The following is a 144,179-nucleotide window of genomic DNA, read 5'->3' as shown; positions in this document are numbered from 1 at the left end:
TAATCTGGTGTCGGGCAGCAATAGCCCTCAGAGGTAAAGACTACCAGGTCCTGGTAGAACCTGTGTATTCAAATAGTAGGCCCACCATCTTGACAGCCAGAGGGGTGGTTGATGTCCGCAAGGGGAGGGTACCACATGTCCTTAACTATGGAAAGAATGAGGTCCACTTACCCAGATATGCCACACTTGCTAAACTGTTCACTGTTAATGATAATGCAATAAATGCAACAGAACCCTTGGTCCCGTCTGACCAGGCGGAGGACAATGGCTCTGCAGGACAGTTGGAGGATTGTTGCCAGAAGTTACACGTGGGCAATGATTCTACCCCTTCACACCAAAAGCATGGGGCTTACCAGGTGGTCCATGAGTATGAGCGGGTATTCAGCAAGCACCCACTAGATTTTGGGCAGTTAAAGGGGTTCAACATCATATCCCCACTGGAGGTCATCCGCCCATTAAAGAAAGGAACTGGCCTGTACCTCCAGCTCACTACCAATGTGCCAAGAGTATGTTACGACAGATGAAGGAGGCTGTAATCAGTTGTAGCCTCTGGGCAGCTCCATTAGTCCTTGTTAGAAAGAAGGATGGTACAATGAGGATGTGTGTTGACTACAGGCAGATAAACCGTATTACACACAAGGATGCCTACCCATTGCCCAGAATTCAAGAGTCATTAACTGCTTTAAAATCTGCTAACCATTTCTCCACCTTAGATCTCACTAGTGGGTATTGGCAGGTTCCCGTGGCAGATGCGGATAAGGAAAAGACCGCCTTCATGACACCGATGGGCCTCTCCGAATTCAACTACATGCCATTCGGGCTTTGCAAAGCACCAGGGATTTTCCAGAGGATGATGAAGTGCTGTCTCGGGCATAAGAATTTTGAAACCGTCCTGTTATACCTGGATGATGTCATCGTCTTTTCCAAGACATACAAAGACCACCTGAAGCACCTGGCCGAGGTGTTTGCAACTCTGTCTAACTTTGGCCTGAAGGTAAAACCATCCAAGTGCCACCTGTTAAAACCCAAAGTACAGTACCTGGGCCATGTGGTAAGCGCTGAAGGAGTGGCACCGGACCCCAACAAGGTCACCGTGATCAGGGACTGGCCGAAACCAAGCAACATCCACAAAGCCCGATAGTTCCTCGGGTTGGTAGGCTACTACAGAAGGTTCATTAAGGACTTCACTAAGATAGCCGCACCCCTGCAAGACCTGTTAGTGGTCCAATCCAAGAAGACCAAGAACAAGGGTCCTCCGTTTGAGTGGAATGACAGGCTGGAAGGATCCTTCACTCGGTTGAAGTTGGCTCTCATGGCAGATGAGGTACTGGCTTACCCTGACTATGACCAACCATTTGTGCTCTACACAGACGCCAGCAACGTGGGATTGGGAGCAGTATTGTCCCAGATGCAGAAAGGCAAAGAAAGAGTAATTGCCTACGCCAGCAGGAAGCTTCGTCCCACTGAAAGGAACCCCGAAAACTACAGTTCCTTCAAGCTGGAGTTCCTCGCCATAGTCTGGGCGGTAGCAGAGCAGTTCAAACACTACCTAGCCTCAGCAAAATTCACCGTTTTCACGGACAACAATCCGCTGGCTCACCTGAAGACGGCAAAACTAGGTGCATTGGAGCAGCAATGGATGGCCCGGTTGTCCAACTAAATTCACCATCAAGTACCATGCAGGACACAAGAATGCAAATGCCAATGAACTGTCCAGGATACCCCATTTACCAGAAGTGGGAGAAGAGCCGGAAGCACTTGAAGAGATTGAGTTACCAGCTTTCCATTGCTCCGGTGTGACTCAGTGCTCCCATTATGTGAAGAACAAGCACAATGACAGGCGAAAAGCCACGCTGAACCCATTTCCCCACTATGGATGGGCAGAGACGCAGGATAGCGACCCAGCAGTCCGTTTGGTAAAATAACTGTTGACACAGGCTGATTCACACTCTGGTCCAGATGCTCCAAAAGAGACTCAGCAGTTGTGGAAGGAGAATGAAAAATTGTTTATCCACGACAGTAAGCTGTGCAGGAGGAATATCGACCCACGTACTCACGAGCTGGTCTGGCAGGTGGTAGTCCCGAGACAAGATGCGCTAATGGTTCTGGAAGAGTACCACGATGGAGCAGGATACATCAGATGGAAAAAGTTGACAGTCCTACCTCGTGGGAGGTTCTACTCGATTGGCATGAGAAGAGCCATTGAAAAGTGGTACCGAGAATGTGGCCCATGTAACCTGTGCAGAAAGGAACATGACCACCAGAAGGCATCCCTGCAGCCGATAGTAACCAAGCAGCTACTTGAACTAGTAGCTTTGGATCATTATGGTGGGGATATCTGAGACGTGGCTGGATGAGATCCATGACTGGGCTGTTAACTTGCAGGGCTATAGCCTGTTCAGAAATGACCGTACAGATAAGCGAGGGGGAGGGGTGTGTCTATATGTAAAATCTTCCTTAAAACCCATCCTGCGTGATAATATAGGTGAATTTAATGAAAATGTAGAGTCCCTGTGGGTGGAGATAAGGGGAGGGGGAAAAATAATAAATTACTGATAGGGGTTTGTTATAAATCTCCAAAACTAATGGAAGCAATGGAGAATATCCTCGTAAAGCAAATAGATGAAGCTGCGACTCAAGGAGAAGTCATTATTATGGGGGACTTCAACTACCCTGAAATAGATTGGGGAACAGAAACCTGCAGTTCCAGCAAAGGTAATCGGTTTTTGACAACTATGAGAGACAATTACCTTTCACAACTGGTTCAGGACCCAACAAGGAGGGGGGCACTGCTAGACCTAATATTAACCAACAGGCCAGACCGCATATCAAATATAAGGGTTGGGGGTCACTTGGGGAATAGTGATCACAAAATAATAAGTTTTCATGTAACCTTTAATAAGATGGGTAGTAGGGGGTTGACAAGGACACTAAACTTCAGGAGGGCAAATTTCCAACGGATGAGAGAGGATCTTGGTGCAATTAACTGGGACGATATCCTGAGACACAAAAATACACAAAGAAAATGGGAGACATTTATTAGCATCCTGGATAGGACCTGTGCACAGTATATACCGTATGGGAATAAACATACTAGAAATAGGAGGAAACCAATATGGCTAAATAGAGCTGTAAGGGGCGCAATAAGGGACAAAAAGAAAGCATTTAGAGAATTAAAGGAAGTAGGTAGTGAAGAGGCATTAAATAAATACAGAAAATTAAATAAATTCTGTAAAAAGCAAATCAAGGCAGCAAAGATTGAGACAGAGAGACTCATTGCCAGAGAGAGTAAAAATAATCCCAAAATATTCTTTAACTATATAAATAGTAAGAAACTAAAAAATGACAGTGTTGGCCCCCTTAAAAATAGTCTGGGTGAAATGGTGGATGAGGATGAGGAAAAAGCCAATATGCTAAATGACTTTTTTTCATCAGTATTTACAAAAGAAAATCCCATGGCAGACAAAATGACTAGTGATAAAAATTCCCCATTAAATGTCACCTGCTTAACCCAGCAGGAAGTACAGCGGCGTCTAAAAATAACTAAAATTGACAAATCTCCGGGCCCGGATGGGATACACCCCCGAGTACTGCAGGAACTAAGTACAGTCATTGATAGACCATTATTTTTAATCTTTAAAGAGTCCATAATAACAGGGTCTGTACCACAGGACTGGCGTATAGCAAATGTGGTGCCAATATTCAAAAAAGGGGCAAAAACTGAACTCGGTAATTATAGGCCAGTAAGCTTAACCTCTTCTGTGGGTAAAATCCTGGAGGGCATTCTAAGGGATGCTATGCTGGAGTATCTGAAGAGAAATAACCTTATGACCCAGTATCAGCACGGGTTTACTAGGGACCGTTCATGTCAGACTAATTTGATCAGCTTCTATGAAGAGGTAAGTTCCGGACTGGACCAAGGGAACCCAGTGGACGTAGTATATATGGACTTTTCCAAAGCTTTTGATACGGTGCCACATAAAAGGTTGTTACATAAAATGAGAGTAATGGGGATAGGGGAAAATATGTGTAAGTGGGTTGAGAGCTGGCTCAGGGATAGGAAACAAAGGGTGGTTATTAATGGAGCACACTCGGACTGGGTCACGGTTAGCAGTGGGGTACCACAGGGGTCAGTATTGGGCCCTCTTCTTTTTAACATATTTATTAATGACCTTGTAGGGGGCATTCAGAGTAGAATTTCAATATTTGCAGATGACACTAAACTCTGCAGGGTAATCAATACAGGGGAGGACAATTTTATATTACAGGATGATTTATGTAAACTAGAAGCTTGGGCTGATAAATGGCAAATGAGCTTTAATGGGGATAAATGTAAGGTCATGCACTTGGGTAGAAGTAATAAGATGTATAACTATGTGCTTAATTCTAAAACTCTGGGCAAAACCGTCAATGAAAAAGACCTGGGTGTATGGGTGGATGACAAACTCATATTCAGTGGCCAGTGTCAGGCAGCTGCTACAAAGGCAAATAAAATAATGGGATGTATTAAAAGAGGCATAGATGCTCATGAGGAGAACATAATTTTACCTCTATACAAGTCACTAGTTCGACCACACTTAGAATACTGTGCACAGTTCTGGTCTCCGGTGTATAAGAAAGACATAGCTGAACTGGAGCGGGTGCAGAGAAGAGCGACCAAGGTTATTAGAGGACTGGGGAGTCTGCAATACCAAGATAGGTTATTACACTTGGGGCTATTTAGTTTGGAAAAACGAAGACTAAGGGGTGATCTTATTTTAATGTATAAATATATGAGGGGACAGTACAAAGACCTTTCTGATGATCTTTTTAATCATAGACCTGAGACAGGGACAAGGGGGCATCCTCTACGTCTGGAGGAAAGAAGGTTTAAGCATAATAACAGACGCGGATTCTTTACTGTAAGAGCAGTGAGACTATGGAACTCTCTGCCGTATGATGTTGTAATGAGTGATTCATTAATTAAATTTAAGAGGGGACTGGATACCTTTCTGGAAAAGTATAATGTTACAGGGTATATACACTAGATTCCGTGATAAGGCGTTGATCCAGGGAACTAGTCTGATTGCCGTATGTGGAGTCGGGAAGGAATTTTTTTCCCCATGGTGGAGTTACTCTTTGCCACATGGGGTTTTTTTGCCTTCCCCTGGATCAACATGTTAGGGCATGTTAGGTTAGGCTATGGGTTGAACTAGATGGACTTACAGTCTTCCTTCAACCTTAATAACTATGTAACTATGTAACTATATGTAACTATGTGAGCCCCATATAATGCTCCACATATAATAGGCCACATATAATGCTCCATATATAATTGGCCCCATAAGATGCTGCATTTGTAATTGGCCCCACATAGTGCTCCATATGTAATGGGCTCCATATACTGCTCCATAAGTAATTGGCCCCATATACTGCTTCATTTATAACTGGCCTCATATACAGCTCCATATATAATTGGCACCATAGACTGCTCCATACATAATTGGCACCATATACTGCTCCATATTTAATCGGTCTGATACCCTGCTCAATATATAATTGTCCCTATATACTGCTCCATATGTAATTGATAGAGATAAATAACCAGACATCCACATTATGTTATAAAGCACTGCATAAGTACCAGCAGGAAAAACACATATACCCTACTCCATATGAGCATGAAAAATCGGAGGAAACCAGAGTATAAAGGGTAAAACAAATAATATTTTATTATAACAACACATCAGAATATATAACACATTTAATAAAGCTAAAAACAGGATGATGTGCCGGATCAGAATGGCATCACCAATGCCCCAGGGGAGGGAAAGGCTGCTCCAAGTGTAAAACTGCATTCATCAAGGCCAAGTGGTCCAAAAATATATTTCAAAATAAGCAGCAAGAGCAGCACTTACCAAGGGGTGAGATGGGGAAGGTGAGCCGGGATCACATACACGAACGCCCCAACGCACGTTTCGCTATTAGGTGTGTCAGCTTTCTCAAGGGGATAGCTGAATGTACCGGTAAGGACCTTTTTATCTCATTGGTGATAACAGTGGGGCTGGTCACATGTTGTGAACCAGCCAATTGTCCCAGCACTAGCGGCGCGTGCGCGCTGCGAGCCGCAGGTCCTGCGCCGGCCATGGCGTCAAGCCCTACCGCGCATGCGCAGGAATATGAATTCACTGCGCAGCTGCGGCAGGCCTGGAGACGCCAAGGCAGGAGAAGGAGCCGCGGCATACACAGCGCGCACGCGCACGGCTGAATAGACATAACCCACACAGCTCCCCACAACATCTAGCGCCAATGCACGGTAAATATACAGTAATGCAGAGAGAGGGCTTTCATCGTTTTCATATTCATAATTTATTTTTCTGAGTAGAAGTAAAGATGCCCTTATGTCAGGCGCAATGTGTGGGAGACTTGAAAATCCTGCTGGAAACATCTAGGAATATGTCTGGGATAAGCGGATCGATGCCAGGATACATACAGACTAAAACATAAAAGAAGAAACAAATAAATATTAAAAACAAATATACATTATTAGGATCCAATTATATGATCCAGGGGATGCAAAATGATGGAAAAGAAAATGGGTAGTCAAATAGGCCCCAGGATATAGTAACATCTTACAGGAAAGAGGAAAAACTCAATGCCTCATTGAGTCCATTAGGGACCAAGGTGTTGAGGCGAACTATCCAGTTCGCCTCATGTTGGGCTAAGAGTTTTTTGTAATTCCCACCCCTCACCCCAAGATGTAGACTTTCGATCCCTCTGATCCGAAGAGACCCCGCGTCACAATTATGGAAAGTCCTAAAGTGACGCGGGATAGTCTTCAGCTCAGAGGGATCGACCACCAGCCTGGCTGCGCCAATGTCACGGACATGCTCACGCACCCTAATTCTAAGTTCCCTAGATGTTAAACCAATATAGATGCGGGGGCAGGCACATGTGGCATAATATATTACATTACTTGTACCACACGAAATGTGCTGTCTGATCTGAAACTGTCTGAGCCCATCTGATGTCTCAAAAGTAGAAGTCCGTTCGACATTGGCGCAAGCCAGGCAGTGGCCACACCGAAAACACCCCAGGAGAGGGCCCCGAGTGCCAAAAATATTTTTAATTGGTGGAACATAATGGTTCCTAACCAGGAGATTACCTAAATTCGGTGCCCTCCTGGCTGTCATAGCGGGGAATTCACCTAGACTCTTCCCCAGGGCGGGCTCTGTCATCAAAATAGACCAGTGTTTCTTCAGGATGCCCCTCATGTTTTGCCATTCATGATTATATGTACCAATGAATCTGATGGTATCATCATTGGTATTAGTTTTCTTCCTTTTATTAGCATATAATAGGTCACTGCGCCGAGTTCTTCTTGCCCTATCAAACCCACGCTTGATACTCCTGCGGCTATAGCCGCGTGCCAAAAAGCGGGATTGTAGGTCCACCGCTTGATTTTGGAATTTTTGGTCGGATGAGCAGATCCGTCTCACCCTAAGGAACTGTCCGACCGGGACAGCTCTGATAGTGGTAGGATTGTGTGCTGAATCTGCACGAATCAAAGCATTGACAGAGGTTGGTTTTCGAAAGACGTCAGTCTGGATATATCCGGCATCGTCAACCTCCAGAGTGACGTCTAAGAAATCAATTCTTGTAGAATGGTACTGATAAGTCAATCTAATATTAAATGGATTCGTGTTTAATTGGGACATAAAATCCTCGAGCTGCCGCGGGGTACCCGCCCACATGAAAAAAATATCATCAATATAACGAAGCCAGCACAGCACATGGTCAGCGGCCCCCGCGCCCCCGTCGCCAAACAAGGATCTCTCCCAAAATCCAAGGAAGAGATTAGCATACGAGGGCGCGCAGGCCGCACCCATGGCCGTGCCGCGCTTCTGTACATAAAAAAACATCTTTAAAAACAAAAAAATTGTGGGTCAGGACAAACCGCAGCAGCTCGAGGATAAAATCACACACAGAGCTGCCCAGGTCGGAGGCCCCCAGGAAGAAACGGACCGCATCCAGACCATGAGTATGATCAATGCATGTATATAGGGTTTGAATGTCGGCGGTGACCAGTAATACATGTGGTTCCACTGAGACGCCATCGACCCTCGTGAGGACGTCCGTAGTGTCCCGGACATAAGATGGAAGATTTTCCACCAAGGGTTTTAAAAAATAGTCGATAAATTTGCATATCGGGTCGGATAGACCATCGATGCCAGACACTATCGGACACCCAGGAGGGTCAACGGCGTCTTTGTGGATTTTAGGCAGAAGGTAAAAAGTTGGCGTCTTGGGGGACCTGACCGTCAACCCCTCCAGCATCCTTTTGTCAATAATACCTTTCTCACGAGCCTTAATAAGAATTAGCTGTAACTGAGATGAAAAAGAGGCAACCGGATTATATGATAATTTTGAGTAGGTATCAGCATCCCTCAACTGTCGGAATGCCTCCCTCTCATATTTATAGCATGGCCAGACCACGATGTTGCCCCCCTTGTCCGCCGATTTGTATACCACGTCTTTATATGATTGTAGCTCTTTGATGGCCTGTCGTTGTTGTTGTGTAAGATTATCGAATCGACGTCTGGTGGATAATTCCTTGAGATCTTCAGATACCAACTTTGTGAAGATCTCAACGGCTGGACATAAAGAAAAGGGGGGAAACCTCGTGGACCTGGGCATAACAGTTGATGGAAACCTACCTGGATGAAACGTGGTTTGTTCATCAAGGAGGTCTTGTAAATTCCGTAGTGCCTCCACTTCCATCTCAGTCAGCGTCTCAGTTGGAGATGTTTGTTTGTAATGTAATTTCTTTAAGATAAGTTTTCGGGAGAAGAGGTGCAAATCTTTTAATGCTGAAAAATAATCAAAGGAATTAGTGGGGGAGAAGGTCAGGCCCCTCCCAAGAACATCCAACTGGGCATCTGAAAAAACACGGGATGACAGATTAAGTACCTGTAGCCCACCCTGGGGTCCGGGTGTTGGCCGTCCTCCTTGAGGAGCTTTATGTTTGGCAGCTTGTCGGGTGACAACCCCCCTGATGGGTGCAGCCGGTGTAGAAGTCTCACCAGAGGCTTGTGAGTGGTTGGTGGGTTTATCAAATGTTGTATAGGGTCTCCTGGAGGTGGACCTTGATCGTGAATGAGAGAAGGGTCTATCACGAGGGCGAGATCTCTCATTAGGCCCGCGCCATCTATAGACATTGCTGGTCATCCTATCATTGGTGTCCCTTTTGAATTTTTTGGCTTTTACAGCCTGTATCTCATTAACCCATTTTTGCAATTCTGCATCAATTTCATCATTGAATTGCTTCAGGGCATCTACTGACATATCTCTTTTAAGGGTGACCTGCAATATTTCCATTTCAGTTTCAATCTCATTCAAATTCTTGGTATCAATTTCTTTTAACAATTCCATGTGGCCTTTGGAGCAGGTGTTAGAAAATTCTTCCCATCTGGTTTTAATCTCCTCATCAGTAATTGGAAATGATGGGAACAACTGCACCCTAAGGCCACGAGGGATCAAGCCCTCCTCCAGGTATTTTTCTAAAAAGGTTTTATTCCACCAGACTCTTGTCCTTTTACGTAATAGTTCCTTAAATCGAATCATAGTTTCCCGGAGGTCATTATTCGCCCCATGGGCACCCCCATTACCATCATCCTTAAGTGTTAGATCATGTGTTAAATGTGTTATATATTCTGATGTGTTGTTATAATAAAATATTATTTGTTTTACCCTTTATACTCCGGTTTCCTCCGATTTTTCATCCATATGTAATTGGTCTGATATAGTGATCCATATATAATTGGCCCTATATATTCTTCCATGTGTAATTGGCCCCATATATTGATCCATATATTATTGGTCCAATATACTGCTATATATGTAATTGTCCCCATATAATGCTTCATATGCAATTGGCCCCAGAGAATTCTCCATATGTATTTGGCCTCATATCCTTTACCAAATGTAATTGTCCCTATATAATGCTCCATATATAATTGGCCCCATAAGATGCTCCATATATAATTGACCACATAAGATGCTTCATTTATATTTGGCCCTTATAATAATCCATATATATTTGACCCCATATACTGCTCCATATGTAATTGGCCCCATCTACTGTTCCATATATAATTGGCCCCATATATTGCTCCATATGTAATTGACCCCATATACTTCCCAATGTATAATTGGCCTCATAGAGTTCTTCATATGTAATTGGCCCCATCTAATGCTCAACATGTACTTGGCCCCATGTACTGAGCCTTGTGTATAAGGACAGAGCTGATCTTGAGCGGGTGTACTTATATACTGTGTACTGTACTGAGCCTTGTGTATAAGGACAGAGCTGATCTTGAGCGGGTGTACTTATATACTGTGTACTGTACTGAGCCCTGTGTATAAGGACAGAGCTGATATAGAGCAGGTGTATTTATATACTCTATACTGTACTGAGCCCTGTGTATAAGGACAGAGCTGATCTAGAGCGGGTGTACTTATATACTGTGTACTGCACTGAGCCCTGTGTATAAGGACAGAGCTGATCTAGAGCGGGTGTACTTATATACTGTGTACTGTACTGAGCCCTGTGTATAAGGACAGAGCTGATATAGAGCGGGTGTACTTATATACTGTGTACTGAACTGAGCCCTGTGTATAAGGACAGAGCTGATCTAGAGCGGGTGTACTTATATACTCTATACTGTACTGAGCCCTGTGTATAAGGACAGAGCGGAGCTAGAGCGGGTGTACTTATATACTGTGTACTGTACTGAGCCCTGTGTATAAGGACAGAGCTGATATACAGCAGGTGTACTTATATACTGTGTACTGTACTGAGCCCTGTGTATAAGGACAGAGCTGATATAGAGCGGGTGTACTTATATACTGTGTACTGTACTGACCCCTGTGTATAAGGACAGCTGATATAGAGCGGGTGTACTTATATACTGTGTACTGTACTGAGCCCTGTGTATAAGGACAGAGCTGATATACAGCGGGTGTACTTATATACTGTGTACTGTACTGAGCCCTGTGTATAAGGACAGAGCTGATATAGAGCGGGTGTACTTATATACTGTGTACTGTACTGACCCCTGTGTATAAGGACAGCTGATATAGAGCGGGTGTACTTATATACTGTGTACTGTACTGAGCCCTGTGTATAAGGACAGAGCTGATATAGAGCGGGTGTACTTATATACTGTGTACTGCACTGAGCCCTGTGTATAAGGACACAGAGCTGATCTAGAGCGGGTGTACTTATATACTGTGTACTGCACTGAGCCCTGTGTATAAGGACAGAGCTGATATAGAGCGGGTGTACTTATATACTGTGTACTGTACTGAGCCCTGTGTATAAGGACAGAGCTGATCTAGAGCGGGTGTACTTATATACTGTGTACTGTACTGAGCCCTGTGTATAAGGACAGAGCTGATATAGAGCGGGTGTACTTATATACTGTGTACTGTACTGACCCCTGTGTATAAGGACAGAGCTGATATACAGCGGGTGTACTTATAAACTGTGTACTGTACTGAGCCCTGTGTATAAGGACAGAGCTGATCTAGAGCGGGTGTACTTATATACTGGGTACTGTACTGACCCATGTGTATAAGGACAGAGCTGATATAGAGCGGGTGTACTTATATACTCTATACTGTACTGAGCCCTGTGTATAAGGACAGAGCGGAGCTAGAGCGGGTGTACTTATATACTGTGTACTGTACTGAGCCCTGTGTATAAGGACAGAGCTGATATAGAGCGGGTGTACTTATATACTGTGTACTGTACTGAGCCCTGTGTATAAGGACAGAGCTGATATAGAGCGGGTGTACTTATATACTGTGTACTGTACTGAGCGCTGTGTATAAGGACAGAGCTGATATAGAGCGGGTGTACTTATATACTCTATACTGTACTGAGCCCTGTGTATAAGGACAGAGCTGATCTAGAGCGGGTGTACTTATATACTGTGTACTGTACTGAGCCCTGTGTATAAGGACTGAGCTGATATAGAGCGGGTGTACTTATATACTGTGTACTGTACTGAGCCCTGTGTATAAGGACAGAGCTGATATAGAGCGGGTGTACTTATATACTGTGTACTGAACTGAGCCCTGTGTATAAGGACAGAGCTGATATAGAGCGGGTGTACTTATATACTGTGTACTGCACTGAGCCCTGTGTATAAGGACAGAGCTGATATAGAGCGGGTGTACTTATATACTGTGTACTGTACTGACCCCTGTGTATAAGGACAGAGCTGATATAGAGCGGGTGTACTTATATACTCTGTACTGTACTGAGCCCTGTGTATAAGGACAGAGCTGATCTAGAGCGGGTGTACTTATATACTGTGTACTGTACTGAGCCCTGTGTATAAGGACAGAGCTGATATACAGCGGGTGTACTTATATACTGTGTACTGTACTGAGCCCTGTGTATAAGGACAGAGCTGATATAGAGCGGGTGTACTTATATACTGTGTACTGCACTGACCCCTGTGTATAAGGACAGAGCTGATATAGAGCGGGTGTACTTATATACTGTGTACTGTACTGAGCCCTGTGTATAAGGACAGAGCTGATATAGAGCGGGTGTACTTATATACTGTGTACTGAACTGAGCCCTGTGTATAAGGACAGAGCTGATATAGAGCGGGTGTACTTATATACTGTGTACTGTACTGAGCCCTGTGTATAAGGACAGAGCTGATATAGAGCGGGTGTACTTATATACTGTGTACTGTACTGAGCCCTGTGTATAAGGACAGAGCTGATATAGAGCGGGTGTACTTATATACTGTGTACTGTACTGAGCCCTGTGTATAAGGACAGAGCTGATATAGAGCGGGTGTACTTATATACTGTGTACTGCACTGACCCCTGTGTATAAGGACAGAGCTGATATAGAGCGGGTGTACTTATATACTGTGTACTGTACTGAGCCCTGTGTATAAGGACAGAGCTGATATAGAGCGGGTGTACTTATATACTGTGTACTGAACTGAGCCCTGTGTATAAGGACAGAGCTGATATAGAGCGGGTGTACTTATATACTGTGTACTGTACTGAGCCCTGTGTATAAGGACAGAGCTGATATAGAGCGGGTGTACTTATATACTGTGTACTGTACTGAGCCCTGTGTATAAGGACAGAGCTGATATAGAGCGGGTGTACTTATATACTGTGTACTGTACTGAGCCCTGTGTATAAGGACAGAGCTGATATACAGCGGGTGTACTTATATACTGTGTACTGTACTGAGCCCTGTGTATAAGGACAGAGCTGATCTAGAGCGGGTGTACTTATATACTGTGTAGTGTACTGACCCATGTGTATAAGGACAGAGCTGATATAGAGCGGGTGTACTTATATACTGTGTACTGTACTGAGCCCTGTGTATAAGGACAGAGCTGATATAGAGCGGGTGTACTTATATACTGTGTACTGTACTGAGCCCTGTGTATAAGGACAGAGCTGATATAGATCGGGTGTACTTATATGCTCTATACTGTACTGAGCCCTGTGTATAAGGACAGAGCTGATCTAGAGCGGGTGTACTTATATACTGTGTACTGTACTGAGCCCTGTGTATAAGGACAGAGCTGATATAGAGCGGGTGTACTTATATACTGTGTACTGTACTGAGCCCTGTGTATAAGGACAGAGCTGATATAGAGCGAGTGTACTTATATACTGTGTACTGCACTGAGCCCTGTGTATAAGGACAGAGCTGATATAGAGCGGGTGTACTTATATACTGTGTACTGTACTTAGCCCTGTGTATAAGGACAGAGCTGATATAGAGCGGGTGTACTTATATACTGTGTACTGTACTTAGCCCTGTGTATAAGGACAGAGCTGATATAGAGCGGGTGTACTTATATACTGTGTACTGCACTGAGCCCTGTGTATAAGGACAGAGCTGATCTAGAGCGGGTGTACTTATATACTGTGTACTGTACTGACCCATGTGTATAAGGACAGAGCTGATCTAGAGCGAGTGTACTTATATACTGTGTACTGTACTGAGCCCTGTGTATAAGGACAGAGCTGATCTAGAGCAGGTGTACTTATATACTGTGTACTGTACTGAGCCATGTGTATAAGGACAGAGCTGATCTAGAGCGGGTGTACTTATATACTGTGTACTGTACTGACCCCTGTGTATAAGGACAGAGCTGATATAGAGCGGGTGTACTTATATACTGTGTACTGTACTGACCCATGTGTATAAGGACAGAGCTGATATAGAGCGGGTGTACTTATATACTGTGTACTGTACTGAGCCCTGTGTATAAGGACAGAGCTGATATAGAGCGGGTGTACTTATATACTGTGTACTGTACTTAGCCCTGTGTATAAGGACAGAGCTGATATAGAGCGGGTGTACTTATATACTGTGTACTGTACTGAGCCTTGTGTATAAGGACAGAGCTGATCTAGAGCGGGTGTACTTATATACTGTGTACTGTACTGACCCCTGTGTATAAGGACAGAGCTGATATAGAGCGGGTGTACTTATATACTGTGTACTGTACTGACCCATGTGTATAAGGACAGAGCTGATATAGAGCGGGTGTACTTATATACTGTGTACTGTACTGAGCCCTGTGTATAAGGACAGAGCTGATCTAGAGCGGGTGTACTTATATACTGTGTACTGTACTGACCCATGTGTATAAGGACAGAGCTGATATAGAGCGGGTGTACTTATATACTGTGTACTGTACTGAGCCCTGTGTATAAGGACAGAGCTGATATAGAGCGGGTGTACTTATATACTGTGTACTGTACTGAGCCCTGTGTATAAGGACAGAGCTGATATAGAGCGGGTGTACTTATATACTGGGTACTGTACTGAGCCCTGTGTATAAGGACAGAGCTGATCTAGAGCGGGTGTACTTATATACTGTGTACTGCACTGACCCATGTGTATAAGGACAGAGCTGATATAGAGCGGGTGTACTTATATACTGTGTACTGCACTGAGCCCTGTGTATAAGGACAGAGCTGATATAGAGCGGGTGTACTTATATACTGTGTACTGTACTGAGCCCTGTGTATAAGGACAGAGCTGATATAGAGCGGGTGTACTTATATACTGTGTACTGTACTGAGCCCTGTGTATAAGGACAGAGCTGATATAGAGCGGGTGTACTTATATACTGTGTACTGTACTGAGCCCTGTGTATAAGGACAGAGCTGATATAGAGCGGGTGTACTTATATACTGTGTACTGAACTGAGCCCTGTGTATAAGGACAGAGCTGATCTAGAGCGGGTGTACTTATATACTCTATACTGTACTGAGCCCTGTGTATAAGGACAGAGCGGAGCTAGAGCGGGTGTACTTATATACTGGGTACTGTACTGAGCCCTGTGTATAAGGACAGAGCTGATATAGAGCAGGTGTACTTATATACTGGGTACTGTACTGACCCATGTGTATAAGGACAGCTGATATAGAGCGGGTGTACTTATATACTCTATACTGTACTGAGCCCTGTGTATAAGGACAGAGCGGAGCTAGAGCGGGTGTACTTATATACTGTGTACTGTACTGAGCCCTGTGTATAAGGACAGAGCTGATATAGAGCGGGCGTACTTATATACTGTGTACTGTACTGAGCCCTGTGTATAAGGACAGAGCTGATATAGAGCAGGTGTACTTATATAGTGTGTACTGTACTGACCCATGTGTATAAGGACAGAGCTGATATAGAGCGGGTGTACTTATATACTGTGTACTGTACTGAGCCCTGTGTATAAGGACAGAGCTGATATAGAGCGGGTGTACTTATATACTGTGTACTGTACTGACCCATGTGTATAAGGACAGAGCTGATATACAGCGGGTGTACTTATATACTGTGTACTGTACTGAGCCCTGTGTATAAGGACAGAGCTGATATAGAGCGGGTGTACTTATATACTGTGTACTGTACTGACCCATGTGTATAAGGACAGAGCTGATATAGAGCGGGTGTACTTATATACTGTGTACTGCACTGAGCCCTGTGTATAAGGACAGAGCTGATATAGAGCGGGTGTACTTATATACTGTGTACTGTACTGAGCCCTGTGTATAAGGACAGAGCTGATATAGAGCGGGTGTACTTATATACTGGGTACTGTACTGAGCCCTGTGTATAAGGACAGAGCTGATCTAGAGCGGGTGTACTTATATACTGTGTACTGTACTGAGCCCTGTGTATAAGGACAGAGCTGATCTAGAGCGGGTGTACTTATATACTGTGTACTGTACTGACCCATGTGTATAAGGACAGCTGATATAGAGCGGGTGTACTTATATACTGTGTACTGTACTGACCCATGTGTATAAGGACAGAGCTGATATAGAGGGGGTGTACTTATATACTGTGTACTGTACTGACCCATGTGTATAAGGACAGCTGATATAGAGCGGGTGTACTTATGTACTGTGTACTGTACTGAGCCCTGTGTATAAGGACAGAGCTGATATAGAGCGGGTGTACTTATATACTGTGTACTGTACTGAGCCCTGTGTATAAGGACAGCTGATATAGAGCGGGTGTACTTATATACTGTGTACTGTACTGAGCCCTGTGTATAAGGACAGAGCTGATCTAGAGCGGGTGTACTTATATACTGTGTACTGAACTGAGCCCTGTGTATAAGGACAGAGCTGATATAGAGGGGGTGTACTTATATACTGTGTACTGTACTGACCCATGTGTATAAGGACAGCTGATATAGAGCGGGTGTACTTATATACTGTGTACTGTACTGAGCCCTGTGTATAAGGACAGAGCTGATATAGAGCGGGTGTACTTATATACTGTGTACTGTACTGAGCCCTGTGTATAAGGACAGAGCTGATATAGAGCGGGTGTACTTATATACTGTGTACTGTACTGACCCATGTGTATAAGGACAGAGCTGATATAGAGCGGGTGTACTTATATACTGTGTACTGTACTGAGCCCTGTGTATAAGGACAGAGCTGATATAGAGCGGGTGTACTTATATAATGTGTACTGTACTGAGCCCTGTGTATAAGGACAGAGCTGATATAGAGCGGGTGTACTTATATACTGTGTACTGTACTGACCCATGTGTATAAGGACAGAGCTGATATAGAGCGGGTGTACTTATATACTGTATACTGTACTGAGCCATGTGTATAAGGACTGAGCTGATATAGAGCGGGTGTACTTATATACTGTGTACTGCACTGAGCCCTGTGTATAAGGACAGAGCTGATATAGAGCGGGTGTACTTATATACTGTGTACTGTACTGAGCCCTGTGTATAAGGACAGAGCTGATCTAGAGCGGGTGTACTTATATACTGGGTACTGTACTGAGCCCTGTGTATAAGGACAGAGCTGATCTAGAGCGGGTGTACTTATATACTGTGTACTGTACTGAGCCCTGTGTATAAGGACAGAGCTGATCTAGAGCGGGTGTACTTATATACTGTGTACTGTACTGACCCATGTGTATAAGGACAGCTGATATAGAGCGGGTGTACTTATATACTGTGTACTGTACTGACCCATGTGTATAAGGACAGCTGATATAGAGCGGGTGTACTTATATACTGTGTACTGTACTGAGCCCTGTGTATAAGGACAGAGCTGATATAGAGCGGGTGTACTTATATACTGTGTACTGTACTGAGCCCTGTGTATAAGGACAGCTGATATAGAGCGGGTGTACTTATATACTGTGTACTGTACTGAGCCCTGTGTATAAGGACAGAGCTGATATAGAGCGGGTGTACTTATATACTGTGTACTGTACTGAGCCCTGTGTATAAGGACAGCTGATATAGAGCGGGTGTACTTATATACTGTGTACTGAACTGAGCCCTGTGTATAAGGACAGAGCTGATATAGAGGGGGTGTACTTATATACTGTGTACTGTACTGACCCATGTGTATAAGGACAGCTGATATAGAGCGGGTGTACTTATATACTGTGTACTGTACTGAGCCCTGTGTATAAGGACAGAGCTGATATAGAGCGGGTGTACTTATATACTGTGTACTGTACTGAGCCCTGTGTATAAGGACAGAGCTGATCTAGAGCGGGTGTACTTATATACTGTGTACTGTACTGAGCCCTGTGTATAAGGACAGCTGATATAGAGTGGGTGTACTTATATACTGTGTACTGTACTGACCCCTGTGTATAAGGACAGAGCTGATATAGAGCAGGTGTACTTATATACTGTGTACTGTACTGACCCATGTGTATAAGGACAGAGCTGATCTAGAGCAGGTGTACTTATATACTGTGTACTGTACTGAGCCCTGTGTATAAGGACAGAGCTGATATAGAGCGGGTGTACTTATATACTGTGTACTGTACCGAGCCCTGTGTATAAGGACAGAGCGGATATAGAGCGGGTGTACTTATATACTGTGTACTGAACTGAGCCCTGTGTATAAGGACTGAGCTGATCTAGAGCGGGTGTACTTATATACTGTGTACTGTACTGAGCCCTGTGTATAAGGACAGAGCTGATATAGAGCGGGTGTACTTATATACTGTGTACTGTACCGAGCCCTGTGTATAAGGACAGAGCGGATATAGAGCGGGTGTACTTATATAATGTGTGCTATGATGTTCCATAAGTAATTGTCCCCATATACTGCTCAATATATAATTGGCCCCATATATTTCTCCATATGTAATTGACCCCATGTACTGGTCCATATGTATTTATCCCCTTATACTTCTCCATATCTAATTGACCACATAAGATTCTCCATATATATTTTTCCCGATATACTATTGGTCCCATATACTGCTCCACAAATAATTGGTCCCATAAGATAATCCATATATTATTGGCCCCATATATTGCTCCATATGTAATTGGTGCCATATAATGATCCACTTATAAATGGCCATATAAGATGCTCCATATGTAATTGCCACCATATACTGCACATATTGTCCCACAGTCCTGTAAGCCTCTGTTTCATATTGTAGAATATTGGTCTTATTTGATAAATCCGGGCCATTTAAAAAAAAACAAACTGTAAATAAAGTAAACAAGGAGAAAGAAGGGAGGAAAATAAAAGGGGGAAATCTATTTTCACCAATAGACAACAACGCTTTTTACAAACAGACTTCATTGGAAATAACCCCACCATTATTACCCCATGTGATTAGAATAATTATCGGGGATATTCGTGCCGCCTCCTGCCTATACATACATAGCTGCCTATAATTGTATATGTGCTGAGGTCACAGTGACGATGGTGCAGAGCTGATGGAGTCACTACAGTGATGTCACAGTTACCGGACAGTTCTAGATGCCGTGTAACGCCTAATTCCGTTGAGGGTTGTTGAAGGCGTTGGAGAGAGTGGATTGTGGTTTTGTGAGAGCTATAAAATGGCGAATAAAAAGCGAACAATTGTTCTGTCTGATTCAGAGAACAGCAGCGATGAGGATTTCCATCAGGTGAGCCGTCACTTCTCTGCATTATTCTTATATATAACTCATTTATGGCCAATGATTTATGTGTTAGAATACATAACATTGCGGATTGTTGGCTCCTTACTAACTGATAATGGAGAGTAATATTCCTGTTTGGGTATTGGGTAAATGAGCTTTGACCTTAGAAAATCACAAAAGAGTTTATATCCATCTTACTAGACCTTCTCTATCATTATTAGTATTAATATAAGAATAACATGCCCCCCGCACCCCGCATCCGTTACCTCATGTGCCCTTGTGTTATTTTCATACCCTTTACTGATGTTTCTGATGATTTATGTGACATTGGGGGTCTTATATTTCTTCTCTTTTTCTAGTCCCATCCAAAAAAAAGACCAAGACTTCCGGACCAACAGGAAGCTGGCTTTGATACTGGGGTAACATCTGCAGACCCAGGTACTGACCCTAGATACAATGTAATCTGCTGATATGGGCCCTCACAATAATGGGTTTATAAGAACAGCTTTGCCCGGGATTATAGGGTTTGCAGCTTCTATACTTTCTTTTTTTAATTTTTTTAATGTCTTGTGTGTTCCTGAAACATGAATGGCCTATTCTTAGTAAAAGCTGTCAGTGTTTGATCAACGGGGGTCGGATCCTGGAAAACATCCTTCATTGTAAGCTCAGGCTTGATCTCTTGGGCTGCCGATTCTGGTACTGCAGCTCACACAATAGGACTGGGTTACAAACAATGAAGAGGGCAATGATTGGGTTTCCAGGGGCACTGCGGCTCCTTCATTGTTTTGATAAGACCCACACTAATCATTATGAGCCTATCCTAAGTATTGCCACCAATCTTCACGTAATGAAAGATCCCTTTAATTATCATTTATTGCTGTTACCTACAATAACCGTCTAACATATCATCTTTTTTTTTCACTTCCTCAGGTGTAATAACAACTTTTCCGTCAGTCAGCACTGACATTTACAGGTAGGATGAATCTCATCTTCTCCATCTCTGAGCTCAGGTCCCATTGGGAGACATTTCTATTGGGGACAATCAGTGTCCTTCATCGTAGCTTCATATGAGACCCTGATGGTTCCAGGGCTGTGAATTACTTCATCTGATCCATTTATATTAATAATTTCATCCTTAATTTCATGTAGTTTTAATATTAGAATTTTCCCCATTAATTCTTATTTCTATATTTGCTTTCACAGTGACTTCAACGTCATTGTTGTGTCTGATGACGATGAATATCTTAGTGGGGAGGAGACATCATCTCCCAAAAGTAAGGACTGATTAGCTGTGTTTTCTAGACTCAACCTAGATTTCTGGTATCTGACACAGTCCATTAATCCATTTTCTGTTCTGTTCTATGTTATTCACAGGACTCAGGACTTCTGACATCGAGGCTGATGACGCCCCTGAGCAATGTGGATCTCCACAGATTTATATTCTCAGCGATGGAGACTACAATATAATGACACCATCATCTCCTGTCACTGGTCAGTGTCCAAAACTATGGATTATATCACAATTTATAACGATTACACATATTTCCCCTAAATATAATCTAACAATAGACAGGGCACCTTGGCCGGATAGCCAAAAAGTGGTCACAGTCAAGGCAGTAAAAAGGAGTAATGGCCCCGAATATCTGCTGCCTTTTCACTCCCTTTAAATCAAGGGTGGAAAATTTAGCTAAACTGTATACGAATATTACATAGATGCCCTAATGTGAAAATGACCAAAGATGAAAAGATTTTCACTGCTCCATGTTTCCTTCCAGATACAGAATCATCTGGATGCCTGGAGAGATCCACCTCAGAGGAGCAGTAAGTTACATAAAGTTATGGTATACTATAAACTAAAAAGTGGTGCAGCCTACTGGTGGACGTCCTCAGCCATCAACTCAGTACACATAATCCAGCACTCCCACATCTCCTTGCTTTACACCCCAATCCATGTCAGGGTGTAGTTAATCCTCCTCTCTGCCCTATAGAACTCCTGGCTCCCAATGAGACGTTCCAGCTCCACTCACATAGCAATATATTATATTCTTGCATTGACATTTTTGGGAGATTTATCTCCGTGCTGATACTTCCACCTGCCCGGACTCGTAGCTTGTTGCTGGATGCCCCTGCTGTATATGTGCCCCTGACCTTCTACCATTGGGGTGACTCGATTCTTAATTGGGAAATCCCTTCTAAATTGTAGGGGAAAGGAATGAATAGGTAAATGTTCTGTATGTCCTGAGATATGACCCAAGGCTTCATGTATGATCTTCTATACTTCTAGGCCTATTTGTGCCAGTCAGGGCTGGGTCTTAATGGACCTCACATCTCCGGCATCTCCGTATGTGCAGGACTTCCAGAACACCAAATATGAGCTGGTTACATGGCTGTTCAAGATCTTCAACAGCACCGTGTTTGAGAGCAAGGTAAAATATTACAATCCCCGGGTCGTACATCCTCATCTATATTCTGCTATCTGTAACTCTTCATGTAAACGTCTGTGTAATAAATCATCTATAACTTTTACTATTCCTCCATGTAAATGTACAGTGATACTGGTGCGGAGGAGGTAGCACTCACCCCGGGACCCCATGGCTACGGGAGCCTTTCGGACCAGTAGTCACAAGTTATACCTCCCTTTTGTAGTGTCTTAGAAGGGACTGTATTTTTCGCTGTTTTTCATTGAATTACAGATATAAAGTATTTTATTTCTTCATTCCTCATCTTTAGCTTCCTGAGTCAAACATAGAAATAAAGTGGAGTAAGAGACTCAGGGTATCAGCTGGAAACTGCCGTAACACCTTTCTGGATGGAGATCTATACTCCATAATTCAACTGTCAGAGAAAGTGTGCGACTCTGCAGGTAAGTCTGATATGACCATCATATAGCAAAAAATTGACATTGTGATAGAAATAACAGGTTGTTAGGGCCAGACTGAAGTTACTGAAACTTTCATAGCTTGCAAACCAGAGAAACACAGACACACATACACGGCTGTAGGCTCTTAACTGGATAGGGTAATTGAAAAACCTTCCATGAGGGGTCCGAAGTGTGGGGTCCGAAGGTGAACAGTGAATAAAATACACATAAATAGTAACTTCCAGGCTTGTAGCTAGAAATGACTGGGTCGATGAATCAGAAAAGTCAGCCTGGGTGATGGAGATCCTTCAGATCCTTTAGTTGGGGAAATCTCCAAAGCTCCAGGGCAAAGGTTTCTGAAGCTTTCCCGATTATATGGCCCAGCAGGTTGGCACTTGTGATGTGAAGTATCTTTATAACTTATAGTAACTGTGTAATTTCTATCTTTAGAGCGCCTTAGAGACACATTACTGCACGAAATGTGCCATGCCGCTTGCTGGCATTTAAATGGCGTACAAATTGATGGACATGGTCCATTCTGGGTGTCGTACACCGAACAGGCCGCACGTGTCCACCCCGAGTTACCACCTGTGAGCGTCTATCACACTTTTAACATCAAGTACAAGTACAACTACGTGTGCGCAGGTTGTGGACGCAGGTAAGGAAATATTTTATTTTTATATAATTAAAAGAAACTACATTAATTCAATATTCTGATACCCGGACATCATCTCTAGTAACTGATATTCCTGCCCTTTCTTGTCTGCTAATCCCTGTTCTTTCTGTCTCCTTAGAGTCGGACGTTTCTCTAAGATCTGTAAAGAGAAGGAATATTGCCGAAAATGTGGAGGCAAACTTCTTATGGAAAACATCTAAGATGAATACCACCTACCTCTGGGAGGACCATCTACATCTCAGGGAGACCTGCATTCCAGAAATAAGACCTAAATCTGGAAAAATCCACCAAAACCTGCAGAAACATAATCAGGGCTGGACTACCAATCAGAAGCAATTTATTGCTTCCATTATCCCATGTAAGTATACATGTTTATTGTATAGTAACAATATGAACAACATTTATGCAATGGTCAGTGTCCAGTACGTCAGGAAACATATATCCTACCGAAACAGTGTTTTATAAACTCACAGCATTAGAAAGGATGGCAGATTAAGATTACAGTGTTAGACTCACCAGCTGAGGTGGATCCTCCAAGCCCAAGGTCGGGGTGGGCACACGGACAACAGACATCGGTGCAGCATAAAGATTGAACCCATAGGACACGGACAGTCGAGGGAAAGGAAACCAGAGATAGACAATAGATGTCTAGACAACCGTAAACAGGCAGTAAGAATGAGACATTATCCACGGCTTACTATACGAGCTTCCATTATTTGCAGACCTTGTATAACATCCACGGCTGCTTCCTAAAGGATGTTACATCATCCACATCTCATTCCATGATGGATTTCCAGGAGATAGAACATGAGCTGGTTACATGGCTGTTCAAGCTCTACAACCGAACCGTGTTTGAGAACAAGGTAAAATATTACAATCCCCGGGTTGTACATCCTCATCTATGTTCTGCTATCTGTAGCTCTTCATGTAAACTTTCATATGAAAAATGATCAATACCCTTTACTATCCCTCTATCTAACTGCAGTTATAGAGGTGTAAATGTAGCAGTCACCCCAGGCCCTGATGCCCAACAGAATCTTTAGGACCAGTAGCCACAAGTTATTCCTCCATTTTGTAGTGTCCTAGAAGGAACTGCTTGTCTACTGTGGTTGATGGAACAACAGATTTAATACATTTTGATTCTTCATTTCTCATGTTTAGGCTCCTGCTTCCATACAAATATCGTGGAGCAAAAGACTGAGGGCAACATGAGCCCATTGTATTTATATCTATCAGGAAAAGGATCGATTTCCCAGGATGAGCGGTCAGAAAAAGTCAGTGACTCCGCAGGTAAGTTTCACATGGCAATTATTTTGCAAAAATATAACATTTTCATAGAAGTAACAGATTGTTAAGGCAGGACTAAAGTTACTGCAACTTTTGTAGCTTCCAAGCTGGAGAAACACACATGCTCGGCTATATGTTGTTAACCAAACCATTGAAAAGCCTTTTTCCGTGTTCCAGAGGTGAGCAGTGGATACACTACATATAATAACTGACTGCCAGGGGTGTAACTAGAAATTGCTGGGTCAATAGATCAGAGGAGTCATCCTGGGTGATGGAGTTACTTTACATCATATACTTGACGAAAACTCCAAAGCTCCAGGGCAAATGTCTCTTCAGCCTTCCCTATAATATGGCCTAGCAGGTTGGCACTTAGGATGTAAAGTATCTTTACAACTAATATTGTGTATTTTCTATCTTTAGAGTGCCTTACAGACACATTAGCACAGAAATGTGCCATGCCGCCTGCTGGTATTTTCAAAGAGTGCAAAATGATGGACATGGTCCACTGTGGATGTCCTACACTCAGAAGGTCACCCATGTTGACCCTGGGCTTCCACCAGTGAGCATGTATCATACAATTGATGACAACTGAATGCACAATTACAAGTTGTGAAAACAGGTAAGAAGATATTTTATTTTCATATAATTATAAAGTATATATTAATGACATTTATATTCTGACACCAAGAGTTCACAGAAGACAAGGATCTAATATTTCACTAATAATCCATGCCCTTCCACTAATAACTGATATTCCTGCTCTTTTCTGTCTATTGTCTATTCTTAAGATAGAAACAAATGAAGATATACCCTGCTGTTAGTAAATAAGTAAAGGCAATACAGCATATAAATAATAAAGTACTTAGTAAACACCGCTTTTGATTTAAAAAAAAGCGTAAAAGCCATCCTACCAGCGTCAGCATATAGTCCAGTACACGTCAGGAAACTCATATCCTATGGAAACATTGTCTTATGGACTCACAGCATCAGACTGAATGACAGATTAAGATTAAAGCCAGTATTAAGAGAAATATCAATTGAGCAAAAGACATTTTCTGTAATCACTCAGTTGACATGGGACTGCAAACATGATCATATTCATAAAGTTATATCCTTACGCTATAAAATAAGTGTATTTTTGTTTTAACAAGTCATTCTTATTATCCACATTCACAGAATACGACCAAGGATGCACCTCTTCTTCCAAAATTAAACATCCTGCTCACGGCCTACATGCTATTCTGAAGGCTACGTACTTGGTGGACAACATGACTTCTCCTATCGGAGACTATGCCTACGACTCCTGTAAATGTACATCCTAATGGAGAGTTGTCTGCAAGAGTCATCATAAAGCCTGGAAGAGCAGCTAATGATACCAACCATTGGCCTACTGCAGAAGAGGAGGAAGAGTGTGCTGAGAAAAGGTTGTAAGAGGAAAAAAATAAAATTAGCAAAGATTATATAAAAAATATATTCTTCTTCCTCACCCCGACCCCAAATAAAAACAAAGAATATACAGTATGTATTCCTCATCTCCTCATTATCTACTCCTATATCTGCTGGACATCCTCAGGAACTTCAGATTGCCGAGATGCAGAACCTGCCTGCCATTATCTCTGGCACTGCCTCGTAAGTGAGAAAAATAAAAGGAAACCTATTGTATAATCTGACAACTACGTCATGAATAATTACAAAGGGAGCTTGTTTCCGTTTTCTTTTTAACTAATAAGGTATTTTGGTAAAAAGGAGTTATCACCTATTCAGGCCATAGTCATCGGAGGTCTGTTGCCTTTACTGTAGACTGCAGTTTGGGGGGAATTTTTCTGTAGACTGAGGGGTTGTGGGACTTCGATTGAAAAAGGAGACCAGCTCACCTGGTCCAGCTTCAAGTTTGACATCAATAGTTAGAATCCATTATTTATTGGTTTCAATTAAAACATGATGATACGGTGCACAATGTATTCAGTGTATGATCAGGTTTTAATCACAAGTTACAACCAATAAATAATAGATTTTAACTATTCATGCCTCAAACTTGGAGCTGGACCATTGTGGAGTGTGATCTTTTTCAATTGTTAGGGGCACGCACAGAAAGAGGGATAGTGCAAGAGACAATATGGATGTGTCACAGTGTGTGTGTTTCTTTTCATTCAAATGTCAATGGATAATTCACACTGACACTGATGTACCCTGAAGACTTCAGGGCAGCTTCAATTTCTTTGGAACTTAATTTTAGCTGCGTATCTATTATCCAGACTATACCGTGTTTCAACCTTTCAACAATTTTTCTCTGCCGTCCACATCCAGGGAGATTAGCTGCAGTGCCATGGGTAAATTTCTTGATTTTGTGTGTGTAAGGAGGAGAGCCAGCCTCGGTGTGCCTTGTCCAGGATGAGTCCGGATGTGATGGTCAGATGGCGCCATTATTCCAGATACCTTAAGCCCCAGCTGGGACTTCTGTCTTCAATATACCTAGGTCAATCCTGGCTATTTTTTCTATTTCCCAAGTGAGGTTTGATAAAGACCCAGGAACAGGGTCGAAACGTTACCTTACCTTGGCACTTAATTGTAGTGATATTTTCCTGTGGTGAATGTTCAATAAACTTAAAATCTTTTCTTACTTGCAAATTGAAGCATAAAATCCCTTTTTTTGACTGCGGCTGCTTCTCTCACCTGATCCAGTCCCACAGTGACTCTGAGCATGAGTGAGCCCTCCCCTTGACCAGACCACAGAGGGCGCAGTTCTAGACTCGACATCCCGGCCGTGAACCAAGTGCGGCCGTTAAATGTATACTCTCCCGCCTGTATTAGCGTTGTGCCGACGCTTAAAAAGAAAGGACTGTCCTCTCTCCAGCGTGACCCATCGTGGAACCAGGCCCCCAAAAGGACATTCCAGGACCCCGACGACACCAGAACCCAGGACTCATCTCAGACCAGGATGCAAATGAAGGTCTGCGGAAAGAATCTGGGCCGCAAAGGAGTGGTGCTGACCTCGGGGGACATAGAACGAGGGTATACGGTCAACTTGGCGATGAATGTGTTGAAAGAGTTCAGAAGTGTGTTGATGAATGAGGCCCCGGATGCCCCTGGAAGGGGTAGAGACACAATTGGAGCCAGCTGCTCTGGAGAATGTACCACCCGGGTTATTGGTCGTATGGACGCTGGCTACCGTATGTGAAGGAAAGGTACCAGTGCGCTTTATAAATTTAAGGGAAGAACAGCTCACTTTGTCCCCCACGTGTGAGTTAGCCCAAGTCATCGGCATGCCAGAAGAATTGATACCACGCCAGACCATCCAATTGACCACAAGGGAAGAGGATTCTTGGATCGTTGCTGTAAGAACTATATCTGCGTCAAAAAAATTCCAGCAAAAAGAGGGGTGGAAAATACTTGACCAGATGCGGACTGAACTTACTGGGCTTACACCTAGCCAGATACAAGTGGAATTCCTGCTGGGATGCTATCGGGATGTGTTCACTCAGCACGACGAAGACTTCGGGCGTACCACCGCTATCACCCACGAGATCCCAACGGGACAAGCGGCCCCTGTGGGAGCGTTATCAACAGATTCCTCCACAGTTGTAACAGGAAGTAAAGGGGATGCTCTCTCAGTTGTTACAGAATGACGTGATCTGGGAAAGCCAGAGCCCATGGGCCGCTCCAATAGTCCTTGTCAGAAAATAAGACAGAACCCTTCAATTCTGTGTGGACTGCCGCAAATTAAACGCCTGTACCTGTATAGTGTAATGGGACAAAAATAGGAGAAAATGGAGCAAACTTATTACATCCGGTAAAATAGTCATATAATTTTATTAATTCGTAGAAAAGATAAAACATCTCAACAGTACATAAAGAGCCATAAACAATGCAGATTGCTATATACCCCACCCCCCACCTATCACCACCTCACATTGCACATGAGTCCCTGGAAAAAATAACATAAAGGTCTAAAGACCATAACCCTGCGGGAGCAGTGCATCAAAAAGTGGACACGTGGAGGTCAGCATGCATCCATAAAGTGACTAAGGATAAATTAACATCTGTCTATCTTTCATATAAAGTGCGGAAGTAACTGGAAAAAGGTGCAATGCTTACCAGCAGATGAGTGGGAACAAGGGGGGTCGGATGGAGGGTCCCCACGCATGTTTTGAAACATGGCAAAAAAGGTTGCTGAAATTCTTTGATTGTGGGAAAGAACCTTTTTTGCCATTTTTCAAACGACCACGTAACATCAGGGACAGTCAGGTCTGGGCAGATATTGACCCCCCCACGTCCACTTTACACCCAACGTTTTTTTTGAGTAATCCTAAGACAGGCACGTTCCCCTGTTTAAACTGCAACCAGTGCAACAACGTACTCAAAGGTGAACGATATCATATCGATAATTTTTTCACGTGTGACACTAATTTCGCTGTTTACCTGATTAAGTGCCGCTGTGGCCTAATGTATGTGGGAAAGACCACGCAATCGGTCAAGGACAGAATATCAAAACACAAGTCGACCATCCGATGTAAGAATCTACTGCTTCCCATACCCTCTCACTTTATCACCAAAGGCCACAATCTGTCTCAACTGAGATTTCAAATTATCGAACAAGTGACACCCCCTCGTCGAGGCGGTGACCGGATCTCTATGCTTAAACACAGAGAAGTATATTGGATCCACGAACTGAACACTCTCAGTCCCAAAGGACTTAATAGAGATTACGATCTGCAATCCTTTATTTAAAGTTCGAAAAAAAATTTTAGGGCGTCAATATGGTGTCACACATCACCTTTGGGCCCTCAACTAGTATAATATTACTGCATGTTACCTACTACATGCCATACCTATCATGTTTAATTACGTTATTATGCAGAAATTACTATGCTGTTATTTGCAGAAATCAGTACATTATTCTGGGGCACCACCATTTAATCATTAATGACACATCATCCTAGGGTATGTTATATCTCTTATGCCAATCTCTTTATTTGCCGCATTTATTATATTCATTTGCGGTATTATGTATACACCATTCATTTCCTCTGGGTCATTAACTATGATGTGTACCCCACTGCTGTATGTTACATTTCTGGTGCTATTTTCCATACTTGCCACATGCCATATTTAACTGCGGTATAACATTGATAAGATAATGCTGGAATGTGCAGAAACTAATTTATTGTCTCTCCCCACAGAGACGTCCGTTCTGACTTCTTTCTACTGTGATCTGCACTCTCCTGTGACTCACAGCATCTCACTTTTCGGCTCTGGAACGCATCACCTCCTCCTACAGTATCAGTGGAGCGCACATCACGCCGCCCCCATCGGTCATGTGACACATGCATCACGACCGCTCCGCCCCTTCCAGTCTCCACATACCGGTCTTAGTGCTGGCACACTCTCCTCCATATATAGAGGCTATGGACACACATGGCCCTCACTCCACTTGCGGCGGATACCGCGTGGCTCTCGTTGCCTCTTCCTCTCCCGCTAGCCGGGTAAGTTACTAGGCGGCATCACAATGACTACGCTTCATTGATCAGCACCTTTTTTTTTTTGGCAGTTTTTTACCGCATTCCTTACCGCTATATTTTTCCTCCCCCAGACTGACCTACCATTCAAAACTGTTTTCAGTGCAATTTTTCCAGTTAAACTTACATTTTGGTAGGTACGGTCTTACAGTCTCACGTAAATCACACATGAGTATTACCTCTTTACGTCACACTATTTCTTCCACTTTAGATGCGAATCAATTAATTCCTACCGGGGTTCTACTATATATACCATTCACGCTATATTTAGGTATGTAATCCTTTTATACCAACTTGCTAGACCACCCCTGTACGCACCCATCCCCGTGCATCTTGCCTCCCACAGTCACCGTGGTCTTCAGAGATGTCTCTTTATGCACACATTTGTATGAACCAGCTTGTGCTTGTATACTCTTTTTGCTTCTATACTCTTTTATACATCTTGAGCTTAGATGTGTTGGTAGTACTATACGGTTGTTTTCTTAGCATCATTCATGACCCTTTTTTCTGATGTATATACTTTTGTTATTTATTTTTTGTTTTTATGTATATGTTTATGCACATTTATATTATTTTTTTTCTGTAGCACACTGATGAAGGTCCATTGCAGACCAAAACGTTTGTGACTACTGTACAGTTGCGGCCAAAAGTATTGACACCCCTGCAATTCTGTCAGATAATACTCAGTTTCTTCCTGAAAATGATTGCAAACTCAAATTCTTTGGTATTATTATCTTCATTTAATTTGTCTTAAATGAAAAAACACAAAAAAGAATGATGTAAAAAGCAAAACATTGATCATTTCACACAAAACTCCAAAAATGGGACAGACAAAAGTATTGACACCCTCAGCCTAATACTTGGTTGCACAACCTTTAGCCAAAATAACTGCGACCAACCGCTTCCGCTAACCATCAATGAGTTTCTTACAATGCTCTGCTGGAATTTTAGACCATTCTTCTTTGGCAAACTGCTCCAGGTTGTGAGCAAAAGAGAAGAAAAAAACCCAGCTCCAGGAGTAAAATTAACAGAAATTTTATTCGAACATCTTTAAAAATTGGAAAGCTGCTTACAAAAAATATATATCACAAAATAAGGATGGAAACAACCATCGAATCGCTGGACGCGTTTCAAGCGTTGAAAGCGCTCTTAAACTTCAGCATAAAAATGAGCAGAAAAGTCCCGGATATAAAAAGCAATACAACAGGTGGATACAATCAGTCTAATCTGAATCATTAACAAGCCGACACAGCGGCGAGGAAGAAATCAAAGACCGACTTAAAAACTGTGCAAAACAAATATATATAAAACGTATACAAGAAAAAATATTGTGAAACACAAGTTAATAATGCAACATCGCTTCTTTTCTCAGATTTAGCCCTGTACGTACACGGGTATTGAGCAGATAAATCCAGAATGCCTCTTTATCGCGTAATTTGCTTTCTCTGTCTCCTCCTCTGTTGTTTCTATAGATCTGTTCAATCGCGTAGACTTTTAGACTTTTGGTTTGCCTGTTATGAATTCTAATAAAATGATTAGAAACATTTGATATATGTCTCAATGTTGGTTGTGTAATATCATAAAGATGTTCACGAAATCTGTCCTTAAGTCTTCTGATAGTAGATCCAATGTACAATAATTTGCATTCAGTACATTCAATTACATAAACAATAAAGTTTGTGTTACAATTAAGAAAGCTTTTGATGGAAAAATGTTTTTGATTATCAGAGCAAGTAAATGTAGTGTTTTTTTTAGTATATGGGCAGGTTTTACATGGGTGTGAACCACAACCCAAAAATACTTTAGTGGATAACCAAGTTGTGGAATTTTTACTGGTATTATAATCTAAATAACTGGGAGATAAGACGTTGCCCAAGGTAGGGGCTCGTCTGGGTACAATTTTAATACCGTTTTGAAGAATAGTATCCATGATGTCATCATCTCTGAGAATATTAAGATTACGAAAAACAATATCAGAAATGGATATAAAATAAGTACTATATGTGAGTATTAAAGTTGGTTGATCTAAGGATGTTTTGTTATTATTTTTTTTGTTGTTTTTTTTGGAACTAGTGTTAATATTAATGAGATCCGATCTTTGTTTGGTATCCACTATATTAAAGGCACGTTCTATGCTCCAATTTGGATAATGTCTAGTATTTAAACGTTTTTTGATGGTAAGTTTTTCTTGTTCAAAAGCTTTATCATTATTACAATTCCGTTTGGCTCTGAGTGCTTCACCGAGTGGAATGGATTGTATGGTATGGGTAGGATGAAAACTTTTTGCATGTAAAATGGTATTACCTGCAGTCCTCTTACGATAGGTGTGGGTTTGAATTGGTTCACCATGTGTACCTGTGAGAACTAAATCCAAAAAAGTTATACATACTTTGTCACAAACATAAGTGAATTTGAGATTAAACAGATTGTTATTAATGTAAGAGATGAATTGTAAAATAGAATTATGACTACCAGACCAAACTAACAATAAATTGTCTATATATCTGGAATACCACTTTACATGTTCAAAAAATGGATTATTAGAAGAATAGATATAGCTCTCCTCCCACCAAGACATTACCAAATTTGCTACGGATGGGGAAAATTTCGCCCCATAGAAACTCCGTTATTCTGAATGAAATATTTCCTGTCAAACATAAAATAATTGTGTGATAACAAAAATGCAAGCACAGAAATAATGAATGATTGAAACTCCTGAGAAAAGTCGCTGTATTTAGCCAAATGAAATTGAATGGCATATAATGCGACTTTATGAGGAATTGAAGTGTACAATGCAACAATGTCACAAGACAACCATGTCCACTGTGAGTCCCATACAATACCCTCGAACATATATAAGACATCCCTAGAGTCCTTCAAATAACCTGGGACTCTTTGCGCTAGAGGTTGCAATATGGTATCCAGCCATTCACCTAAGTGCTCACTATATGAGCCAATCCCTGAGATTATAGGTCTCATAGGAGGTGGAAAAATGTTCTTATGTGTCTTAGGTAGAGCATGTAGGAAAGGAATCATGGGATTATCGATATAAAGGTAATCAGCCTGTTTTTGAGAAAAAAAACCTTGGTTGAGACCATTGTCAATGATTTTTTTACATAATATTAAATATTCCGTAGTTGGGTCAGATTTCAATTGACTGTAGTCATTATTCGCTGATAACATGCAATAGATGGCATCAAAGTAATCAGTTTTATTCAAAATAACAATAGATCCTCCTTTGTCTGACATTTTTATGACAATGTCAGAATTGTTTTTAATTTTTTCCAAAGATTCACGTTCCAGTTTAGATAAATTGAATTTATGAAATTGATGAGAGGAATTGGACATGAGTTTACGAATATCCCTTTCAATGTTCTCCTGAAATCGATCCATAGAATCCGTTTGTGTGTGTACAGGGTAGAACATTGGATTTTTTGTTTTGAAAGAGGATAAACAGTTAATGTCTTGTGTTTGTGAGCTTTCTGTGTCCAACTCTAAGAGAGACGATAAACAGTTTTGTTCGGAGAAATTCATTCCTGAAAATTCATTAAGTCACAGATGAAGCATTGGGTGTGACCAGTTCTTGTTTTTCTGTAAAGAAATGCTTTTTGACTGTTAAGTCTCTGACAAATTTATTTATGTCTTTAAGAGTGGAAAAGAAAAGAATATTGAGACTCATATTAGTTGGAGCAAAGTTCAAACCACGTGACAAAAGTTATGCGGGTGAGCTGAAATATAATGTTTTTTCTCTCCAAACTGCTCCAGGTCCCTGATATTTGAAGGGTGCCTTCTCCAAACTGCCATTTGTAGATCTCTCCACAGGTGTTCTATGGGATTCAGGTCTGGACTCATTGCTGGCTACCTTAGAAGTCTCCAGTGCTTTCTCTCAAACCGTTTTCTAGTGTTTTTTGAAGTGTGTTTTGGGTCATTGTCCTGCTGGAAGACCCATGACCTCTTAGGGAGAACCTGCTTTCTCACACTGGGCCCTACATTATGCTGCAAAATTTGTTGGTAGTCTTCAGACTTCATTATGCCATGCACACGGTCAAGCAGTCCAGTGCCAGAGGCAGCAAAGCAACCCCAAAACATCAGGGAACCTCCACCATGTTCGACTGTAGGGACCGTGTTCTTTTCTTTGAATGCCTCTTTTTTTATCCTGTAAACTCTATGTTGATGCCTTTGCCCAAAAAGCTCTACTTTTGTCTCATCTGACCAGAGAACATTCTTCTAAAATCTTTTAGGCTTTTTCAGGTAAGTTTTGGTAAACTCCAGCCTGGCTTTTTTATGTCTCGGGGTAAGAAGTGGGGTCTTCCTGGGTCTCCTTCCATACAGTCCCTTTTCATTCAGGTCTTTGGAGATGGACTTGTAGCCTTGAGATTGCTCATGCTCTCACAATTTGGTTTCTCAAGTCTGCAGACAGTTCTTTGGTCTTCTTTCTTTTCTCCATGCTCAATGTGGTACACACAAGGACACAGGATAGAGGTTGAGTCAACTTTAATCCATGTCAACTGGCTGCAAGTGTGAATTAGTTATTGCCAATACCTGTTAGGTGCCACAGGTAAGTTACAGGTGCTGTTAATTACACAAATTAGAGAAGCATCACATGATTTTTCGAACAGTGCCAATACTTTTGTCCACCCCCTTTTTTATGTTTGGTGTGGAATTATATCCAATTTGGCTTTAGGACAATTCTTTTTTTGTATTTTTTCATTTAAGACAAATTAAATGAAGATAATAATACCAAAGAATTTGTGTTTGCAGTCATTTTCAGGAAGAAACTAAGTATTATCTGACAGAATTGCAGGGGTGTCAATACTTTTGGCCACAACTGTAGGTATATTAAACACCCCCCCTTTTTGCATCACATTTGAGTGTGCTAGTTGTAACTATTCCACATCAAAGTCGCGACATGTCAGCTCTTTTGTACAGCTGACATGTGCGCGCAATAGTGGAGGGTGAAATCGCGATTCACCCGCCGCTATTAACCTCTTAAATGCCGCTGTCAAACGCTGACAGCGGCATTTAACTACCGCTTCCGGCTGCGCGGCCGGAAGTGAGCGAATCGCCGACCCCGTCACATGATCGGGGGTCGGCAATGCATCAGGATGGTAACCGTAGAGGTCCTTGAGACCTCTATGGTTACTGATGCCGGCCTGCTGTGAGCGCCCCCCTGTGGTCGGCGCTCATAGCAAGCCTGCATGATCGTTGCTATGTAGCAGAGCCGATCAGGCTATGCCAGCTTCTAGCCTTCCATGGAGGCTATTGAAGCATGGCAAAAGTGTAAAAAAAATCTTATTAAAAAATTTGTAATAAATAAAAAATATATAAAAGTTTAAATCGCCCCCCTTTCGCCCCATCCAAAAAAAAAAAAAAAAATCAAACCTACACATATTTGGTATCGCCGCTTTCACAATCGCCTGATCTATCAATATGCCAAAAAAAGGGATATGAGATGGTTTACTGTATGTAAACCATGTCTCATATCCTGTCGGGTTTGTGAAGGAGAAAGAAAAAGCCGGCAATTGAATTACCGGCTTTTCTATAGAACACGCTGCGTATTTTTCACAAGTCACACTGCTGCTCCGTGTGTAATCAGTATTTTTCTCGCACCCATAGACTTTCCTTGGCGTATTTTTTGCGCAATACGCTGACAAACACAGCATGCTGCGATTTTCTACGGCCGTACAATACCATATGTTACGGATGCGTAATATACGGCTGATAGGAGCAGCCCCATAGAGATTCATTGGGCCGTGTGTAATGCGTATTTTACGGACGTATTTTCTGCGCTCATACGTCCGTAAAACTCACTAGTGTGACGCCGGCCTTAGGAGTATAGTAAAGATGGGAAACTGTGTGGTGTTTTATTTCATTAAAATACTTTGTTCTGGCTGTGTCTTGATTTAACCACATAACAACTATAGGATTAGTAATGGATAGGTGTCTTATTGACACCTCTCCATTACTAAGCAGGGCTTGATGTCACCTTACAATACAAAGGTGACATTAACCCCCCCAACTATTACCGCATACGCCACCACTACAAGCAGGGGGAAGAGAGGCTAAGGGCTCCTTCTCACTTGCGTGAAATACGTCTGAGTCTCGCAGGTTAAAACCCTGCTCTGGCGCCGGCACTCCAGAGCGGAGCGTGCGGCCGCACTGCAATACATGGAGCTGCACGCTCCGCTCTGGAGTGCTGGCGCCAGAGCAGGGTTTTAACCTGCGAGACTCAGACGTATTTCTCGCAAGTGAGAAGGAGCCCTAAGTGCCGGATTTGGTGCATCTTAGAGATGCACCATTTCTGGGGCGGCTGAGAGCTAGTGTTTGTAGCCAGAGGGTGGCCAATATCCATGGCCCCATCCTAGGCTATATCAGCCCGCAGCTGTCAGCATAGCCTTTTCTGGTTATTAATTATAGGACGACCCCATGTCATTTTTTGGGGGGCTTCCCTATTTTAATAGCCAGTAAAGGCTAAATATAAAGCTGTGAGCTGATATTAACCGCTTTACCCTCAACGGTGGTTTGCACGTTAATAACCAGGCCAATTTACAATTCTGACCACTGTCCCTTTATGAGGTTATAACTCTGGAACGCTTCAACGGATGCCGGTGATTCTGACACTGTTTTCTCGTGACATATTGTAATTCATGATAGTCGTAAAATTTCTTTGATATTACCTGCATTTCTTTGTGAAAAAAACGGAAATTTGGTGAAAATTTTGAAAATTTCGCAATTTTCCAACTTTTAATTTTTATGCAATTAAATCACAGAGATATGTCACACAAAATACTTAATAAGTAACATTTCCCACATGTCTACTTTACATCAGCACAATTTTGGAACCAAAACTTTTTTTTGTTAGGGAGTTATTAGGGTTAAAAATTGACCAGCAATTTCTCATTTTTACAACACCATATTTTTTTTTAGGGACCATATCTCATTTGAAGTCATTTTGAGGGGTCTATATGATAGAAAATAACCAAGTGTGACACCATTCTAAAAACCGCACCCCTCATGGTGCTCAAAACCACATTCAAGAAGTTTATTAACCCTTCAGGTGTTTCACAGGAATTTTTGAAATGTTTAAATAAAAATGAACATTTAACTTTTTTTCACAAAAAATTTACTTCAGCTCCAATTTGTTTTATTTTACCAAGGGTAACAGGAGAAAATGGACCCCAAAAGTTGTTGTACAATTTGTACTGAGTACGCTGATACCCCATATGTGGGGTAAACCACTGTTTGGGCGCATGGCAGAGCTCGGAAGCGAAGGAGCGCCATTTGACTTTTCCATGCAAAATTGACAGGAATTGAGATGGGACGCCATGTTGCGTTTGGAGAGCCACTGATGTGCCTAAACATTGAAACCCCCCACAAGTGACACCATTTTGGAAAGTAGACCCCCTAAGGAACTTATGTAGATATGTGGTGAGCACTTTGACCCATTAAGTGATTCACAGAAGTTTATAATGCAGAGCCGTAAAAATAAAAAATCATATTTTTTCACAAAAATGATTTTTCGCCCCCAATTTTTTATTTTCCCAAGGGTAAGAGAATAAATTGGACCCCAAAAGTTGTTGTACAATTTGTCCTGAGTATGCTGATACTCCATAAGTGGGGGTAAACCACTGTTTGGGCGCATGGGAGAGCTCGGAAGGGAAGGAGCACCATTTGACTTTTCAATGCAAAATTGACAGGAATTGAGATGGGACGCCATGTTGCGTTTGGAGAGCCCCTGATGTGCCTAAACATTGAAACCCCCCACACAAGTGACACCATTTTGGAAAGTAGACACCCTAAGGAACTCATCTAGATGTGTTGTGAGAGCTTTGAACCCCCCAAGTGTTTCACTACAGTTTATAATGCAGAGCCGTGAAAATAAAAAAATTCCACAAAAAATATTTTTTAGCCCCCAGTTTTGTATTTTTCCAAGGGTAACAGTTGAAATTGGACCCCAAAAGTTGTTGTCCAATTTGTCCTGAGTACGATGATTCCCCATATGTTGGGGGGAACCAACGTTTGAGCGCGTGGCAGAGCTCGGAAGGGAAGGAGCGTCATTTAGAATGCAGACTTAGATGGATTGGTCTGCAGGCGTCACATTACAGTTTTTAATGCAGAGCAGTGAAAATAAAAAAAACTTTTTTCCACAAAAATAATTTTTTAGCACCCAGTTTTGTATTTTTCCAAGGGTATCAGGAGAAATTAGACTCCAAAAGTTGTTGTCCAATGTGTCCTGAGTACACTGATACCCCATATGTGGGGTAAACCCGTTTGGGCGCACGGGAGAGCCCGGAAGGGAAGGAGCACTGTTTTACTTTTTCAACGTAGAATTGGCTTTACGCCATGTCGCATTTGGAGAGCCCCTGATGTGCCTAAACAGTGAAAAGCCCCCCAATTATAACTGAAACCCAGTCCAAACACATCCCTAACCCTAATCCCAAAGGTAACCCTAACCACACCCCTAACCCTGACACACCCCTAACCCTAATCCCAACCCTATTCCCAACCGTAAATGTAATCCAAACCCTTACCCTAACTTTAGCCCCAACCCTAACTGTAGCCTTAACCCTAGCCCTAACCCTTGTCCTAGCCCTAACCCTAATGGGAAAATGGAAATAAATAAATTTTTTTAATTTTTCGCTAAGGGGGTGATGAAGGGGGGTTTGATTTACTTTTATAGCGGGTTTTTTAGCGGATATTTATGATTGGCAGCCGTCACACACTGAAAGACGCTTTTTATTGCAAAAAATATTTTTTGCGTTACCACATTTTGAGAGCTATAATTTTTCCATATTTTGGTCCACAGAGTCATGTGAGGTTTTTTTTTGCGGGACGAGTTGACGTTTTTGTTGGTGACATTTTCAGGCACATGACATTTTTTGATCGCCTTTTATTCTGATTTTTGTGAGGCAGAATGACCAAAAACCAGGTATTCATGAATTTCTTTTTGGGAGGCGTTTATACCATTCCGCTTTTGGTAAAATGGATAAAGCAGTTTTATTCTTCGGGTAAGTACGATTACAGCAATACCTCATTTATATCTTTTTTTTATGTTTTGCCGCTTTTATACGATAAAAACTATTTTATAGAAAAAATAATTATTTTTGCATCGCTTTATTCTGAGGACTATAACTTTTTTATTTTTTCTTTGATGACACTGTATGGCGGCTCGTTTTTTGCGGGACAAGATGACGTTTTCAGCGGTACCATGGTTATTTATATCTGTCTTTTTGATCGGGTTTTATTCCACTTTTTGTTTGGCGGTATGATAATAAAGCGCTGTTTTTTTACTCTTTCACGGTGTTCACTGAAGGGGTTAACTAGTGGGACAGTTTTATAGGTCGGGTAGTTACAGACGCGGCGATACTAAATATGTGTACTTTTATTGTTTTTTTTTTATTTAGATAATTAAATGTATTTATAGGAACAATATATATATTTGGGGGGGGGGCATCATGTTGTAGTGTAAGATCGCCGATCTGACACTTTGCTGTGCACTGTGTCAGATCGGTTATCTGACGTGCACAGCTCCTGGAGGCTTCCCGGCGCCTGCTCTGAGTAGGCGCTGTGAAGCCACCTCCCTGCAGGACCCGGATGCCGTGGCCATCTTGGATCCGGGCCTGCTGCAGGGAGGAGGAGGTAAGAGACCCCCGGAGCAACGCGATCACATCGCGTTGCGCTGGGGGTCTCAGGGAAGCACACAGGGAGCCCCCTCCCTGTGCAATGCTTCCCTATACTGCCAGAACACTGCGATCATGTTTGATCGCAGTGTGCCAGGGGTTAATGTGCCGGGGGCGGTCCGTGACCGCTCCTGGCACATAGTGCCGGATGTCAGCTGCGATAGTCAGATGACACCCGGCCGCGGTCCCCCCGTGAGCGCAGCCGATCGCATATGACGTACTATCCCGTCGGTGGTCATACGGGCCCACCCCACCTCGACAGGATACTACGTCAGATGTCAGAAAGGGGTTAATAGCCTGGGAAGCTCCATGGGTATTACCCTTTCCCAGATTATAACCATCGGCACCCAGTCGCTGGCTTTCCCTCTCTGGTTTTGAAAATTGCGCAGAAACCCACACCATTTTAAAAAAAAATTAAACAGATAGAAACTCGCACGAGTCTCACACCTCAATACCCAGTACTGTTGCAGTCACTCGTGACCAAAGTGTGCGGCTGTGTAAACATTATTTTTCAATGGAGTATGTAAAAGAAGAGGTTGGACAAAGAAATTACACCACAATTCTTTTTTTTTTTATGTTAAATAAAAGATCTTTTTTTAGCTTACAAAAACGCATACAAATCCGCATAAAAACCCACATCAAAAAAGCACAGATTTCAAACTGCGTTTTCTGCCAAGAGAGGAAGAATCTGCAACGTATGCACATACCCTCATATTCACTGTTCGTGTGAAGGCAGAGAGAGAGTGCTGCGGCCCAATTGACTCGCTGCAGGGTTCAAGTGGCCTAACCAGGTCAGGTGAGGCCCAGCTCCATTCTTTTTACTTTATATAGAAGACTACATCCCTCCTCTCTGCCCCCCTCCTCCACTTAGCACCATCAAGTAGTACAACTCTCCAGATTCCTATATACAGCTTCCTGCAGGCGACACCTCCTCTTAGCCCCCCCGTATACAGCCTCCTGCAGGAGATACCTCCTCTTAGCCCCCGTATACAGCCTCCTGCATGATACCTCATCTTAGCTCCCGTCTACAGCCTCCTGCAGGAGATAGCTCCTCTTAGCCCCCGTATACAGTCTCCTGCAGGAGATACCTCCTTAGCCCCTGTATACAGCCTCCTGCAGGAGATACCTCCTCTTAGTCCCTGTATACAGCCTCCTGCAGGAGATACCTCCTCTTAGTCCCTGTATACAGCCTCCTGCAGGAGATACATCCTCTTAGCCCCTGTATACTGCCTCCTGTAGGCGACACCTCCTCTTAGCCCCGTATACAGACTCCTGCAGGTAATACCTTCTCTTAGCCCCCGTATACAGCCTCCTGCCGGCAATACCTCCTCTTAGCCCCTGTATACAGCATCCTGCAGGCGATACCTCCTCTTAGCCACCGTATACAGCCTCCTGCAGGCGATACCTCATCTTAGCCACCGTATACAGCCTCCTGCAAGATACCTACTCTTAGTCCCTGTATACAGCCTCCTGCAGGAGATACATCCTCTCAGCCCCTGTATACAGCCTCCTGCCGGCAATACCTCCTCTTAGCCCATGTATACAGCCTCCTGCAGAAGATACCTCCTCTTATCCCCTATATACAGTTATATGAAAAAGTTTGGGCACCCCTATTAATCTTAAGCTTAATGTTTTATAAAAATTGTTTTTTTTTTGCAACAGCTATTTCAGTTTCATATATCTAATAACTTGGACACAGTAATGTTTCTGCCTTGAAATGAGGTTTATTGTACTAACAGAAAATGTGCAATCTGCATTCAAACAAAATTTGACAGGTGCATAAGTATGGGCACCCTTATTATTTTCTTGTTTTAAATACTCCTACCTACTTTTTACTGACTTACTAAAGCCCTATTTTTGTTTTTTTAACCTCATTGAGCTTTGAACTTCATAGCCAGGTGTATGCAATCATGAGAAAAGCTACTTAAAGTGGCCACTTGCAAGTTGTTCTCCTGTTTGAATCTCCTCTGAAGAGTGGCATCATGGGCTCCTCAAAACAACTGTCAAATGATCTGAAAACAAAGATTATTCAACATAGTTGTTCAGGGGAAGGATACAAAAAGCTGTCTAAGAGATTTAACCTGTCAATTTCCACTGTGAGGAATATAGTAAGGAAATGGAAGAACACAGGTACAGTTCTTGTTAAGGCCAGAAGTGGCAGGCCAAGAAAAACATCAGAAGGGCAGAGAAGAATGGTGAGTAGGGTTGAGCGACTTTTACTTTTTTGGGGTCGAGTCGGGTTTTGCGAAACCCGACTTTGTCAAAAGTCGAGTCGAGTGAAATCGGCCGATCTTCTTGCAAAGTCGGGGTCGTGGATCGGCCGAAACACGAAACCTAATGCAAGTCAATGGGGAAGCATAGTCGGCAGTGAGTGGAGGCCAGTAAAACACCTACAGTGCCCATTTTAATGGCAAAAACATCCATTCTTGTTACTGAAGCTTGTCAATATTTACTTTATAATAATAGTTAGGCATTGGAAATTGGGGGTCATTTGGCTAAAGTTGTGGGGGGTAGGGCTGGTTAAAGTTTTTAGTGGGCCCAGGAAACGTGGACTACGTCACGGCGGTGGAGCAGGGAGAGGTAATTATTTCAACGTTGCAAGTGCTGTGATCCTGAGCAAGCAGGGGGGCCCACTCGTTCGCATTGGCACTGGCACAGGGCCCCTCACAGTACGGCGGTGTTTGCACGGCGGGGCGCCTCCCACCGGCAGCGACACTTTTGCGTACTATGAGGGGCCCTGTGCCAGTGACGTCGCCAACGAGTATGCCCCCCTACCTGATGAAGGAACCTGCACTTTCATCTGCACCTTCCTCTTTGTCCCTGTGTAAGGTGGTATAGCATGCGGGAAGGAGAACCTTACTTTCAACAGAATCAGATTCTGGCTGTGTAGAGTGCAAGGGGAATGTAGTGGTCTGGGTCAATGTACCAGCAGACTCATCTAGCAGTGGTTGGGCAATGGGCAGGATGAGGAGAAAACACAGATATAGGGCCAAAGAATAAAGTAGGCTAAATGCAGTTCAAAATTGGTAACATGACTAACCAGGCGGCATTGCTTTGTTCAGTGGAGGACAACTGTAATGAGAGGCTGACACAGTTAGTAGGCCCAAGTAATTAAGTGGGCCAAATTAAGTTCAAAATTGGTAACAGGAGTAAACAGGCGGCACTGCTTTGTTCAATGGAGGAGAACACCAAGGAGCGGCAGACACCGTTACTAGGCCCCAACCAAAGTAGTAGGCCAACTGCAGTGTGACATTAAAAAATACTCAATGAGAGCCTGAAGGTTGAAGCTCAGACATGGAAACCTGGAGAACACCAAGGAGCGGCAGACACCGTTACTAGGCCCCAACCAAAGTAGTAGGCCAACTGCAGTGTGACGTTAAAAAATACTCAATGAGAGCCTGAAGGTTGAAGCTCAGCTTTTTCAGTGGAGGACAGCTTGATTTAGGGGCGCAGACAGACAAAGGTAGTATGTGTTAACTAAAAAAGTTGGCTCTATGCAGTTTTAAATTGGTTACAGGGGTACACAGGCAGCATTGGTGTGGTCAGTGTAGGACAATTGGAAGGAGGGAAGGCAGACAAACTTCCTAGGCCTAAATTAATAACAGGCTCTATGCAGCATAAATTTGGCAACAGGGGTACACAGGCAGCATTGGTGTGGTCAGTGGAGGACAATTGGAAGGAGGGACCGCAGACAGACTTTCTAGGCCTAAAATAATAACATAGGCTCTATGCAGCATAAATTTGGCAACAGGGGTACACAGGCAGCATTGGTGTGGTCAGTGGAGGACAATTGGAAGGAGGGACCACAGACAAACTTCCTAGGCCTAAATTAATAACAGGCTCTATGCAGCATAAATTTGGCAACAGGGGTACACAGGCAGCATTGGTGTGGTCAGTGGAGGACAATTGGAAGGAGGGACCGCAGACAGACTTCCTAGGCCTAAAATAATAACATAGGCTCGATGCAGCTTCCATGATGTGGCAGGGGTACACAGGCAGCATTGGTGTGGTCAGTGGAGGACAATTGGAAGGAGTGTCTGACACAGTAAGTACTCCGAGTCCCAAAACCTAAAGTGATGTTAATGTATCCAAAACAAAAATAACCCCCCCCAAATAAAAAAAAGAAAAAAGGGTGGCATACTTAGGTACAGGGGTGTGCTCCTATGCTGACTTTCAGACATTGTAATTTGGCGCAAAGTATTTACTGGTGCAAATGTAGGATAGGGCCCCTGACTATTTTAACTAGCATCATACATGTCATCAAACTGTTATTGTCTGTGCCAGGCATGGAAGGATTTCAGCGCCTATACTAAACAGTGGTGGAGCAGCGACAGATAATTTAGCAAGTGGTAGAGCACTGTTTGACCTTGGGGGGGGGGGGAGACACTCTCTCCTGGCCGGCGGTACAAGCCCAGGGCCCCTCATGTTACAACAGTGTGTCTGACGTTGGGTGCGCGCCACCACCGCCAGAGACACTTCATTGTACTATGAGGGACCCAGTGCCAGTCCCGTCGACCAAAAGTGGGCACACGCACCTCTTCAGACAAACGGCACTCTGACGGGTGCTTGCGACAAGTGGCGAGATCACGGCCCCGTGGGGGGAGTTAGTGCATTTAGGGAGGTGAAAACATGTCGTATTCTGGACAAATAGCAGCTGCAAATTAAGAGATTGGAACAGTCAGTAACACCAGTCCCAAAGCAAGACCTTTTTACAGGAAAGCTAGGTGTCAGCCGGGGAAGGTGGGGCAAAATAATTTGAAATCCATGAATGGTTCATTTTTATGAAGGTTAGCTCATCAACATTTTGGGTAGCCAGACGAGTCCTTTTTTCGGTCAGTATTGAACCAGCAGCACTGAATACTCTTTCTGATAGCACACTAGCTGCTGGGCAAGCAAGCTCCTGCAATGCATATTCAGCCAATTCAGGCCAGGTGTCTATTTTGGATGCCCAGTAATCACAGGGGAATGACGGTTGAGGGAGAACATCGGTAATGGAGGAAAAATAGTTAGTAACCATACTGGACAAATGTTGTCTCCTGTCACTTTGAATGGATGCTGCTGTACCTGTCGTGTCTGCGGTCATTGCGAAATCACTCCACAACCTTGTCAGAAAACCCCTCTGTCCTACGCCACTTCTGATCTGTGCACCTCTAACACCTCTGCCCTGTTGCCCCCTGCGGCTCGTGTGAGAACCATCACCGGCGCTGTGTGCTGGGAATGCCTGCATCAAACGGTCTACAAGAGTAGCTTGTTTGGTTGCCAATATCTGTTCGAGGTTCTCATGTGGCATGATATTTTGCAATTTGCCTTTATAGCGAGGATCAAGGAGGCAGGCCAACCAGTAATCGTCATCTGTCATCATTTTTAAAATGCGTGGGTCCCTTTTGAGGATACGCAAGGCATAATCCGCCATGTGGGCCAATGTTCCAGTTGTCAAGTCAGTGCTTATGCTGGGTTGAGGAGCACTTTCTGGCAAATCCACTTCACTTGTCTCCCTCAAAAACCCAGAACTCGGCCTTGCACCGCCAGCAGTTTCTATTGCCCCCTGAGAAGCTTCCTCGTCCAACAAATAGTCATCCCCATCATCCTCCTCGTCCTCCTCCTCTTCGCCCGCCACCTCGTCCTGTAGACTTCCCTGAGCAGACAATGGCTGACTGTCATCAAGGCTTCCCTCGTCCTCGGCTGCAGACGCCTGTTCCTTTATGTGCATCAAACTTTGCATCAGCAGACGCATTAGGGGGATGCTCATGCTTATTATGGCGTTGTCTGCACTAACCAGCCGTGTGCATTCCTCAAAACACTGAAGGACTTGACACAGGTCTTGGAGCTTCGACCACTGCACAGCTGACAACTCCATGTCTGCCATCCAACTGCCTGCCCGTGTATGTGTATCCTCCCACAAATACATAACAGCACGCCTCTGTTCGCACAGTCTTTGAAGCATGTGCAGTGTGGAGTTCCACCTTGTTGCAACGTCGATGATTAGGCGATGCTGTGGAAGGTTCAAAGCCCGCTGATGGTTATGCATACGGCTGGAGCGTACGGGCGAACGGCGGATGTGAGAGCAAAGTCTGCGCACTTTCAGCAGCAGGTCGGGTAACCCCGGATAACTTTTCAGGAAGCACTGCACCACCAGGTTTAAGGTGTGAGCCAGGCAAGGAATGTGTTTCAGTTGTGAAAGGGCTATGGCAGCCATAAAATTCCTTCCGTTGTCACTGACTACCTTGCCTGCCTCAAGATGTACAGTGCCCAGCCATGACTGAGTTTCTTGCAGCAAGAACTCGGACAGAACTTCCGCGGTGTGTCTGTTGTCACCCAAACACTTCATTGCCAATACAGCCTGCTGACGCTTCCACAAGCTGTTCCATAATTGGACACCTCGTGTGCAACAGTGGCAGCTGCGGATGGAGTGGTCGTGCGACTGCGGTCTGTGGACGAGCTCTCGCTTCTGCTGGAGGACGAGGAGTAGGAGGGGGGGGGCGACGAACGCCTACAGCCAACTGTTTCCTACACCGTGGGCTAGGCAGAACTGTCCCAATATTACTGTCCCCTTTGGACCCTGCATCCGCCACATTAACCCAGTGTGCCGTGATGGAGACGTTATGCCCCTGGCCATGCCTACTGGTCCATGCATCTGTTGTCAGGTGCACCTTTCTACTCACAGATTGCCTGAGCGCATGGACAATGCGGTCTTTTACATGCTGGTGGAGGGCTGGGATGGCTTTTCTCGAAAAGAAGTGTCGACTGGGTAGCTCGTAGCGTGGTACAGCGTAGTCCATCAGGGCTTTGAAAGCTTCGGTTTCAACTAACCGGTAGGGCATCATCTCTAACGAGATTAGTCTAGCAATGTGGGCGTTCAAACCCTGTGTACGCGGATGCGAGGATGAGTACTTCCTTGTCCTAACGAGAGTCTCATGTAGGGTGAGCTGAACTGGAGAGCTGCATACGGTGGAACTAGCGGGGGTGCCGGTGGACATGGGTGACAGAGAGGGTTGGTGACGGTATTCTTGACGGTGCCCTACATACAGTTTTTCCGACCACGAACCTGGTGATTCCCTGACTGCTTTGGCCTTGCAACGAAACCGCCACATTACCTGCAGGTGGTGTGGAAAACGGCGGGATTACAGTGAGGGAAGGGAAGTTGCCTTGCTGATTAGCTTCATTGTGAGAGGGTGCTACAACATTAAGGGACGTTTGGTAGTGTGTCCAGGCTTGCAAGTGCATGGTGGTTAAATGTCGATGCATGCAACTTGTATTTAAATTTTTAATATTCTGACCTCTGCAGAAGGTCCTGGAGCATTTCTTACAGATGACTTTGCGCTGATCATTGGGATCTTGGTTAAAAAAATTCCACACTGCACTCTTCCTATCGGATACCTTTTCAGGCATTGCACACTGAGCTACTTGAACCTGATGGCCACGCTGTCCTACAACTGGTTTTGACACACGTGTTTGGCCAGATACGGGCCTGCCAGATGGAACCTGTTGCGATGTTGATGCCTGCTGCGGCTCCTCCTCCTCCGCTTCAGAGCTACTGCCGCCTGCACCCTGTTCCCCCAATGGCTGCCAATCGGGGTCAACAACTGGGTCATCTATGACCTTCTCTTCTATGTACCTTCCTCTGGGTCACCATGTAAGCCGGTGCTATAGCGTTCGTGACGGGGCTCCATAGTCTCATCGAGGTCAGATTCTGGATCAGTACACTGCGAGGGCAATGTTCTGATCTGAGTCAAAGGAACAGCATAATAATCTGGCTGTGGCTGTGCATCTGTGCACTCCATGTCCGATTCATCTTGTAATGGGCATGGCCTGTTAACAATTTCCCTTTCTAGCCTCTTTCTGCCAACCAAACTGTGTTGTGTAATACAGTGGGCCTGATTTTTCCGTGGATTCTCCCACACATAAATAGGGACATTTCTATTGCCAGTGTTTTTATCTGCGTCACTCTTGTTAGTGCCATATCTGCCAGCCTCTTTCTGCTAATCAAACTGTGTTGTTGTGTAATACAGTGGGCCTGATTTTTCCCTGGATTCTCCCACACATAAAAAAGGGAGATTTAAATTCACAACAACCAGTTCACGTACACCTTCTTCCTGGTTTTACTGGACCACATAACGGTTGTTAGTTTGATTACATTTTTCCAATAATGAGGAAGTCTGGTGGAAGAGGTCATGGCCGTGGGCATTCATTGCCAGCTGGTAATGATGTTAGTGGTGGTGGCCGTGGAGCATCAGGTGGTCGTGGGAAAAGCAATATAGCCCCTAAGTCTCGAGTTGTTGAGCCAGCTTCATCGTCTGGCTACACAAGGCCTACCTCCTGCAGCTGATACCTCCTCTTAGCCCCCGTATACAACCTCCTGCAGGTGATACCTCCTCTTATCCCCTATATACAACCTCCTGCAGGAGATACCTCCTCTTAGCCCCCCGTATACAGCCTCCTGCAGGTGATACCTCCTCTTAGCCCCCGTATACAGCCTCCTGCAGGCGATACCTCCTCTTAGCCCCCCGTATACAGCCTCCTGCAGGTGATACCTCCTCTTAGCCCCCGTATACAGCCTCCTGCAGGCGATACCTCCTCTTAGCCCCCGCATACAGCCTCCTGCAGGTGATACCTCCTCTTAGCCCCCGTATACAGCCTCCTGCAGGCGATACCTCCTCTTAGCCCCCCGTATACAGCCTCCTGCAGGTGATACCTCCTCTTAGCCCCCGTATACAGCCTCCTGCAGGCGATACCTCCTCTTAGCCCCCACATACAGCCTCCTGCAGGTGATACCTCCTCTTAGCCCCCGCATACAGCCTCCTGCAGGCGACACCTCCTCTTAGCCCCCGCATACAGCCTCCTGCAGGAGATACCTCCTCTTAGCCCCCCGTATACAGCCTCCTACAGGACATACCTCCTCTTAGCCCCCGCATACAGCCTCCTGCAGGAGATACCTCCTCTTAGCCCCCGTATACAGCCTCCTGCAGGAGATACCTCCTCTTAGCCCCCGCATACAGCCTCCTGCAGGACATACCTCCTCTTAGCCCCCGTATACAGCCTCCTGCAGGACATACCTCCTCTTAGCCCCCGTATACAGCCTCCTGCAGGAGATACCTCCTCTTAGCCCCCGTATACAGCCTCCTGCAGGAGATACCTCCTCTTAGCCCCCGCATACAGCCTCCTGCAGGAGATGCCTCTTGTATACAGCTTCCTGTTGTAGAACACCCTTTTCAGGACCAGTATACAGCCTCCTGAAGTACAGTACATCACTCCTAAGCCCGTTTGCAGCCCCGTCCAATTATCTCCCCTCTATTCACCACCAGCAACCGTCCTCAGCTCAACGCTGTGTATTAGCTCCGCCCCTTCCACTGGCATCATTCTTTCTAGCAGCAGCTACGTGAGACTGATTGTTCATCAGCCAACCACAACATGGCCGCCTGTTTAGGGAAAGTTCCGTACAGTGGCTTAGGATTCATACGTCACATGTGGGCGTGTCGGCACTTTACTATTGAACGCCGGCTGGAGGTTCTGTACGGAAAATACGTCACTTATGGGAGCGCTTTCTACAGCTGTACTGTCAGAGGGGAAAAGAAACTGGAAAGTGACGGGGTTTTCTGCCGCCTTCCGTATGTGTGTACCGGCATTAGCGCAGGTAACCGCCTGATACTGATAATAATGGAGTAATGGATGAGACCTGGACACTGCACGGCGCGTATATATAGTGGGCTCCCGGGAATGTGTGGACTATCATGTCTGGGGGCTTATCTGAGGGTTATGCTCCCACCACAGGTTACTGGCATGAGACCTCTGCCCTGTGGTCTGTACATGGTGGCACTGAGAGCCTACAATGCAGCTGTCGCACCGTCCCGCCACCATTATGCTTCCGCCACATCAAGAACGATGGGTGCGCGGTTCGTTTTTGCATTTGCTCCTTTTCTTTTCTAGATTTTTTTTTTGCCTTTTTATGTGTCTTATTCTTCCAATTTGTACCTTTTCTAATTTCCTTTTTATTTGTGCTCTGTTTTTTAATCATTGCCATGGTGGGTAGAGTTTGCTGTTTCCAGACATTTTTGTCGGAGTCATCAATTTTTGCTTGAAATGTACCCCAGTGCCCCCCACTCCCCTAGGAGGGTTTTGATTTACACATGTGTGGGTTTATTGTGCAAACGTTGTGACTTTTTGTGCTAAAAATAAGAAAAAAAAAGCTGGAGACAAAACGACAGAGAATGTTTTATTTTATGCTAAATTCTTGAACCACATTCCCCCTTTTTAAGAGATTGGCACAAAAAAAAAAGTCAAGGAATACCGCAAGACACAATTAGTCCCTGCTGGATTGCTTCAGTGTTTGCTGGGCAGGCCGGAGGTCACTTCTCAATGTAAGTCTATGCGAGGCAGAACAAGGCCCATAGACTTGTATTGTGAGCCTGTGACCGTTACCTCTGACTTCCGGTCAGTCACAAGATGGTGGTGCAAGACCAGAGCGGCATCGGGAACAGCAGAAGACAGCGTCTGGTAAATTTAATACTAGGGGCAGGGAACATGGCTTACTGATGCCAGTCCAGCGCAAGAATAAAATAATACTCTGGCACTGTGCTTTGTGTCAATTTGACCTCAAACCTGTGGGGTTGTAAGTCCTCACCCTACATCTTCCTTCATTCTCCTGGGACATTCATTTTTATAAACATTGAATGTTATAGCAGATTGTCCAATCCAGAAACTAGCAGCACTAAAGGGGCGTCCGCTCTGTGCAGGCCTTTAATATTTGGGATATCTGTTATGACATTATAGACTTCATCGATGTGATCTTCTCATAAGTTATAAGGAGCTGAAGATCATTTTCATTGGAGTAGCCTTTTAGAGGGGCAGCTCCGCTAAATGAAAAGCTTTTCTCTGTTTGAAATCAAAAGAGATAAAATGTACTAATGTTTGTTAGCTAAAAAAGCTGCTCCAATGTCTAGATTTTAGTGGCTGTCCTTCGGTCCAGTTATGTCCACTTGCACATTGACACCAACACCATGTTTGTGTGTGTAACACTTGTGGCATACGTGTGGCAACTGTGTGCTGCATCAGTACCACACGTACTGGCGCCCAAGAAGCAGTGGTACAGTTAGCACTGTTCCACGGAGCCAGGTGCTGAAGACGTCTCTCATCACTCTCCCCTGCTCTGCCAGCAAGTAGGGGAGAATGATGAGAGTTATATTCAACTGATGACAGCAACAGCAGGCTGCCGCTAATAATAGTGAGTACAGGTGTCTAGTGGCATTGGCTTTTATAGGGACAAACTGATGACAAATTCCCTTTAGGCCGGCGTCACACTCAGCGTAGGGAAATACGGTCCGTATTTTACATGCGTAATACTCATAAATGTTTCCAAAATAGTGATCCGTATGTCATCCGTAGGCAGGGTGTGGCAGCGTATTTTGCTCATGTACTTCTGCGTATGTAATCCGTATGGCATCCGTACTGCGAGATTTTCTCGCAGGCTTGCAAAATGGACATAGAATGGATCTATGGTCTCAAATATTCGTGAAAACATATATACAGTGTGTATGTATGTGTGTGTGTGTATATATATATATATATATATATATATATATATATATATATATATATATGTATATGTATATATATATATATATAATTATACACTAGATGGTGGCCCGATTCTAACGCATCGGGTATTCTAGAATATGCTATTGCTCAGCCACGTAGTATATTGCCCAGCTACGTAGTATATAGCAGAGCCACGTAGTATACTGCCCAGCCACGTAGTATACTGCCCAGCCACGTAGTATACTGCCCAGCCACGTAGTATACTGCCCAGCCACGTAGTATACTGCCCAGCCACGTAGTATATTGCCCAGCCACGTAGTACATTGCCCAGCCACGTAGTATACTGCCCAGCTACGTAGTATATAGCAGAGCCACGTAGTATATTGCCCAGCCACGTAGTATATTGCCCAGCCACGTAGTATATTGCCCAGCCACGTAGTATATTGCCCAGCCACGTAGTATATTGCCCAGCCACGTAGTATGCATCATATCCCTGTTAAAAAAAGAATTAAAATAAAAAATAGTTATATACTCACCTTCCGGAGCCTCACGATCGAAGCAGCCGGTTACCGATGCTTGTCGCGCGCTCCGGTCTGAAGATTGCATTGCGGTCTCGCGAGATGATGACGTCATCATCTCGCGAGATCGCAGCATGGACCGGTTACCGGAGCGTCGCGAGCAGGGAAAGCCTGTTGTGGATCCGAGGGGCCGACGGACGGTGAGTATAACGATTTTTTTTTATTATTATTATGTTTAACATTAGATATTTTTACTATTGACGCCGCATAGGCAGCATCAATAGTAAAACGTTGGTCACACAGGGTTAATAGCAGCGTTAACCGACCGCGGCATAGCGCGGTCGGTTAACGCTGCCATTAACCCTGTGTGAGCGCTGACTGGAGGGGAGTACGGAGCGGGCACTGACTGCGGGGAGGAAGGAGCGGCCATTTTCTTCCGGACTGTGCCCATCGCTGATTGGTCGCGGCAGCCATGACAGGCAGCTGGCGAGACCAATCAGCGAATGAATAACCGTGACAGACAGACGGAAGTGACCCTTAGACAATTATATAGTAGATATCTACTATATAATTGTCTAAGGGTCACTTCCGTCTTTCTGTCTGTCTGTCCTTCTGTCTGTCACGGATATTCATTGGTCGAGGCCTCTGTCTGTCATGGAATCCAAGTCGCTGATTGGTCGTGGCAAAATGCCCACGACCAATCAGCGACGCGCACAGTCCGGAAGAAAATTGCCGCTCCTTACTCCCCGCACTCACTGCCCGGCACCTGCATACACCCCTCCGGTCACCGCTCACACAGGGTTAATGCCAGCGGTAACGGACCGCGTTATGCCGCAGGTAACGCACTACGTTACCGCTGCTATTAACCCTGTGTGACCAAGTTTTTTTACTATTGACGCAGCCTATGCAGTGTCAATAGTAAAAACATCTAATGTTAAAGATAATAAAAAATGATTTATATACTCGCCTACACCGCCTTTCCCGCTCCTCGCGATGCAAGCAACACGTTCCGGTGGCAAGGATGGTCCGGCAGAAGGACCTGCCATGACGCCACGGTCATGTGACCGCGACGTCATCACAAGTCCTGCGCGGAAAGGACCTGCAGTGACCACGTCACGGTCATGTGACCGCGACACGGTCACGTGACTGCGACGTCATCACACCCTGGGACCGGAAGCAGCCGCCTGCAGCCCACACAGACGACAGAGCTACAACGCGCCTGCGGAAGGTGAGTATATGTTTATTTTTTATTAACCTGTGTCATACGTGGCTGGGCAATATACTACGTATCTGGGCAATATACTACATGGGCTGTGCAATATACTACGTGGCTCTGTGCTGTATACTACGTCACTGGGCAATATACTACGTGGCTCTGTGCTGTATACTACGTCACTGGGCAATATACTACGTCACTGGGCAATATACTATGTGGCTCTGTGCTGTATATTACGTCACTGGGCAATATACTTTGTAACTGGGCAATATACTTTGTAACTGGGCAATATACTTTGTAACTGGGCAATATACTTTGTAACTGGGCAATATACTACGTGGCTGGGCAATATACTACGTGGCTGGGCAATATACTACGTGGCTGGGCAATATACTACGTGGCTGGGCAATATACTACGTGGACATACATATTCTAGAATACCCGATGCGTTAGAATCGGGCCGCCATTATATATATATATATATATATATATATATATATATATATATATATATATATATATATATATATATATATATATATATATATATATATATATATATATATATATATATATATAATAATGCTGCGCCCCCTGCTGGTATAAACTCATATGAACTCTAGCGTGAGAAAATGTTCTCTAGGTGGCTACGTTCCCCTGCTTTCCATTCATTCCCCAGATTTTACAGTCAGGAGCACAGCTGCATTATAGCAGAGCTCCTGGCTGTAAAATTATGTAACCCCTTCACATGGATTTACATCGCGGGACATGACTTTAACGGCGGAAAGGTATGGGATATTGTTGTTTTTTTATTTTTCCTTTTTTACAGAACGAGGGTCGTCATTTGGATTAAGAGTATAATAAACTATTACAACACCCTGTGTCTTTATTTCAATAAAATACTGTTTTCCTAATGTGTGTGTGTGTGTTTTATTAACCATTTACTACTATTGGATTAATAATGGATAGGTGTCTTATTGACGCCTCTCCATTATTAACCAGGCTTAATGTCACCTTACAATAGCAAGGTGGCATTAACCCTTTATTACCCCATATCCCACTGCTACTGGGGAGTGGGAAGAGAGAGGCTAAGTGCCAGAATAGGCGCATCTTACAGATGTGCCTTTTTTGGGGTGACTGGGGGCAGATGTTTTTAGCCGGGGGGGGGGGGGGGCAATAACATGGTCCCTCTCTAAGCTATTAATATCTGCCCTCAGTCACTGGCTTTCCCACTCTGGCGGAAAAAATTGCCCTGGAGCCCACGCCAGTTTTTTCCGTGATTTAACCCTTTATTTTAATAGCTAGAGACCACAAATTTTGCACACACACACTACTAACATTAGTAGTGAGGAATATGCAAAAAAAAAGGGATATGAAATTGTTTACTGTATGTAAACGATGTCTCATATCATGTCGGGTTTGGAAAGGAGATAGCAACAGCCGGTAATTGAATTTCCGGCTTTTTTGCTATCTTGAGCTGTATGAAATAAATATATCCCTATACTATGTGTAGACATTTATTTTATCTATTCTATTCTAACCTGTCAGTGTGATTTTACTGTACACCGCACTGAATTGCCGGCTTTTCTCTAGAACACCGGTGCGTATTTCTCGCAAGTCACACTGATGGTCCGTGTGTAATCCGTATTTTTCTCGCCCCCATAGACTTTAATTCGCGGATTTTTTGTGCAATACGCTGACAAACGCAGCATGCTGCGATTTTGTACGGCCGTAAAATACAGATGCGTAGTGTACGCCAGATAGATGCTGCCCCATAGAGAATCATTGGTCCGTGTGCAATGCGTAGTTTTTGCGCCTCTCATACGTCCGTAAAACTCTCTAGTGTGACGCCGGCCTTATAGTGTTTCTTTTCCACGGGAGCAGGTTTGGGCTCCACTACAGGATCACACCTCTGTTCCGCCTCACAGTTTAGGCCTCTTTCACACATCACTTTTTTTAGAATCAGTCACAGTCCGTCAGTGTTGAAAAGACGGATCCTGTGCTTGTGATTGTAAAAAACTGATGCACTGGATCTGTTTTTTTATGGATCCGTAGAAGCACCTGAATGGGGAAAAAAGGGTTAAATTAAAGGAATAGAAATTCTTCCAGGCATGCTCAGTTTAAAAAAAAACAAAAAAAAAAACGGAATCTGTCCCTGGATTCCGTCCTTTGACGGACAGCGACGGATCCTGCGCCATAGGCTTACATTATAGCCATCGGACGGCGCAGAAGCCGTCGCTGTCAGTTTTTTCGACGTACACAAAAAACGTTACTTTGTCTGTTGTCTCAGGCCGACGGACAAAGACTTTACGACGGATCCGTCAAACGACAGATGAAACGGAAGGCCATCCGTCACTAATACAAGTCTGAGAAATAAACGGATCCAGCTGCAACATTTGCTGGATCCGTTTTTTTCTAAAAAAGATGGATTGTGACTGATGACAAAAAACTGATGTGTGTAAGAGGCCTTACTGCTTGTCGGCGGGCGTTGTGATCCTGATAACTGAGAGTTTGGACCAGTGGCATTGATGCGCCACTGGCCCATACTGAGGACTTTCCGATGTTTAACGCAGATTGAATGGACTAGTTGGCAGCAGGCAGTAAATGATAAAATTACTTCCTTCCCCCATTCTTGAGAAGAAGAGGCAAGACTGGAAGCGTTTTCAAACTTGTTTTGTAAGCACTTTGAACTTTTGACCATTTGTGATGTTGAGAGAAGCCCTTGAAAAGAAGCTTCCATATGTCGTGGATACAATGTTGGCTGGCAGTATGGCTCATTTCAATACCTAAGGCTCCCCCTTCTCTGCAGTACCTGGTAGCGAATGCTAAACAATGTACAGATCTGTTCATGCACTGCTTGCATCCGTAGGTGAATGCAGCTGATGAGTTGGGGTGCTGGGTGTTCAAACCCCTCAAAAATATTATATTGATGACCTATCAATGTGATTGATCATTTTATATTTAGGATTTATTCTTTCCTTGTAGTAGCCACAGAGATACTGTACCGCTCATTGCAGTAATAATTTATCTGTGTATTGTGGTGGCCTGGCCTGTGAATGTTGGTGTCGTCTGGACAAATACCAGGAGCCAAGTAGGGGATTTTCTGTTTAATTTCCGTATCATTGGTGAAGTTTTCAGCATTTGTCCATCATTGTCTTGTATTATAAATTAGAGATGTTTAAGCCCACGTACAGGAAAGGTGTCCTTAGTCTCCTGTGTATTAATCCTTACTTTCTTTTGTCAATTCAGGAACTTATATCTACTTGTAACTATTCGATTTAAGCGTTGACCCGAAGAGTAGCGCTAGCATGCTGGTATGTGACATATGCACGCAGGAGGTGTCCACAGAAAATGACATGAAGAGCCATTTGCTGGTGGCACACATGGAACAAGACCATTGCTGTCCATTCTGTGCAGTTACTGGTCTCGCATACGACGACCTGAGCTATCACATTCACATGGCTCACGCAGACACTATGGAACCATGGAGCAGTGACGAAGAACAGTCTGATGAAGTCCTGGAGGAGAAAAAGTGTTCCACCAGCAGCGCCAACAGTACATCAGGCCAAGAACTTAGCACAGGAAACCATCGGATGACTCCTGAAGAGTGCATAGTTCCTCCTGACGCAGAAAAGAAGAATAAAAGACAAAGCAGTGGTAAAGAAGAGGACATCCCCAAAAATGTGACCTCTAACTGTACAATGCCAATGTCAGAAGAGCCTTCACCCGGCAGTGCTATTTTTATAGAAGGCAATACTCCACCTACAGCATCTGCAACCCACATTGCTGGCGGTGGCGAGGTCGCTGTGGAATGCCCCTTCTGCTGCAAAACTAAAAACTCTATAGATAAACTAGAGCTACATGTAAGAACGGAACATGCTGATCTCTTGGCGTCACCCTCTAAAGGTTAGTGTTATTATATGTATAGTGTTATTAGAAAATTTGTTGGTTTCATAAAGTCTTCTAGATGAGTGTATGAAACCTTGTATGTCATTTTTTGAATATCCATCCAATTCCATCGATGTGTCTTCTGTATGTCCGTTTTTTCACATCCACGTAGCACTCATTTTTTTACATCAGCAGTAAATACATTTTGCATTACCAAAAGCAGTTTCCTATGTTAATACTTGCAATGTATCTAAAAAATCAGAAGGAATATGAATGATCAGAAGTGAATCCATTTTGTTGATTCTTCACCCATAGACTTGAATGGGTGAGTCTTATCCAAAATAGTGCACGCTGTGATTTATTTAGTCACACGAATGACATCAGTGTAAAAAAAAAAAATCTATTGCCTGAACGGCCCTACTGAATAACATGTGATGAACGAGCCCTAAAACCTAGATACAAGCAGTTTTTTTCCTATATATCAGGTAAAACTGAATGGCTGCCTTATAGCTGCTATAGGGACAATTCCAAATATACACGTTCTTGTGTGAATTACCCATTTGTATTGGTAGTGGAAAGAATATTTTATTATATTCTCACATGTTAGCAGAAAATTGTGTTAGCAAACATGATTTTTAAATGATACTGGACCAGTGATAGTTACTTAAAGTGAATCTGTCAGTAGTATTAACCCTCCTAAGCCATCTATATAGGTACGCAGATCATAGGAAGCTGAACATATTTACCGTATATACTCGAGTATAAGCCGACCCGAGTATAAGCAGAGACCCCTAAGGCTTCTTTCAAACTTCCGTCGTTTAGGGGCCGTCACAATGCGTCGTTCTGTGGAAAAAACGCATCCCGCAAAGTTGCCCGCAGGATGCGTTTTTTGCACATAGACTTGTATTACCGACGCATCGCGACATATGGACACACGTTCCATACGTCGTGCACTGGATGCGTCGGTATTTGGCGGGCTGTCGTATCGAAAAAACGTTCAAGGGAACGTTTTTTCGTACGTTGTGTCCTGCATTTCCTACCGCGCATGCGCGGCCGGAACTCCGCTCCCAAGGCCTCTTTCACACTTCCATCTTTCAGCTCCAGTCACAATCCGTCGATTTATTAGAATGCAGGATCCTGCAAAATAATTTGCAGGATCCTGCATTTTCTCATAGACTTGTATTAGCGACGGATTGTGATGGATGGCCATCCGTTTCATCCGTCATGCACTGGATCCTGCGTAAAAAAACGGTCCGTCGGGCAGGGAAAACGTTCAGAGGAACGTTTTTACTGCACGTCGGAAAATCGGTCAGTGACGCATCCTGCGCTGCCCGTCACTGGCTACAATGGAAGCCTATGGGCGCAGCATGTGTCGCTGCCTGTGAAAAGCAGGAATCCAGCGACGGGTCCCGTCTTTTCAAACTGAGCATCCGTGGAAGAATTTCCCATCAGGGAAATTCTCTCTCGCTCGCTCTCTTTCTCTTTTTACTATTGATGCTGCCTATGCAGCATCAATAGTAACAAGATATAATGTTAAAAATAATAAAATCTTGCGAGATTTCGCAATGTCTTACTAGGAACGCTAGCTGCCGTGAGCCTCGGTAGCTGTGTGGGACGTAGGTAGGTGAGAATACTGCGATTTTAAAAAAAAAAAAAAAAAATTTAACCTGGTTTGTGTTGTGTATGCGTTTTCACAGCGGAAAAATTTGCAGACGGAAGTGTGAAAGAAGCCTAAATTTGCCACAGAAAACTGGGAAAACTTAATGACTCGAGTATAAGCCTAGGGTGGAAAATGCAGCTGCTACCGGTAAATGTCAAAAATAAAAATAGATACCAATAAAAGTAAAATTAATTGAGACATCAGTAGGTTAAGTGTTTTTGAATATCCATATTGAATCAAGAGCCCCATATAATTCTCCATACAGTTTATGATGGGCCCCATAAGATGCTCCATATTAAAATATGCCCCATATAATACTGCACAAATGTTGATTATGACCCCATAAGATGCTCCATAGACACATTTGCCCCATATAATGCTGCACAAATGCGAATTATGGCCCCATAAGATACTTCATACAGACATTTGCCCCATATAATGCTGCACAAATGCTGATTATGGCCCTCATAAGATGCTCCATAGACACATTTGCCCCATATAATGCTGCACAAATGCTGATTATGGCCCCATAAGATGCTCCATACGGACATTTGCCTCATATAATGCAGCACAAATGCTGATTATGGCCCCATAAGATGCTCCATAGAGATATTTGCCCCCATATAATGCTGCACAAATGCTGATTATAGCCCCATAAGATGCTCCATAGACACATTTTCCCCATATTATCCTGCACAAATGCTGATTATGGCCCCGTAAGATGCTCCATAGAGATATCTGCCCCCATATAACGCTGCACATGGCCCCATAAGATGCTCCATAGAGATATTTGCCCCCGTATAACGCTGCACATGGCCCAATAAAATGCTCCATAGAGATATTTGCCCCATATAATGCAGCACATTGCCCCATAAGATGCTTCATAGAGATATTTGCCCCATATGCTGTTGCTGCGATTAAAAAAAACAAAAACAAATCGCATACTCGCCTCTCGTCGCTCAGGCCCCCGGCACTTGCTATATGAAATATATACAATAGTCACCTTTCCCGTTCCACCGCCGAGCGTCGCTGTGTCTTCCCCGTCCTCCGCACTGACACTCAGGCAGAGGGCGGCGCGCACAGTAATCGCGTCATCGCACCCTGTGACCTGAGCGTCACTGCAGAGGACGCAGAAGACACAGCGACGCCGACGGTGGAACGAGGAACAGGTGAATATAGTGCACTACCCCCGTCATACTCACCTGCTGCTGGCGCTTCTTCCTGTATTGAGCGGTCACATGGTACCGCTCATTACAGTAATGAATATGCGGCTCCACCCGGAGCCTTCCACTATGCGCTGGTTTGTGGTCCCTTGCTGCCTGTAGCTCTCTAACAAGGCCCTCTTTCTTCCCTGTCCAGGGACAGTACCTGCACAGTAGGCAACTTGAGCAGTCTCTTTTGGGTCTCTGTTCACGGTGACTCTGGACTCTGATTGCTGCTGTACCTCAGGGCATTATGTGGGCAAGTCCCTTTTAGTTTCCTGCCCTCCTGTTCTGCCGTGGGGCTTTCAGTCCCCCTCAGCCTCGGGCTCTCGGTACCCGGTTTCTGCGCTCAGTCCCTCTGTGCTCCTTCACTGTCTGCTACCAACTGTCAAGTGTCTGCTTGTCTGCCTAGCAACTGCCTAGCAACTGACTCATCCTCCCGACCAGAGAGAGCCGCTCCCCTCAAGTCGGGTGTAGAGCTCCCCCTTCTGGCCTGGAGTCAGAATGTGTTGCATGTAAGGTTACCTGCCAAAGGGATCCCTCCTGTCTCCAGGCATGGCATTACCCTCCCCGAGAGGAAGGCAATACCACTGTGGTACCTGAACTCCTGGGGTGCCACATTACCAGTAGAATTGAACTTTGTCTCCTTACAAACACATTTGCTGCAGCTCTTATAGCTGTGCTGTATTGTAACCTGCAGATGTGTCAGGTATAATAACACACAGCTCCGCAGTGAGATCAGGAGAGCAGAGAGCGGCCATTACACATCACACTGGTAACTTCCCTTTCATATAAAATAAGCTCTGGAGGCAGATTCTCATGCAGATCAGTGTCCATCCCATAGATCTTAACCGCTCATTTACATGTAAGAAAAACGTGAATTTCTCTAGAATAAGACATCAGATCACAAATGCCAGTAGTAGCAAGCCTCCCAAGCCATCTATATGGGCATATAGATCATAGGGAGCTGAATAAAATGATACCTTTCATTTTGTTCAGCCTCCTATGACCTACATGCCCATATAGAGCGCTTAGGAGGATTGACCCTACTGACATATTTCCTGAAGACCGTGACCAGTTCTCTGAAAAGACCACCTACTTATTTCACCATTTATTTGTGGGTTCCTCGATATTTAATACATAGTGGCCCATCTTTGAAAAGAGCACCCCCACGCCACTTCACCACTTCAGTGCCATATTTGGAGAGTTATGTGCTCTACATACATTAGTGTATGTGCTTGTGTCTTATTTTGCTAAGGCTTTATTAACACATACCTTATTTTTCACATTAGTGACCACGGACCTTGTTTTGCCCTGTTTTTCCTCACAGGCAAGAAAAAAATGGAGGTTCCCAAAGCTTATTGCAACTACGGACAAACTAACAGCATTTGAAGGACAACAGTGTTCTGTCATATTTATTTTTTTTCACTGACCCGTTCACTTGAATTGGCTACATGTGACTGCCAATCAGGCTATAGTGTATAGCTGACTTTTTTTTCTTTAACCATTACATAAGACAAAACCCGATTTCTCCAGCGATGCTCTAGGTGTGCTGAACGCTTATGGAGGAAAACTCGCACACCAGGAGACTTCATACACTTCAAATTTATGTTAAGGACCTATAACTCTGCCCTTCACCTTGCCAAACAGTCCTACTACACCACCCTGATCTCCTCACTATCCAACAACCCCAAGAAACTTTTTAACACCTTTCACTCCCTCCTCAGGCCAATAGCACAAGACCCTATCACAGACATTTGTGCTGATGACCTGTCCTCCCACTTTATAGAGAAAATAGACAATATCCGTCAGGAAATCCGCTCCCAGACACCAAGTGCAATGACTCCCATCCCTCCCTGCATCTCCCCTGGCTCACTCTCCACATTCGATCCCATCACAGAAGAAGAAGTCTCCAAGCTCCTCTCCTCTTCTCGTCCGACTACATGCACCACCGACCCCATTCCCTGACACCTCCTCCAGTCTCTCTCTCCAGTCGTCACAACTCACCTAACTACAATTTTTAATCTCTTCCCTTTACCTCTGGCATTTTTCCCTCCTCCTTCAAACACTCTATCATTACTCCATTACTAAAAAAACCCACCCTTGACCCATCATGCACAAATAACTACAGACCAGTCTCCAATCTCCCCTTCATCTTAAAACTCCTGGAGCGCCTAGTCTACTCCCGCCTTACCCGTTACCTCTCCACCCATTCCCTTCTAGACCCTTCACAGTCTGGTTTCCGCGCCCTACATTCGACAGAAACTGCACTCATCAAGGTGACCAACGTCCTTCTGACAGCAAAATGTAACGGTGACCACGCTCTGCTCATTCTCCTCGATCTTTCTGCAGCTTTCGACACTGTTGACCACCCTCTCCTACTCTCTAGGCTCCAGTCACTAGGCATTAAGGACACTGCTCTCTCCTGGTTCTCCTCCTATCTTTCTGAACGCTCCTTCAGTGTTCTGTTCTCTGGCTCCACTTCATCTCCTCTTCCTCTCACTGTCGGGGTACCCCAGGGCTCAGACCTTGGCCCCCTTCTCTTCTCCCTCTACACGGCCCCAATTGGACAGACCATCAGCAGATTTGGTTTTCAGTACCATCTTTATGCTGATGACAAACAACTATACACGTCATCCCCTGACCTTACCCCCGCTGTACTACAGAACGCCAATGACTGTCTGTCTGCAGTCTCCAACATAATGTCCGCTCTCTATCTGAAACTCAACCTCTCCAAAACTGAACTTCTTCTGCTCCCGCCTTCTACTAACCTCCCTAAATCTGACATTTCCCTCTCCGTGGGTGGCACCATAATAACACCCCGGCAGCAGGCACGCTGTCTGGGTGTTTGACTCCGATCTCTCCTTCACCTCCCACATACAATCTCTTGCCTGCTCGTGCCGCTTACACCTAAAGAACATCTCTAGAATCCGTCCTTTTCTCACCATGGAGACAACAAAAACTCTCACTGTCGCCCTAATCCACTCCCGTCTGGACTACTGTAACGCTCTATTAATTGGCCTCCCCCTCACGCGACTTTCCCCTCTCCAGTCTATCCTTAATGCAGCAGCCAGGGTCGTCCATCTGGCTAATCGTTACTCGGACGTGTCCGCTCTTCGCCAGTCATTACACTGGCTGCCCATTCATTACAGGATACAATTCAAAGTACTTGTCCTCACCCACAAAGCTCTCCATAGTGCGGCACCCCCTTACATCTCCTCCCTCATTTCTGTCTATCGGCCTAACCGACCTCTGCGCTCTGCAAATGACTTTCGACTAACCTCTGCACTAATCCGTACCTCCCACTCCCGACTCCAAGACTTCTCCCGTGCTGCACCAATCCTCTGGAATGCTCTACCCCAAGACATTAGGACCATCCACAACTTGCATAGTTTTAGGCGCTCGCTCAAAACACATTTGTTCAGAGCGGCATATCACGTTCCCTAATCAAACTCATTGTATGTTTTTGTGCGTGTGTAACCCATTCACTACTTCCATCTACCCCCACCCCCGGAAGATGGCTGGACCATCACTGTAAATACACCATGTAAATACACACCTGTGCTTTGTATCTCCCCACCTCATTGTAGATTGTAAGCTCTCACGAGCAGGGTCGTCTTATTTTTACTTTATTACTGTATTGTTAACGTTGTTACCTATGACTGTTGTGTGTTAAACTGTAAAGCGCTGCGGAATATGTTGGCGCTATATAAATAAAGATTATTATTATTATTATTATTATTATTATTATAAGACAACAAACAGTGTGAATAAGGCCATATTTGGGTTAACTGTCCATAACACGTGCAGATGATAACAAGAAAGTGATTAGGTCTGGTTTAACCCCTTCCCGACCCATGACGCCACGTAGGCGTCATGAAAACCCGTGCCATTCCGACCCATGACGCCTATGTGGCGTCATGGAATGATCGCGTCCCTGCAGATCGGGTGAAAGGGTTAACTCCTATTTTACCCGATCTGCAGAGACAGGGGGAGTGGTACTTCAGCCCAGGGGGGGTGGCTTCACCCCCCCGTGGCTACGATCGCTCTGATTGGCTGTTGAAAGTGAAACTGCCAATCAGAGCGATTTGTAATATTTCACCTAAAAAACTGGTGAAATATTACAATCCAGCCATGGCCGATGCTGCAATATCATCGGCCATGGCTGGAAAACCTGAAGTGACCCCCCCCCACCCCACCGATCGCCCCCCCAGTGCTCCGTTATGGGGTCCGGTCCCCTCCGTCCTGTGCTCCGCTCCCCCGTACTCCTGCCCGCTCCCCCCTGCTCCTGTGTCACCCCCCATGCTCCGACGCCCCCCCCCGTGCCCCGATCTCCCCCCCCTTATACTTACCGAGGCTCCCGGTGTCGGTCCGTCTTCTCCATGGGCGCCGCCATCTTCCAAAATGGCGGGCGCATGCTCAGTGCGCCCGCCGAATCTGCCAGCCGGCAGATTCATTACAAGTACATTTTGATCGCTGTGGTAGGTTCTATCACAGCGATCAAAATAAAAAAAATAATAAATAAACCCCCCCCCTTTATCACCCCCATAGGTAGGGACAATAATAAAATAAAGAAAATATTTTTTTTTCTTTTTCCACTAGGACTAGGGTTAGAACTAGGGTTAGGGTTACGGGTAGGGTTAGGGTTAGGGTTACAGGTAGGGTTAGGGGAAGGGTTAGGGTTATGGCATGTGCGGATTTGGCTGCGGATCCGAAGCGGATTGGCCGCGGATCCGCAGCGGATTGGCCGCGGATCCGCAGCGGATTGGCCGCGGATCCGCAGCGGATTGGCCGCTGCGAATTCGTAGCAGTTTTCCATCAGGTTTACAGTACCATGTACACCTATGGAAAACCAAATCCGCTGTGCCCATGGTGCGGAAAATTCCGTGCAGAAACGCTGCGTTGTATTTTCCGCAGCATGTCAATTCTTTGTGCGGATTCCGCAGCGTTTTACACCTGTTCCTCAATAGGAATCCGCAGGTGAAATCCGCACAAAAAAACACTGGAGATCTGCTGTAAATCCGCAGGTAAAATGCAGTGCCTTTTACCTGCAGATTTTTCAAAAATTGTGCGGAAAAATCTCACGCGAATCTGCAACGTGGGCACATACCCTTAGGGTTAGGGTTGGAATTAGAGTTAGGGTTGGAATTAGGGCTAGGGTTGGAAATAGGGTTAAGATTAGGCTTGTGGTTAGGGTTACGGATAGGGTTAGGGGTGTGTTGGGGTTACAGTTGTGGTTAGGGTTGGGATTAGGGTTAGGGTTGGGATTAGGGTTAGGATTAGGGTTAGGGTTGGGATTAGGGTTATGGCTACAGTTGGGATTAGGATTAGGGGTGTGTTGGGGTTAGTGTTGAAGTTAGAATTGAGGGGTTTCCACTGTTTAGGCACATCAGGGGTCTCCAAACGCAACATGGCGCCACCATTGATTCCAGCCAATCTTGCATTCAAAAAGTCAAATGGTGCTCCCTTCCTTCCAAGCCCCGACGTGCGCCCAAACAGTGGGTTACCCCCACATTTGGGGTACCAGCGTACTCAGGACAAACTGGGCAACAACTGTTGGGGTCCAATTTCTAGTGTTACCCTTGCAAAAATAAAAAATTACTTGCTAAGACATAATTTTTGAGGAAAGAACAATTATTTTTTATTTTCACGGCTCTGCGTTATAAACTTCTGTGAAGCACTTGGGGGTTGAAAGTGCTCACCACACATCTAGATAAGTTCCTTCGGGGGTCTAGTTTCCAAAATGGGGTCACTTGTGGGGTGTTTCTACTGTTTAGGCACATCAGGGGCTCTGCAAATGCAACGTGACGCCCGCAGACCATTCCATCAAAGTCTGCATTTCAAATGTCACTACTTCCCTTCCGAGCCCTGACATGCGCCCAAACAGTGGTTTACCCCCACATATGGGGTATCACTGTACTCACAACAAACTGGGCAACAAACATTGGGGCCCAATTTCTCCTGTTACCCTTGGGAAAATAAAAAATTGCTTGCTAAAACATCTTTTTTGAGGAAAGAAAAATTATTTTTTATTTTCACGGCTCTGCGTTGTAAACTTCTGCAAAGCACTTGGGGGTTATAAGTGCTCACTATGCTTCTAGATAAGTTCCTTGGGGGGTCTAGTTTCCAAAATGGGGTCACTTGTAGGGGAGCTCCAATGTTTAGGCACACAGGGGCTCTCCAAACACGACATGGTGTCCGCTAACGATTGGAGCTAATTTTCCATTCAAAAAGTCAAATGGCACGCCTCCCCTTCCGAGCCTTGCCGTGCACCCAAACAGTGGTTTAGGCCCACATATGACGTATCAGCGTACTCAGGAGAAATTGCCCAACAAATTTTAGGATCCATTTTATCCTGTTGCCCATGTGAAAATGAAAAAATTGAGGCTAAAAGAAATTTTGTGTGAAAAAAAAAAGTACTTTTTCATTTTTACGGATCAATTTGTGAAGCACCTGTGGGTTTAAAGTGCTCACTATGCTTCTAGATAAGTTCCTTGGGGGGTCTAGTTTCCAAAATGGGGTCACTTGCGGGGAAGCGCCAATGTTTAGGCACACCGGGGCTCTCCAAACGTGACATGGTGTCTGCTAGCGATGGAGATAATTTTTCATTCAAAAATTCAAATGGCGCTCCTTCCCTTCCGAGCCTTACTATGTGCCCAAACAGTGGTTTACCCCACATGTGAGGTATCGGTGTACTCAGGAGAAATTGTACAACAAATTTTAGGATCCATTTTATCCTGTTGCCCATGTGAAAATGAAAAAATTGAGGCTAAAATAATTTTTTTGTGAAAAAAAAAAAAGTACTGTTTCATTTTTACGGATCAATTTGTGAAGCACCTGTGGGTTTAAAGTGCTCACTATGCTTCTAGATAAGTTCCTTGGGGGGTCTAGTTTCCAAAATGGGGTCACTTGTGGGGGAGCTCCAATGTTTAGGCACACGGGGGCTCTCCAAACGCGACATGGTGTCCGCTAAAGATTGGAGCCAATTTTTCATTGAAAAAGTCAAATGGCGCTCCTTCCCTTCCAAGCCCTGCCGTGCGCCCAAACAGTGGTTTACCCCCACATATAAGGTATCAGCGTACTCAGGACAAATTGGACAACAACGTGGTCCAGTTTCTCTTTTTACCCTTGGGAAAATAAAAAAAATTTCGCCAAAAGATCATGTTTGTGACTAAAAAGTTAAATGTTCATTTTTTACTTCCATGTTGCTTCTGCTGCTGTGAAACACCCGAAGGGTTAATAAACTTCTTGAATGTGGTTTTGAGCACCTTGAGGGGTGCAGTTTTTAGAATGGTGTCACTTTTGGGTATTTTCAGCCATAAAGAACCCTCAAACTGACTTCAAATGTGAGGTGGTCCTTAAAAAAAAAATGGTTTTGTAAATTTTGTTGTAAAAACGAGAAATCACTGGTCAAATTTTAACCCTTATAACTTCCTAGCAAAAAAAAAAAATGGTTTCCAAAATTGTGCTGATGTAAAGTAGACATGTGGGAAATGTTATTTATTAACTATTTTGTGTCACATAACTCTCTGGTTTAACAGAATAAAAATTCAAAATGTGAAAATTGCAAAATTTTCAAAAATTTTTCCAAATTTCCGTTTTTTTCACAAATAAACTCAGAAATTATCGACCTAAATTTACCACTAACATGAAGCCCAATATGTCACGAAAAAACAATCTCAGAATCGCTAGGATCCGTTGAAGCGTTCCTGAGTTATTACCTCATAAAGGGACACTGGTCAGAATTGCAAAAAACGGCAAGGTCATTAAGGCCAAAATAGGCTGGGTCATGAAGGGGTTAAGCTGAGTTCCCACCATGCATTTTTAGTGAGTTTTTGACTCTGCATATTTTCACAGCCTCAAGAAAACACCGTCTTACAGTCATTGCAATTGCCCTTGCGAGTACTAGAGACAAAAACCGCATGTGCGGTGCAGAAAATCTGCAGCATGAAAAGCTTTTCCTGAAGCTCATCGTGGGAACATAGGCTTAAAGACCCTTTTCCAATAATCAGGAGTGACGTCTCTTCCGAAATCCTGTTTAGTTGATTATCAGGCTGGGGCTTTGAGGATTTCTATCTACAGGTCCTCACTAATGCTTATGATTACAGATGTGATATTTTTAGGGACTTTTCTCACTACTAGATAAAAAAAAATGTCTGATTGTGAAATGTCTGTTTCCTTTAGGAAAGGCCAACCAGGAATATGAATGCCCCATGTGTTCTCTGGTGTGTGCTAATAGTACCATTCTACAAGAACATGTGAATCTGCACTTGGAGGAAAACTATGATACAGGTATGTGGGTTTTTCCAGCTTTACTAGGAGGACTGCCAGGTGCCCTCTCCTTTCACTTTATCGTCCTAAACAGTTGCTGCAAAAAATGTCTGATAAGCAGCAATTTTTCACTTAACTCCCTTTGTGAAAATTCAAAACTGGAATAAATATGTTTGTCATGTACACACTTCTCAGCACTTGATGTGGATGGGTCTGTAAGGGTCAGTTATCTCATGTTGCTCAATCCAGCACTCTGTTCTAGGCTATAAAGTGATAATAAATCACACCTTGACAGTCCACACACCCTGGTAACATGCTGCCACCAATCCTCAAATACACAAGGCGAGGAGTCCCCGAAATATGCTACTGTGACAATCGAAAATGGTCACACATTTTCTGAAAGGCTATCGATTCTTAGAACATACAGGGAGCAAACGTATTAAAGATTTTAAGCTTTAATTTAAAAATATACAGGTGCTTCTCACAACATTAGAATATCATCAAAAAGTTACTTTATTTCAGTTCTTCAATACAAAAAGTGAAACTCATATATTATTTAGTCATTACAATTAGAGTGATCTATTTCAAGTGTTTATTTCTGTTAATGTTGATGATTATGGCTTACAGCCAATGAAAACCCAAAAGTCATTATCTCAGTAAATTAGAATACTTTATAACACCAGCTTGAAAAATGATCTTAATATCCGTAATGTTGGCCTACTGAAATGTATCTTCAGTAAATTAACTCAATACTTGATCAGGGCACCTTTTGCATCAGTTACTGCATCAATTCGGCATGGCATGGAGGCGATCAGCCTGCGGCACTGCTGAGGTGTTGTGGAAGCCCAGGTTGCTTTGATAAGAGCCTTCAGCTCATCTGCATTGTTGGGTCTGGTGTCGCTCATCTTCATCTTGACAATAACCCATAGATTCTCTATGGGGTTAAGATCAGGCGAGTTTGCTGGACAATCAAGCACAGTGATACTTTTGTTTTTAAACCAGGTATTGATACTTTTGGCAGTGTATTAATGTCTTGTAAACTGTGGTGTCTGTTCACATGGGATGCATTTGGATAGCACTGGGCAGCCCGCCTGATCGAATAGTATGGGCGTCACTAATGGGCTTCTAACCTGGATGCTGTGCATCACCTGTATGTGAACAGTGCCGCATACAAGCCTTTATTGTGCATTAATATACCAAGCAACCACCCCCTTCATGGATTGGTAGGCAGAGAGTGGATGTCTCATCTGTATTTTTGCACCTGTGTTTACGCCATCTTAACTACATGGGTCCACTGCATCCTGATAGTGCATTTGTTTGGAGGCATGGTCAGGTAAACATCGCTGCCTTTTTTTCTGCTGTTTTTGTGCCTGTGACCAGCAGCATCCGTGGGTCTGCATCTCGCAGAAGAGGCAAGGGTTGCCTAGCCTGGGCCTTTTTTGATATTGCAAAGGATAAGCCAACTCACATAATCTGTCACCTTTGCAAAAAAAAAAAAAAAAAAACGGAGTCGAGGTAAAAAGTGCAATAATTTGACTACTACATGTATGAATCCTCACGTTCAACATGCTTTGCTGTGGGAATCCCACTGCGGACCTCCAACAACCATCAGCCACCCCATCAATCGAATCTGCTGCTTCCTCCTCCTCTGTTACCGTGCCAACTATTGAGATGCAGGTCTTCGACCGCAGAACCTCGGTTTCTTTACCCGTTCCAGTCACGCTGACTGGGAGTCCACCTTCCGCTGTAAGGGAAGCGGACAAGCCTGCTGTTTTTGACCGATCTCAGGGAATGAGTACACCACAAGTTTCTCAATCCACCGTAACATCTCCGCCTGCACCTCTCTCACGGTCAAGCAGTTTGTCCGCTTCACCGTACTCAGCCCTCTCTCAGAACTGCAGCCAGCCCACGGTGCCGCAATTGTGGTCAAGTAAGAGATTGTTTCCTCCTACGCATGACAAAGCTAAGAGATTGAACTCCACCATCTCCAATCTGTTGGCCGCGGAAATCTGCCTTTCCTGCTGGTAGATACAGACTGTTTCCAAAAGCTGATGGCTGTCACAGTCCCCCAGTACCAATTACCCATTCGCCATTACTTTTCTAAGAAAGCTGTGCCAGCGCTACACTAGCATGTCACAGACAACATCACCCGTTCCTTGACAAAATCTCTGTCTGCCAGGGTGAATTTCGCCACAGACACTTGGACGAGTAAGCATGGCCAATGGTGTTACGTCTCTCTGACTGGGCACTGGGTGACTCTTGTGGCTGTGGGGACAGATGATTCTCCACAAGTCTTGGAAACCCCAAGACTTGTAGGATAAACCTCTACATATAACACTTTCCCCACTGCTTCTCCCTCCACCTCTATCTCATCTAGGGCCTCCACCTGCGCCCTCAACCTCTGCCTTAACGTGACATGCGTTCCAACAGTGCAGAGCGAACCCCCACCACCTCCATACTGCGCATCCAGAGCTCACCGCAATCAGGCAGTTTTAAAATTGATAAGCCTTGGAGATCGCAGTCATACAGTTGAAGAGTTGTGGACAACTCACCAGGCTGAGTTTGATGGCTATCTCCACTGACCCTGCATCCAGGCAAGGCTGTGTCCGATAACGGTGCAAACCTGGTGGCGGCCCTACGTCGAGGCAAGCTCACACACTTGCCTTGCATGGCTCACGTCTTCAACCTGGTTGTACAGCGTTTTCTCCACCACTATCCTGGCCTGTGTGAGCTGCTCCAGAAAGCACGAAAGCTTTGTGCTCATTTCTGCCGTTCGCACCCCTCTGGTCATCGACTTGCATCGATACAGAGGTCTTTGTCCATGCCAGTTAACAGGTTGATATGCGATGTGCCGACATGGTGGAATTCCACTCTGCACATGTTGCAGCAACTGTGGCAGCAGCAACAAGCCCTGACGCAGTATTTCTATTTCATGTCTTATAGCCTGGGCCAACGTAGTACGGACGTGGTGCATATCACTTTTACAGAGTGGGCACAGATTGAGGACCTCTGCACCCTTGTGCACAGTTTTGAAATGGCTACTAAGATAGTTTGCGCTGACAATGTCATAAGCATCACTATTCCAGTCATCTATATGCTGGAGCAGACTTTGAATAGCCTGCTGGAGGAGATGGTGGTCCCAGAGGAAGAGGAGGAAGCAGAGGAGGCTGCGGAAGGGATAACATTGTCTCTAAGTTCAAGATTGTCGTCACACAGGCTGGTGCCTAGGGAGGGTGGATTACTGCAATTGAGGGGGGCTGGTGATAACAGACAAACTGTTATCGAAGCTGTAAGATCTGAGGAACAAATGGAGGAAGAAGAGGTGATCGGTGAGCAACTATCAGATGAAGAGAATAATCCTCCCCTCTCTGTTGTTCGTGGTTGGCGTGAGGGGATGGAGAAAATGAGCCTCATTGTTACCAAGCCACCAACACAGCATGGGCTTGGACCTCATGGTAGAGCCCGACATATGAGTGCCTTCTTGCTGCACTATCTGCAACATGATCTCTGTATAGTTATGATTAGGAGTAATGCTGACTACTGGGTGGCCACTTTGTTAGAACCACGTTATAAAACCAAATTTTGCCAGATGAAAGGGACCCGCGAAAGCTGGAGTATCGAAACACGCCTTTACACAACCTTAAGAGAGTTTTTCCGCAAGACAGCAGTGAAGCACACAGTTCTCATTACAGCTATAGACTTCCAACCTCCGGCATGTCAATTCATCAACGCCAAAACATTAGCAGCAGTGGTGGAAGTGGAAGAATCAACTTCTGTGAGTCCTTTGGCACTTTTTTAGACCAACTCGTGTACCAGCACAACAGTCCAAGTTTTATACGTTGTGAACGAATGGATAGGATGGTGCAGAAGTATGTAGAACTGATTATAAATACCATCAGGAAGGGTTTGGACCCTTTCACAGTTTGGTCATCCAAAATGGATGAGTGGCCTGAGGTCGCCTCACATGCTTTGGAGGTTTTATCGTGCCCGGCAGCCAGCGTTCTCTCAGAAGTGGTGTCCTGATGGATAAGCGCATCCGGCTGTCCCCTGAAAGTGTAGACCGCCTAACTTTCTTCAAGATGAACAAGTCATGGCTCTCCAAGGACTTTTGAACCCCAGTCGCAGACTGTACAGACTAAGTGTTATTGCGTTTTTTAGTATGATTCATCAATGTCACGTAACTGCACTTTGATATCTTTAGTGTGGCTTCTGTGCCTGCTGTGGCTGCTGCTGCTGATGTTAACACAAATTGGTGGAAATGTGAACAGTCATGGTTGGTCTACCTCTGCTGGGTTAGCTGTAGTGGAAGACTTCTCAGTTCCAATTATACTATTTCTATTATCGTGACAGTTATTACACTTCGGTGGTGTTAGGCTCTCATTTTTTAAAATGTGAACACTCCTGGTTCGGTGGCCATCTGCTGGATTGAGTGTAGTGAAAGACCTGTCGGTCCCTATTATACTATTTCTACTTTGGTGAAATTGATGCCACTTTGGTGGTGTCTGCCAATAATTTTTGGAAATGTGAACACTCCTGGTTGGATCTCCTTAATGCGTGTTGCCTGTAGCAGTAGGCCTCCGACAGTTAGGCATCCACTTCCTTGGACTCAACTTACCCGTGTTACTGTCCTTAAATTTTTATGACAGTGGTAGTGTACAAAACTGATATTTGTGCCACCTGAGTGTGTCTCAGCATGAAAGCAGGTAGAAAAAGGTGTTGTTGCATGTGGTATCAGGGCTCCAAGCAAAGGGGGCCTACACTGATCCCTCACCCACCTTGTCTTACTGTGACGTTAAATTGAAAGCTCTAAATGCTGTCTCAGACCCCGATGCCTCATGCCTGGCCTATTGCTGCAGTGCCATGCTAAAATATGTACTGTGGGTTAATTGAGGCCACTTTCCTGGTGTCTGTCCCTCATCTGATGTGTTTTGGCTGCATTTGGGGCCATTATAAGGTGTTGTGCATGCGTTTGTTTTTGCCTCCCATTGACGTGAATGCCATTCGCTTATATTTGGCGAATATTCTACAAATTAATCTGTGAATATTGCATATTCGGTGATGGTAATCCAGACCGTACATTGAAATATTAGCTCATCCCCAGACCTGAGCACATATTTCCATGACGGCCTGGATTGGACCATTTAAAAGTTGCTGTTTGTGAGTGGACGATGGGCTCATTTAGGGCCTTGTATTTCATATATCCTGTGTCTCTCCCACTCCTGACTATACAGTAAATGGGAAATATTCTGCCTTGGTACAGACCATTTGCTAACTCCTTGGAAGCTCTGAGTCCAGGAGCTGAGGCACTATGCTTGACCATCTCCATGGAAAGCTGTGCTTGCAATATTAGTAAATCCAGTTTGCCCTTTTGTCAACTAAATGTAACTCTGCTGCTGTTACACTTTTTTTCCTACTGATTATATATTTCCTTCACAGTAAATATACAGAAGTACAATAGAACATTAACCATTTCTATTTGTGGCACCATATCTAAATGTGATATTAGTATACTGGTAAAAAATAGGATAAAATGTAATTTTGCTTCCTTTGTCCTTAAAGCGGTGTCAAGACCTATCATTAGGATATGTTTTCATCAGGGGCTTACCATCCATAGTGGCAGACTCCGTAGCCGCTACGGGGTTCATGAGCTGGGTTGTCCAATCTCATGTGTCATCTACCACCCCACAGCTCCCCCTTGTCTGCGATGTGGGATATTGAAAGTATTGGATAGACTGAGACAGATTGTAGGTCATCTGAAAGGCATATCCTGAATAGTAAACCGATACACCAAAAAATGTGCCAGGAATAGATTACGTCCCCACAATCAAGAATAGCAATGTTTTGGACCCAGCGTCTTTTCACTGTGTGCAAAATACTGCGTTCTAATTGCCGCACTTGTTTGTCAGTACATGCGGATATACTGCATGTAATGACATTCAAATGATGAAAATCTGCAGCGGAGACTAGCGTCATCGCTACAGAAATTTACATGCTGCGGCTTGTAAACCCACACTGCAGATGAGTTTGCACAGCATTAAATCAAAGCACAGTAGGCATGAGATTTATAGAAATCTCATTGTCACGATAGAACTGGTGAGTAAACTGGGACCAAGGACACCTTTTCTGGCCCTAGCACTAGGGGGTGCCCTAGCTCGCCCTGTTCCCCGGGATACCTCAGATGGCGAGGATGCCGGGTTCTCCGCCCTTGCCATGTGTCCTAGCTGCGGCCCTGCGTCTGTCCCCTTCACCCACCCAGGGAAGAGAGGAGCTACCGTGTACCACAGTATACCAACCCGACAGACAGGAGAACAAAGACAAGGGTAAAAGAAAATTCCACTCACACAAAATATACTCTCACAAATAACAGAGGCATTCTCCAGGGTGTGAAGGACGGGGGAAGAAAATAAGGCAGGTAAGGATAAGGAATTTCCAAGCATACAAACCAAGCAACAGTCACACAATAAATGCCTCCAGCTCTCCAAACACCAGCTCCTCACTCTCCAGATCTATGTAGCAAGTGCTAACTCGGACAAGAACCTGGTCAGAAGGCATAGCTTTTATAGGGGCTAACTAAGCACAGCAGAATGCAGAGATTTCCACATGGTCGATTAACCCATGTCCTTCTGAAAGAAAACAAACACATTTAATACACCGGAGAAGTGCTTCCTCTCAGCGGCGAAGTAGGAGCCATCAGACGCTGCGGTCTTCTGGCACTGCTCTGTCGCGGAAACTCCGTGACAGTTCCCCCCCTTCTACAAGGGACCTCCGGAACCTCATGGCCTGGTTTATCTGGGTGTGCCACATGAAAGGCCCGAACCAGTCTGGTCGCATGGACGTCAGAAGCTGGAACCCACATCCTCTCCTCAGGACCGTACCCCTTCCAATGTACTATGTATTGATTTGACCGTCGAACAAGACAAGAGTCTAAGACCTTTGCTATCTGGAACTCCAGATTACCATAGACAATGACAGGAGTTGGTGGCAGAGATGAAGGTCCTGCAGATTCCACGTACTTCTTTAGGAGTAAACGGTGAAAAACATGGATTTTAAAAGTAGGTGGCAGAGCAAGGCGGAATGCTACCCGATTGACGACGGCTAAGATCTTAGAAGGACCAATAAACCTGGGACCCAATTTCCAAAACGGAACCTTCAGCTTAATGTTCCTTGAGGACAGCCATATCAAGTCACTAACACAGTTCCGGAGCCACCATCTTGCGAAAGATGGGATCGAAATATAAATTACCCCCTGCCATATAGTAGAAATAGAAGAAGAAAACTGTTCCTCCTTCAGGAAACCAGAAGGGCGATCACCATTGAACGAACTAAACTGCGGATGGAACCCATATGCCCCGAAAAACGAGGACTTACTGATTGATTCCTGACAGCGATTATTAACTGCAAATTCAGCCAACGGTAAGTAGGTCACCCAGTTCTCCTGATTCTCAGACACAAAACATCTAAGATATGTCTCTAAATTCAGATTAACCCTTTCAGTCTGCCCGTTAGACTGCCGGTGAAAAGCTGAAGAAAAAGACAAATGGATCCCCAGATGGGTGAAAAACGCCCTCCAGAATTTGGAGATAAACTGCACCCCCTGAACTGAAACAATATCGGTAGGAGTCCCATGCAGTCTTATTATTTCCCTGACGAAGATTTGCGCCAGAGTTTTGGCATTAGGCAAAGCAATAAAATGAAACATTTTACTGAACCTGTCCACCACCACCAGGATTACAGTGTTCCCTGCAGACACAGGTTTATCCGTAATAAAATCGACCGACAAATGATTCCAAGGTCTACTGGGAATCCCCAATGGTTGGAGAGCCCCTGACTGACGAGTATGTGAAGTCTTAGAACGCGCACAGATATTGCAGGTGGCCACATACTCCCGAACATCCTTATAAGCACCTGGCAACCAAAAACGCAGAGTAAGTAGATCCGCTGTGGCCTTATTCCCCGGATGTCCAGAAAACACTGTATCATGTTCCCTGAGGATTCTAAGACGGAGATTGACCTTTACAAACAGTTTACCAAGTGGACAGGTAGCAGGGGCGTCCCCTGAGTGTCAGCAACCTCTCTTTCAAGATGGCAGCATGTAGATGCCATCACTACCCCTTTTTGTAAAATAGGTACTGGTTTGCACTTATCGCCTCCCCCAGGAAAGCAACAGGACAAAGCATCTGCCTGAACATATTTGCTCCCTGGCTTAAAAGTAACAAAGCAGTTAAACCTGGTAAAGAATAATGCCCATCTTGCCTGACGAGGTGTAAGACGTTTTTGCCGACTCCAAATAAACCAGATTCTTATGGTCCGTGTTATAAAGTAATCTAAAGGTGTATATAGATGGGCTAAAATGCTCATTGGTGAGCGCCAAATATCTACATACAAGTTTATCATTTTGCTAGTCTGTTTACACAAGCCAACCAATACTGATGAGAGAAGAACTATCCTTAATATGATCATTCTCTCTGCAAACAGCATCATGTTATCGGCAGCAACTCACTTGTTTACGATGGGAAGTCCGCTGCTGATAATGATGATTTTTTTCCCCATAAGTTACAATGTTTCTATCATTTTTTGATCATTGCTGGCATTTTTACATGGAAATGTGTACGATCATTGTTACAATTAATCGTTTGATTCTTATCCAACAATTTGCAAGTTCGTTGGGTAATTGAGGCATGATTACTTATCTGTCCCCCTCCTATTCAGGGTGCATTTATTGTTAACTAGATATGTTATAGCTGCTAAATTGCTGGGTTTTTACTTATGTTTGGAAACTTTTGTGATAATCGTGACATTTAATTTTTTTACAGTTAAGATCACTAGTGATGCAGTGTTAGCCAGGCAGCTGCAGGCTGAAGAAGATAGGAGGAGAAGAGTCAATGAGTCGCAGCAAGAGAAAGCAGAATTCCAGAAATTACAGGTACCTGGGCTTCCTAAGACCTATAATATAATTAAATCCGGTATGTTTAATAAGCTCTAAAGATTGTGCTATTTATTTTATGTAGATGGGGTGACTAACCAATTTATAAACAGAAAATGAATTATTTCTCCTTTGTAACTTGCAAAGATTCACATTTAATGGCAGTAAGTCTTGGAAGTCAAGTTAGTGCAGATCACTCATTTTGAAACTTAAATTTGGTTTAGCTGTAGAATTTTACTTTGGAACCTCTCAAAATATTGGAGGCATACCTTTTTATTATTACTAGTGCTTTACTTGTATATCACCGCTACTGCTGCACTGTTAAAACAGCAGTTTTTGTCTGGGCTAAATATTTATTTTTCCCTATTTAATACCAGAAAGTTTGCAGGCATATAAACCTAATTTAAAATGCGCAAGTTGTGCAGTAAGAGACTGGGAAATGGATGTGCTGCTGATGGTGCACGCAGAGGCTGATGCCATCGGCCAGGTGAAACTGCCTGCTGCGTGGAGCACAAGAATAAATATTGTCATCCACAAAACCTAGCTTTCCCACTTTGCTGGGTGGAGGGTGACACTGCTCTTGAAGCCAGAATAATGCGAACAGGTGGTTGGTTGGATGGCAGATAATGCTTCTGGTATGTTTCCCAGCACCACCCTTTCTTCTACACTGTCGTGTCTCGACCACATACTTCCGCACCCTGATCCGCCTTCCTCCCACTACAGCAACTTCCAGGAGACAAGTGATCCCACACTCAGACACTTCGAGGAGCTGTTTACAGTTTCATTCATTGATTCTGGCCTCTCGTCCTGTACATTTCAAGAGGGACAAGAGGCGCTCGGGTGTGGTGATGCCCAAATATTTGAGCAGCCATCGTCAGAAAAAAACAACGGTGGGAAGCGGCAATTAATGTCTCGAGCTAGATAATGGTGCAACATAGTTGCCAACAAGCGATATTGTTAAGTCAACAAGTCAGGAGTGCAGAAGTGGAAGACGAAGTGGTGGACTATGAAGTCACTGACCTAATCTGGGAAGGTGCCATGCAGAGCGAGGCCAGCATCCCAGAGGGCGACGTACAGGCAGGAAGAGGCAGTGCGGTGGCCAGAGGGAAAAGGCATGCAAGCGTTCCCAAGAGCACCCACGTGTCAAGTTCCCAGTCCAAGAGTTAAGTGTTCCCCAGTCTGTCGCCTTTTTAAAGAAAGTACGGATGATAAACTAATGGTCATTTGCAACCTGTGCTGTACCAAGATCAGCAGAGATAAGGCACAAAGACAAAGGAATGCTTACAGGGGCAGAATGTCAAAATATAAAAGTAGTCAAGGTGTTCTGTGAAATTAAATGATAGCCCTGCTACCGGAAGACTGGACTATATACAATCAAATATGGACAATCGGAATATACCAAGGAAAATATGTAAAGATCAAGCCAAAAGATGGAATAGACATGCTTACAGAGGTAGTGGGATATCTCTCTCCTAGATGGCGTCCTCCCCATCGCGCGTTTTCGCACGTTGCCTTCGTCCGGGATCCCACTACCTCTGTAAGCATCTGAATACCATCATGTCTATTCCATCTTTGGCTTGATCTTTACATATTTATATGTGGTCTCTTCTCTGCCCATTGCTGCTGCTTTCAATGTGCTTATACAGTTGTGGCCAAAAGTATTGACACCCCTGCAATTCTGTCAGATAATACTCATTTTCTTCTTGAAAATTATTGCAAACACAGATTCTTTGGTATTATTATCTTCATTTAATTTGTCTTAAATGAAAAAAAACACAAAAAGAATTGTCCTAAAGCCAAATTGGATATAATTCCACACCAAACATAAAAAGGGGTGGACAAAAGTATTGGCACTGTTCGAAAAATCATGTGATGCTTCTCAAATTTGTGTAATTAACAGCACCTGTAACTTACCTGTGGCACCTAACAGGTGTTGGCAATAACTAAATCACACTTGCAGCCAGTTGACATGGATTAAAGTTGACTCAACCTCTGTCCTGTGTCCTTGTGTGTACCGCATTGAGCATGGAGAAAAGAAAGAAGACCAAAGAACTGTCTGAGGACTGGAGAAACCAAATTGTGAGGAAGCATGAGCAATCTCAAGGCTACAAGTCCATCTCCAAAGACCTGAATGTTCCTGTGTCTACCGTGCGCAGTGTCATCAAGAAGTTTAAAGCCCATGGCACTGTTGCTAACCTCCCTAGATGTGGACGGAAAAGAAAAATTGACGAGATTTCAACGCAAGATTGTGTGGATGTTGGATAAAGAACCTCGACTAACATCCAAACAAGTTCAAGCTGCCCTGCAGTCCGAGGGTACAACAGTGTCAACCCGTACTATCCGTAGGCGTCTGAATGAAAAGGGACTGTATGGTAGGAGACCCAGGAAGACCCCACTTCTTACCCCGAGATATAAAAAAGCCAGGCTGGAGTTTGCCAAAACTTACCTGAAAAAGCCTAAAACGTTTTGGAAGAATGTTCTCTGGTCAGATGAGACAAAAGTAGAGCTTTTTGTGCAAAGGCATCAACATAGACTTTACAGGAGAAAAAAAGAGGCATTCAAAGAAAAGAACACGGTCCCTACAGTCAAACACGGCGGAGGTTCCCTGATGATTTGGGGTTGGTTTGCTGCTTCTGGCACTGGACTTCTTGACCGTGTGCATGGCATTATGAAGTCTGAAGACTACCAACAAATTTTGTAGCATAATGTAGGGCCCAGTGTGAGAAAGCTGGGTCTCCCTCAGAGGTCATGGGTCTTCCAGCAGGACAATGACCCAAAACACACTTCAAAAAGCACTAGAAAATGGTTTGAGAGTAAGCACTGGAGACTTCTAAGGTGGCCAGCAATAAGTCCAGACCTGAATCCCATAGAACACCTGTGGAGAGATCTAAAAATGGCAGTTTGGAGAAGGCACCCTTCAAATATCAGGGACCTGGAGCAGTTTGCCAAAGAAGAATGGTCTAAAATTCCAGCAGAGCATTGTAAGAAACTCATTGATGGTTACCGGAAGCGGTTGGTCGCAGTTATTTTGGCTAAAGGTTGTGCAACCAAGTATTAGGCTGAGGGTGCCAATACTTTTGTATGGCCCCTTTCTCCTTCGCCTCATTGGGGGACACTGTGGGTGTATGCTTCTGCCGCCAGGAGGCTGACACTAAGTAAACTTGAAAAAAAAAAAACGTTAGCTCCTCCTCCGTCATATACACCCTGACACTGGCTACCGGAGAATCCAGTTTATGCTTAGTGTCTCAAGGAGGCACACCTCTGGGTCCTGGATCTCTTGGACCCTATTTGTTTTTTCTCTACATCTATGGATTGAGGGGCCGATCTCCCCAAACCAGCAACGGGCAAGCACGTGTGAGTTTTCTCCACGTTTCCTTCCCCACGACGTGGGATCCCTCACCGGACTTGGCCCTGACCACCCTGAGGTATTCTAGACCCCAGGCTGTACAGGCGCCCCTGGATGTCCGAATGTTTCCCCCCTAAATCCTACACCCCTGCTTTGCTGTGGTGATAGCTGGGGTGGTGGACGGTCCCTCTCCTTATCTTTGATAATGGAGATAGGGCTCCTGCACCGTCTTTTGCTGCCCTTCGCTGCATACGCTGAAGGGGTAAGGGGGGCTCCTGGCACATAGGGCATCATTTGGGATGCGGATTTACCTTTCCTCCGGTGAGCTAGCCGGTTCTATAGGCAGGTGGCCGGCTTTGCAAGTGCTGTGCTGCCGGCGTTTTTTCTCCTGTATCAGCGGCCGGCGCTGCATGCGGCCGGCGCTGCGACGGTTTCGTGCCGCCAGCACGGCGGCGTGTGGCCGGCGCTGCTATCTTCCAGAGGCCTCAGGCTCTGCCTGGCCTCCTGCAAGCGTGGGGCATCTTTCCGGGCCCGAACTTCCGCCCAGCAGACCGCGCGGTGAGGCCCCGCCCCCTCCGGCGCGTCACTTCCTGTTCCGCCCTCCCTCTCTCAGGACCGAGAGGAGAGGGGAAAGAAATTGAGGCCCCGGCTTCGGGCCTACTCCAGGCCGCATTATTTCTCGGTGGTTCCTCCCCCTGAGTACGGCTGGATAAAAGGCAGTCTCATTTGGCTCCGCTGCGTGCGTTCGGATCCTTCGCTGTAATCTTGGGGACACAGGACTGGGGTAAGTGCTTCTCCCTCCTTCTGACAGAAGCATTATTTTTTCCCAGTTTCTGGCCCTGGGTATAGCATATACGGATTACTATGTCTAGAAGGGTTAAAACTCACACGGTCCTATTTACCGGTTGTGTAGCTTGTCGTGCCCCATTTCCGCACGCCCAGAGTAATCGCCTCTGCGAGACCTGCAACTCTGAACGCGCCCAGGAGCCCCCCCCCTACCAGCTCCCCAGCAATCTCTCTGACTCAATCAGAGGCTGGTGCAGGTCTGCCGGAATGGGTTACGTCTTTGTCGCAATCCATGGCGTCCCTTACTGAGGCGATCAAATCCCTTCAGACCCCGGCGGTGAGGGCCGGCAGTCCTTCTGGCTCGGAGAGGACCTCGGGTCCTTAGAAGCTTTCGGCCTGTAGGGGCCACGCTCGTACTAGACTGACGCATGGAAAACGGATTCGCACGGCGTCGCCCAGGCCCTCAGGTGCTTTGGCATCCTGGAGTTCCGCATCACGTTCTCCTTCTCCTGCTGAAAGCGGGGAAGTTGAGTCTGACTATGAGTCAGAAGGGTCTCTTAATTTTGATAATCCTGGGTTTCAGGAGTCTGTAGATAGCCTCATTGAGGCTGTCAATCAGTCTCTGGGGATAGAGGATGAGCTCGCCTCTTCCTCAGGTCATAAGGTGTCATTTAAACGGGCCAAACTTACCCATAGGGTGTTATCCTCCCACCCTGAGTTTGATGACATAATTCGGCGTAACCGGGACCACCCAGACAAGCGTTTTTCAGGGCAAAGGGCTCTGAAGGCTAGGTATCCCTTTGCTACTGAACTCTGTAGTAATTGAGCGGATAATCCTTCTGTGGATCCTCCGGTGTCCCGTTTAGCCTCTAGCACGTTACTATCTCTCCCTAATGGCTCGTCAATTAAGGACCCTACGGATCGTCTTATAGAGAGCTTGGCCCGCTCCGTTTTTAAGGCCGCAAGTTCGGCGCTTTTTCCGTCTTTTGCAGCAACTTGGGTTGCCAAGGCTATGATATCTTGGTCGGAGTCTTTAACAAAGGCTCTCCAAGAAGGTGATCTGTCAGCAGAATTGACGGAAATGTCTTCTCAGATAGCACTTGCTGGTAGTTATCTGATTAATGCGTCCTTAGATGCTGCAGACTGCGCTTCTTCGGCTGCGGCTAATGCTATTGCTATTAGAAGGGCTCTCTGGTTAAGAACATGGCGGGCTGACTCTACCTCTAAAAAGTCCCTTACTACCCTACCGTATCAGGGTGGCCGCTTGTTCGGAGAGAAGCTGGATCAGCTTATCTCTGACTCCACAGGGGGGAAAGAGTAAGTTTCTTCCTCAGCAGAGGTTTAGACAGCCTTCTCGTCGCCAGTTTCAGGCTCGCTTTAGAACTTTTCGCAATACCAGATGGGCCCCAGCATCGGGCTCTGCTACGCAGGGCCGACCCAATCGGGACCGAGAAGTTCGGTCCTCTTATACCACTAACCAGGGGGGAAGAATGCGTTTCCAGTCAACTAGATCCAGAGGATCTAGGACTCAAAGGTTTTCAGCTAAGTGACTGGAGGTTTCCTCGGAATGCCTCCAACAGAGTAGGCGGACGTCTACTGTTGTTTCACTGAGTCTGGCTTCAGGTAAATCACGACCGGTGGGTAGGAGAGCTCGTATCGTCAGGTTACAAAATAGAGCTGGTACGACTACCTCCTTCCTGTTTCTTCACATCCCGACTTCCCAGGTCCGAGTCCCTCCCACAAGACCTATACCAGTCCATAGAGTCCCTTTGTCTCAGAGGAGTCATTTCTTCTGTTCCAAGGGAGGAAAGGTTTCAGGGATTTTATTCCAATCTTTTCGTAGTGCCCAAAAAGGACGGTACAGTAAGGCCTATGTTAGATCTAAAACTCCTAAACAGGTTTGTCCGCGTTCGCCACTTTCGGATGGAGTCACTCTGGTCAGTCATCGCCTCACTGGAAAAGGGAGAGTTCTTGGCTTCCATAGACATTCAGGACGCCTACCTACATATTCCCATTTTTCCGCCTCATCAAAGATTTCTCCGGTTTGCCGTAAACAATCTACATTTCCAGTTTACGGCTTTACCCTTCGGGCTGGCCTCCGCTCCCAGGGTGTTCACCAAAGTCATGTCAACTGTGGGGTCCATTCTGCGTTCCCGGGGCATAGTTGTCTTGCCCTATCTGGACGATCTGCTAATCAAGGGACCGACCTTTCATTCTTGCAGGGAGAGTGTCGGCATCACCCTGGACACCCTTTCTCGTCTAGGTTGGCTAATAAATTTAAGGAAGTCATCTTTACAGCCGTCCGGAGGATCTCATTTCTAGGCATGATCTTTGAAACTTCTCAAGCCCTATCAATCCTTCCTCAAGACAAGGTCCTAGCCCTTCGGCGGGAGGTGAGGAATCTTCAGCAACCGTACCCTCATACGATTCGGTCCTGCATGAGGGTGTTAGGAAGGATGGTTGCAACCATAGAAGCAGTGCCTTTCGTGCAGCTTCATCTTCGTCCTCTCCAACAGGCAATCCTAGCGGTATGGAACAGGAATCCACTCTCCCTCAACCTTTCCTAAGCCGTCAGGGTCTAGCGTCCGGGGAATGGTCTCTCCATCCCGAGGTTTTTCGCCAGATATGTCATCTTTGGGGGACTCCGGACGTGGATCTAATGGTGTCCAGGGAGAATGCCAAGGTACCCAGATTTGTCTCTCGGTATCGAGACCCACAGGCAACCGCCGTGGACGCACTAGTACTTTCTTGGAACCAGTTTCATCTCTCTTATCTCTTCCCTCCTCTGGCACTGCTCCCGAGGGTAATCAAGAAGATCAAAGCAGAGAGAGTGCCTGCTATTCTGATCGCCCCGGATTGGCCGCTACGGACCTGGTATGCAGACCTAATACTTCTTCTCGCCGGGGTTCCTTGACGGCTCCCCGATCGGCCGGATCTCCTATCTCAAGGGCCGATCTACCACCAGAGCTCAGGGGTCCTACGTTTGACGGCCTGGCCGTTGAATCTTGGGTTTTAACCCAGGCAGGATTCTCCCAAGAGGTAGCAAATACCATGATCAGTGCACGTAAAGCTGTTTCGGCCAGATTTTATCACACTTGGAAGGTTTTCCTTTCTTGGTGTAGAGAGCGCGGGCTACCTCCTCTGCGTTTTTCTGTCCCAAACATTCTAGCCTTCCTTCAGGCCGGTCTGGGCTTGCTCCAAGTACCCTTAAGAGGCAATTTCGGCTTTATCAGTCCTTTTTCAGCGTAGGATTGCTACTAACCGTCAGGTTAGGACTTTTTTTCAGGGAGTCGCTCATAAGGTCCCTCCTTATAAGACTCCCTTGGAAACTTGGGACCTTAATTTGGTCTTAAAGGCATTGCAGGAAGCTCCCTTTGAGCCTCTTCAAGATATTTCCTTGACGCTCCTTTCTTGGAAAGTCGTATTTTTAGTGGCCATATCTTCCATAAGGCGGGTATCGGAGTTGGCAGCCCTGTCCTGTCATACCCCCTTTCTACGTTTTCATCAGGACAAGGTAGTGCTCAGACCAGCACCTTCTTTTTTTGCCAAAGGTAGTTTCCTCATTCCATATTAATGAGGATATTGTTCTGCCCTCTTTTTGTCCGGCTCCTACGCACCGTGTAGAAAAGGCTCTCCATACGTTGGACCTGGTGAGAGCACTGAGGAGATACATTTCCCGAACGGCCCTTTTTCGCAAGACAAAATCTCTGTTTGTCCTTCCAGAGGGTCACAGGAAGGGATGCGCGGCCTCTAAATCTACCCTGGCCAGGTGGATACGGGCTACCATTCAGGAGGCCTATCGCTCCAGGGGCGTGATGGTTCCGGCTGGGATCAAGGCTCATTCCACTAGAGCAGTGGGGGCTTCCTGGGCCATTCGGCACCAGGCCTCAGCAGAACAGGTTTGCAAAGCGGCAACCTGGTCTAGTCTGCATACGTTTGTCAAACATTATAATGTCCACTCCCAGATCTCTGCGGATGCAGGTCTGGGCAGAAGGATTCTTCAAGAGGCAGTGGCGCATTTATAGACAACCGTTATCTGGATGATTATTACTGGTGAGTCAATTTCCCACCCAGGGACTGCTTTAGGACATCCCACAGTCCTGTGTCCCCCAATGAGGCGAAGGAGAAATAGGGATTTTTGTGTTACTCACCGTAAAATCCTTTTCTCCGAGACGCTCATTGGGGGACACAGCTCCCTCCCTGGTAGCCTATGGCTGCTTTGACTATTTTCGATTTCATTAGTCAGTAGGATCTTTTCTAGACATAAGTTTTCTGTATTCATGCTGTTATATCAATGCTTGTATTTTGTTCTCCTACTGCTTTTGCACCAAACTGGATTCTCCGGTAGCCAGTGTCAGGGTGTATACGACGGAGGAGGAGCTAACGTTTTTTTTTTTCAAGTTTACTTAGTGTCAGCCTCCTGGCGGCAGAAGCATACACCCACAGTCCTGTGTCCCCCAATGAGCGTCTCGGAGAAAAGGATTTTACGGTGAGTAACACAAAAATCCCTATTTTTGGAGTTTTGTGTGAAATGATCAATGTTTTGCTTTTTGCTTCATTCTCTTAATACTCATTTTCTTCCTAAAAATGATTGCAAACACAAATTCTTTGGTATTATTATCTTCATTTAATTTGTCTTAAATGAAGATGATGATACCAAAGAATTTGTGTTTGCAATCATTTTCAGGAAGAAAATGAGTATTATCTGACAGAATTGCAGGGGTGTCAATACTTTTGGCCACAACTGTATATTAGTTTATAAATTCTCCTGATCTACACTATGGGTTCATGTCGTTACCCCTTCTGATATTTTCCCTACACTGGAGTTTTCTTAAATGTTGATACTCCAGCACTAAGCACTTTACGGTAGAGTATTGTTAACTCCTTGTATGCACTTGACATGTTTTACTGATATTTTATCATTAAATTTTGGTTTATGAATTTTTTATTATATCACATTGAGAATCACACTTTTTGGCCTAATTACTTTTTAGTGTTTACTATTTATGGCCATTTTTTTCTCTTGTGGATGTGTGTCCTTGTTTTTAATTAACTGGTTTTGTACACATTGTTTGTCTCCCATTATTTTTTTTCCTGTATTTTATTATAACCAATAAACATTATATTGTTACTTTATTACTTTACCTTTTTGGACTTCTTGGTTGGTTTTTCTCTCTCTTCTTTTGTTTTTCCAAGATCAACATGGGCCTGACCATTTCAAGACTGAGCACCTCCAGCATGCTCAGGCACATGTTATCAAAGCACCCAACTAGGTGGGCCCAGATGTCTGTCTGCAAGTGACACCACTGCCTCCTTTGCTGTGCTACGTACTTGACAATTCCCCGTCCATGATGCAGGCGCGGATGCCTTCCTCCTTTCACCTGTCGTTGCACATTTGCAAGCACCATCAGCAACCACGTCCAATTCCTTGTCTCAACACAGTGTTCAGCTGTCCCTATCCAGGGCCTTGGTACACATGCGTAACTACCCAGCAACCCACCCACAGGCCCAAACACTAAGCGGGCACATTTCCCTGGAAATGTTGCCGATTAGTTTTGTGGACACTGAGACTTTCCGCATCCTCTTTGCTGCAGCTCTACCTCGATACTCGGTCCCCAGACGCCACATTTTTTTCCTGGTGTGCTGTCCCCGACTTACACCAGCATGTGTCCCATATCATCAGCCCTGCCCTGACCTATGCAATTACTGGGAAGGTCCACTTAATGACCGACACGTGGACAAGTGTTTGTAGCCAGGGTCGCTACATTTCCCTGACTGCACACTGGGTAAAACTTAGTGGAAGCCGGGAGCGGGTCGGACTCTGCGTTGGCACATGTGCTACAGAACAGAAGTCAAGAATTGTGGGCCCTAGTTCCATCAGGGTCTTCTCCACCTTCTACACCAGTTGCTGCATGCTGTCCTCCTCATCCTTCATCTCCCAGTTGTCATTTATATCAGTCGCAAGCTGGAAGCACTACCAAGGTGATGCTCAACAGATTTTGCTGAAACTAATTTGTTTAGATGACAAACAGCACACCGCCGCAGAGTTGTTGAAAGTTATAACAGACCACATAGATCTGTGGGTCTCGCCTCTAAACCAGCAACCAGGCATGGTCCTGTGTGATAATGGCCATAACCTGGTGGCGGCTCTGAATCTTGGCAAGCTCACACACATGCCTTGACTGGCCCAGGTGCTCAACTTAGTGGTTCAGCGGTTTCTGAAAACCTAACCATATTTGCCAGAGCTACTTGTGAAGGCATGCCGCCTATGTGCCCATTTCTGCAAATCAGCTACAGCTGCTGCCGGACTGGCACTGCTACAGCAGCACTTGCTGTTACCAGCTCACCGACTGGTTTGCGAACACAAGCTACAATATGCCAGTCAGTATTCCGGTCAGCCTCCGCACATAGCAAGTGATGAGTGGGCATGGATGTCTGACATCTGTTAAGCTTGCCAAAGCTTTGCGGAATCAACTAAAATGCTGACCAGCGATTACACCATAATCAGCGTAACCATCCCGATTGTGTGCCTACTCAAGCACTCGCTGCTCACATTTAAAGAGGGACCTTTGCATGTGGACTAGGTGGAGATTGAGGAAGAAAGTATTACCCAGCCCAGTCTCATCTCGCATGGATTGGATGATAATGAGAAGGAGGAGGAACAGGATATGGTTGCCTATGCTACAGAGGGTACTACCCACACCAGCTTCATGCTGTCCGTTCAATGTGTATGGGCTTGAAGAGGAGGAGGAGATGGATAGTCATCCTGGTGAGGACAGGGAAGTCTTGTGAGGAGTCTGGCTCACATGACTGAATTTGTCCTGCTGCCTTTCCCGTGACCCTTGTTTTATACGCATTTTGGCCAACACTGATTACTGGTTGTTCATCCTTCTCAATCCACATTAGGAGAACTTTCCATCTCTCCTTCCTGCGGTGGAGAGAGCTAGTAAAATACCAGAAGGCCATAGTCAATCAATTAATAAAAACAAAATGCTGGAGGCAGAGGTCATAGATCCTCAGGCAACCAAGGAGTAGAGACACAAACCAGGCCCAACAGAGGCACTGGTACACTATGAAAGATCTAGGATAGGTTCAGTAGACCCTCCCAGCGCCCAGGCCCTGATGCGTGGGGTAGTTTTACAAGGCGGGAAAAGTTTTTGAAAATGGTGAAGGAATATCTAGCCGACCGCACCAGCGTTCTCCGTGTTTCCTCTGTGACATACAACTATTGAGTTTCCAAGCTGGACACGTGGCATGAACTGGCCCTGGAGGTGCTGACCTGCCGTGTCAGCAGCGTTTTGTCAGAGTGGGTTTTTAGTGCCACCGGGGAAATAACTGAAATGCGCATCCGCCTCTCAACTGAAAAGGCTGACAGGCTGACTCTTATCAAAATGAACAAGACCTGGATTGGCCCAGACTTCTCAACACCAATGGAATAACAGCAGTGGAACATGAAGCCAATTCAAATCTAGAGTCATCATGTGGCCCTCTCTCAAAATTTTTAGAGGGTCCTTATAGGATCCCCTCTCCAAATATTTAGGTCATTATGTGGCACTCTCTCCAAATATTTAGGTCATTATGCAGCACTCTCTCCAAATTTTTAGAGGGTCATTATAGTCACTCCAAATTTTTAGAGGATCATCATGTGGAATTTGTTCAAAATTTTTGTCTTCCAGGATGTATTGCAGTCGTTCCTTCTAATTTTTGGCAGCCCTTTAACTTAGTGCATAGGCTTTATGAGTTTAGGACTCTCACTACCTAACAATTTTAACAGAATGTGTATGAGGCCCTTCTTTATGTCTAATACAGGGTGCATCGGAGTCCCTGTTCTTCTAATTTATGTCAGTTCTTGGATTGTTTGCATAGGCTTTGTGAGTTTGAGTCCCTACTTCATAAATTAAACAGGATATGTCTGACCATGTCATACACACCACATGCCTGGATTAGGTAGTTAAATGGTAAAATTACATATACCAGTGACTACCAATGAGTGTAGTTTTATTTCCCCCCCTAAAATGTCATCTACTGTAGTCATAGGCGATGGGGAAATTTGGCTATTAAGGCGTGGAGGAAGCATTTTTTTCCTCTCTAATTTTGCCTTATACACAAGTCATTATGCAGGAAAGAATGTTTCGTAACATTTTTTTCCTGTAAAAACTTCGGTTTTGTATGTTTTATTGTCAGTCCGTAAAAGTGGAGTAATACTCTGACAACATTGTTTCCAGCAGCGACATGGTAGTCAGAGATGTGTCCATCCATGCTGATCCCATTAAATTTGAGCGCTGTTTTCATCAATTTCAGTAATTTTTCTGCCTTCCTGTTAGTCTTTGTGGAAAATGGTCAAGTTTCTCATTGACTTCCATTATACTTGTTACTCAAATCTTTCATCACTAGTAAAGATATGTAATGTATTATTTATTTTTACAATGATAATGTTTTTTTCAGTTAAATACTATTTACACTTTCGTGCATGTTTTTTCCTCCGCTAGAGACAATTTGGCCTAGATAACTCAGGAGGATATCGACAGCAGTCTGTACAGAATCTAGAAAGGGCGGTTGCGAGAGGACGAATGCATCCTGTTGAGTTCCACATGCATAAAGCTGAAATGATGGAATCTTTAGCGACTGGTGTAGACGATGGCAGAACAAAGACTTCAGGTTGGTCCTGGTAATTTTGGTGTAAGGCATTTGAATGGAGCCACAATAATTCTTCCATTGTCTCAGACTTTTCTGCTCTCCCACTCAAAAAAAACAAAACAAAAATAGTGTTGTGGTCCATCAGATTCCGTATCTATGGAGTTCTGCTCCCCTAGAACCACTGCTAATGGGGTTAATACCTCCATTCACACTGAACCGTGTAAAGCAGGGCCGGCGTCAACACCCGGCCTAGCCGGTCAAGTGCCGGGGCCCTGATGAGACAGGGGGGCCCACTCACACAGTCATAGAGCCATCTGGCTGCTTTAACCCTTTCTACCCTTTCAATTTGCGCTGGCACAAGCATCTTCTCACTGTCAGTGCAGGGCCAGGCACACATAGGGGTTAATTAAGGACACAGCCAGCGTGACATTGTGGGCGGAGAGTTCTCCTGCTCTGAATCTCCTGACTGTGTGCACTGCTGAACTTATCAAGGAGACAGAGCTCCTACCAGCACCTGAGTGAGTGCAATGCTATATCGCTGTATGTTCTGACAGTCTGGGACTGGGTGACCTGGGGCGGCCATGGGCTGGGCGGCTGCAGCTGATATATATATATATATATATATATATATATATATATATATATATATATATATATATATATATATATATATATACTACAGCAGCCGCCCAGCACAGCCTGTATAGATACAGTGTATATAATATATATACAGGACAGGTGCTGGGGGCCTGGGCTGGGCGGCTGTTGAAGTATATACACTGCACAGTACCACTCCTCCTGTATATATACACTGCACAGTACCACTCCTCCTGTATATATACACTGCACAGTACCACTCCTCCTGTATATATACACTGCACAGTACCACTCCTCCTGTATATATACACTGCACAGTACCACTCCTCCTGTATATATACACTGCACAGTACCACTCCTCCTAAATATATACACTGCACAGTACCACTCCTCCTGTCCTGTATATATACACTGCACAGTACCACTCCTCCTGTCCTGTATATATACACTGCACAGTACCACTCCTCCTGTCCTGTATATATACACTGCACAGTACCACTCCTCCTGTACTGTATATATACACTGCACAGTACCACTCCTCCTGTACTGTATATATACACTGCACAGTACCACTCCTCCTGTCCTGTATATATACACTGCACAGTACCACTCCTCCTGTCCTGTATATATACACTGCACAGTACCACTCCTCCTGTCCTGTATATATACACTGCACAGTACCACTCCTGTACTGTATATATACACTGCACAGTACCACTCCTCCTGTCCTGTATATATACACTGCACAGTACCACTCCTGTCCTGTATATATACACTGCATAGCACCACTCCTCCTGCATATATACACTGCACAGTACCACTCCTCCAGTCCTGTATATATACACTGCACAGTACCACTCCTCCTGTACTGTATATATACACTGCACAGTACCACTCCTCCTGTCCTGTATATATACACTGCACAGTACCACTCCTCCTGTCCTGTATATATACACTGCACAGTACCACTCCTCCTGTCCTGTATATATACACTGCACAGTACCACTCCTCCTGTACTGTATATATACACTGCACAGTACCACTCCTCCTGTCCTGTATATATACACTGCACAGTACCACTCCTCCTGTCCTGTATATATACACTGCACAGTACCACTCCTCCTGTCCTGTATATATACACTGCACAGTACCACTCCTGTACTGTATATATACACTGCACAGTACCACTCCTCCTGTCCTGTATATATACACTGCACAGTACCACTCCTGTCCTGTATATATACACTGCATAGCACCACTCCTCCTGCATATATACACTGCACAGTACCACTCCTCCAGTCCTGTATATATACACTGCACAGTACCACTCCTCCTGTACTGTATATATACACTGCACAGTACCACTCCTCCTGTCCTGTATATATACACTGCACAGTACCACTCCTCCTGTACTGTATATATACACTGCACAGTACCACTCCTCCTGTATATACACTGCACAGTACCACTCCTCCTGTATATATACACTGCATAGCACCACTCCTCCTGTATATATACACTGCACAGTACCACTCCTCCTGTCCTGTATATATACACTGCACAGTACCACTCCTCCAGTCCTGTATATATACACTGCACAGTACCACTCCTCCTGTACTGTATATATACACTGCACAGTACCACTCCTCCTGTCCTGTATATATACACTGCACAGTACCACTCCTGTACTGTATATATACACTGCACAGTACCACTCCTCCTGTATATATACACTGCACAGTACCACTCCTCCTGTCCTGTATATATACACTGCACAGTACCACTCCTCCTGTATATATACACTGCACAGTACCGCTCCTCCTGTATATATACACCGCACAGTACCACTCCTCCTGTATATATACACTGCACAGTACCACTCCTGTATATATACACTGCATAGCACCACTCCTCCTGTATATATACACCGCACAGTACCACTCCTGCTGTATATATACACCGCACAGTACCGCTCCTCCTGTATATATACACCGCACAGTACCACTCCTCCTGTATATATACACTGCACAGTACCACTCCTGTATATATACACTGCACAGTACCACTCCTCCTGTATATATACACAGCACAGTACCACTCCTGTATATATACACCGCACAGTACATCTCCCCTGTATATATACACACTGCACAGTACCACTCCTCCTGTATATATACACTGCACAGTACCTCTCCCCTGTATATATACACTGCACAGTACCTCTCCCCTGTATATATACACTGCACAGTACCGCTCCTCCTGTATATATACACTGCACAGTACCTCTCCCCTGTAAATATACACTGCAGAATTTACAATAGCTATCACTCATGTAAGAAGTGAAATCTGGCATTGTACTATACCTATATTTCTCCGCTGTATCTGGGCATCATGAATCGTGGTATATTTTAAAGGGGGGAGGGGGGGGCCCACTGAGACTCTTTCGCCCGGGGCCCTCAAAAACCTGGAGCCGGCCCTGGGGAGTTTTAAAGGGAACCTGTCAGCAGGATTGTGCTGAGTAACTTAGTGTCAGGTTGGCGCTGTTATACTGATTAAAATGATACCTGAATTGATGACTGACCTTCGTCTTGTGGTTATTTAATCTTTATTTGCAGCTTTCAGTTAGGCCGGTTTCACACGTCAGTGATTCCGGTACGTGAGGTGACAGTTTCCTCACGTACCGGAGACACTGACACACGTAGACCCATAAAAATCAATGCATCTGTTCAGATGTCATTGATTTTTTGCGGACCGTGTCTCCGTGTGCCAAACACAGAGACATGTCAGTGTTCGTGGGAGCGCACGTTTTACACGGACCCAATAGAGTCAATGGGTCCGCGTAAAACACGGACCTCACACGGACATTCTCCGTCTGGGGTCCGTGTGCGTGCAGGAGACAGCGCTACAGTAAGCGCTGTCCCCCCCACATGGTGCTGAAGCCGGTATTCATATCTTCCCTGCAGCAGCGTTTGCTGTAGAGAAAATATGAAGAATAGTGTTAAAAATAAAGATTTAGGTGTCCGCCGCCCCCCCACCCCCTGTGCGCCCCCCCGCTGGTCAGAAAATACTTACCCGCTCCCTCGCTCCTTCCTGGTCTGGCCGCGCCTCCTACTGTATGCGGTCACGTGGGGCCGATCATTTACAATCATGAATAGTCGGCTCCGCCCCTATGGGAGGTGGAGCCACATATTCATGACTGTAAATGATCGGCCCCACGTGACCGCATGCAGGAGAAGCCGCGGCCAGACCAGGAAGCAGCGAGGGAGGCGGGTAAGTATTTTCTGACCAGCGGGGGGGCGCACAGGGGGTGGGGGGGCGGCGGACACCTAAATCTTTATTTTTAACACTATTCTTCATATTTTCTCTACAGCAAACGCTGCTGCAGGGAAGATATGAATCGCAGCTTCAGCACCATGCAGAGTGGGTACCACACGCTCCGTGTGGTACCCACTCGCCATACGGGCGGCACACGTGTGCCGCCCGTATGGCCTCCGTGAGTTCCCAGGCACACGGACACGGATAACTCCGGTACCGATTTATTCCGGTACCGGAATTATCTGGACGTGTGGGACAGCCCTTAAGGAGATTCTCGTGCTCCGGAGTGGCCTGTGGGGAGGTGAGGGGTTTCTTTATGTGGTGCTCTGATTAGATCTTCATCTGTATGGCTTATGACAGGTCACTGATCCCTCACTGACCTGTCCCCTATTTTACATACTGAATATAATGATTCTAATACAAAAAATTTCACATTGAGCAGGTGGTGGCTCCTGCGGTACAGCATGATCGCATGTATAATGTTCATGTAATTATTTGGTGATATATATATATATATATATATATATATATATATATATATATACTCACCGGCCACTTTATTAGGTACACCATGCTAGTAACGGGTTGGACCCCCTTTTGCCTTCAGAACTGCCTCAATTCTTCGTGGCATAGATTCAACAAGGTGCTGGAAGCATTCCTCAGAGATTTTGGTCCATATTGACATGATGGCATCACACAGTTGCCGCAGATTTGTCGGCTGCACATCCCAAAGATGCTCCATACAAGGCAGGATGGATCCATGCTTTCATGTTGTTTACGCCAAATTCTGACCCTACCATCCGAATGTCGCAGCAGAAATCGAGACTCATCAGACCAAGCAACGTTTTTTCAATCTTCTACTGTCCAATTTCGATGAGCTTGTACAAATTGTAGCCTCAGTTTCCTGTTCTTAGCTGAAAGGAGTGGTACCCGGTGTGGTCTTCTGCTGCTGTAGCCCATCTGCCTCAAAGTTCGACGCACTGTGCGTTCAGAGATGCTCTTAGGCCTACCTTGGTTGTAACGGGTGGCGATTTGAGTCACTGTTGCCTTTCTATCAGCTCGAACCAGTCTGCCCATTCTCCTCTGACCTCTGGCATCAACAAGGCATTTCCGCCCACAGAACTGCCGCTCACTGGATTTTTTTTCTTTTTCGGACCATTCTCTGTAAACCCTAGAGATGGTTGTGCGTGAAAATCCCAGTAGATCAGCAGTTTCTGAAATACTCAGACCAGCCCTTCTGGCACCAACAACCATGCCACGTTCAAAGGCACTCAAATCCCCTTTCTTCCCCATACTGATGCTCGGTTTGAACTGCAGGAGATTGTCTTGACCATGTCTACATGCCTAAATGCACTGAGTTGCCGCCATGTGATTGGCTGATTAGAAATTAAGTGTTAACAAGAAGTTGGACAGGTGTACCTAATAAAGTGGCCGGTGAGTGTATATATATATATATATATATATATATATATATATATATATATATATATATATATATATATATATATATATATATATATATATATATATATATATATATATATATAATGTGAAATAAAAAATATATATATATATCTGTCAGAAGCCACACATTTCATTTGAATACCTAACAGGAGCACACAAAGATGTTTTGGCTGTCAGCTGTAATGATCGATTATTATGGCAGGTACTCGGGTGGGAAGTAAAGTGAGACCTGTATTGTAACAGGACTAATGAGGTTGTCTCACTAGGACAATCCCTTTTAGAATATGTGGACATTATACAGTGGCCACCATAGAAAATATGTCTGACTAGCCGCAGCTTCTCTGTTGATCTGATCTTATATCACGTCTGATTGCCAGGGTTCATCATTTTGTTTTACCATTAACTTGTAGAACATGTCCTTTCAGCTCCGCTGTGGATTACTGTACATACATTTGTATACTTGAAGGTTGGTGATTTGTCTCTGATCTTCTTTCATAAGGAGTTTTGGAAGCTTTATGCCGATATTACAGCATTGCTAGCCCTGAAGTGAATCGCGTCTGGCTTTGTTCTCCATTGGACCACTTCAGCAGTTCTGGCGGAGACAAGGGATGGGGCTGCGGCTTTCGAAACTTTCAGATGCTTCTTTCTTCCGTTTTGTTGAGTGATACATACAAGGACTCTTTACAAGGTATTTTACTAGTCCACTACAATAATATAATACACTGAATTTATATCGTAAAACCAGGGCTGTAAAGTGCATACATAGGTGCAGTAAAGGAATGTTTTTTTGGTTGTTTTTCTAGGTAGCCTCATCTCTTTTGCTATGCTGGTTTGTGTATTGCTGTGCCTATGAGTAAAGGTGGCTATACAAAAAAAGTTTTTTCCTCTACTAGGATATTGATTACCTATGTATTGAAAAGATCATCAGCTTAAAAAAAGTTGGGTTCCAACATCTGGCACCCCCCACCAGTCAGCTATTACCAGCTACTGCATTCATATGGATAGGAGTTGATCTGCAGCGTCTGTGAGTGGCCACTAATTAACTGTGTTTGGAAGCTGATAGCACCTGATCCTGCAGGTGTCCATTGTTGGACACCCCCCCCCCCCCCCCCCAAACTGGCAATGATGAACTATCCTATAAATAGGTCTTCAATGTCATAGTAGTGGAGAGGCCCTTTAATAGCTGCGCCTGATCCCTATACAAGATCTTACGGAGTTGATCATATTGTGCATGTATACTCTAAGGGTAGAGGGGGTAAACTGCTATCGGGCACCTCTGGCATCAGCTTATCTCCATTTAGACTGCTTGTTTTCCCTCCATTCCCCCAACCAATATTTGTTAAATGGACAGCTAATGCACAATGCAAGGCCAGCTGCTTCTCATTGGTTGAATAATGGTGTATAAAGTCTTTACATATACACTATTGGGTAATTCCAACTTATTTCATCTTTTTGGCCAGATCGACAAAGTGTTACATAGAGTACCTACAATGTCTGCTGTGTTAAAATAGCTCATAAGGAAAGTCCGATGATAAGCTTATGCTGTGGCATTTACATTTATTGTTCTAGATCATAGGTACATTCCCTGTATCCCTAAGATTCAGGCATTGATTGAAGAAGCTTGGAAAGAAGGTTTTGATCCTCAAGGCGCCTCTCATTTCAATGGTAAACTCCAAGGCACCAGAGCTTGGATTGGGGCATCTGAAATATATTGCCTTTTAACATCTTTGAGGCTAAAGTAAGTGAAATTATATATGAATGTGCATTTTTTTATCACATATGGAGCACTTTATTTGGATCTAGTGGAAGTTGTTAAAAAATACAAACTTTTTTTGAACATCTGTTCTGCTGTTTTATAATACTTTAATATTAACGTTATTAAGGGAAGTTCGACTTTCATGAAAGGAGGCTCCAAACGCTATGAAATACCCAAATTAACAAAAGCAGCATGTACTCCCCAATGTATTTGTTTTCACAGATGTCGAATACTTGACTTTCACAGACCTAGCAGCCCAACAGGAACGCATCCCCTCTTGTTTGAATGGGTACTGAACTACTATGCATCTGATACTAGAGGAGCTGGTGGGAAGGTAGTGTGCTCATCCAAGCCCGCCATTTACCTTCAGCACCAAGGTAATGTACAGCAGCGGTCTATGAAAACTTGCTCTTCTTCTCATTTTAAAGGATGTCACTATATAATTTATCATGTCTATTTACATTGATGCTAGCAGCAAAGCAATCTAGCAAAGGCACATCCATGCACTTTAAATAGTTGGCCAGTCCTGCTGAAATTGGCAGGTGTTGCTGTGTTATTCATTTAGGTCACGTGCATGCGTTCAAAATTTTGGTAAATTTTTTTACATCAGTATTTGTAAGATTAAACCAGGAGTGAAGAAAAAACTTTTTTTCCTGACCAAATCTGCATGTGAAAATATTGCATGTTATAATTTCTTCCATAAATCAGATGAGACTCATCCATTCAAGTCTATGGGTGCACAGAAATAAATATGATGCTGTACGGAGCCACAATATAGCATCTGATTTTTACGGATACATTACATTTATATAACATAGGAAACCTGAAACTGTCCTGTAAATGATTAACCCCCTTACCCCCAAAGGTGCTTTGCACGTTAATGACTGGGACAATTTTTACAATTCTGACCACTGTCGCTTTATGAGGTCATAAATCTGGAACGCTTCAATGGATCCCGGTGATTCTGAGATTGTTTTCTCGTGACATATTGTACTTCATGATAGTGGTAAAATGTATTTGATATTACTTGCGTTTATTTGTGAAAAAAACAGAAATTTGGTGAAAATTTCGCAGTTTTCCAATGTTGAATTTTCATGCCCTTAAATCACATTTGTCCTAAGTACGCTGATACCCCATATGTGGGGGGGAACCACCGTTTGGGCACATGGCTGAGCTTGGAAGGGAAGGAGCGCCATTTTGGAATGCAGACTTTGATGGAATGCTCTGCAGGCGTCACGTTGCATTTGCAGAGCCCCTGATGTACCTAAACAGTAGAAACCCCCCACAAGTGACCCCATATTGGAAACTAGATCCCCCAAGGAACTTATTTAGATGTGTTGTGAGAACATTGAACCCCCAAGTGTTTCACTAAAGTTTATTATAACGCAGAGCCGGGAAAATAAAAAAATCATTTTTTTCCCACAAAAATGATATTTTAGCCCCCAAATTTTAATTTTTTTAAAAAGGGCAAGAGTAGAAATGGGACCAAAAAAGTTGTTGTCCAATTTGTCCTGAGTACGCTGATACCCCACATGTGGGGATGAACCACTGTTTGGGCGCACGTCGGAGCTCGGAAGGGAAGTGGCGTTTTGGAATGCAGACTTGATTGATTGATTGAATGGTCTGCGGGCGTCACGTTGCGTTTGCAGAGCCATTGATGTACCGAAACAGTGGAAACCCCCTAATTCTAACTCCACCCCTAACCCCAACACTGTCACATACTAAAAGACGCTTTTTATTGCAAAAAATAGTTTTTGCATCCCCACATTTTGAGAGCTATAATTTTTCCATATTTTAGTCCACAGAGTCATGTGAGGTGTTGTTTTCTGCGGGACGAGTTGACGTTCTTATTGGTATCATTTTCGGGCACATGACTTTTTTGATCGCTTCTTATTCCGATTTTTGTTAGGCAGAATGAACAAAAACCAGCAATTCGTGAATTTCTTTTTTTTGGGGGGGGTTTGGTAAAATTGATAAAGCAGTTTTATTCTTCGGGTTAGTACGTTAACAGGTTTTTGGTTTTTTTTTTGCTGTTGACACTGTAAGGCTAGGGTCACATTGCGTTATGTGACCGCGTTTAACGGACTACGTTACACCGCGGCATAACGCGGTGTTAACATAGTCTGTTAACGCCGTCATAGCCTGTAATGGTGAGCGCATCGCTAGCGCACGCCCACATTGGGCGGGCGCTAGCGATGTCGCGTCATTTGAGTGACGGACCTCGGACGCTGCTTGCAGCGTCCGCGGCGCGCCCGAGGTCCGTTCCTCGCTAGTGCAGATCGGGGATCTGCGCTAGCGGGGACGCCGAACGCGGACCCTAGAGAAGCATTGCGTTAGCGCAATTCGCTAGCGCTATGCGCTTAACGGATTGCCCTAACGCAATGTGAACCTAGCCTAAGGCAGCTCATTTTTTGCGGGATAAGATGACGTTTTCAGCGGTACCATGTTTATATGTTTATATCCGTCTTTTTGCTCACGTGTTATTCCACTTTTTGTTCGGTGGTATGATAAATAAAAAACAAGGCAAACACCAATGCTTTATTTTTTTAACGGTGTTCACTGAAGGAGTTAAATAGTGGGCCAGTGTTATAGGTCGGGCCGTTACGGACGCGGCAATACTAAATATGTGTACTTTTATTGTTTTTTTGTTTTTTTAATTTACATAAAGAAATGTACGGTATTTTGTTGGAACAATATTTATATATTTTTTTTTATTTAGGAATTTTTTTTAAAATTTTTACACAGTGTAATATGGGACATCCCTATATAGTGTCAGATCGCTGATCTGACACTTTGCACAGCACTGTATCAGATCAGCGATCTGACAGGCACTGCTGGAGGCTTGCCGGCACCTGCTCTCAGCAGGCACCTGCTCTCAGCAGGCGCTCGCAAGCCACCTCCCTGCAGGATCCGGAAGGACCCCCGCGGCCATCTTGGATCCGTGGCCTGCAGGGAGGAGAACGGAGGAGACCCTCGGAACAATGCGATCACATCGCGTTGTTCTGAGGGTCTCAGGGAAGCACGCAGGGAGCCCCCTCCCTGCGGATGCTTCCCTATGCCATTGGAACGCTGTGATCATGTTTGATTGCAGTGTTCCGGGGGTTATTGTGGTGGGAGCTGTCCGTGACCGCTCCTGGCACATAGTGCCGGATGTTAGCTGTGATAATCAGCTGACACCCAGCCGCGATCGGCCGCGCTCCCCCCGTGAGCGTGGCTGATCGCATATGACTATCTCGTCAGTGCTCATACGGGCCCAGGCCACCTCGACGGGATAGTACATCATATGTCAGAAAGGGGTTAATAGCTGCTGTAAAAAAATGGATTGTATACAGATTGTCCACCGAGAAAAAAATATCATCTGAGTTTTCTGGATAAAACTCTGAACTATTTTTTTTTTTTTTTTTTGAACGCTTGTGTGAACCTACCTCACAGTTAAGATGACATGAGGCAAAAGACGACATTCAACGAAAACATTGCCTGCCACACATTACTATTTTAGAATTGTGTGCCTATTGGCCCACTGCAGATGTGCGGAGCTTGGACATTTCGGCCAGCCTTAATGAGTGGGGTTGCATATTTTTTTGTTGTGGTAGTCAGGCCTTTTAATGAAACATTTTCCATAAAGTGGTAAACTGTTTAAAATTTGCATACATACACTATTTTTAAGAAATACATTTTGTCTAAAAACATTAGCTTTTCCTTTAAAAAAAAAAGTGCATTGTTTTCTTTTAGAGCAAAGGAGTGCAGCCTAATAAAGACCAGCCAGCCACCCAGGTTTGCCATGCAGGTCTCATTGGGTACGTGTCAACAGAAAATGACCTATTATTTAACCCTTCATGACATTTGACATGCGTAGAGAAAGACACTGCATACATGCGTGCACACCTGCAATATATAGATAATAAAATCCAACTTTATTGTGTAGAAGCAAAGGACGTACAAAATATAAAACCAACTAAAACCTGATCCATGGGGATCAAACACAAACACACCATTCCCCCCATGTGATGTTAAACCAGAGAAAGGCAAAAAATGGATACTAGTACAATAACCGTATATATATCAGTACCGAAAAGTTAAATACAATGCAAGGTGTACATTTAAGCCTAAAACAAAATATATATAACTGGTATTAACCATCTATAAGTGTATACCCACCAGGAGTGACAACAAACAGGGCGTCCCCAGAGTTGCCACAAACCAACCGCACCAATCCCCGTGCTATTCAATAGTCACTGGATATAAGCCAAAAATGAAAGCCCAATATACAGCAGCACTGGGGGTGCTTGCAAGGGTGAGATAGAGAATGTTATCAAGCCAAAGGCTGAATATACCCGCTGTGAGAACACAGCCTGATGGCAACCTATTGCTAATGAGGCCAAGCTAAATGTAAAGTACGCTCACAAAGAGTGGAGATCCAGAGGATTAGATCAGCGTGGCCACCGGAAGAAAAAACCCCATGCTGGTAGGTGAGTGGGAGATGGAGGAGACGGTGTGGGAGAGTCCCACGCGTATCGCTGCAGCTAGGCAGCTTCGTCAGGGAGGATAGCTCTCCAGAGAACAATACCGCTCTATATAGCGGTGATAATTGCCCAATGCATAAGCGGTGTGTCATAATCCAGCAGTCCGGACGGAAGTGCCCGTCAGGGCAGGAGGCGCAGGCGCAGAAACCGGGTAAGTGAAATGGGCAGTGCGCATGTGCACAGAAAAATGAAAGTGCCAGCAGGCGCGTTGTGCGGCCGCACAAGAAACAGGAGGAGGAGCAAAAGATGCAGGGCTATTGATGCAAGCACGCAAGGAAGGCGTGCACCAAGGGGAAAAGGGAAACATGGGCTATACAAGTATATAAGGGGAATATGAGGGAAATGAGGACTAAGGCAAATGGTTAAGCCATAAGGTGCAAGGTGAAACCAAAAATACGCCCATCAGTAACCTATAAGACAATAATTTAGGCACATATGTAAGCCCCAATATCACATATACCTGAATATAAATATAAATTCCCCCATAAACCTACACATGGATCAGGTTTTAGTTGGTTTTATATTTTGTACGTCCTTTGCTTCTACACAATAAAGTTGGATTTTATTATCTATATATTGCAGGTGTGCATGCATTTATGCAGTGTCTTTCTCTCCTTATTTAGTATCTGTAATTTCATGCATTGTGTAGCACCCTGATTTACATTGTGTCTGGACCTGGTTGTGCTCCCGACAATTAGTTTTTGATTTGTATGCTTTTGTAACACCCCACTTTTTTGGGGGTGTGTTTCTTGTCGTTCAGGTAGCACACGGCCTATTATTGGCTTGGTTGACAATTTATAGTGAGGGTCACTTTATACCTTACAATAGTTATTTCTAGTGTGTTTTGTCTTATAGGCCCTTTGGATTAGTTTTTTTTTGTGTTTTTCATACAGTTTTGGTGTGTCCTATATTCTTGCGGGTATGGACTGGGAGGCCAGGGAGGCTGCTTGGCAGACCCAATCATCCAATTTGTTTTCTAACAACATTCCTACGGTTGATGACTCAAATTTCACCAAGCTCTCATTAGACATCACCGCGGCTAATAAATCCGCCGTGAGACTTTAGTGGAATATTAGAACGTTGGAGGAATATTTAAGGGTGGGCATTGCACCACGGGGGCTGCGGGTTCAAATTTTTCCCGCATGGGAACCATCTTCCTCATTCCAACATACGTGGGAAAAGAGATTATTGCACTGCTCAAATATCATCATAAACATGTTATTGGAACATGATAGGCTACTTCTTAGTTCTACCAAGCAAAATATCAAGGAGTTGGAGGGGAAATTGTCTGCATTTGATGAGACATCATTGGTGTTACCCTTTAAATCCAAATTAAAGGAGACACTTGATAAATTCGAAAAAGAGGTTATAGATCGTAAACATAAATTTCAAAGGGATCGCTCTGATTTTGACAACCAAAGGGCTTTCCGATGGAGACACTCGGGCAACTCACGTCCAACTCCTTTCTCAGCAAATCGTCACGTATCTACTCCTTTAGAGACTTAACCAGACGCTACCAGTTCCAGTGATTTTTTATCTTCGGGCGGCAGCGATCTCGACGCAAGACAAGACGTGGACACAAACGTCAGAAATCTCAGGAGACGTCAAACCAACCGGAGGGGTCCCATATCACCGTATCGACGCAACTACAGGAGCAAACGCTAATGGCTTCCCCGCGATCTTCCTCTACCTTGGCCCCTACACAGGTACATCAGTCTGCGTTACAAGTGATTAATTTATCTGAGTATGTCCTTTCTCCAGCTGAGGACTCGATATTGAAAAGAGGATTGTCTTTTTCTCCTACTCAGACCACAGACAAATTTGACCTTATTAAAGATCTCTACTTATTTTGTAGAAAACTGGTGTTACAGGTTATTCATGAATGTCCGGAAGCCGTTCATGCCTCATCTGTGGATGATCAACAAGTGCTGCAGGATCTCCTTGATTTGCTGGAAGAGAATACTGTACCATCAGGTAGGAAACATTTTCCTTTTAAGAATAAATCTTCTACCACTCCATCCTTTTCTTTAGTTCCAGCGGTTAAATTTTTCTTTGAATCTACTAAAAGGGACATTCTTCAGCTGCCTTTGCCTACTGGCAATACTCACAATCTTTCCCCACAGGAGAGGAGGGCTTTGGGCTCTCTAAAGAACAACAACCTGTTTATCATTAGAGAAGCTGATAAAGGTGGGAATGTGGTGCTTTGGCCCACCCACCTTTATCTCGAAGAGGCCCATAGGCAACTCAATAACTCCAATTTTTACGTCAAATTACCTTCTGATCCCACAGAAGTTTTTTCTAAAAAGCTTCATAAATTAATCAATCAGGCTACAGCAATGGGTACGATTTCTCTGAATGAGAAGAAATTTATGGTGGTAGAAAACCCTGTCATCCCCACTTTTTACCTTTTTCCAAAGGTACACAAGGATACCTGCAAACCACCTGGCAGGCCTATCGTGTCCAGCATAGGCAGTATTTGTGAACGGGTTTGCACCTATATTGATTTTTTTATACAGCCAATAGCATCGTCTTTGCCAGCCTTTATTAAGGATACGTCTGACTTTATCCGTATCTGTCGTGATATTACTCTTACAGGTCAGCAGTTACTTATAACATGCGATGTTGAGTCGCTTTACTCCAATATAAGCCATGCTCAGGGTATTAAAGCACTGTCTTTTTTTCTGGATCGTCTCGGTGGGTCAAACCGCCTCCATGACTCTTTTTTATTTTAGATCTTTTGAGTTTCGTCCTACACCATAATTATTTTTTATTTGACAGGACGATTTACAAACAAATATCTGGCGTGGCCATGGGCGCACGTTGTGCACCGGCCTACGCAAATATATTTTTCTTGGTTGGTGGGAGGAAACGGTTGTCTTTTGCTCCCAGGGATTTCGTGACCATGTCAAGCATTGGCATCGCTTTTTAGACGATGTCTTTTTTATATGGGCTGGCCCTGAAGCTGCTTGCTTACAATTTCTTAGGGAACTCAATGATAATCCATTAAACATCTTCCTTACTCATTCTTGTTCCCCGGACTCAGCAGTGTTCTTGGATCTTCGTGTCATGACGGACGGTAACAGACTGATAACGGATTTGTTTCGGAAACCTACAGCAACCAACAGTCTGCTTCAATTTCAAAGCTTTCACCCTCAACATACTCGGATGGGAATTCCCACAGGACAGTTTCTTCGTGTCCGCCGTAACTGCACTACGGATGAAAGCTTTAGACAACAGTCGAGAGATCTCACTACAAGGTTCCAACAACGGGGATATCCTCGGAGAGTGATCTCCAAGGCCTTTCAGAGAGCCCAAGTATCAAACCAGGTTTCTTTATTATCGTCATGTCCTCGTGTACAGGACTCTACAGTCAGATTCATTACAGAATACAGCACCAATTGGAACCAGGTGAGACATATTTTGACAAAAAATTGGGATATTCTGACTTCAGATTCCCAAACTTCCACCTGTGTTAGTGCTAGACCTTTGATGACTGCAAAGAGAGCGCCCAATTTGCGTGATATACTCACCAAAAGTCACTTTGCTCGGCCTGTTATCAGCTTGAACCGAGGCATACGTCTCAAGGGCTCCTTTCCTTGTGGTGACTGTACAATTTGTGCTTATATGCCGTCCACAAGAGATCTTTCATAATCCTCTAGACAATTCAGACCATAAACTGCATCATTATATTAACTGCAAGACAAGCTTTGTTATTTATGCTGTTATCTGTCCATGTCATAAGGTCTATATTGGCCAGACTACGCAGGAATTGAAAAACGCGCACAAAAACATCTATCAACGATCCATCTGGCCCAGTCTGATTTGAAGAAGGGTAAGGTCTTAACCCCTATTGCTGCCCATTACCTTAAAGTACATGGAGGCAGGTCAATTAATACGCGTTTTTTTGGTCTGCAGAGGATTCTTTACAAGGAAAGAGGTGGAAATCTGCATAAATGGTTGCTGCAACATGAGGTGCGGTGGATCTTTCGTCTGAAGTCTATTTCGCCCTTCGGTTTAAATGAAGAACTTCTGTATACTGGCTTTTTAGGATAACATCCCTTTATTAGTTCTATGCTTCCTCTGCTGTCATCTTTCTGGCTGAATTTTGGACAATTTGTAGGAGGTTTCGGATGGTCTCTCGGACTCCTCCTTCATTTTGGATGACTGTGTTGTCCTATCTATATGGTTAAACCTAAAGACATTTATCGAGTACTCTTTGGATCGGGTCACTAATTAGGGCAGTGACATGCTCCAACAATTGGACTATTTATGCGTCCCCCTTCATTTTGGATGACTGTGCTGACCTATTTATATGGTTAAACCTAAAGACGTTGATTGAGTACCCTTTGGATCGGGACATTAATCAGGGCAGTGACATGCCTTAACAATTGGACTATTCATGCGTCTTAGAACCTGTGCATATTCTGTGGAATTTTTCTTCATGTATCATATTTGATTTATTATTTATTGTTATTTTTTGATTTTTTGTTTACATACATTAATTATTGGTTTATTACTTCGATGGTGTTTTTTTAATTATTTTCTCCTAATTTTTTTTCTTTTTTTCTTTCTTTCAGTGTATGTATGTATTTATTTATTTATTTCTTTATTTACAGTGCCTACAAGTAGTATTCAACCCCCTGCAGATTTAGCAGGTTTACACATTTGGAATTAACTTGGCATTGCGACATTTGGACTGTAGATCAGCCTGGAAGTGTGAAATGCACTGCAGCAAAAAAGAATGTTATTTCTTTGTTTGTTTTTTTTTAAATTGGGAAAAGTTTTTTCAGAGGGTCATTTATTATTCAACCCCTCAACCCACCAGAATTCTGTTTGGTTCCCCTAAAGTATTAAGAAGTAGTTCAGGCACAAAGAACAATGAGCTTCACATGTTTGGATTAATTATCTCTTTTTCCAGCCTTTTCTGACTATTTAAGACCCTCCCCAAACTTGGGAACAGCACTCATACATGGTCAACATGGGAAAGACAAAGGAGCATTCCAAGGCCATCAGAGACAAGATCGTGGAGGGTCACAAGGCTGGCAAGGGGTACAAAACCCTTTCCAAGGAGTTGGGCCTACCTGTCTCCACTGTTGGGAGCATCATCCGGAAGTGGAAGGCTTATGAACTACTGTTAGCCTTCCACGGCCTGGACAGCCTTTGAAAGTTTCCTCCCGTGCCGAGGCCAGGCTCGTTCGAAGAGTCAAGGCTAACCCAAGGACAACAAGGAAGGAGCTCCGGGAAGATCTCATGGCAGTGGGGACATTGGTTTCAGTCAATACCATAAGTAACGTACTCCACCGCAATGGTCTCCGTTCCAGACGAGCCCGTAAGGTACCTTTACTTTCAAAGCGTCATGTCAAGGCTCGTCTACAGTTTGCTCATGATCACTTGGAGGACTCTGAGACTGACTGGTTCAAGGTTCTATGGTCTGATGAGACCAAGATCGAGATCTTTGGTGCCAACCACACACGTGACGTTTGGAGACTGGATGGCACTGCATACGACCCCAAGAATACCATCCCTACAGTCAAGCATGGTGGTGGCAGCATCATGCTGTGGGGCTGTTTCTCAGCCAAGGGGCCTGGCCATCTGATCCGCATCCATGGAAAGATGGATAGCACGGCCTACCTGGAGATTTTGGCCAAGAACCTCCGCTCCTCCATCAAGGATCTTAAGATGGGTCGTCATTTCATCTTCCAACAAGACAACGACCCAAAGCACACAGCCAAGAAAACCAAGGCCTGGTTCAAGAGGCAAAAAATCAAGGTGTTGCAGTGGCCTAGTCAGTCTCCTGACCTTAACCCAATTGAAAACTTGTGGAAGGAGCTCAAGATTAAAGTCCACATGAGACACCCAAAGAACCTAGATAACTTGGAGAAGATCTGCATGGAGGAGTGGGCCAAGATCACTCCAGAGACCTGTGCCGGCCTGATCAGGTCTTATAAAAGACGATTATTAGCTGTAATTGCAAACAAAGGTTATTCCACAAAATATTAAACCTAGGGGTTGAAGAATAATTGACCCACACTTTTATGTTTAAAATTTATAAAAATTTAACTGAGCAACAAAACTTTTTGGTTTGTAAGATTTATGCATCTGTTAATAAATCCTGCTCTTGTTTGAAGTTTGAAGGCTCTAACTTATTTGCATCTTATTAAACCTGCTAAATCTGCAGGGGGTTGAATACTACTTGTAGGCACTGTAGTTCACAATTGCATTGTGTAGGTTTATGGGGGAATTTATATTTATATTCAGGTATATGTGATATTGGGGCTTACATATGTGCCTAAATTATTGTCTTATAGGTTACTGATGGGCGTATTTTTGGTTTCACCTTGCACCTTATGGCTTAACCAATTGCCTTAGTCCTCATTTCCCTCATATTCCCCTTATATACTTGTATAGCCCATGTTTCCCTTTTCCCCTTGGTGCACGCCTTCCTTGCGTGCTTGCATCAATAGCCCTGCATCTTTTGCTCCTCCTCCTGTTTCTTGTGCGGCCGCACAACGCGCCTGCTGGCACTTTCATTTTTCTGTGCACATGCGCACTGCCCATTTCACTTACCCGGTTTCTGCGCCTGCGCCTCCTGCCCTGACGGGCACATCCGTCCGGACTGCTGGATTATGACACACCGCTTATGCATTGGGCAATTATCACCGCTATATAGAGCGGTATTGTTCTCTGGAGAGCTATCCTCCCTGACGAAGCTGCCTAGCTGCAGCGATACGCGTGGGACTCTCCCACACCGTCTCCTCCATCTCCCACTCACCTACCAGCATGGGGTTTTTTCTTCCGGTGGCCACGCTGATCTAATCCTCTGGATCTCCACTCTTTGTGAGCGTACTTTACATTTAGCTTGGCCTCATTAGCAATAGGTTGCCATCAGGCTGTGTTCTCACAGCGGGTATATTCAGCCTTTGGCTTGATAACATTCTCTATCTCACCCTTGCAAGCACCCCCAGTGCTGCTGTATATTGGGCTTTCATTTTTGACTTACCGTATATCCAGTGACTATTGAATAGCACGGGGATTGGTGCGGTTGGTTTGTGGCAACTCTGGGGACGCCCTGTTTGTTGTCACTCCTGGTGGGTATACACTTATAGATGGTTAATACCAGTTATATATATTTTGTTTTAGGCTTAAATGTACACCTTGCATTGTATTTAACTTTTCGGTACTGATATATATACGGTTATTGTACTAGTATCCATTTTTTGCCTTTCTCTGGTTTAACATCACATGGGGGGAATGGTGTGTTTGTGTTTGATCCCCATGGATCAGGTTTTAATTGGTTTTATATTTTGTGCGTCCTTTGCTTCTACACAGTAAAGTTGGATTTTATTATCTATATATTGCAGGTGTGCACGCATTTATGCAGTGTCTTTCTCTCCTTGTTTAGTATCTGTAATTTCATGCATTGTGTAGCAACCTGATTTACATTGTGTCTAGACCTGGTTGTGCTCCCGACAATTCGTTTTTTATTTGACATACATACACATCATGGTTGGGAAGGGGTTCTCGGTTGATGACATACAGCTACATCATGGCGATCACGCGGCTACTGTGTCCAGAACTTATAGCCACAGGGGGTTTTACATTCCCCAGTAACTACAATAGCTGTCATTGACTGCTCAATTCTGAGCAGAATTTGCCTGAAACATTCATGTTCAGCTATGATCAGTGGTATAACAGCACCGATCATAGGCTGGTGCTAAAAAACAGCAGCGTCAGCAGTCCTAGCACTTATTGGTGCAATCGGACAATGACATCTGATCGCATCAATCAGTGAGCAGGAACGCAGTCTGGCCTCTCAGTGACCTCTCTGCACCGCCTCTTTGCACATCACTGATCAACATTCGTTCTCACTTTTGGCCATGACCTTTTTTCTGTCATTTTTTTAATCACCCCTTTGCACCACCTCCGTGCATGCGTTCTGCAGCCGCTGATCATTGTTCAGTGACACACATTACTGATTGGCATACAGTTGGTTTTTTGGAGGGTTTTTTCCATCAAAAAGTGTAAAAAAAAAAAAAAAAAAAAAAATGAAACTTTAATATAAAAAATAGTTTAGATTAGTTGAAAGGGCTAGATTAGGCTACTTTCACACATCAGGTTTTTGCCGTCAGGCTCAAACCAACTAATTAAAAAAAAAAAAGCGAGAGAGAGCTAGAGACCCCCATGGAAAATGCATGCTTAGTTTAAAAAAATGGAATCCGTCACCGGATTACATCATTTGACGGAATGCTATGGCGCCGGATCCATTATAGTAAACGCCAGATCCTTCGGTCTGTTTTTTCGACAGACACGAAAAACGTTTCTATGTCCGTTTTCTCTGGCCGCCGGAAAACGAATTTTCAACGGATCCGGCAAAAAACGTATGAAACATGAGGCCATCCGTCGCTAATTCAAGTCTATGAGAAAAAACTGGATCCGGCAGCAACTTTTGCCGGATCCACTTTTTTTTTTAAACTCGCTGAATTGTGCCTGAAGGCAAAAAAACTGATGTGTGAAAGGGGCCTCAGAGACAGTCAAAATATACTATAACAATCAGCTTCTACTACAGTATTTTTTACTGAAATATAGTCAAAATTAGCGACAGATAGTTGCCGACACTCAGTAAGTTTTCATGTCCATTTAGTAATTGTAGTTTCAGAATTTTAGTGGAAAATTCTTGTTTTTATACTACAGTTTTTTTCTACTAATATATAGAATCAAAAAAGAGGCTCTCAGTAATTTGTTTTTACTGAGGTCCGTTTAGTAATTGTAATTTCAGAATTTTAATGAAAAATTATTGTGCTTAGCATAATTTTAGTTGCGGACACTCAGTAATTATTTATACTGTCATCCGTTTACTAATTTTTTTTTTTTATTTGACCAAATTTTTATATTCTCATTTTTATTTTCTAGATTTTTATTTCTAGATTAAAATGTCCTGCTCTTCCCGAAGACTGTATTCAGCTGAGGAAGCATACAGCATACGTCTTCCTTGCTCCAACACTGATGGTGAGGAAGAGGATGCCACCTTACTTTATTTTTTCTCCCCTCCTCCTCCAGCAATAATGAACTTCCATGCAGACACATCAGGAAACAAATGAGCCAGCGCCCACCGTTGGTAACCCCCTATGAAACACAACCCCTGAAGATTATAAGACACAGATTCCTGATTTTGTGGAGTAATCAAGAATCTAATTTGAAATCGACTTTTTCAAAGTCTTTGTCTCTAACAATTTTGTAGATCTCATGGTGGCCAGGACAAATATATATGCCCGAACAAATTTTATACCAAAGTCCCACTTCATTATTTGCTAATGGACCCACAAAAATGATGACGTTTTGGGCCATTGTCCTTCACATGGGGTTAGTAAAGAAGCCAGAAGTTCGGCAATATTGGAGTGTTGATGTTTTATAGGGGTCTAAGGGGTAACGTTTCTCCTTATGGAGAGTGACATACCAGCTGGCTTGTCAAGATAAGGAGGCTTATTCGCCGTGCAGTGCTCCTCTGGGAAATGAAATATTCAAATTGCCTCTTCTGAGAAAAAGAGGACTTAAACTCTATAGCGCCACCTGTTGGAAGTAGCGATCCTACAAGTCACAATCAACCCTTTAACGAGTCGTGCAATATGACTTAGGATAAAAGCCAAATCAGTATCTCAATTCGCAGACACGGTGTTTCGGGCTGTTGGCACGACTCGTTAAAGGGTTGATTGTGACTTGTAGGATCGCTACTTCCAACAGGTGGCGCTATAGAGTTAAGTCCTCTTTTTCTCAGAAGAGGCAATTTGCATATTTAATTTCCTAGAGGAGCATTGTACGGCAAATAAGCCTCCTTACCTTGACAAGCCAGAGATGGTATGTCACTCTCCATAAGGAGAAACGATACCCCTTAGACCTCAGTCCAGAGCCTCTCACCTAGCCAAATCAGTTCTCATGCTTCGCACTGACGAGGGCCAACAGCCCGAAACACCGTGTCTGCGAATTGAGATACTGATTTGGCTTTTATCCTAAGTCATATTGCATGACTCGTTAAAGGGTTGATTGTGACTTGTAGGATCGCTACTTCCAACAGGTGGCACTATAGAGTTTAAGTCCTCTTTTTCTCAGAAGAGGCAATTTGGATGTTTTGGCTATGTCCTTGGCACGCTTTAAGGCCATTCACAAATTTTTGCATTACAATAATTATGCACAATGTCCTCCCCAAAATTACTGCAATTTTGATTGACTTTTCAAAGTTCGGCCGGTCATTGATCACTTCAGCAACAAATTTGTTGAGATGTATGCTCCCCAAAGGGACATCTGTGTAAATGAGTCCCTAATGCACTTCAAGGGGAGGCTTAAATTCCGACAGTACCTGCCCAGTAAGAGGGCCAGGTACAGTATTAAGCTCTACAAGCTGTGAGAGAGTACCTCAGGGCACACCCACAGATATAGGGATTATGAAGGGAAGGACACCCAGATTCAACCCTCTGAATGCACTCCTGTCCTTGCAGTGAGTGGGAATTGGTGCACCCACTGCTGGAACAGGGTTATCACCTCTACCTAGACAATTTCTACACCAGCATCTTTTCAAATCTCTCTCTGCAAAAGCTACCACCACACGCAGTACTGTGCGCAAAAAATAGAGGACTCCCTAGGAAGCTAATTGGGCAGCTGCTCAGAAAGGGTGAAAGCAGATTCCAATGTAGCAACAACATGCTGGTGGTGATCAAGTATAAGGACAAGAGCGCTGTCCTTTTCTTGAACACAATACATGGTAATGGCAGTACCCCTACTGCTGTGCAGGGTACATCTACATCGGTCACCAAATCAGACTGTGTCCTGAGGTACAATAAAAATATAGCAAAAAAAAAGGGGAGAAGCCAGCACTGCTTATGGTCAGAACGCAACAATTAAAGTGCACATGCACAAACTAAATTCTAACTGTATTTCAAATATGAGACATTTAGCAAACAATTGATCAATTCTTTGAGCTACCCCGCCACTTCACGGCATTCTCATAATGGAGCAGTCCTACTCTACGTATTTTATTTGCGTTGTGCCATTACGGCCTCCTAAATGTATTGAGTATAAAAAGAAAGACCACATTACATGCAGACTGTACGTGGAGCATTTCAGAATCACTCCCTTGCTGCCAGGAAAGGCAAGCGCAGGTAAAGGCCGATCAGGTCCTGTGCAGACATCTCAGATCTGGCTTCCACACTGCCAAACCAACACCAAAGTTAAAGGGGGAGACAGGCTGAGACACAGGTGCACAATTAACTAAAGCCTGAGGCAGGGCAGGGCTGCTGTGTGTGTGCAATAAAAATATGGGGGACGTTTATCTCTTTGAATAAGACCTCCAGCCGTACAGTGCCATGCAGAAAGCCAATGTGTGGTACATAAAGCTGGCCATGAATACCGTACAGATGGCAATGTATAACACTTACATGCTATTACGATGTGTAGTCAAGGCCTTCACATTTCTTTAGTTTCAGGCCGTAGTGATCAAGGCCCTAATATTTGGAAGTCAGAAAGGGGAAGGCCCCAATACTTTCGGAACTGAAGGTGCTCGTTTAATACCGGGGCAACACTTCCCAGTTGAGGCCCCTCAAACTGCAAAGAAATGAAGGTCACAAAAAGGTGCAAAGTGTGTTTAACCCCTAAACGACCGCCGATACGCCTTTTAACGGCGGCAGTTAAGGGTACTTAAAACACAGCGCCGTTAATTAACCGCGCTGTGGAAAAAGTGAATAGCGCCCCCCAGAGTCGGATTTTCTCTGGGGTCTCGGTTGCCGGGGGTAGCCGGGACCCCAGAAAACATGATTCTGGGGTTTTTTACCGACCCCCGAGTTGCGATCGCCGGTAATTAACCATTTACCGGTGATCGCAAAAAAAAACAAAACGCAATTTCCCTTTTAATTTCTCTGTCCTCCGATGTGATCGCACATCAGAGGACAGAGAAATGGAGTCCCCGATAGCCCCCCGATACTCACCTGTCTCCCCCGGTGCTCCTCGTGGCTCCCGATGGGCGCCACCATCTTTTTCCAGCAAAAAAATGGGCGCATGCGCAGTACGCCCGCCGGCCGGCACCCGGAGGATCTTTGGGGTCTTGGCTGCCGGGGGTAGCCAAGACCCCAAAGAACATGACCGGGGTCGGTTTTTCCGACCCCTGTTTTGCGATCACCGGTAATTAACTGTTTACCGGTGGTCGCAAAAAAAAAAGCGATCTGTCATTCTCTGTCCTCTGATGTGATCGCACATCAGAGGACAGAGAAATAGGGGGATTCGGGGACCCTATCATACTTGCCGTTGTCACTGGGTCCTCCTGCGTCCCCTCCTGTCTGCCGGCTTCTTCCTCGGGAAAGAAAATGGCGGTCGCATGCGCAGTGCGCCTGCCATCTGCCGCCATCTGCCGGCCGGCAGGAGAGAGGAGTTGGGGCTAAAATTAGGGTTAGGGTTGGGGCTAAAATTAGGGTTAGGGTTGGGGCTAAATTTAGGGTTAGGGTTGGGGCTAAATTTAAGGCTAGGGTTAGGCTTCTTTCACACTTGTGTCGGTACGGGGCCGTCGCAATGTGTCGGCCCGACGTACCGACGCACGTTGTGAAAATTGTGCACAACGTGGGCAGCGGATGCAGTTTTTCAACGCATTCGCTGCCCAGTCTATGTCCTGGGGAGGAGGGGGTAGAGTTACGGCCACGCATGCGCGGAAACGGCGGACGCGACATACAAAAAAAAGGTTACATTGAACTTTTTTTTGTGACGACGGTCCGCCAAAACACAACGGATCCAGTGCTCGACGGACGTGACGTGTGGCCATCCGTCGGCAATACAAGTCTATGGGCAAAAAAGGCATCCTTCGGGCACATTTGCAGGATCCGTTTTTTGTCCAAAACGACGGATTGCGACAGATGCCACACGACATAAGTGTGAAAGTAGCCTTAGGGTTAGGGTTGGGGCTAAAGTTAGGGCTAGGGTTAGGGTTAAATTTAGGGTTAGGGTTGGGGCTAAATTTAGGGTTAGGGCTAAAGTTAGGGTTAGGGTTGGGGCTAAAGTTAGGGCAAGGGTTGGGGCTAAAGTTAGGGCTAGGGTTGCGGCTAAAGTTATGGTTAGAGTTGGGATTAGGGTTAGGGTTTGGATTAGGGTTGGTATTAGGTTTAGGGTTGGCATTAGGGTTACGTTTGGGATTAGGGTTAAGGTTAGGGTTGAGATTAGGGTTAGGGGTGTATTGGGATTCGGGTTAGGTTTGAGGTTAGGGTTGAGATTAGGATTAGGGGTGTGTTGGATTTAGGGTTTTGACTAGGGTTATGGTTAGGGTTGAGATTAGGGTTGTTTTGGGGCTAGGGTTGTGATTATCGTTAGATTTGTGATTAGGATTATGGATCGGGTTGGGATTAGGGTTAGGGGTGTGTTGGGGTTAGGGTTGGATTTAGAATTGGGGGGTTTCCACTGTTTAGGTACATCAGGGGGTCTCCAAACATGACAGCCAATTTTGCGCTCAAAAAGTCAAATGGTGCTCCCTCCCTTCTGAGCTCTGCCGTGCGCCCAAACAGTGGTTTTCCCCCACATATGGGGCATCAGCGTACTCGGGATAAATTGGACAACAACTTTTTTTCTTTTGGGGGGTCTAGTTTCCAAAATAAGGTCACTTGGGGGTTTCTACTGTTTAGGTACATGAGGTGCTCTGCAAACGCAACATAACGCCCGCAGACCATTCTATCAAAGACTGCATTCCAAAACAGCGCTCCTTCCCTTCCGAGCTCTGCCGTGCGCCCAAACAGTGGTTTACCCCCACATATGGGGTACCAGCATACTCAGGACAAATTGCACAACAACTTTTGGGGTCCAATTTCTCTTGTTACCCTTGTGAAAATAAAAACTTGGGGGCTAAAAAATCTTTTTTTGTGAAAAAAAATATATATTTTTTTTATTTTCACGACTGCGTTATAAACTTCTGTGAAGCACTTGGGCATTCAAAGTTCTCACCACACATCTAGATAAGTTCCTTAAGGGGTCTAGTTTCCAAAATGGTGTCACTTGTGGGGGGTTTCCACTGTTTAGGCACATCAGGGGCTCTCCGAACGCAACATTGCGTCCGACCTCAATTCCAGCCAATTCTACATTGAAAAAGTAAAACGGCACTCCTTCTCTTCCAAGCTCTGCAGTGCGCCCAAACAGTGGTTTACCCCCACATGTAGGGTATCGACGTACTCAGGAGAAATTGCACAACAACTTTTGTGGTCTAATTTCTCCTGTTACCCTTGTGAAAATAAAAATTTGCGGGCAAAAAGATCATTTTTGTAAAAAAAAATGTGATTTTTTTTTATTTTCACGGCTCTACGTTATAAACTTCTGTGAAGCACTTGGGGGCTGAAAGTGCTCACCACACATGTAGATAAGTTCCATAAGGGGTCTAGTTTCCAAAATGGTGTCACTTGTGGGGGGTTTCCACTGTTTAGGCACATCAGGGACTCTCTAAACGTGACATGGCATCCAATCTCAATTCCAGCCAATTCTGCATTGAAAAAGTCAAACGGCGCTCCTTCACTTCCAAGCTCTGCTTTGCCCCCACAAATGGGGTATCAGCGTATTCAGGAGAAATTGCACAACAAAGTTTATGGTTAAATTTCTGTTTTTACACTTGTGAAAATAAAAAAAAATGGTTCTGAAGTAAAATGTTTGCAAAAAAAAGTTAAATGTTCATTTTTTCCTTCCACATTGTTTCAGTTCCTGTGAAGCACGTAAAGGGTTAATAAACTTCTTGAAGGTGGTTTTGAGCACCTTGAGGGGTGCAGTTTTTAGAAAATAACCAAGTGTGACACCATTCTATCATATAGACCCCTCAAAATGACTTAAAATGTGATGTGGTCCCTAAAAAAAAATGGTGTTGTAAAAATTAGAAATTGCTGGTCAAATTTTAACCCTTATAACTCCTTAACAAAAAAATTTGTTTCCAAAATTGTGCTGATGTAAAGTAGACATGTGGGAAATGTTATTTATTAACTATTTTTCGTGACATATCTCTCTAATTTAAGGGCATAAAAATACAAAGTTTGAAAATTGCAAAATTTTAAAAATTTTCGCCATATTTCCATTTTTTTCATAAATAATCGCAAGTAATATAGAAGAAATGTTACCACTAACATGAAGTACAATATGTCACGAAAAAACAGTCTCAGAATCAGCGGGATCCGTTAATGTATTCCAGAGTTATAACCTCATAAAGTGACAGTGGTCAGAATTGTAAAAATTGGCTCGGTCATTAAGTACCAAATTGGCTCTGTCACTAAGGGGTTAAAGAAGGGGCATAAGTATTGACACCATTTTTCAGTGTGACAGCTGCCCCAATAATCCTGGCCTGTCCATAAAAGACTGTTTCAAACTGTACCACTCATCCATGGATTTACTCTAATTTATTGCACGACTTGATGTACCCTACATAACTTACATATGCCATCCTGATGCACTCTACACAACTCACATATGCCAACCTGATGTATTCTACAAACTCAAATATGCCACCAAATTATAAAATTCACATATGAGGAAAACCGTAGATCTATTTGTCATTGTGCCCACAAACAATTGCATCAAAGTCTGCGCTCCAAACCGTCACTCCTTTCGGCCTGTCCCACACGTCCAGATAATTCCGGTACCGGAAAAATCGGTACCGGAGTTATCCGTGTCCGTGAGCTCACGTGGCACATCAGTGTGGCACACGTGCGGCAGCCATGTGCCGACTGGGTACCACACGGACCGTGCAGGAGACAGCGCTACAGTAAGCGCTGTCCCCTGCTTTCGGTGCTGAAGCCGCCATTCATTTCTTCTCTCCAGCAGCTGGAGAGAAGAAATGAAAAATCATTGTATTTTGTTTTTTTTTTGCAGTAGAAATAAAGATCTTTGTCCCCCCCCACCCCCTGTGCGCCCCCCCGCTGCAAAGAAAATACTCTCCTGGCTCCCTCGAAGTGTTCTCTCCGCGCCGCAGCTTCTCCTGTATGAGCGGTCACGTGGTGCCACCTATTAAAGTCATGAATAGGGGTGGAGCCGCATATTCATGACTGTAATAGGCGGCACCACGTGACAGGGGGGGTTGGGGGGGGAAACAAAGATCTTTATTTCTACCGCAAAAAAAACAAAATACAATGATTTTTCATTTCTTCTCTCCAGCGAACGCTGCTGGAGAGAAGAAATGAATGGGGGCTTCAGCACCACAAGCTGGGGGGACAGCGCTTACTGTAGCGCTGTCTCCTGCAACGGCACACGGACAGCATCCGTGTGCGGTACGTGTTTTACACGGACCCATTGACTTTAATACCGTAGGTCCATGTGATCCGTGCGCTCCCACGAACACTGACATGTCTCCGTGCTTTGCACGCGGACACACGGTCCGCGAAAACACTCTGACGTGTGCAGAGACACATTGATTTTAATGTGTCTACGTGTGTCAGTGTCTCCGGTACGTGAGAAAACTGACACGTCACGTACCAGAGCCACTGACGTGTGAAACCGGCCTTCACTTGGAGCCCTGCTGTTGCCCAAACAGTAGTTTTCAACCACTTTTGGGGTGTCGGTCTACTCAGTAGAAATTGCGCAACAAAGTTTAGGCTCCATTTTGTCCTGTTACCCTTGTAAAAATAAGAAATATGGGGTAAAGCAACATTATTTTGGGGAAAAAGTAAAATGTAATTTTTTTTCCTTTTACATTACTTTAATTCCTGTGAAGCACCTAAAGGGTTATTAAACTTCTTGAACGTGGTTTTGAGCACTTTGATGGGTGCAGTTATTTAAAATGGTGTAAATTTTGTTGGAAAAATTAGAAATTGCTGATCAACTTTTGACCTTTACAACTTCCTAACAAATAAAATTTAAGTTTATAAAATAATGCAGAGTAATAATCTAAGTAGATATGTGGTAAATGTTATTTATTAACTATTTTTTGTGACATAGTTTAACCCCTTTCTGCCAGCTGACAGAATAGTACGTCAGCTGGCAGTATCCCCTGCTTTGAGGTGGGCTCCGGCGGTGAGCCCACCTCAAAGCTTCAACATCTCAGCTGTTTTCAATGGGCGCGAGCGGAATCTCAATCCGCCCACGCCCATTAACTAGTTAAATGCCGCTATCAAACTCTGACAGCTGCATTTAACAAGCACTCCCGGCCACGCAGCCAGAAGTACTCGCACCGCTGACCCCTGTCACATGATCGGGGGTCATAGGTGCGTTGCCATCACAACCAGAGGTCTCCTTGAGACCTCTATGGTTGTTGATGGCAGATTGCTATGAGCGCCACCCTGTGGACGGTGCTCATAGCAAGCCTGCAATTCTGCTGCATAAAGGTGATCTCTGCATCACCTCTATGTAGCAGAGGTGATTGAGTAGTGCATGCTTCTAGGCTCCCATGGAGGCTATTGAAGCATGCCGAAATAAATAAAAAAGTGTTTAAAAATATAAAAAAAATATAAAAGTTAAAATCGCCCCCCTTTCGTCCCAATCAAAATAAAACAATAAAAAAAAAATCAAACCTACACATATTTGGTATCGCCGCGTTCAGAATCCGCCGATATATCAAAAAAAGGATTAACTTGATCGCTAAGCGGCGTAGCGGGAAAAAAAATCCAATCCCTCAAATTAAATTTTTTTGGTCGCCGTGACATTGCTTTAAAATGCAATAACTGGCGATCAAAGAACGTATCTGCACCAAAATGGTATAATTAAAAACACCAGCTTGGCACGCAAAAAATAAGCCTTCACCCGACCCTAGATCTCGAAAAATAGAGACGCTATATTTATCGGAAAAATTGCGCCTTTTTTTTTTTTTAACCCCTTTCTGACTTCTGACATACTATCCCGTCGAGGTGGGGTGGGCCCGTATGACCACCGACGGGATAGTACGTCATACGCGATCGGCCGCGCTCACGGGGGAGCGCGGCCGATCGCGGCCGGGTGTCAGCTGCATATCGCAGCTGACATCCGGCACTATGTGCCAGGAGCGGTCACGGACCGCCCCCGGCACATTAACCCCCGGCACACCGCGATCAAACATGATCGCGGTGTACCGGCGGTATAGGGAAGCATCGCGCAGGGAGGGGGCTCCCTGCGGGCTTCCCTGAGACCCCCGGAGCAACGTGATGTGATCGCGTTGCTCCGAGGGTCTCCTACCTCCCTCCTCGCCGCAGGTCCCGGATCCAAGATGGCCGCGGCATCCGGGTGCTGCAGGGAGGGAGGTGGCTTACCGAGTGCCTGCTCAGAGTAGGCGCTGGTAAGCCTGCAGCCCTGCACAGCAGATCGTCGATCTGACAGAGTGCTGTGCACACTGTCAGATCAATGATCTGTAATGTCCCCCCCTGGGACAAAGTAAAAAGTAAAAAAAAAATTCCCCACGTGTGTAAAAAAAAAAAAAAAAAAAAAAAAAAATATATCCTAAATAAAGAAAAAAATATATATATTATTCCCATAAATACATTTCTTTAGCTAGATAAAATAAAAAAACAATAAAAGTACACATATTTAGTATCGCCGCGTCCGTAACGACCCAACCTATAAAACTGCCCCACTAGTTAACCCCTTCTGTAAACACCGTAGGAAAAAAAAAAAAACGAGGCAAAAAACAACGCTTTATTATCATACCGCCGAACAAAAAGTGGAATAACACGCGATCAAAAAGACTGATATAAATAACCATGGTACCGCTGAAAACGTCATCTTGTCCCGCAAAAAACAAGCCGCCATACAGCATCATCAGCAAAAAAATAAAAAAGTTATAGTCCTGAGAATAAAGCGATACCAAAATAATTATTTTTTCTATAAAATAGTTTTTATCGTATAAAAGCGCCAAAACATAAAAAAAAATGATATAAATGAGATATCGCTGTAATCGTACTGACCCGACGAATAAAACTGCTTTATCAATTTTACCAAACGCGGAACGGTATAAACGCCTCCCCCAAAAGAAATTCATGAATAGCTGGTTTTTGATCACTCTGCCTCACAAAAATCGGAATAAAAAGCGATCAAAAATTGTCACGTGTCCGAAAATGTTACCAATAAAAACGTCAACTCGTCCCGCAAAAAACAAGATCTCACATGACTCTGTGGACTCAAATATGGAAAAATTACAGCTCTCAAAATGTGGTAACGCAAAAAATATTTTTTGCAATGAAAAGCGTCTTTCAGTGTGTGACGGCTGCCAATCATAAAAATCCGCTAAAAAACTATAAAAGTAAATCAAACCCCCCTTCATCACCCCCTTAGTTAGGGAAAAATAAAAAAATGTATTTATTTCCATTTTCCCATTAGGGCTAGGGTTAGGGCTAGGATTAGGGCTAGGGTTAGGGCTAGGTTTAGGGTTGGGGCTAGGGTTAGGGCTAGTGATAGGGCTAGGGTTATTGCTAGGGTTAGGGCTAGGGTTAGGGCAAGGGTTGGGGCTACAGTTAGGGTTGGGGCTAAAGATAGGGTTAGGGTTTGGATTACATTTACGGTTGGGAATAGGGTTGGGTGTGTCTGGGTTAGAGGAGTGGTTAGGGTTACTGTTGGGATTAGGGTAAGGGGTGTGTTTGGATTAGGGTTTCAGTTATAATTGGGGGGTTTCCACTGTTTAGGCACATCAGGGGCTCTCCAAACGGGACATGGCATCCGATCTGAATTCCAGCCAATTCTGCGTTGAAAAAGGAAAACAGTGCTCCTTCCCTTCAGAGCTCTCCCGTGTGCCCAAACAGGGGTTTACCCCAACATATGGGGTATCAGCGTACTTAGGACAAATTGGACATCATCTTTTGGGGTCCAATTTATCCTGATACCCTTGTGAAAATACAAAACTGGGGGCTAAAAAAATCATTTTTGTGAAAAAAAAAAGAATTTTTATTTTCACGGCTCTGCGTTATAAACTGTAGTGAAACACTTGGGGGTTCAAAGTTCTCACAACACATCTAGATAAGTTCCTTAGGGGGTCTACTTTCCAAAATGGTGTCACTTGTGGGGGTTTTTAATGTTTAGGCACATCAGGGGCTCTCCAAACGCAACATGGCATCCCATCTTAATTCCAGTCAATTTTGCATTGAAAAGTAAAATAGCGCTCCTTCCCTTCCGAGCTCTGCGCCCAAACAGTGGTTTACCCCCACATATGGGGTATCGTCGTACTCAGGACAAATTGCACAACAACTTTTGTGGTCTAATTTCCTCTTACCCTTGGGGAAATAAAAAAATGGGGGCGAAAAGATCATTTTTGTGAAAAAAATGATTTTTTATTTTTACGGCTCTGCATTATAAACTTCTGTGAAGCACTTGTTGGGTCAAAGTGCTCAACACACATCTAGATAAGTTCCTTAAGGGGTCTACTTTCCAAAATGGTGTCACTTGTGGGGGGTTTCAATGTTTAGGCACATCAGGGGCTCTCCAAACGCAACATGGCGTCCCATCTCAATTCCAGTCAATTTTGCATTGAAAAGTCAAATGGCGCTCCTTCCCTTCCGAGCTCTGCCCTGCGCCCAAACAATGGCTTACACCACACCCACTTATGGGGTATCAGCGTACTCAGGACAAATTGCACAACAATTTTTGGGGTCCAATTTCTTCTCTTACCCTTGGGAAAATAAAAAATTGGGGGCGAAAAGATCATTTTTGTGAAAAAACATGATTTTTTATTTTTACGGCTCTGCATTATAAACTTCTGTGAAGCACTTGTTGGGTCAAAGTGCTCACCACACATCTAGATAAGATCCTTAGGGGGTCTACTTTCCAAAATGGTGTCACTTGTGGGGGGTTTCAATGTTTAGGCACATCAGGGGCTCTCCAAATGCAACATGGCGTCCCATCTCAATTCCAGTCAATTTTGCATTGAAAAGTCAAATGGCGCTCCTTTCCTTCCGAGCTCTGCCATGCGCCCAAACAGTGGTTTACCCCCACATATGGGGTATCAGCGTACTCAGGACAAATTGTACAACAAATTTTGGGGTCAATTTTCTCCTGTTACCCTTGGTAAAATAAAACAAATTGGAGCTGAAATAAATTTTGTGTGAAAAAAAGTTAAATGTTTATTTTTATTTAAACATTCCAAAAATTCCTGTGAAACACCTGAAGGGTTAATAAACTTCTTGAAAGTGGTTTTGAGTACCTTGAGGGGTGCAGTTTTAAGAATGGTGTCACACTTGGGTATTTTCTATCATATAGACCCCTCAAAATGACTTCAAATGAGATGTGGTCCCTAAAAAAAAATGGTGTTGTAAAAATGAGAAATTGCTGGTCAACTTTTAACCCTTATAACTCCGTCACAAAAAAAATTTTGGTTCCAAAATTGTGCTGATGTAAAGTAGACATGTGGGAAATGTTACTTATTAAGTATTTTGCGTGACATATGTCTGTGATTTAAGGGCATGAAAATTCAGAGTTGGAAAATTGCGAAATTTTCAAAATTTTCGCCAAATATTCGTTTTTTTCACAAATAAACGCAAGTTATATCGAAGAAATTTTACCACTATCATGAAGTACAATATGTCACGAGAAAACAATGCCAGAATCGCCAAGATCCGTTGAAGCTTTCCAGAGTTATAACCTCATAAAGGGACAGTGGTCAGAATTGTAAAAATTGGCCTGGTCATTAACGTGCAAACCACCCTTGGGGGTGAAGGGGTTAAGCAAAGTTTTGAATTTTTTTTCACCACTTAGATAAAAAAATAACCTAGACATATTTGGTGTCTTTGAACTCGTACTGACCTGGAGAATCAAAATAGCCGGTCAGTTTTAACATGTAGTGAACCTAGCAAAAAAGCTAAACAAAAATCTAGTGTGGGTTGCACTTTTTTTACAATTTCATTGCACTTGGAATTTTTTTCCCAGTTTCTGTTACAAGACATGGTAAAAACAATGGTATCGTTCAAAAGTACAGCTTGTCCCGCAAAAAAATAAGCCCCTGCATGGCCAAATTGATGGAAAAATAAAAAAGTTATGGCCCTGGAAAGAAGGGGAGCGAAAAAAAGAAAAAAGCTCCTGGGGTGAAGGGATTAAGGGCATAAAAATGAAAAGTTTAATCATTTACAAAATTTTCAACAGAATTCCAGTTTTTCTCCCACAAATAAACGTAAAAATTTTGGACCTAAATTTACCAATAAAATGAAGCACAATGTGTCAGAAAAAGCAGTCTCAGAATCAGTGAGATCCGTTGACGCGTTTGAGTGATTACCACAAAAAAAGTGACACTGGTCAGAATTGTAAAATTTGGCCTTTTTGCCTGTCAGGAAGGTGAAAACAGGCTTGGGGTGAAGGGGTTAAATCTTGTTTTCTAGGCCGTCCCTCCAGACAGCACCATGGAGATAGTCCTTCCTTGACCTATAGCGAGCCAGGATCACAGAGAGGTTAAAAGGCCCCTCCCTCCTTCACCCTCCAGTGTTTTTCCTGTCCATACAGAGGGGATGGTTGTATGATCGGTTGCTCCTAGAGTAGAGAGAGCCTGTGGCGCTTCGTTTTATGGACTCGGGAATCTGGGGGGGTCTCGGCCTTCGCTTCCCCCTGTAATGCGGTCCGTGGCTGACACCTCTCTGAGAGAGATCCCTCAGCCAACAGCCAGCCTGTGCATCATCGGCCGTAATGCAGCATTCCGGATGTCATGCCGCTTCCCTTCATGGTGGCCCTTGGCAATACCAGCTCCCCCTGTTCTTCTAGCGGTTGTTGAGCCAGAACAGGTAAGTGCATGTTGGACTGTTGTGTTGATGGGCTAGGGCTGTGGGCTGATGCTAGCCTCATGCCTTTGTGCCGAAGCAGGGCCTAGAGACTCGTGCTGAGGTTTGATTTCACATATACGCAGCTAGGTCTTGGTCGTCTAGGCTATAGTAAGGCCTTATTTCCAGGTTGCATCTCATGATTTGACTTCAGTTAGTTGCATGTCATGTCTGCACAGGGCCTTATGATTGGGCTTCACAGTGACTTTTGCAAAGTATTTTTCCCATTTTTTGGTTTAATAAACAAGTGCTTCACTGTTCTCTGCAACTTAACTTGGGTACCGGTATCACGTGCAACAACACTGCTTGAGAAGCCCGGAGAGATAGACTGCTGACATCGCAGGAATGGCGCTGGCATAGGAGGGGAGTATAAGCTTTGTTTTATGTGGGGTAAACATTTTGGTTAAAAAGGGGCTGACCTAGTGGTTTACAACCCCTTTAAATATGTGTTTTTCATATATGTGGTAAATGTTTAGAAAACTTTTATTTTATATTTGTTCTATTCAATATTTTTGCTATAGGTCACAGCCGAACCATTGTGGGAATTGAAGAACGGAAAAATAAATCCTACTGTCTATTATTATTCGATCCTGGATGTCCATCAGAGTCCATGAAGAGACTGACTAAACAACGTTTGGAGGGTGCTGATCTAAAACACTTGCGCAAATATGCAGGTGGTCTTAAACATAAGCAATACCAGATTGTGGCGGTAGAGGGCATTCTCTCCCCAGAAGAAAAGACTGTAAGTATTTCATAATGACCTCTCAGGATTCCAGGAATTAACATTGCAGAAGCATTTTTTTTCTTAGAACTCTGTGCTGTGCCATTTCTGTTATTCCTCCTAAAATATAATGGGTAACTTGAGGTTATTATTTCTCTTGCTAATTTGACTTGTTACTAAATAGAGTAAGGCTGCTTGAGAGTGTCCACTTCGACCAATGTTATTCAGTAGAACTGTTCAGAGTTTCTTTTTTTTTTTTCCACTACACAAATGTTATTGTGAAAAAAAAACAAAAAAATCTCAGAATGTACTAGTCTGTTCCGTATTTTTTTGGAAAGAGATTTTCCCTTATTAACCGGGACAGACGGGCCAGAAGACCGCATCGTCTGATTTCACGTACTTCTGCACTGTTTATAAGCACTTCTCCTTCCTATTAAACGGTGCAGGTTTCTATTAGCAGTGCAAGGGTTAGTGATCAGCTAAGAGTCTCTGAAGCTTTCCTGCTTAGATAATCTCAGCTGTTCAGCATTGATCACTCCCCTGTCCTATATATACTCACCTCTGGCAATTGGATTGCACTGTTAGTCTTATACTGCTCTGTGAGGAGTCGGTTGTAGGTAGAGACGTTTGGAGTGTTGATCTGTGACTGTTGCTTGGTGTTTCAGCTGTGTGCAAATTCTAATCCTCTTCTATTTGGTTTTCCTTCCTTCTCTCCCCGGTCTTTCTCTCTGTTGTCTGCAAGTGTATATTTGTATGTTTGGTATTTTCATTTATCCCTATACGTCCTCCCTAGTTGGTCTGGTTTATTTATCTACATAAACTATTACTGCCCTCTTCCCTCAGTGAGGGAGGGGGACAGATACAGGACTGATTCAGGAGTTCAGCAAGGCTCTGGGGTCTTCACCATCAGAAGTAATCCAGGGAATAGGGCTAACTAGGGCGCCCCTAGCGTTAGTGACAGGGAAGGAGCCCTTGGCCTCTGTATTCTGACAATAGAGTTGTGACAGAGAGATTATTTCTCTTTTAGAAAAGTGAGTTTTGGTTTCCTTCCCCGATTCCAGGAAGACTGGCTCATATTTCCCCTATATATGTAAAAAACCCCACAAATGTGGAATTAAGAATCAGTATAAATATTAAAAGGTATACAAAAAAATTAAGATGGAGACGATGTCGACAATAAGCTTTCATTTTTGAGGACTGCTTCATGTAAGTCTTATATATTAAGAATGCTTATTATCATGTGTCAATGCATGGAGATGATAATAATAACTGGGTATTTCCTGAAGGAACTACAGATAGTGCTTTGGAATGGTTCCCGGGCTGCCCCTGCAAGACTTTCACACTTGGGTGCCCCTCAGGCGCTGGTTTGGTAGTTGTAGCCCCTAAAGGGGTGAGGCAACTCTGGGTCCAATTTGGTGGGCGGGGTCACTCTGGGACCAATTTGGCGGGCGGCGCCACTCTGGGTCCGATTTGGCGGGCGGCGCCACTCTGGGTCCGATTTGGCGGGCGGCGCCACTCTGGGTCCGATTCGGCGGGCGGCGCCACTCTGGGTCCGATTTGGCGGGGCGGCGCCACTCTGGGTCCGATTCGGCGGGCGGCGCCACTCTGGGTCCGATTCGGCGGGCGGCGCCACTCTGGGTCCGATTCGGCGGGCGGCGCCACTCTGGGTCCGATTTGGCGGGCGGCGCCACTCTGGGTCCGATTCGGCGGGCGGCGCCACTCTGGGTCCGATTCGGCGGGCGGCGCCACTCTGGGTCCGATTCGGCGGGCGGCGCCACTCTGGGTCCGATTCGGCGGGCGGCGCCACTCTGGGTCCGATTTGGCGGGCGGCGCCACTCTGGGTCCGATTCGGCGGGCGGCGCCACTCTGGGTCCGATTCGGCGGGCGGCGCCACTCTGGGTCCGATTCGGCGGGCGGCGCCACTCTGGGTCCGATTCGGCGGGCGGCGCCACTCTGGGTCCGATTCGGCGGGCGGCGCCACTCTGGGTCCGATTCGGCGGGCGGCGCCACTCTGCGTCCGATTCGGCGGGCGGCGCAACTCTGGGTCCGATTCGGCGGGCGGCGCCACTCTGGGTCCGATTCGGCGGGCGGCGCCACTCTGGGTCCGATTTGGCGGGCGGCGCCACTCTGGGTCTGATTCGGCGGGCGGCGCCACTCTGGGTCCGATTCGGTGGGCGGCGCCACTCTGGGTCCGATTCGGCGGGCGGCGCCACTCTGGGTCCGATTCGGCGGGCGGCGCCACTCTGGGTCCGATTTGGCGGGCGGAGTCACTTCGGGTCCGATTTGGTGGGCGGGGCCACTCTGGCTCCGATTTGGTGGGCTGCGCACCTCGGGATCCGATTTTGTGGGCGGGTCACTTTAAGAGTTGATATTATCTGGCAAAACTGTGTCTTGGTAGAGTTCGTAGGCGTTGGCATAGTAACTGTGTCTGACTGTGCATATCAATGAGCAAATCAGCCAGGTGGCAGTTGGCAGTTATTTTTAGAAATTGCCTCAGCAATCAGGCCCATTATAAACGTATGGGAAGATTTCCCTATTGAAATGCATTGAAACACTTTTTTCAAACGCAAATTGCGCCAAAACTACAAATCCGATCGACACGAAAAATACTTAGCACACCTCTTGGGGACGCTGGCTTCGAAATGACACCTCACTAGAGTCTGTGAGTGAAGCGGTTCAGGCCGCATTACGTGCGGACTGAATAAGAATAAGAAGAATAAGAAGTTATCCACGATGGAATAACAGTATAGTGCTTTGTTCCAAAGCACTATAATAATAATTTTATTTATATAGCGCCAACATATACATGTACAGACAATAGACATTACAGCGTAACAAAAACACAGTTCAAAATAGATACCAAGAGGAATGAGGGCCCTGCTCGCAAGCTTACAATCTATAGGAAAAAGGGAGACACGAGAGGTGGATGGTAACAATTGCTTTCGTCGTTCGGACCAGCCATAGTGTAAGGCTCGGGTGTTCATGTAAAGCTGCATGAACCAGTTAACAGCCTAAGTATGTAGCAGTACAGACACAGAGGGCTATTAACTGCATGAAGTGTATGAGAACACGATGTGAGGAACCTGATTATGGTTTTTTTTTGTTTTGTTTTTTTGAATGGGCCACAGAGGGATAGTTAGGTTAATGCGTTGAGGCGGTAGGCCAGTCTGAACAAATGCGTTTTTAGGGTACGCTTAAAATTGTGGGAATTGGGGATTAATCGTATTAACCTGGGTAGTGCATTCCAAAGAATTGGCGAAGCACGTGAAAAGTCTTGGAGAAGGGAGTGGGAGGTTTTGATTATTTACGATGCTAACCTCAGGTCATTAGCAGAACGGATGATCAAAAATTCCTGAAAATTGCACTATTACTTTAGAGGGAAAATATAATTTCAAGTATCAAGCCTTGCCGTTCTCAAGGTTACGTTTCCTTCCACATGAGAAAATTTAAAATTTTTCTTAGGATAAGGAACCACATCTCCAGTCCCCATGAGTTGGTCAGGAAGGCAAGGTCTATTCTAGGAAACTTAACAGGTTGTGTTCCAACATGGTGGGAACAAGCTCACTCAAGGCCTCTGTAGTCCACGATTTTAAGCCTATGGAACCAAAATTTCCACTTTTCAAATGCAAAAATTCTTATCCTCCTGAACCTTCGGCAATAGTTAAAATGATGTTTGGATATAATAAATCTATCAGAGGAAATCCTATGGAGAACCGCCAGCCTTCACATAGATTCTCGAGTGCTGCAGGGCAGTTCATACAAATCCCTCTCTGCAAGTTCTTTGAATCTGAAACAACTCTTAACGGTTGTCATGGCTCTTGGGGTGCTACTTCTCCAGATTTGGAAAAGTCATGTCCGAATCACCAAGGAGGTACAAGATCCAGGATATTATGAGAGGTGAAACTTTGGCTCCTGGAGAGGTTAGAAGGCAACATTCTGTCCATATCATATTGGTGATTCATATAAGAGGATAACTGTGTGTAGTCGGATTTTTTAAGCTAGCAGAAATTGGTCCAGGGCGATGTTTAAATCGGAGTATACTCAACAAATTTTCATTCTCTGGGGCAAACCAAGAACAGACCTATTCACCTCCAAGCACAACACCAAATCACACCTATTCTACTCCCTAAACACTCAGAATCGTCCATTAGGGATATATGCCTTTTGCCAAAATTGGCTTCGGTCTCAGAATTTTGCCTTTCCAGAACTTTGTTTCCTTTCAAAGGTTCTAAGGAAAATGAGAGAAGACCAGAATTATTCTGATAGCACCTTTTTGGCCCAATAAGGCCTGTTTCACATAGATTCTCCTCTTCTCCGAGGCAGACCTTAGGGTCCTTGCAGACATTCCGGATCTCTTTTACGAGGAACTTTGACAACATCGAGAGGTATCATTTCCATTGATCTAATAATGTAGGGGAAGCCAAAGACAACTCCAATAGTGAAAGACCGCTAATAATGAGGCATTGCTCATCAAAGTTTTTCTTATACTCACAAAATTCTAATGACTAAAGGTGTGAATCAGATGAAGCTGACCAGGCGAAATGCCTGTGTCCGCGTGCTCGCCGCTGGGTGTCATCTAATTCTGACAGCTGACATCCGGCACTCAGGTCGTAGCATTTAGAAGGCATGTAGAGGGAAGGAGTCCCCTCTGCTCCCTGATCGGTGTCCCGCGACGTCATCGTGAGTGAACGATAATTGCCATGGTGGTATCGCTGTAACCGTACTGAGCCGAAGAATAAAGCTACCGTATCGATTTTACCATACACTGAACAACATTAAAAAAAAATCCCGGAATTGCTGGTTTTTGTTCATCCTGCCTCATAAAAATTGGAATAGAAAGAGATCAAAGCGGGCGGTGAGCCCGCATCAAAGCCGGGACATGTCAGCTGTTTTGAACAGCTGACATGTTCCTGCAATAGGCGCGGGCAGAATCACTATTTGCCCGCGCCTATTAACTAGTTAAATGCCGCTGTCAAACGCAGACAGCGGCATTTAACTACCGCATCCGTCCGGGCGGCCGGAAAGACGGCAATGCCGACCCCCGTCACATGACCGGAGGTCGGCGATGCTTCTGTATTGTAACCATAGAGGTTCTTGAGACCTCTATGGTTACAGATCCCCAGCAGCTGTGAGCGCCACCCTGTGGTCGGCGCTCACAGCACACCTGATTTTCTGCTACATAGCAGCGAACAGCAGATCGCTGCTATGTAGCAGAGCCGATCGTGCTGTGCCTGCTTCTAGCCTCCCATGGAGGCTATTGAAGCATGGAAAAAGAAAAAAAAAAAGTTAAAAAAATAATAAAAATATAAAAGTTTAAATCACCCCCCTTTCGCCCCAATCAAAATAAATCAATAAAAAAAAGATCAAACCTACACCTACACATATTTGGTATCGCCGCGTTCAGAATCGCCCGATCTATCAATAAAAAAAGCATTAACCTGATCGCTAAACAGGGCAGCGAGAAAAAAATTCAAAACGCCAGAATTACGTTTTTTTGGTCGCCACGACATTGCATTCTTTTCTACATACGTTTTCTAGTACACGACATGCTAAAACCAATGATGTCGTTCAAATGTACAACTCGTCCCGCAAAAAATAAGCCCTCACATGGCCAAATTGACGGAAAAATAAAAAAGTTATGGCTCTGGGAAGGAGGGGAGTGAAAAACGAACACGGAAAAACGAAAAATCCCAAGGTCATGAAGGGGTTAATGATTTCAACCCATGATATGCATGACTTTCTAGTGGCCTGGTGCCCACAGCTCTGCTGGGTGTCTGAAGAATCCTGCTCAGTACACAGTGAGTGGCGTCTGAAACCACGTCCCGGGACTGACTTGACAGTCGGCTCTGCAGAATATCAGTGTTGAGCCTGCTGTCAGTCAGTGTGAGAGCCTGGTTACAGCTCACTATGTGCTAAGCAGTGGCTGATGCCACGCCTCTATGACTGAAAGCCAGAGAACGCTAACCACCTGCAGATTAACCCTATATCTGCAGGGTAATAGTGTTTTGGGATATGATTGTTTCCCTTTTTAATGTATTTTGTAATTTCCTACAAAAATCAACCACTGACTTGGCTTTATGAGAGCACACCCTCCACCTGCCATTTTAAAACAGGGTAATTCTGTCACCCAATTGGTCGCTCATTCATTTTAAAACCATTTAAATGCTGTTAGATACTGAAAGCAGCATCTAAATGGAGAAACATCAACAATTGGATTTAGCACTGATCCCTGCTGATAGAGATAGGGGTCGGCTGCATAACACAGCTGTCACCTCCTCAGTAAAACCTCATCGGACATACAGGTAAATCCTACTTTGGAAAGGGTGTTGAACAGACAGGTATTTAGAGTTTGTCATTTAATCATTCTTCCTCTTTCCTACTAAAAAAATAAATGCTTGTTCTTTCTGTTCATTTATTTTGGGGGAAAATAAGTATGGTATTTGATGCACTTCCGATTTTGCAAGTTTTCTCACCTACAAATAATGGAGAGGTCTACAATTTTTTATCATAGGTACACTTCAACTGTGAGAGACAGTATCTTAGATAAAATTCCCAAAATGTTTGATTTTTAGATAACAAATTTGCATTTTATTGCATGAAATAAGTGTTAGATCACAGGACGACTGCACCGTATTGAAGGGAGGATTCTTATAAGTTGGAATAATTAAATAAAATAATATAATATACTGCATACTATTATCCTGACCATTTTGTTTACATGAGATTTTTATATAAATAATGAATGGTTGCTTTAAGCATATGGCACATTATATGGCTAGTGACTGAACATGTTTCAGTCAATCATTCGGCCAGTGACCATCTCAGCCTTCTTTGCCATATATATATAAGCACTTGCATGGCCAAGCACTGGTGTGTTCTCTAGGAGAAAGTCACCGACGGACATGTCTGCTGGCAGATTATCTCTAGAAAACAAAGCGATTGGCAGTTTAAAAACTGGACATGCCTGATCAACCTCTTAAGGGTATGTGCACACGTTGCGGATATGCCTTCGGATTGGCTGCTGCAATTTCGCAGCAGTTTTCCATGCGGTTTACAGTACAATGTAAACCTATGGAAAACCAAATCCGCAGTGCCCATGCTGCGGAAAATACCGCACGGAAACGCTGCGGTTTATTTTCCGCGGCATGTCAATTCTTTGTGCGTATTCCGCAGCGTTTTACACCTGCTCCTTAATAGGAATCCGCAGGTGAAATCCGCACAAAAAATGCTGCAAATCCGCAGGTAAAACGCAGTGCCTTTTACCTGTGGATTTTTCAAAAACTGAGCGGAAAAATCCACACAGAAATCAGAGTGCCCCCAGGAAGAAGCAGACGTGAAACGTGCGTCGGGGTTGTTTTAGAGGCACAGCGCGCCACTGGGCATTAAACTTAGGCTACTTTCACACTAGCGTCGGGAACAACCCGTCGCTGCGCGTCGGGCCGACGTTCCCGACGCTAGTGTGGTCTCCGCCGCACAACGGGGGCAGCGGATGCATATTTCCCACGCATCCGCTGCCCCATTGTGATGTGCGGGGAAGTGCGGGGAGGTGGGGGCGGAGTTCCGACTGCGCATGCGCGGTCGGAAAAAGCGGACCGTCGGGAGCAAAAAACGTTACATGTAGCGTTTTGTTTTCCCGACGGACCGCTACCATACGCCCAAACGCCGCCAAACGCATTCACCGTTTGGAAATGCGTCGCAAATGCGTCGCGAATGCGTCGCTAATGTTACTCTATGACGAAACAACGTATCCAGCAAAAACTTTTGCTGGATGCGGCGTTTCGCAAAAACGACGCATTTGCGACGTATTGCAGTTAACGCTAGTGTGAAAGTAGCCTCAGAGAGCATTTGGATTCAGGTAATATGTGTTTATCAGGGGTTATAACTCCTTCCTTTTACGCTAATGATTTGATGTATACTTTGTGGGTAATGATGCAGTAATATGCATTTTTGTGGGTGTTTCCCACATGGTTTAGCTGCTAGTAATTGGGACTTGTACAACATGCACCTGTATTGTGAGCACGTTCTCTTATATGTGACATGGTGGATTATCCCACATAACTAATCTGTCACGTGTAATGCGATTTGGATATTGAGGTATTAATATTTCTTACATTTCATTTTTTAAATTTAAATCACATCAGTGAACTTCAGGTATAAATTCTGAGGACTTGGTAGTGTATATGACCGGTATGTTATCGTGAATAGCCCCGTAATACTGGAAATATCATGTGAAGCAGAGGAAGCGCGTCACACGCCAGGGGCGGAGCCTCATGGACGCGCCTCCGTGCTTGAGGTTTTTTATTGCACAGAGTTGGGGAAACTTGTAAAGCGGCAGCTACAGGTTCTCACACTCCCCTGATGAGTCCTAACGGACGAAACGTGTCGGGAGACGCCATTCGCAATAGAGGCATTCTCACCCTTTGAGAGACAGGATGATTCTCTCCAACATTGGGTGAGATCGTTCCATTTAATTGTGTGTTATGAGAGAATTGGCTTATAACAATGCCCGGTCTAATAAAGACGTCTTCATAAGTACCTGAACCGTACTAATACATACAAGGGGGATGCTCATGAATTTGTTCATGGGGCTGCAGGGTCCCGATCTTGTTTGGGCATGATATCTGTTCCGGTCAGGATTGACTTTATGCCTCCTATATGCTGCTACATTTACTGACAGCCATATATGGCACCCATTGCATATGGTACCGTTTATAAGGGATATCCACACACCCTGTCTATATTGAATTTCTAATGGTTGTTTGATCATTGAACACTGTTCCATTGTTTATGGAAAATGATCCACATATAAAAGGCAAAATAGGAATGTCATAGCGTGATCAATTAGCCTTGGGTACTATGGCATTTGACCAGTACATATGTGAAATAGATCTATGGTACACTAAGACAACATTCTTTTGAATTATGCAAAGCCTATTATATACACCTAAGTGTGTTTAATACACATAGTACAACACTTCGGTCAGAAGAAAATAATAGCCAGCAGAACAACGCTAACCACATAATAGTTGTTCATATTTAAGGCAAAGTTGTCTATGGTTCTGTCAGTATTTTTTGTTGTTTTTTTACTTTTTTCCCCATCTGTGTTGGGTAGGGTCACACTGGCACTAGGGTTTCCCTTTCCTTTTCCCTGTTAACTTGTTATTTGTCTATTCATTTTAATATTCAGACCTAATAAAGGTTACGTTTTATCCAATCCCTAGATATTATTATTTCCTTGGATTTGTACCCAGCTTTCATATATGTCGTTTTGACATGCCCTCCGAACGCAACATGTTGCATTTTCTTGCGTTCGGCGGGCATGTCAAAATGACGGACGCATCCGCATACAACGCATTTCCCTGCGTTCCCAATGTTAAAGATGGGTATGTAGGCTGAGCTTAAGGAAAGAAGTCCACAGCACCACCCTGCGGACTCAAACGCTAATGTGAACTTAGCCTGATGCAGAGTAAGCAGCTTGCACAATGTTTTTTGAGTGGGAAATGGCCAGGATCCCCACAGAGCAAACACAACAGGTATATTACCATCTCTGCTTTCCTGATCGCTGTATACACTGTACTGAACAAACTGTGTATACAGTATACGCAGCACTTGCAGTGCTTCCTCCTTCAGACCCAGTAGGCATGTCATCTCTAGGTGGTAGGGAGGGAGCAGGAGTGGAGTGTTCTTAGGTGACCCAGCCAACTTTGCTATCCAGACAAGAGGCTAAATTTCCCCTGTAACTGAGGCTAATATAACTGACCGAGTTACAGGGGAAATCAGTAATAAAAATAATGCATTAATATTTTAAAATGCCCCCTCTCCCACATCCCCAGTGCTCTTTTAAGACCTTTTAGAGAAGTGGGGGTGCAGTGTTTGAAATAAATTTTGCAAAAATAAAGCTGGACACTGCAAGTCCAAACCTATGTTTTAAGCCCTGCCCCCTAGATTTTTAACGAGTTCTTTGTGGTTGTAAAAAAAAAAAAAAATGAGAAAAATAGACACTTATTTCCTATTTTCTTTACATTGGTTCCACTCCTCCGATATAAGAAAAATTAGTTCCCTACACATCGCAAAAAAATCTTTGAAAATCCATGCAAGAATTTTTTTTTTTTACTCTATAAAAGCACATGTATGAAATGATGTGTGTAAATAAGCCCTTAGACCATAAGTGTATTGGAACCAGTCAAAAGGTTGTACAGTGTCATTGCTCACTTCCAGAGCATCTTCGAAAGTCGCCAGATATCCCAATTTTTTTAGACTTTTTTATTTTTTCAATTAAATTTAAATGCATTGTTTTTTAAATGAAATTTTAAATGCAGATGTTTGGCAAGCTGCATCAGAATTATTAGGTTTTGAGTTGCTTATAATATTTATTAATCTTTCCATATTTATAATTCCTGTAGATGAGTCATAAGATGCATTTAGTTCTGCTTATGTAGAAAATATACAAAAATGGTTGCACTAAACGTGTTAAAGCATGTTAATGTGAAATATATAAAATGTGAATAGCAAAAATGGCTTTTGAATATTAGGAAAAATACATTTAAAATACATGAGACACTTTGCACAAAATTTGGCCAAATAATGTCTGTCCATCAACCAACGTCAAGGTGGCCTCATGAGTATGATGGGTCCCTATCTATATGAATACCTCTCTTAGGCTGATATCTGAATGCATGGGTTAATGTGGACAACTTGCTCATGCCTGCATTAATGGGTTGGCAGTAACTGTAATTGAAATCACCACATGGTGAAGGGTGGAGTGCTCAGTCTTCTTCTTCAGCTAGCATACAAATAACAGAAAATAGGATTATAAAAACAAGTCTGCTTTCTTCCGGAACCAACAACCTTGTGCATGTGTGGTCTACTATTGCACCTGAACACTGTTGAATTGAATGGGACTGAGATGCAATATCACAAATGTTCAGCCATGGCTTGTTTGTTTTGTTGTTGTTTTGTTATATTGCGTGTAGTGATACACTGCCTGTACTGACATTGTGATAAATGCTGCAAATCTAACATGCAATTTTTGTATTTCAAGGGCCGTTTACAGATGTCAAAAATCTTCCGGGCTGAAAGAATTCCTTAAAGAAAAATTATTCGGCCTTCACATGTGCAATAATTTCACAATGGAACACTTACTCTAACTGCTGTAAAGGGGTTTTTTTTTCAACCATTTTCACATGTATAATATTATTAACGGATCTTATTGCAGTATTGTAAATGTGGCTCAGGGACTGTAATGTATGATGTTTTCATATTTTTTCATGTAAAAACGTTTTTTAAAAGGATTGTAAAATTTAAAGATTAAATCATTAAAAAAAAACATGGAAGAGTGTTTTTATTATAGCTATACATTAGATCATTTTTAAGTGATCACTTTGTAGAGGAGTCTGATTGCTGTGCCGTCCGGCGCTGCAGAGAGTTAATTTTGTCCCTGCACCGTTCTGTATTAATGTTAAAGGGGTTGTCTACTACTAAGACAACCCTCTTCTTGATCAAAATGTTTTTTGTTTGGTTTCTACCTTCGGACAAATTGGAACATGAAGAGGAAGTCCAGGATGCAGGGGATCCCTGGCTTCTTCATGTTCAGTTTGTCCAAAGGAGATAGTGATGCCAGCTCTGATTTGGCTCCTGCATCATGTGTCATAACAACGGGTGAGAGCCTGGGATAGAGCGACTTTCGACACCGCGGGAACAGCGCCAGCATGGATGGTGAGTATAAGCTTTATTATGTTATCGGGGCCAACCGAGAGGTATGAGAAGAAGTTGTCCAAGTAGTGGACAACTTCTTTAACGACTTTGCGACATGCGCCGTACATGTACGGCACATGTCGTGTTCCTCCCTTTGATGTGGGCTCCAGCGCTGAGGCCACATCTTTCCTGGCACATGTCAGTCGTTTTGAACAGTTGATATGTGCCCCTAACAACTACGGGTGGAATCGCGATCCACCCGCCGCTGTTAACCAGTTAAATGCCGCTGTCAGTCTCTTGACAATGGCATGTAATGTGATCGCGCTGGAAGCACATCACTAATCTCGCTCAGCAATGACCCCGTCACATGATTGTGGGTCACTGATGGGTCAGCTTGACAACCAGAGATCTCCAGAAGACCTCTGTGGCTGTCATAGCCAGATTGCTATGTGTGCCACCCGGTGGTCAGCGCTCATAGCAAGTGAACATTTCTGCTACACACAGGCGATCTGATCATTGCCTGTGTGTAGCAGAGGTGATCGGGTTATCGCAGCTTCTAGTCTCCCATGAGACTATTGAAGCAAGTGAAAAGGTAAAAAAAAAATGTTATTAAAAAAAATAAATATATAAAAGTTCAAATCGCCCCCCCCCATTTGCCCATTCAAAATAAAGCAAAAAAGATATACGGTATATATATATATATATATATATATATATATATATATATATATATATATATATATATATATATATATATATATATATATATAATACATATACACACACGTATTTGGTTTCGCCACGTTCAATAACACGATCTATCAAGCTATAAAAAGAATAAATCCGATTGGTAAACGGTGTAGCGAAAAAAGTCAAAACACCAGAAATATGGTTTTGTTTTTTCTTTTGTGTTTTTTTTTCTTTTGGTTTTCTTTTTTTGGTCACCACAACATTGCATTAAAATGCAATAACGGGCGATCGTATTCACACCAACATGGTATTGTTAAAAACATCATCTCAGCACTCAAAAAATAAGCCCTCACTCAGCCCCAGATCTCGAAAAATGGAGACGCTACATGTCCCTGAAAATGACGCAATTTTTTATTTTTTTAACAAACTTTGGATTTTTTTTTTTTTCACCATTTAAGGCCTCTTTCACACTTCAGTTGTTTGGTGTCAGTCTAAATCCGCCATTTTCCTCAAAAAACGGATCCGTTTTTTTTTTCGACGGATACGTTTTTTTCCCCATAGACTTGCGATAGCGACGGATTGTGACGGATGGTCGTCCGTTCCATCCGTCATGAGACGGATCCGTCAAAATTTGGCGGACGTCATCTAGACATTGACGGTCATTGCAACGTTTTTTGTCTGCGTTGAAATGGCGGATCGCGACGGATCCGTCGCGTCCGTCATTTCGAAGAATGGCCACCTATGGGCGACGGATCCGTCGCGACCGTCATTTCGGCGGATCCGTCGCCCCAATCCGTTTTTTCAATTTTTTTCAATTGCGCATGCTCCAAAAAGTATATACAACCCCCGAGTAACGGATCCGTAAAAAAAACGGATCCGTTACATCCGTTTTTTCAACTATTGTGACGGATCCGTCGATCCGTCATTATGTCGGAAGTGACTGACGCCAAAAAACTGAAGTGTGAAAGAAGCCTTAGTTAAAAACAATCTATACATGTATGGTATCTACAAATTCGTAATGACCTGGAGAATCCTAACTGCAGGTGTGCTTTAGCATTTGGTGAACATGGTAAAAAAAAATCCAAAAAACAGTTGTGGAATTGCACTATTTTTGCAATTTCACCGCACTTGGGAGTTTTTTTTTTTCCAGTTTTCGAGAACATGACATAGTAAAACCAATGGGGTCGTTCAGAAGTACAACTCGTCCCACAAAAAACAAGTCCTCACATGGCCATATTGACTGAAAAATAAAAAAGTTATGGCACTGGGAAGAAGGGGAGTGAAAAACAAACGCAAAAACAAAAAAGGGCTGCGGCGTGAAGGGGTTAATGTGCAATGGAAAACATGCCTTTATGTCCACTGTTACCAGAAATTTTGAGACAAAGTCCAAATCGCAATGTAAATTAAATACTGTCGTCCACTCCATTTCTCCACCTCCCAGCAGTCACCGAAAGAGTTGAAGCTTGACGCAGCCAATTTCACAAATGCCAGTGAACCCCAATAATCATGACTGTTTCCTAGTCTCATTAAAATTATGAGGGTCCTGCAGATCCACCCCTATTTTGAAAAATAAGGGTGGATCTTCACAATCGCGCTGCAGCCGCTATGTAGTTGACGGAGCTGTGCTTTTCTGCTGTGCAGCTAAATTCATTTGGCCACTGCTGACAATGGGAACAACTGATCCCCCCAAAAAAGTGAGATGAATAATTGGAATTTCACTGTTTTCTTTGCTTGGTTGCTTTTTTGGGGGGTTTGAATCAGTTAATTTAAAGACCATGCATACAACTGTGAACATTTGGTGTTCTTTTTATTGTGAAGCAAACAACAAATACGAAAACATAACTGAAACTTCACCCCTCTAAATTCAGCACTTTGTAGAGCCTTTTTTATGACAAGTATAGCTGAAAGTCACTTTGGATAAGTCTCTGTGAGCTTTGCACTCCTGGCCACATGGATTTTTGCCCTGGCAAAACTGCTCTAGCTCCTTCAAGTCAATTTATTTAATTTTGACTAGGCCACGCCAAAACATTTACATTTTTCCCCTTAAACCACTTGAGTGTTGATTTAGTGCTATGCTTTGGGTCATTGTCTTGTTGGAAGGTGAACCTCTGTCTCAAGTCACTGACAGACTATCCCTGTACTTCGCGCCATCCATCTTCCTCTCAATTCGGATCATTTACCTTGTCCCTGCTTCAGAAAAACATTGCCACATAATGATGCTCCCACCACCATGTTTCACTGTGGGGATGGTGTTCTTCGGGTGATGAGCTGTGTTCGTTTGGCGCCAGACTTAGTGTTTACATTGGTGGCTAAAAATTTCAATTTGACCACAGCACCTTCTCTAATACATTTGGGGAGTTTCTCAAATGCCTTTTGGCAAACTCAAATCAAGCCTTACAATTTTTGTGTTTAAGTAAAAGGTTTTTTTGGCCAATCTTCCATAAAGGCCTCCTTTATGTAGCGTATGGCTTATTGTGGTCGTATGGACAGATACTCCAGTCTCTGCTTGTGAACACTGCAGCTACTTCAGGGTTGCATGTGGTCTCTGTGCTGCCTCTGATTAATGCCCTCCTGCCAAGGGCTCAGAGTTTTGGTGGGTGGCCCTCTCTTGGCAGGTTTGTTGTGGTACCATGTTCTTTCTATTTTATAATAATGGATTAGGTGGTGCTCCGGAGAACAACAGAGATTTGGATATTTTTTAATAATCCAACCCTGACGTACTTCTGAACAACTTTTTCCTTGACTAGTTTGGAGATCTCCTTGGTTTTCATGGTGGTTTTTGGTTAGTGGTGCCTCTTGCTTAACCCCTTAACGACCGCCGATACGCCTTTTAACGGCGGCAGTTAAGGGTACTTAAACCACAGCGCCGTTAAATAACGGCGCTGTGGAAAAAGTGAATAGCGCCCCCATTCGGGTTTTTTTTACCGACTCCCGGGTTGCGATCGCCAGTAATTAACCGTTTACCGGCGGTCGCAAAAAAACCCCGAGATTTCCCATTTAATTTCTCTGTTATCGCACATCAGAGGACAGAGAAATGGGGTCCCCGATACTCGCCTGTCTCCCCCGGTGCTCCTCATGGCTCCCGATGGGTGCCGCCATCTTGTTCCGGCCAAAAAATGGTGGGCGCATGCGCAGTGCGCCCATCGGCCGGCACCCGGAAGATCTTTGGGGTCTCGGCTGCCGGGGGTAGCCGAGACCCCAAAGAACATGATCGGGGTTACCGGCCCGTTTTGCGATCGCCGGTAATTAACTGTTTACCGGCGACCGCGGAAAAAAAAAAGCGATGTGTAATTTTCTGTCCTCTGATGTGATCGCACATCAGTTAGGCTAAAGTTAGGACTAGGGTTGCAGCTAAAGTTAGGGTTAGAGTTGGGATTAGGGTTAGGGTTTGGATTAGGGTTGGCATTAGGGTTACATTTGGGATTAGGGTTAGGTTTGGGATTAGGGTTAAGGTTAGGATTAGTGTTAGGGGTGTATTGGGATTAGGGTTAGGGTTGAGATTAGGATTAGGGGTGTGTTGGATTTAGGGTTCTGATTAGGGTTATGGTTGTTTTGGGGTTAGGGTTGTGATTATCGTTATGGTTGTGATTAGGATTATGGGTCGGGTTGGGATTAGGGTTAGGGGTGTGTTAGGGTTGGAGTTAGAATTGAGGGGTTTCCACTGTTTAGGTTCATCAGGGGGTCTCTAAACACCTCAGCCAATTTTGCGCTCAAAAAGTCAAATGGTGCTCCCTCCCTTCTGAGCTCTGCCGTGCGCCCAAACAGTGGTTTACCCCCACATATGGGGCATCAGCGTACTCGGAATAAATTGGACAACTTTTGGGGTCCAATTTCTCCTGTTACCCTTGTGAAAATAAAAATGTGGGGGCGAAAAAATCTTTTTTGTGGAAAAATTTTTTTTTTTATTTTCACGACTCTGCATTATAAACTTCTGTGAAGCACTTGGGCATTCAAAGTTCTCACCACACATCTAGATAAGTTCCTTGGGGGGTCTAGTTTCCAAAATGGGGTCACTTGTGGGGGGTTTCTACTGTTTAGGTACATCAGGGGCTCTGCAAACGCAACATAACTCCTGTAGACCATTTTATCAAAGTCTGCATTCCAAAACGGTGCTCCTTCCCTTCCGAGCTCTGCCATGCGCCCAAACAGTGGTCCCCCCACACATGGGGTATCAGTGTACTCAGGACAAATTGGACAACAACTTTTGAGGTCCAATTTCTCCTGTTATCCTTGTGAAAGTCAAAATTTGGGGGTGAAAAGATCATTTTTGTGGAAAAAATATGATTTTTTTTATTTTCATGGCTCTACGTTATAAATTTCTGTGAAGCACTTGGGGGTTTAAAGTGCTCACCACACATCTACATAAGTTCCTTAAGGGGTCTAGTTTCCAAAATGGGGTCACTTGTGGGGGGGTTCTACTGTTTAGGTACATCAGGAGCTCTGCAAATGCAACATGACGCCCGCAGACCATCCCATCAAAGTCAGCATTCCAAGCGGCGCTCCTTCCCTTCCAAGCCCCGATGGGTGCCCAAACAGTGCCCCCCCCCACATATGGGGTATCAGCGTACTCAGGACAAACTGGTCAACAGATTTTGGGGTCCAGTGTCTCCTGTTACCCTTGAGAAAATAAAAAATTGCAGGCTAAAGAATCATTTTTGAGGGGAAAAAAAAAGGATTTTTTATTTTCACGGCTCTACATTATAAATTTCTGTGAAGCACTTGGGGGTTTAAGGTGCTCACCACACATCTAGATAAGTTCCTTAAGGGGTCTAGTTTCCAAAATGGGGTCACTTGTGGGGGGTTTCTACTGTTTAGGCACATCAGGGGCTCTCCAAACGCGACATGGCGTCCGATCTCAATTCCAGCCAATTCTACATTGAAAAAGTAAAACGGCGCTCCTTCTCTTCCAAGCTCTGCGGTGCGCCCAAACAGTGGTTTACCCCCACATATGGGGTATCTGCGTATTCAGGAGAAATTGCACAACAAAATTTATGGTTAAATTTCTGTTTTTACACTTGTGAAAATAAAAAAAAAATTGGTTCTGGAGTAAAATGTTTGCAAAAAAAAGTTAAATGTTCATTTTTTCCTTCCACATTGTTTCAGTTCCTGTGAAGCACGTAAAGGGTTAATAAACTTCTTGAATGTGGTTTTGAGCACCTTGAGGGGTGCAGGTTTTAGAATGGTGTCACACTTGGTTATTTTCTATCATATAGACCCCTCAAAATGACTTCAAATGTGATGTGGTCCCTAAAAAAAAAAAAATGGTGTTGTAAAAATGAGAAATTGCTGGTCAACTTTTAACCCTTATAACTCCCTAACAAAAAAAATTTTGTTTCCAAAATTGTGCTGATGTAAAGTAGACATGTGGGAAATGTTATTTATTAACTATTTTTTGTGACACATCTCTCTGATTTAAGGGCATAAAAATACAGTTTGAAAATTGAAAAATATTAAAGTTTTTTGCCAAATTTCCGTTTTTTTCATAAATATTCGCAAGTAATATCGAAGAAATGTTACCACTAACATGAAGTACAATATGTCACGAAAAAACAAACTCAGAATCAGCAGGATCTGTTAAAAGCGTTCCAGAGTTATAACCTCATAAAGTGACAGTGGTCAGACAGAATTGTAAAAATTGGCTCGGTCACTAAGGGGTTAATAGTGTTGTAGCCTTTCAGAAAAGGTGTGTGTATACTGACAGACCATGTGACACTTAGATTGCACACGGGGACTTCCTTTCACTAAGCATGTGACTTATGAAGATAATTGCTTGCACCAGAAATTTTTAGGGGCTTCATAGCAAAAGGGGTGAATACATATGCACATTCCAGTTTTAGTTATTTGATCCCATAAATTTAATTTATGCCTATATTTTTCTCACTTCACCAAGTTGGACTATTTAATGCTGATGCATCACCCACAAATCGGATTACAAAAATATTTAAAACAGGTTGTAATGTAACAAAATATGTAAAAAGCCAAGACGGCAAATACTTCTGTAAGGTACTGTAATCAGTGCTCTGTACCTAAATATACTGTTTAGTGACTTCATGTTCAAAGATTATCAGCACCAGGATTGCAGCATCGGATATATGTTACACCATAGACAAAAAAATGAATCATTGACTGTTAGCACAGTTTACAGAGTCCCTTCCCAATCTTTAGCTTAAAATATACAGCTAACGTCTCTAGTGGTACTCTTTATATACCATAGTCAATGTCGGCTATCACTATGACTCATTGGGGCTAAAAGCACATCAGCGGTTGGTTCTTTATTCCATGGCAGTAAAGTATTCTCAAAAATTTATTATAGATTTTAAACTTTTGAGTGCTGGACTAACTTAGACATTTGGAAAACTATAGCTTATTTTATCATACAAACATTATGTGCAAACAGACTATATGAGGATGTGAGACAGGTGAGCTGTTTTTATATGCTTGTGCTTCTTGCCTTTCTTTATCAATGTAAGGCTGGTTTCACATTTGCGTTTTTTGACACTGCGTTTTAGCGCAAAAAAACGTGTTTTTTTCCCTATATTGAACATTAAAAACGCATGCGTTTTTTTGCATGCGTTTTGCATGCGTCGTTTCTATGCTTGCGTTTTGTTGCAGAAATGCAACAAGTAGTAATTTCTAGAGGCGTTTTTTTGCCGCAAAAAAAGTATTGCTGTCTATGTAAACGCATGCGTTTTTAAGCACATGCGTTTGTTTGCGTTTAAAACGCATGCGTTTTTATAGAAAAAAACAAGAATACACACTGATAAGCCACCCCCCACCATCAAGGTGATAAAGGGATCCAAACCCTAACCCTACCCCTAGGGATCCTAACCCTACCCCTAACCCTAGGGATCCTAACCCTACCCCTAACCTTAGGGATCCTAACCCTACCCCTAACCCTAGGGATCCTAACCCTACCCCTAACCTTAGGGATCCTAACCCTACCCCTAACCCTAGGGATCCTAACCCTAACCCTAGCTATTTCTATTTATAGTGGGTTTTCTTGTTGATTTTGATGATTGGCAGCTGTCACACACTTCTCAGCATGCGTTTCAAAAACGCAAACGCATGAAAAAACGCATGTAAACACGGCTAAACGCCGCGTTTTTTTTTACAGCATGCAAAAACGCATGCGTCTAAAAAACGCAGCGTTTGCACGCGTTTACATGCATTTTTTCACCACCTGCGTTTTTAAACGCAAATGTGAAAGTAGCCTTAATCGATTAGGTCACATTTAGTTCAGATAATTTTTTTTTATTGACACTTTTTTTTTGCATGTTGC

General features: G+C 44.1%; 2 protein-coding genes across 3 annotated transcripts; both read left to right on the top strand.

Annotated features, from left to right (window-relative positions):
* Positions 1–19,226: 19,226 nt before the first annotated feature.
* On the top strand, positions 19,227–25,770 carry LOC143809861 (germ cell nuclear acidic protein-like). Of its 2 annotated transcripts, XR_013222494.1 has the most exons (14): positions 19,227–19,466; positions 19,820–19,898; positions 20,391–20,433; positions 20,664–20,734; positions 20,835–20,951; positions 21,236–21,281; positions 21,745–21,886; positions 22,191–22,323; positions 22,771–22,978; positions 23,115–23,354; positions 23,719–23,859; positions 24,158–24,286; positions 24,704–24,902; positions 25,460–25,770. XR_013222494.1 is itself a non-coding variant. In XM_077292845.1 (10 exons), exons 1-10 carry the CDS (start codon positions 19,398–19,400, stop codon positions 23,194–23,196), a joined length of 990 nt encoding a protein of 329 aa, XP_077148960.1. In that variant the 5' UTR covers positions 19,227–19,397; the 3' UTR covers positions 23,197–23,626. The 2 variants fall into 2 exon arrangements, 1 of the variants encoding a protein (XP_077148960.1); XM_077292845.1 differs by lacking the exons at positions 23,719–23,859; positions 24,158–24,286; positions 24,704–24,902; positions 25,460–25,770 and having other exon boundaries at positions 23,115–23,626.
* A 23,159-nt stretch (positions 25,771–48,929) lies between these two features.
* ZUP1 (zinc finger containing ubiquitin peptidase 1) lies at positions 48,930–135,833 on the top strand. The gene is made up of 10 exons (XM_077289518.1): positions 48,930–49,110; positions 55,995–56,651; positions 67,680–67,787; positions 76,580–76,689; positions 89,311–89,479; positions 95,334–95,522; positions 96,404–96,572; positions 96,813–96,967; positions 124,317–124,537; positions 135,558–135,833. Exons 2-10 carry the CDS (start codon positions 56,054–56,056, stop codon positions 135,603–135,605), a joined length of 1,767 nt encoding a protein of 588 aa, XP_077145633.1. The 5' UTR covers positions 48,930–49,110; positions 55,995–56,053; the 3' UTR covers positions 135,606–135,833.
* The last annotated feature ends 8,346 nt before the right edge of the window (positions 135,834–144,179 follow it).

Source organism: Ranitomeya variabilis, chromosome 2 (genome assembly GCF_051348905.1).
Source record: "Ranitomeya variabilis isolate aRanVar5 chromosome 2, aRanVar5.hap1, whole genome shotgun sequence".
NCBI classification, from domain to species: Eukaryota; Metazoa; Chordata; class Amphibia; order Anura; family Dendrobatidae; genus Ranitomeya; species Ranitomeya variabilis.
This window is presented reverse-complemented; position numbering and strand designations above follow the sequence as displayed.

Coding starts and splice junctions, on each gene's coding strand:
- LOC143809861 (XM_077292845.1), top strand. CDS start 19,398: ATGGCGAATAAAAAGCGAACAATTGTTCTGTCTGATTCAGAGAACAGC. Junction 20,952..21,235: donor ACCATCATCTCCTGTCACTG/GTCAGTGTCCAA, acceptor GTTTCCTTCCAG/ATACAGAATCATCTGGATGC. Junction 21,887..22,190: donor GCACCGTGTTTGAGAGCAAG/GTAAAATATTAC, acceptor CCTCATCTTTAG/CTTCCTGAGTCAAACATAGA.
- ZUP1 (XM_077289518.1), top strand. CDS start 56,054: ATGCTGGTATGTGACATATGCACGCAGGAGGTGTCCACAGAAAATGAC. Junction 89,480..95,333: donor TGGCAGAACAAAGACTTCAG/GTTGGTCCTGGT, acceptor TTCTTTCATAAG/GAGTTTTGGAAGCTTTATGC. Junction 96,968..124,316: donor CATTTACCTTCAGCACCAAG/GTAATGTACAGC, acceptor TTTTTGCTATAG/GTCACAGCCGAACCATTGTG.